Source organism: Felis catus, chromosome C1 (genome assembly GCF_018350175.1).
Source record: "Felis catus isolate Fca126 chromosome C1, F.catus_Fca126_mat1.0, whole genome shotgun sequence".
Taxonomy (NCBI): domain Eukaryota; kingdom Metazoa; phylum Chordata; class Mammalia; order Carnivora; family Felidae; genus Felis; species Felis catus.
Window position 1 is genome coordinate 23,592,014 of NC_058375.1, and position 142,124 is coordinate 23,734,137.

Genomic DNA, 142,124 nt, shown 5'->3' on the forward strand with positions numbered 1-142,124 from the left:
AATGGATAAAGAAGATGTGGTATATATATATATATATATATATATATATATATATATATATACACAATGGAGTATTACTTGACAATCAAAAAGAATGAAATCTTGCCACTCGCAACTACGTGGATGGAACTGGAGGATATTATGCTAAGCGAAATTAGTCAGAGAAAGACAAATATCATATGACTTCACTCGTATGAGGACTTTAAGAGACAAAACAGATGAACACAAGGGAAGGGAAGCAAAAATAATATAAAAACACGGAGGGGTACAAAAACTTAAAAGACTCTTAAATATGGAGGACAAATAGAGGGTTATGGGAGGGGTTGTGGGAGAGGGGATGGCTAAATGGGTAAGGGGCATTAAGGAATCTACTCCTGAAATCATTGTTGCACTATATGCTAATTTGGATGTAAATTTAAAAAAAATTAAATTAAAATAAATAAATAAAAATGTAAAAGCCAAAAAAAATTTTTTTTGAATAACAACATTCTCTCTCTCTGCCCCTCCCCCCCCCCACTGCACGCGTGCATCCTCTCTCTCTAAACAAAAATAAAAAAGACACACACTACTCCCCCGTGCCAGATGGGACTCATTAGTGTCAATCTGTGTGCTGGGCGCAGTCATCCAAGGATCCAGGGGGACAGTAACCTGTTTTGAGGATAGAAAGCAACTAACAGCATTTCTTACCGTCCCTGTCAGTTTAGGAAAGACAGGCGAGTAAGCAGAACTACAAAAGGTCTCAGGCAACGTCATGGTCCAGTTACGCCAAAACCTTCACAGATTCCTTCTGAGCGGAGACCGGTGCAGTGTTCCAGCCCATCACCGCTACTGGCTGAGACTGCCCACATCTGTCTGCCCGCTTCAGGAGCCCTGACTGTAGGGGCTGCTGCTCAGAACTGTGGCAGAAGGCAGAGTCGAAGTAGATCCTGTTCATTAAAGATCATGTAAAAGTATACAAAAACTAGGTTCTTTCAGACCTTATAACCTTTTGACTGCTCGTCTCTAAGTAGGAGAGAAAGCATTCGTTATGGATACTCTCTGGGAATAAATCTTCACGGGAGTAAATCAAGAAACATGAGAAGGGGGGAAAACCTCTAAACATCCCTGTAAACGGCATCATGTAAGTTCAAATGGATTGTATCCCTTGGCCACATCATGCCCTGCTCAGATTTACAGCCATCAAGCTTCAAAGAAAAGACAGCAATAAATCCAATCCACATGGCTCTTGTAAAAAGGCATCTATTTGGTTTTTAATACAAAATGACTCAGAGAAACACAGAAAGAAAATATCATACAAGCCAGTTATTGAATTAAGAAAAAAAAACCCCAACAAACAAATTTCAGTCACATTTCCTGTTTTCAGCCTGGATTAGAAGACAGGAAACTGCAAACCAACCAATGTCTGTCTCTTTGAAGAAATCTTATTTAAAAAAAAAAAAAAAAAAAAAAAAGGAGGCAAAAACCAAACAGTCCCTGAAATCTGGCAGGTGGTTTTTAGAGGCCACTGTAAGCTTGCCTTAATCATCCTGGTAAAATGGGATACCAGTGGTGGTTGGGATATGGCCACATCCTCCTGGCCTTTTGCTATGAATGATCTTCGTCTGCAGGTAGGATGCTGGCCCGGGCACTATTCGATGCCGCTTCTGTAGTCTGAGGTCTCAAGGCCAAGCAGCGGTGGAGTCTTCCATTCTGTGTCTTCACTGAATCTCCCCCATATACAGTCTCTTGTCACTGGACGCTGACAGAACTGAGGTGAGAAGAACAGAGAAGATGAGATGAGGGGAGCTAATGAAGGCTCAAGGAGACTTGGTGCTCAAGGGCTCTTGTGTCAAGAGCCAATTTTGGTAAAAAGAGCAATTGGATTTAGCTTAAATTCCCCTCCTCTCCAACACCATTCACAGGAAAACTGTAGCCTGGCTTTTTAGTTCAAGTCCTCCTTTTTTTTTTTAATGTTTTATTTGCTTTTGAGAGAGAGAGAGAGAGAGAGAGAGAGAGAGACAGCGTGAACGGGGGAGGGGCAAAGAGAGAGGGAGACACAGAATCCGAAGCAGGCTCCAGGCTCCGAGCTGTCAGCAGAGCCCCACATGGGGCTCAAATTCGTGAACCACGAGATCATGACCTGGGCGAAAGTCGGACGCTTAACTGACCGAACCACCCAGGTGCCCCAGTTCAAGTCCTCTTGAAACCAACCACAAGGGTGGACTGTGCTATGGGAAATGCACCCATCAGGGTCTAAACCCCGATGTCCCTCTTCAGCCACACCCTATGAAAAGACCTTCTCAGCCATCCTCCAGAAGAATCAACAACGTCTGTGCCAGTCATTTTGTAAATGTGCTTCTGCTGGTTCTATTTAGCCCTGGAGAAAGTTATACTTTCTCCTTTAATTCAAGGCTCATTGTTTAATTAGCTAGCCAATATAACATAAGCTGCAATTTATATCTGAACATTAAGAAACGTTATTCTTTTACCCAAACGTGTAACTGAAACACAGACTTGAAGCAAGTAAACTCAAGAGAACTAGAAATAGATTAACCAGTCTTCTTTTGAGAGTCACTGGAAAATGGAACATTGCTCTTGACTTCATCACTTAAAACACTGGTGAGGCTGTCAATGGACAGCCATAAAGACAGCAAGGAAATGCACATAAAACAGACTTCCGCTTCTGCCTTTGTATTTGCAGGGCCCCTTGAGGGAGATTTCCCCCAGTTTCCCTTTCCCCAAAGTCGGGACACACTTACTGATGGGTTCATCGGGGTGGAAAGCCACTTCATTGATGGAGCCAGCGTGTCCAGGCAGCTTATACAAAATCCTCCTGCTTGTCGTATCCCACACATACACAAACCTGCAAGGTATCATGAAGGGCAGTGTTAAAACTTCCCAGAGCTGAGGGCAGGGTAGAGGCACGGCTTTTTAACACAGATGGAAGCAACAAGTTACTCATTCATCCACCCCGTATTTACTGAACTGTGTTCTGGTGTTTACAGACTAGAAATACAGATTCTGAATAACGGATGGACCCTTGAGCAACTGAATAGAGAAACTGGAACAGCTACAACTATAAGCATTCCGTGTATTTCAAACGTAAGCTTTTGAAATAGGAAAGAACATGGAGGAAGACCGTTTTTCCTACGGTCCCCACACAGAAATCTTCAAAGGGCATCTGATAGGCATCTAGGATGTCTTAAAGCTAACGCAATTCTCAGCAGGCTGGGAGCCTAGGGTGCAGGCCCATGTGAGCCTCCCAGGACTGCGTTCAAACCACAGAGCTGAGAGAAGGGACAGGAAATTTCTGCAGTATAACACACACCAAATACAGACTTGACCCAATCTTGCCCTGAATTCATGGGAACTCCATGACCAGCTGGTCAAAACTCAGTTTACAGATAAGAAAACTAAGGTATAGTGACTCTTCCAAGGTGACACAGTTCATCAGAGGCAGAACTAAAATTGGAACTTTTTTTTTTTAAAGTAGGCTCCATGCCTAATATGGGGCTTCAACTCGCAACCCGGAGATTAAGAGTCACATGCTCCACTGACTGAGTCAGCCAGGTGCCCCTACAATCAGAACTCTTAATATATTCTAGTAATCTCCTTTCTCTTACCACCCTCAAACATCTTCTAATTCCTCTCGCCCCTCGGAAGTTCTTTTGACCTTCAACCTTGCTTGGGTTATTTTGGGGCTGAATGGTAAAATAAAGAGACATTATCTTCACATGCCCGTGCAAAAATAATCTGTGGGTAAATTTAAAGGGCTGGCGGTTTTCAAGCAGGTTATAAACATTACTTGCGTATTTGTTTTGTTCAGTCAACATCTAAAAGGGTAGGTACAGTTACCAGCACTTGATATTAAAATGCCTAGTGCCGGGGTGTCTGAGTGGCTCAGTCAGTTGAGTGTTCAACTTCAGCTCAGGTCATGATCTCATGGTCCATGGGTTTGAGCCCCGTGTTGGGCTCTGTGGGACAGCTCAAAGCCTGGAGCCTGCTTCGGATTCTGTCTGTCCCTCTCTCTCCCCTGCTCGTGCTCTGTCTCTTATCTATTTCTCAAAAGTAACCAAACATAGGGGCGCCTGGGTGGCTCAGTCCGTTAAGTGTCTGACTTCAGCTCAGGTCATGATCTCACGGTTTGTGGGTTCGAGCCCCGCATCGGGCTCTGTGCTGACAGCTCGGAGCCTGGAGCCTGCTTCAGATTCTGTGTCTTCCTCTCTCTCTGCCCCTCCCCGCCTTGCACTCTGTCTCTCTCTCTCAAAAATAAATAAACGTTTAAAAAAAAAAGACAAACATAAAAAAATAATAAAATAAAATAAAATAAAATGCCTGGTGTTGATGTAACATCACATTTGTGGTTTAAAATACAACTAAACACGAGCTTATTTACCCTGTTTAGTTCTCAAGTGCTAGGCTCCATAGGAACTTAATAAAAGTTCCAAGCAAGATGGAAGGGAAGCAGGAAGCCCATCTGTCTCCAGACTTCTTGGCTCCGATGTTCCCGCTCTCCCTACTGTGTTCGTTCTTGCTGTGCACAAATAACGTCCTCATTAACCCAGCCCAGGAAGATATGACAGAGTAACAAAGTGTATGAGCTCTGGGCTCCAAAAGACCTGGGCTCAAGTCTCATGCAACTGTTTAATCACTAAGTAAGCTTAGACAATATTTAACTTCTCTGAGCTTCTCTTTCTTTAGTTGTGATGATGGATACTATACTGATCTCACAGCTTGGTTGAGAGAAAAGAGGAGATAATATATGCACAGTGTTGGGCACACACATGACAGCTGTTGTTATGATGAGGACATTTATTATCAAAACAGAAGAACGTGAAGTCAGGAGGCTGACTGACTCACTCATGGCAGACAGACTGACCAGTCTTCCCACAGTCCTGGATAGGAACTGTTGAAGGGTTTCAAGTTTGAATGTGAGGCGGTAGGTGATTTGCGAGTGGAGAGGGGAAATGTGCCAAATCCAGGCCAAGCTAAAAAGCCAATTTCTGAGAAGGATACATTTCCCAGGCACATAAAAGCCAGCAGAACCCCAGATCTCCAAGGGTTTACTTGAAGGCCTCACTCTCCATGGGTGCCAATTAGGTGCTAAATTTAGAGGGGTTCCTTGTCCTCTCCTTACTTTGGCACGGGAACATTCGGCAGGAACCAGGTTCCTTATATAACAGAGTTGCTTGTTGACTTGGGGCTAATTGGCGAGGTGGCCTGTGAAATCTGGCCAACCCCAGCAGGTAGATACACGGGCTGTGCCCAGACCAGGGCCGTGCTTCCCGCATGTAAGGTTTAAAGGAACAGTGGGGAGGGAAAGAAGAAGAGAGGACACTGAAAGTCAGAAAGGGCCGATGTCAGAAACAAACTGCTCAGAAGAAAAGCTTAGGCAAATATCATTTAAAAGCTTAACTACGTAAAAAAAGAGATCTCTGTTGAGAATTAGTAAAAACACTTCGAATCGTTCTTACTCTGTTAGAATGCAAGATACCTTGGGTTGTGGACCTGTTTCTTAAGGTCTTCTTTAGTAACCTGACTACTGAAAATCCCTTAGATTTCCTCTGCAAGGCAGCTCTCTACACCAACGGGTTAAAAACCATCAATGTGGCACTGATGGCCTGGACCTTTTACCCCCAGAAAACACCCCAGTACTTGGCCTTTTATCTCAGTATGAAACTTGCTAGGGAAAAAAAGTGGACTCTGGAATCTTCAGGTGTGTTCAGCACTGTCCACAAGCAACAAGGTATAGGACAGACCAACAACATGAGGCTTTTCTATGGCTGTGGTAGGGCCCCAAATAGAGAAGAAAACCCTGGAACATGCTGAAGAGTCCAAGCTATGCCACAAAAGGCTTCATGTTTGTAAGATGGTGCCTGTTTTAGTACGGCAGTAGGAAAATCTCTCAACGGAGAGAAAGATGGGGTTAAGCTAAAAAGGGTTAAGACATCTCTCAGTGGAAGTTAAAGCCAGAGTCGGCCATCAGAGGGCCTTAACATTCTTCACCACTCCACATCTGTGGCCCATTAGTCTGGCAAGGGCACCCACACCCCCGCCTCTGACCCCGTCCTAAGTGCAGGTCACCATAGATACACTAAACAGCAGGGTCTGATAGAAGAATTCTCTCCCTTCTCTTTCTAATTCATCACCGAATGGCTGAGCCAGTTTAAAGTGACAGCTAAGAAAGTCTCATGGTCTCTGAATTCAGGGGTGGAAAATACCTAGCTCACATGTTGACACAACCCTCATCTAGCAATCATGGTACTTTTCCTATTGAGCCCACACCCAGCTCTGAATCACCCCCAACACAGGCAGCCATTACCAACAGCTGAGCTGATATGTAGAGTAAAATCTGACTGCCATCCTTGAGCTAGGAATTCATTCATGTAAGATTCACTAAGTGCTTAGAACAGGTCAAATACTGCTCTGGGTCCAGAGACGACTAAGACTCATTTCCTGACCTCTAGGAACAAATAATTAGGTGAGGGTGCCCCACTCTGTTGATCTCACGGTAAGACGTGCTGGATGCTGAGAAAGGTTTGATGTATAAGGTGTGACTACAGTGCAGAGTAAAGAGCAGTTAGTCATACCCCAGAAGAAAGGGAGAGAGGACCAGGGAAGTTTACAGACATAACACAGAGGTGATTCATAGAGAGACACAGAAATCTGGAAAATGGAGAAGAGGGGCTAGGAGAAGCCTGGAGGCACGAGGGATGTAAGAACAGGGAGAGTTCTGTGTGAGTGAAGCACTGTGGCGATGGTGAGGGAGGAGAGGACACAACATGCATTTGAGCGAACTGGAGCGCCGCGGAAGAATCTGAGGAGGGAAACTGGGGCTAGATTAGGAGTCTAAATTTCACTTTGATGGCAAAAGGAATCCAACAGAATTGAAAAAACTGTTTACCTTCCAGGTCAAAAAGGTATCCACAGAGAGCAGAGAAGCTGTGTTTGTCTGACATGACCCTCAGGCCCTTCTTACTGCATATGGCTTCATCGCTGAGCACGGCTGTAACTCTACGTCCGTGCTGGCTCGCCATCTGCACTTAATGGGTTAGACACAAGCAGGCACCTGCAGAGCTCCATCATTCTTCACCGCACACCCGGTAATCCTTACCTGTCAGCTGAACCAGCTGCTATCTTGCTTCCATCAGGTGACCAAGAACATCTCAGGAGATTCTATAAAGATTGGAATTCAACGAATACAGTGATTAATGCACCACACCCCTCTTTACTGGACTACAGAATCACCAAAAGACTTTAAATTTCTTATTTAAAAAAAAAAAATTTTTTTTAACATTTATTTATTTTTGAGACAGAGAGACAGAGCATGAACAGGGGAGGGGTAGAGAGAGAGGGAGACACAGAATCTGAAACAGGCTCCAGGCTCTAAGCTGTCAGCACAGAGCCCAACACGGGGCTCGAACTCATGGACTGTGAGATCACGACCTGAGCCAAAGTCGGAACTTAACCGACTGAGCCACCCAGGCGCCCCAAGACTTTAAATTTCTTAAGCAGAGTTTCAATTAGTCTCCCCAGAAAGATGATCAGCAATCATCTTATATTGTGTGGCCTAAGACAGCATACTTTATTTCATACAACATTCAAACCAACTGTAGAAAATGCTTCATTCACAGTAAATTAGAGTGGACCTGGCAACAAAATGTTGTTCTGCCTACAAATGAAGGTTTTCTGTGCTCACTGATCTCGATCCTCATTAATAATTTCATTTTGAAGGAAAATAAAAATAAAACCAAATCCAACAAAAAACAAGATTTGATTTATAAAGTGAAACTGAATGGGTGCCTGGGTGGCCCAGTCAGTTAAAGCGTCCGACTTTGGCTCAGGTCGTGATCTCATGGTTCATGAGTTTGAGCCCCACATTGGGCTCTCTGTTGTCAGTGCAGAGCCCGCTTTGGATCCTCTTTCCCTCTCTCTGTCTCTCTCTCTCAAAAATAAATAAAACATTAATAAATATGTTTTTAAATATAAAGTGAAACTGAATCATACAGACTCTCAAAAGAAAAACATTAGTCTTGGGGCGCCTGGGTGGCGCAGTCGGTTAAGCGTCCGACTTCAGCCAGGTCACGATCTCGCGGTCCGTGAGTTCGAGCCCCGCGTCAGGCTCTGGGCTGATGGCTCGGAGCCTGGAGCCTGTTTCCGATTCTGTGTCTCCCTCTCTCTCTGCCCCTCCCCCGTTCATGCTCTGTCTCTCTCTGTCCCAAAAATAAATAATAATAAAAAAAAAAAAAAAAAACAAAAAACGTTGAAAAAAAAGAAAAACATTAGTCTTATTATTAACAAAGTATCTGGAGGAAAAGCTGCTATCAAGAGCTGACCTAGGACTTGAGATTTAAGAAAAATTTCTCTCAAAATCTGGGCCATGGTCCTTACTGAGGAAAGGGATGTATTCGCAGGGCTCTAACAGTGGGTCACTGGGAAGGTGAGGGAAGCCACCTGAGTAACAGACGGGAAGCCTGAGTCCCGTATGTAACACTGACCCAAGAGGGTCAAAGTTTCCAAGGAATGAAAAGGAGGTTAAGACTATCTTGTTGAAGTCAGAAGTCTTAAATTTGAAGGCGGTCACACCACTGTCTATCTATGTAACTGCCTTCCTCCCTATGCTTCCATTAGTTTTATTTCTGGCAAGAACGGTTTTGATGGAGAACAGTGTTCACCGGAATATAGCCCCTTCTTAGTAGAGCTACTGCCCTCTATCCTTAGCACCACTTTTTTTTTTTTTAATTGAGATATAACTGACATATAACACGGTTTTAGTTTTAGCTGTACAACACAATGATTTGATATATATAAATATCGGCCTTGGCCCCACCTTAAATGTATCTGAGTCAAACGGACAGTAAAACTCTTTTGCCATGCAGGACTCACCTTTTCAAAGTTGTGCACATTTCCTTGAAAAATCTTCACACACCTCTCTTTGGGAGCAAATGGCCGGACATCCCAGACCCGCACTGCAAACGGAGCAAAACATGTTATCAGCTGGAGGCCTCCTGAGAACCCACCCGAAGTCAGTATCATGTCAATGACAGATGCTGTTTCCTGGACGAAGGAGGGCCAACACGGTAGAAGGTACATGGGAAGGCTCTCTCTCTCTTTTTTTCTAACAGAAATGAAATGCATACAAATTCCATGAACAGTGACTAAGGGCACAGAGGAAAGCTGAGGAGGCAGGAAGGGGAAATGCCAAACACATAGCCGGGGGTCTGCAACAGAAAGTAGGTGGGTGTGACATTAATTTCACCAAACATTTGCAAAGGATTTCTCTTGCCAACCCAAAAAGTCACATCTAACAAAGCCTTAAACACGACACTCTAAATACCATGGACTACTGTGACAATCATCTACAAAAACCAAACTCAGGACTGACCTTTTCTAACTTTGCTCACAGGGACACCTGACAGTCTGAACTTGAACAAGGAAATATATCCAGAGAGTACCATACTAAGAATTAGAAAAAGTGAACTGTGATTCTCATTCTAGCTCTGTTATATGTATGGGTGACATCAGGTAAAAAGTGAGTTTTTGTGTTTTGTCTCTGTAAAATGAGAATACCATCTGTTCTTTCACTTTTTCATGAGTATTTTCAGGATACAAGGGACAGGGCTCGAAGAGAGTGGAGGCAATAAACAAAAGGATTTTGTAATTTTATCATACAGCCATAATAAAAATTCTTATTATTTTACTAACCATTCAGGGAATCTCATCTTTCCTTATATAGGGCGAACACTGCTACGATTAGTCAATGGTAAACACATCATGATCAGGATATAAACATGCGTGGTAAGCAGCAGCTACAGTTGTTAACAAACGTTATAACTATAGTGGAATGCAAGTGACGATGTCATTTTAATTGAGTGTGAAAAACAAAACAGTCCTTGAAATCAGGCACAGAAAGGTGAAGGTATGCATGAAAATTTGCTACTGAGTTGAGGATAGTCAGAAAATAAGGGTGCTCATTCATTCAAGAACCCGCTGAATGCTAGGCTCTGTTTGTATTACAAAATGTCAGTGAAAGCATTTCAGTTCCTGACAAGCCTATGAACTTGTACACCAGAGGGGCATCTCTAAGCTCTCCCAACACAAAGCATACACTCCATCCTCCTTTTTGCTATCGTAAACCCATCCTCCCACATAGCAACTCAGAAACAAGCAGAGGAGAGTGTTTGTGAGAATGCGGAATGTTGCGATGTCGTAATGAGGACCTGCTGTCACACCAGTCAGTGCTCTGAAGTGGGAAGGGCAGACGCACTGGCAGAAAGAGCACAGTTCTAACCCACAGCTTTGCTGACCAGCCAAGCTCGGTGCTCTCCGAAATGCTTGTGAACTGCTTTGGATGGATCTGCAGACTCACATTTCTCAACAAACTAATGATCACCAAGAGTTTCTAGTCTGCTGCCTACACCCGCAGCACACCAGACGCTGAAATGGGTCTTAAAAGCTTGTGTCAAGTTACTCAGGGATTAGATGGCAGATCTGGGACTAGAATCCTGGCTTCTTGACCATATCTTTTAAAGCTTTTTCTGTTACAATGTGTTTTCCTAACTGCCCTGGTAGAAACCTGCGAGCCACTTTTGACTCTTTCCTTGGATCCACATTTATCCCAGCACAATTTCTACCACCCAATGCCCACTTTCTTTAGGGTCCACAGTGACTGGGCACTTGGAGAGCTTTCCTTTTCAACGTTACCTGTATTGTCCATTGCATTGGACAAGAGATAAGAGCCTTCAGAACTTAAACTCAGGCCCGTCACTGAATCCGCATGGCCTCTCATGGTGTAGGTGAGCTTGTTTTGGCGCAAGTCCCAGACCTATAAAAACAAAAACGTTGCTCCCAGAAATCAAATTGAGAATAGCAAAGAAACAGAGTTTTTACTAAAGACTCAATGGCCTGGAGAAACTGGTAACCCTTCTCAATCTGGCTGTGGGCCAAGTATAACTTTAGCACAAAATAGAGGATTTCTGTCAAAGAGGAAAAAAACTCTTGTCTTTCTAAAAAGGAAGTCAAAAGTGCTATGTCTGACCAGAAGGCTAATAAATGTCAAAACTTATGTTTACCAAAAATTAATTTACAGAGACTGTTCTCAAATCATAACAAAACGTATTAGAAATTAAAAAACTAAGTAGCATTTAAAATGCTTCAACTATGATTCTTAGCAATTTAAACTATTAGAACTACAGAAGGGGCACCTAGGTGGCTCAGTTGAAGCATCTGACCCTTGATTTTGGTTCAGGGCATGATCTCACAGTTCGTGAGGATGAGACCTGCATCAGGCTCTGTGCTGAAAGAATGGAGCCTGCTTGGGATTCTCTCTGTACCCCCCCTCTCCCCACCTCTCCCAATCATGCGTACGCACGCGCATGCACACTCTCTCTCAAAATAAATAAACTTAAAAAAAAAAACAAACTATAGAAAAACAAGTGAACATGTCATTTGAAAAGAGCATTATGATTACATGTAAATGTATCTTAAGATAATACACAGAAATATACGTGCTTAAAAATTTTCATTTAATGTTATAGGTACACAACACACACACACACACACACACACACACACACACACACACACACACACACTATAGAAAAGCATATTTATTAAAAGAAAAATGAACTGCAGATTCACTGTTGCCTGGGTAGGAAACGTAGAAGAAACAGTTCAGCTAAAAATAACCTAACATCAAACAGGGAATATAAATGGTTCATTAAGTTACAGCCCATGAACACATTGCAACACCACGGGACTTTGCTAGAGACAGTACAGCAGAGTGGAAAGACTGAGGATTTAGGGTCAGACTGACCCAGTCCTAAGAGTTCTGTCTTATTGGGCCACTAACCCTCTCTGAGCCTGTTTCTGGTCTGTAAGATGGGGATAACAACATTTACCTCTTATGGCTCAAATAGAATGCTCAGCAGATGCCTGGTATGCAGCAGGCCCTCAATAATTGGTAGCTATTATTAAGCAACCTCTAAAAATAACTCGGAGGACCAAATGGAAAAATGTTCCAATAATAAGCTATTAAGCTAATAAAGAAGATACAAAATAGCATTTATATTTACACAGACTGCAACTATGTGGAAAAAAAATAAAGCCAATAGCAATGGTCTGGAATGTCATATGGAAAAGAGAACAGCAATTTTGGTAAGGTCATTGGTATTACACAGAATTTCCTCCAAATTTGATTTAATACTGCCATGTAGTTTTTCTGAGTGGGAAAAAAATGTTTTTGCTGCCTATTTAAGCAAGGCACTTCCCTTATCTAGAAATGAGTTTGGTGCTGCATGTCAAAGCAATGCAGAAGGCAGACAACTCCACTTTCCCCATCAATAACTCACTCATGTGTGGAACCCAACACACTTTATATACAATCATTTTTGTGTCAGGTGTTTGCTGCCTCAATAATCAGGAAAGCTTGAATGGCTGACGTCTTTTGTTCAAGCTACTGTTCCTCCTCTTCAGGGAAGACACTGTTGAAGTCTTCAGCTTGTTAGGAGAGAATGCAAAGCCATCCCTCATAGCACTTGGGTGCCGTTTCCAGACCTTCCTTCTTGAGGCATGTACACGTTGCGCACAGCCAACACATATCCAGATTTGCTGTAGAAAGTAGCACTAATTTAAGCAAGACATTTCGCAAATCCCAAATCAATTGTTCAGTGAATGCTTGGGCATCTGATTGGCGGGCAGCAGGACTATGAGTTTTCATACTGGAAACAGTATAACAGGGTAGAAAGCTTTTCTAAGCTTTTGGAATACTGTGTACTTTCTAATAAAAAAATTTCCTGGGGCGCCTGGGTGGCTCAGCCAGTTGAGCATCCGACTTCAGCACAGGTCATGATCTGTTTGTGGGTTCGAGCCCTGCGTTGGGCTCTGTGCTGGCAGCTCAGAGCCTGGAGCCTGCTTCGGATTCTGGGTCTCCCTCTCTCTCTCTGCACTTGCCTCACTTGTTTCTCCCTCCCTCCCTCCCTTTCTCTCTCCAAAATAAATAAATAAACCTAAAAAAAATTTCCTGAAAACAAAGCACTGGCAGAAAAATCTGAATGTCTATACACTAGTTTAAAAGATAAAGACTAGAAAGCTACGATGTAAAAATACGTAGCACTGGGGCACCTGGCTGGCTCAGTGGCAGCAGTATGCGACTCTTGATCTTGGGGTCGTTAGTTCAAGCCCCCTGTTGGGTGTAGAGATTACAAGAAAATAACAAAATAAACTTTACCAAAAAAAGGGGGGGAAAAACCCACATATGATAACCAGGAACTAGTTCATTAAATTATACAAAACCAGAATCAGGGGACTTCTCAAAGAAACATGAAGGACATTCTTTTAGAAAAAAGCCAGTGAGGGGCGCCAGGGTGGCTCAGTCGGTTTAAGTGTCTAACTCTTGATTTTGGCTCAGGTCATGATCCCAGGGTCGTGGGATCGAGCCCCGTGTTGGGCTCCGTGTTGAGCATAGAGCCTGCTTAGGATTCTCTCTCTCCCTCTAACCCTCTCCCTTACTGACACTCTGTTTCTCTAAAATATGGGGCGCCTGGGTGGCTCAGTCGGTTAAGCAGTGGACTTCAGCTCAGGTCATGATCTCACCGTTCGTGAGTTCGAGCCCCGCAGCCTCGGAGCCTGCAGCCTGCTTTGGATTCTGTGTCTCCCTCTCTCTCTCTCTGCCCCTCCCCTGCTTGCACTCTATCTTTCTCAAAAATAAACATTAAAAAAAAAATTAAAAAGTAAATAAATAAAATAAAGTAAAAAAATAAATAAGTAAAAGAAAAAAGCTAGTGATATATGTAACTGCTGTACTTATGGGACTTTATTTACACATTCTCTATATAAGATAAGTTCAGCCTTCAGAATAAAACCGGTATGATTGACTAGCTATCTGTAGAAACCACCTACCCTAAGAGAAGGAATAACATATGGTGTGCGTCTGAGAGGACATGGAAAACCTTCAAATCCTAAAAAGGAACCAAGTATCCCTTAAGGACTATAGCATACATTTAAAATATCTGTTTATAGAAGACCCAGGAATAGGCTAGGATAAAGAGTATGGAATAAGTCACACTGTATGTGGTGAGAAGGCCTTACTGGCACAAGAGTATTATTCTTAAACTAGTCTATCCCCTCAGTGTAGATGAGGGCATCAAATTCTCAGACCTTAAGTAAAAGAAGCCAGTCTCAAAAGGTTACATACTGTAAGATTCCATTTGTATGATATTCTAGAAAAGAAACTATATGACAAAGAATGGTTGCAAGGACTTAGGAATGGAAAGAGGGTTTGATACAGGAGTGCACTATAAATTTTGGGGGTGATAGAAATTGTTCTGAACCTTGTTTGTGGTAGCTATACGAATCTATGCAAGCATAAACATTCATAGAATTGTACAAAGTTAATTTCACCATGTGTAAACTTTAATAGTAATGTATTTTTTTTTAATGGCAATTTTTTCTTTTTTTGATGTAAGCTATATGCTCAACATGGGGAGGCTTGAACCCACGGCTCTGAGATCAAGAGTCGCATGCTCTACTGACTGAGTCAACCAGGCACCCCAATAATAATTTTAAAAGTATGAAAATTACAATACCTTAATGACACAAACCTACTGTCAGGTATAGAAGATGCCCTCTAGTGATTCTAAAGCTAATGGGCTCCCAAACTTCTCTCTGGGAAACACTGCATTAGCTATTAAGATGATCTAATTAAGTTCCTGTGCCCGGATTCCATATTCTCCATACAAGTTATAAGATAGAAAAGGGATGGGAAGTTACATTTTGGAAGTGGTCGATTTTCAAGTATTGTGGGATATCCAAGTGGGGGACTTCTGAGGGGCTGGTCATATACAGGGGTCTGGAGCTGAAGATCTGGGCCAGGAATATGGAGTCATCAGCACAGAGATGACAATTAAAGTCATGGAAGGGGGGGTGCCTGGGTGGCTCAGTCGGTGAAACGTCTGACTTCAGCTCAGGTCATGATCTCGCGGTTCGTGGGTTTGAGCCCCGCGTCCGTCTCTGTGCTGACAGCTTGGAGCCTGGAGCCTGCTTCACAGTCTGTGCCTCCCTCTTTCTCTACCCCTCCCCTGTTCACACTCTGTCTCTTTCTCTCTCTCTCTCTCTCAAAAATAAACATTAAAAAAAAAGAAAGAAAGAAAGAAAACACACCATCTGGGAAAACTGATGGCATGAAGGCCCAGACAGGAAAAGGAGATGAAATCCTTCTGCTGAAGGGACTACCTTTAGACAAAAGCAAGCACATGTCATCCACTGTAACAGCGAAGGAGGCAAGGAGGGATGGGAATACAGCACAAGTTTTAGGCGGTGACAACACAGGAAGCTGAGTATTTACTCACCAGTTACCACTCTAACAGTACAACAGAAAGTAAGGTCAAAATCTTTGAAATATTTAAGGAAGCCAACAGGTAAAGACAGACGCAAATTGGGTGGCCCCCCAAAACACTTCCCTTCTACTGGCATTTGCTGTGTCCAGAAACCGCTAGGTGCTCTAATGCATTAGGTTCATTTAATCCCCACAACAACCCTAGAAGGTAGACGTTATTGTTACTGTTGAGAGGCTTATAGAAGTTAAACAACTTGGAGTCATAAAAAACTAGAAAATGATAGAACTGGGATTAGAATCCAAGTCAATTACTCAAAAGCCAGAGCCACACTGTACTGCTGTATGGACTACTGCCACTCTCTATGACATCATCACTTCCCTCATTCTTAGCTGTGGACTCCCCAAAACTTCCTTTCCATAGTCTCAAAAAGAAAGATATGCTGAGAGATTGGAGCTGAGAATCACAAATTGCTTCAGTGTTATCTCATCAGGCCATCACAGTGGGGAAAAAAGAAAAAGTTTGCAAATGTCTTTAGGCAGGGAATGCATTCTTCGTGTTCACAGAATCCACACACGGGGTTTCACAATTCACATTAACTGTCTGGTCCCTGATGGCATTTACATGAGCTGTAATGCAACCTTTGACTTCTGTCAATGACGACAGGACAGAAGGAAAACACAATTTAACTTACTATCCTCCTTGTAGTTGGTACAAAGTGGAAAGCTACCAAAATCTCAGAAGTTTGAAAACATTACCTCGGAGAGTGAAGAGAGGTGAAAGGGAAATGTAACACAAACATTAAACATACCTTGATATCATTGTCTATTCCCCCAGAAATAATCTGATCACTTGTGTCATTGAAGGTCACAGCTAACACCTGGTAGGTGTTCTGAAATGTCTGGATGGCTGCTTTCTTCCGGATGTCCCAAAGCTGAAGCAGAGGAACAAGAGGGTCTATGGTCAAACATCATTCTAAGAAGTAATTGCATAATACATCCCGAAATCCAAGGACTTTGTACAGGTGAATACATTTTTAGTAGGGATCCTGTTCAGAAACTTGTCTGGATTTCCTAGTAACACGGTGAGAAGTGACCACAATTTTGCCAATGTATCTGAAGGCTGGGAGAACCAATCACTTTGGTTGTATTTTCAGATTCCTTTGTTAAGTATGAATAAATATAGTTAATCAACACGCTCTTAGAATGGAAATCCTCTACTTGTTTAGTTTATATTTAAAAAAAATTTTTTTTAATGCTTATTTTTTGAGAGAGAGAGAGAGAGAGAGAGAGAGAGAGCGCATGATCATAGGAGGGGCAGAGAGAGAGGGAGACACAGAATCCGAAGCAGGCTCCAGGCTCTGAGCTGTCAGCACAGAGCCTAACACGGGGCTCGAACCCACAAACTGCGAGATCATGACCTCACCTAAAGTCAGACGCTTAACCGACTGAGCCACCCAGGCGCCCCTAGTTCATATATTTTTAACATAGCAAGGATATCAGACCAGTGTTTTTAAACTGGAGATCCTAACTCATTAATGAGCTGTGGCTTACATGAAAAAATACAGAGAAAAAAACTTTTCTCATCAGCAAAAATGGAAGAGCAGGGAATACTAAAAGGCTGTCCCTCTACAAGAGCAGAGAATTATGTGATAAAAAAAACTGACAGAACCAACTTTGTCAGAACTCTCGCAACTAATCAGAAGCTTATAGCAGCCAGGCAACTGCTTAATGAGGAACGAACCCTCCCGAATCTTACAGAGTTCTGTAGCGTCTTAACTTTCCCTGGCTCCGTCTCTTATGCAGCAATAGCTTTGAAGACAATGGCCCACATCCCCAGGATAGGTTCCTGGTACCAGAGGGAGCAGAAGGGACCTTACTCCTTATTCTCAAAGAACTGTGGTGGTTTTTAACTGTCTGGTGGCTCCCTGAAGGATGAGCTTAAAGGGATGGACTTTACTTTGCCTAACTGGGAACGCTTCCAGGGCAGAGACATCGGTCTACAACATTTAAAGGCAAATGCATTAGCCTCTGCTGTCTGGAGCAAGGGATGGCAGTTGGAGCAAACCACAGACAAACCAAAAAGCTTGTGAGGCAAGCTGGGGAATGAGACAATTTGGAGAAAAGGGGCGTCGAAAAGCTGACATATTCCTAGGACTCTAGAAGGCCATTTGCATGCCCGTGTCTGGGCACATGCTCAGAAAAGCCCTGAGAAGGCCCTAAGCTCTCCTCTTGCTGACCTGCACAGGCTCAAACCTGTGCACAAGCAAGAAGTGAAGCCTAATGCAAAGTTGTAAACGGCCTGGCTGAGAGGCAGAGACAGACCCAACACGCACACAGAGCAAATCTGCAAAGACCAGGAGTTTTTCTTTTAATCACAAGCCATTAAGAAAATCTCTACCAAAATCATTAGTGAATCGCCAAGCTAACGAAACCAAGATTTCAGTGGCTACGTACGGCAAACTATACTTTACAAAATCAGTTCAGAAAATTCATCAAACAGCTACGACAAGGAGCAAGAGCAAACCCCAGGGGGAGAATCTAATTTCTAGAGTTACCACATTATAATATTCAAATGTCCAGTTTTCAACAAGAAATTATGAAGCATGAAAACAAGCAAAAAAGTATGGCTCGTACAGAAGAAAAAAGAAATTAAATCTTTTAAAAAATGATGGGACAACTGGATAACCATACCTAAAATACGAAGGCAGACCTTTATCTTACACCAGATGCAAAAATTTACTCCACATGGATCAAAGACTCAAATGTGAACATTAAAACTATGAAATTCTTAGAAGAAAACACAGGGGCAAATCGTCATGGCCTTGGATTTGGCAATGAATTATTAGATACGACACCAAAAGCACAAGTGACCAAAGAAAAAATAAACTTCATGAAAATTAGAGACTTTCAGGGGCACCTGGGTGGCTCAGTCAGTTAAGCGTGTGACTTCGGCTCAGGTCATGATGTCACAGTCCTTGAGTTTGAGCCCCGTGTTGGGCTCTTTGCTGACAACTCAGGCTTGGAGCCTGCTTCAGAGTCTGTGTCTCCCTCACTCTCTGTCCCTCCTGTCTCTCTCTCTCTCTCTCTCTCAAAAACAAATAAACATTTAAAAATTTTTAAAAATTAGAAACTTTTGTACATTAGAGGATGGTATCCAGAAAATGAGAATACAACCAACAGTGGGAGGCATTACTTGCAAATCATATACCTGATAAAGATCCAGTATCCAGAAAAAGAAGCTACGGTTCAACAACAAAAACACAGAGTCCAATAACTGGGCAAAGGCCCTGAATAAACATTTCTTTTCAGATGATATAAGCGCAAGACAAGATGCTTAGCATCATAAATCATTTGGGAAATGCAAATCAAAACAATTAGATATTGCTGCACACTTACTAGTGGGGAAAAAAAAGAAACCACAGAAAATAAGGGGTGCTGGTGAGGATGTGGAAAAATTGGAACCTTCGAACATCACTGGTGGAAATATAAAATGATGTGGCTGCTATGGAAAAGTCTGGATGTTCCCCAAAAGGTTAGAGTTACTCTTTGACCCAGCAATCCTAGATTGCTCCTAGATATATACCCAAGAGAAATGAAAGCAGGTGTTCAAACAAAACCTTGTACACAAATCTTTGTAGCAGTGTTAAAAACGAATCAAGTATTAATACATGTTACAAGGATGAAGTCTGAAACATTAAGCTAATCAAAAGAAACTGAACACAAAAGGCCACATATTGTGCAATTCTATTCCCAATAGAGACAGTAAGTACATTATGGTTGCCAGGGGCTGGAAAGGAGGGGAAAAGTACTGACTGCTAAATGGGTAGGAAGGTGCTTTTTGGGGGTGCCAAGAATATTCTGGTATTGGATCATGGTGATGATCACACACACTGTGAATGTACTAAAAATCACTGAATTGTACATCTTTTAAAATGGTTAAAATGGTGAATTTTATATTATGTAAATTTTACCCTAATTTAAAAAATATATAGAAAAGATAATGTCACATATAGAAGAGGCTGATTCATAAACACAGACATACTGAGGGGAGTATATACTGGGTCACAGTTTAAAATGTATTCCTTAATGCAGATTGAGATTAAAAAATTTTTTTTAAATTACTACACTTAGAGGATCTAGTTTAACTCCAATTTTTATGGATGAGCAAACTAAAGCTCGAAGAAGGAATTAACTTGATGACAAACACCCAGCAAGTCAATAGCAAAACAAGGATTAGAATTTAGTACTGTCTGATTCTGTTATGTTCATGTTATAGTAACTTAAACATACTAAAATATATGCTAATTTCTTATAACGACTAAAGTAATCTACACTTGTTTTATACCATTAACTTTTTAATGGCTACTTGGTTTATTAATAATAGAAAATAGGGGTGCCTGGGTGGCTCAGTTGGTTCGGTGTCTGACTCTTGATTTCAGCTCAGGTCATGATCTCACGGTTCGTGGGATGAGGCCCGGAGTTGGGCTCTGTGCTGGCAGTGGGGCGCTTGCTTGGGATTTTCTCTCTCCCTTTTTCTCTGCCCTTCCCCTACTTGTGCTCTCCCTCCCTATCTCAAAATAAACACTTAAAAAAAATAGTAATAGTAGATAAAAATTAGGTATAACGAGACACCTGGGTGGCTCAGTTGGTTAAGCATCTGACTTCAGCTCAGGTAGTGATCTCACAGTTTGTGAGTTTGATGTTCCATCAGGCTCTCTGCTGTTACCACAAAGGCTACTCCAGATCCTCTGTCTCCCTCTCTCTCTGCCCTTCCCCTGTGCTCTCTCTCTCAAAAATAAACATTAAAAAAAAAAATTAGGTATAACAACTCTAGAATCCCATACCCTAAACAATTAGGCTCTATTTTTAAAAAATAAATTTATATAGCACGGATCTACATTTTTTTTTTTAAGATTTTATTTTCGAGTAATCTCTACATCCAACATGGGGCTCAAACTCACAACCCTGGGATCAAGAGTCACATGCTCTACTGACTGAACCAGCCAGGCACCCCAACATGGATCTGCATTTATAGAGTGTGGATAATAGGGAGGGCCTACATATGTTTATTTCCTTTCTTTTATTTAAAAAAAATTTTTTTTTAAACATTTATTTATTTTTGAGACACAGAGAGAGGCAGAGCATGAGCAGGGGAGGGTGAGAGAGATACAGAATCTGAAGCAGTCTCCAGGCTCTGAGCTGTTTGTTAGCACAGAGCCCAACGTGGGGCTCGAACTCACAAACTGTGAGACCACGACCGGTGTTGAAGTTGGACGCTCAACCGACTGAGCCACCCAGGCAACCCCCCTTCCTTTCTTTTAAAGTTTTTTTATTTACTTGGAGAGACAGGGGGAGAGGGAGAGAGGGAGGGGAGGAGAGGGAGAGAATACACGCATGTGTGTGTAGGGGAGGGGCAGAGAGGGAGACAGAATCCCAAGCAGGCCCTGCACTGCCAGTGTGGAGCCCAACTTGGGGCTCAAACTTGAGAACCACAGGATCATGACCTGAGCTGAAAACAAGAGTCCGATGCTTAACCTAATGAGCCACCCAGGCACCTTAGAGATGTTGCAACAAATGACTGACAGACTTGGTAAGGTGAACCATGATGTTTTAAGAATGTGGGTCATTTCATTCAAATGACAAAGACTGGGGTGATGGTGTCCCGAGTTTTACACACATGTCATTAAAAAAAAAAAAAAAGATGGGTGCCTGGCTGGCTAAGACGGTGTGTTGATCTTGGGCCCCACACTGGGTGTAGAGATTACTTAAAATAAAATCTTCAGGGGCGCTTGGGTGGCTCAGTCGGCTGGGCACCTGACACTTGATTGGGGCTCAGGTCGTACTCTCACGGGTCATAATCTTATGGTTTGGGAGATCAAGCCCCCAGTGGAGCTCTGTGCTGACAGGGCGGAGCCTGCCTGGGATCTTCTCTCTCCATTGCTCTCTGCTCCTCCCCTATTGGTGCACATGCTCTCGCTTGCTCGCACTCTCTCTCTCTCTCTCTCAAAACAAATACTTAAAAAAAAGGAACCAGCCATAGAATCCCAGGAAAGGCCTTAAGCTTACATTCAAATCTGCAGTAAACAAGCAGTCTGGGTTGTTATCTCTGTGCCAACAAGGATTTGTCCTTCCAATTCTCATGGTTTGGAATGCAAACTCATGAAAACATAACCTAAAAAGGCTTAGGTTTGGTTACTCAGGTAAATGGTCCAAAAAGAGTGCTTCACCCCTCTTCTGGAGAACCAGTACCTAACCCCTGCCCACTAATTCCTCTGGCTACAGAATCATGTCCAAACCTATTAGTTTGGAATTCAAGGCTTTGATAATCTAGCCTCTCCATATCTCTTCCAGATTGAGTACAATCTTTGTCTTAATAATCTCCACACAGATCAAATCAACCTTTGATTTTATCCTAAAAGCTATGGTAGTCATTTAAAGCTTGATTCAGGGGCGCCTGGATGGCTCAGTGGGCTAAGCGTCTGACTCTTGATTTCGGCTCAGGTCATGTTCTTGAGGTTCGTGAGATCGAGTCCCACGTTGGGCTGCGCTGACAGCACAGAGCCTGCCTGGAATCCTCTCTCTCTGGTCCTCCCAGTCGCATGTGCGTATGTGCTCTCTCTCAAAATAAATAAATATTAAAAAAAAAGTTTGATTCAAATATTCAATTTTTTAAAAGATTTTATTTTTAAGTAATCTCTATACTCAGCGTGGGGCTTGAACTTCACAACCCCGAGATCAGGAGTCACATGCTCCACTGACTGAGCCAGCCAGGTGCCCCTGATTCAAATGTTTTAGAATATTAGTTCCAGATGACCATCATTTTTAAAAGACTATTTTACTTTGAAATATTCACAAACTTACACAAAAAGTTGGAAGTAAAAGAGAACATTTTTGTTGCCCGAATCATTTGAGAACTGCTGACCTAATGTCCCATCACTCCTAAGTACTTGAGTGTATTTATCCTATAAAAACATATATAATACATATAACATATACAATCCTGTATAATTTCAGCACAACCAATCAAAATGCAGAAATTAACACCAACACATCACTACCAACCGGTTCTCAGATTTCATTCAAGTTTCACCACTTGTTCCAACATGCCTTTTATAAAAAAGACTCAGTTCAGAATCATGTGTTGAATTTAGCAGTTATGTTTCTTTAGTTTCCTTCAGCCTGGAAGAATTTCTCAGACTTTCCTTGACCTTGACACTTCTCAAAATTATAGGACAGTTATTTTGTAGGATGTCCCGCAATTTGGGTTTGTCTGATGTTTCCTCATGATTAGATTCAAGTTATGCCTCTTTGGCAGGAATATCACTGAAGTGATGCTGCATTTTCATTGTATTTTACTGAGTGGCTCACAATTTCGTTTTGTCCCATCATGAATAATGTTCAGTTTGATCATTTAAGATGTTTTTTTAAAAAAAAAATTTTTTTCAACGTTTTTTTTATTTATTTTTGGGACAGAGGGAGACAGAGCATGAACGGGGGAGGGGCAGAGAGAGAGGGAGACACAGAATCGGAAACAGGCTCCAGGCTCTGAGCCATCAGCCCAGAGCCTGACGCGGGGCTCGAACTCACGGACCGCGAGATTGTGACCTGGCTGAAGTCGGACGCTTAACCGACTGCGCCACCCAGGCGCCCCAAGATGTTCTTTTGACAAGCTTTCTGCACAAGATGTTCCAGGTTCATCTGGTACTTTCCCTGCCCAGTCCTGAAACAGGGAGCCCTGGTTTCTTCAGTGGAAAATGGTGTTTAAAGGCCAAGACCTGCACAGTAGATGTGTTCATTGCTTTTGGATTGTTGTTCCTAAACCCTCTCAGTGGACAGTTGCCAATATATGCATACATAGGTGCGCACGCACACACACACACCTGTAAATACCCATTTACATCTCCTATTTCTTCTACGCCTGTTTATGTGTTGAATGTTTATCAGTTCACACTGACACTTCCAGTTCAATACCAACAACACAAGATGCATTTTAGTTTTCCCTCCTGCATTGGTAACTCCTTTCTCCGACAATGAGAAAACTGCCTCCCGTTATTATATTTACTTATCTGATCAAGCTTCCTGAATGTAACCAATCTCCCACATCCTTTTCTACCCTTCTCCTCTTCCTTCCCTGTTTGAACTGTGATTCCCATCCTGGGCTGATCTTATGTGAACCCCTCCTCATCCCATATGGGTCATCCCTTTGTATGAATACCCCCTTCACCCTGCTCTGGCTCTAATATCCCTCTCCAGGCTGCCTTTCCTCAGGAATACTAGCCTCAGCCCCAGACTCCCTACCCAAACTGCTCCCACACTATGTGGACACCCTCAGCTCAGGCTGTGACACCCATACTTCCCCCTACTCCACTAACGTATAGATGACCCTTTTATTCTGCTAGGGTACCAACTCTCCATGCTGGGCTGCTCCCCGCTCCAATTCCCTATTCTGGGCTACCGACCCTGTGTTATGTGGTTGCCCTCCTCACCCTTCTCAGTCCCCATCTCCCTACAATAGACTGCCCCCAACTTGCATGGATGCTCTCCTCACCTCACTTGGGCCTCATACTCCACTCTGGGTCACAATGGCCCACACCTCCACCTCTAACCTGAAAACCTTCTGTGTCTTCGTCTACATAATGGCACTAGGACTGAATTGTAACAATTTGTATTCATATGTATATGTGTATATATCACATGTATAGTAATATATATGCCTTAAACATATGATATATGATATAAAAATGATTTTCTAAGTACTTTATCAGAAAGAATAGATTGCTAAAAACAATATGAAAAAACTGTGAAAAACACTATGAAATATTGTTAAAAACAACAGAAAAAACTACTAGTATGGACAATGCTCAGGATGCCACTTCTAGACTGAAAATGCAAGCATTACTGAAAGCTTCGTCTTCTGTTGCGAATCCTGAGACGTCAAATGTAACACAAGGTTTCCCCCCTTAGAGAAACAGAGGTTATTAAATTCCTACACCTACAAACCTAAAACAGAAAATAATCAACAAAGCATTCCAACCTGATAACTAACTAAAAGGCATATGTAAAAGGCTGTTCGACAAAGCATTAATTATAAAAAATATGTTGAAATTAAGAATAAGGAATTGGTTAAAAACAGTCACCTTTAGTTGATGTGACACATTGCACACTAAGATAAATATTAGCTTGAGTGAGAAAGTTAAAACATTTATTTCAAATCATGTTTAATTAGAGGAGAAGAGAAGCAAGAAACTGAAAGGAGGACAGAAAACACAAACATGTACTCACAAAGGAGTAGTTGAAAAAAGAAAAGCCGAGGAGAGACAGAAAGGCAAACGTGAGGAAAGAGGTAAAGAAAAGGCAAAATGAGAGAAAGTAAGAGAAAAGGTGAAGGAAAGCCAGAAATAAACAGGAGTGAGTTCCTAGATGTTGATAGAGCAGGCCCTCGGTAAAATTCCTTAGGGCCCTGTCGTCTCTTACCACCTTTTGAAAGGCCCTTTGGCGAATCAGTTTACAAAGAAGACTCTCCAACCGTGGCACACGGAGATTAAGAGCTCTGGGCTTTGGAATCATTCCTAAGCCATACACTCTCTTCCTAGCTAAGCCCCAGGCCCCAAGTGACTGGGTTTATTATAAAAATGATTTAGTAGGACAGTATCTCCAAGCAGATGATTCGGTATGTCAGTATCACCACTTTAATTATGAAAAGAAAGCAAATTCATTTTAAAAAGCAACAATCACAAGGTTAGTGTGGTTTCTCGAATATACTCCTTTCAAGTCCCTCCTTGTTTAATCACTAAAATACTTCCCAGAGTACCAAATTAGTGCCAAAGAAAGAATAAAAATGGTGGTACTACAGAGTAGTATGTCCTTGTGTGCTCTTGAAATAAGTAATTATTTTTAGGCCTCATTTTCCTCATTTGATAACGAGGATGCAGTGGTGAACATAGCATAATGTATAAACTTGTTGAATCACTATGTCGTACATCTGAATCTAATGTACCGTTATGTATCACCATATTCAAATAAAAACAATAATAAAAAAATAAAATGAGGATGCTGGATGAGATCAATGGCTTCCAAAATGTCAGACCTGCTACATCAAATCATGTTGAGGAACATGTTTACTAATCCTGGTTCATGGGGCACCTGGGTGGATCAGTCAGTTAAGCATCCGACTTTGGCCTAGGTCATGGTCTCCGATTTGTGAGTTACGTCCCACACTGGGCTTTCTGCTGTCAGCACAGAGCCCACTTCAGATCTTCTGTTCCCACCCCCATGCTTTCTCTTTCAAAAATAAACATTTTACTTAAAAAAATTTTTTTTAAAACATTTATTCACTTTTGAGAGACAGAAAGGGACACAGCGTGAGCAGGGGAGGGGCAGAGAGAGAGGCAGACACAGAATCTGAGGCAAGCTCCAGGCTCTGAGCTACCAGCACAGAGTCCAACATGGGGCTCAAACCCACAAACCATAAGATCATGACCTGAGCCAAAGTCAGACACTCAATTGACTGAGTAATCCAGTGCCCCAATAAACATTAAAAAAAAAAAAATCCTGGTTCTTAAAAAACACGATGTCATTTACATTAGCACCCAAAACAAAAGAGAAATATTTAGGTACAGATTTAACAAAATATGTACAATCCAAATGAAGGAAACTTCAAAACTCTAATGAATGGCGGCACCTGGGTGGCTCAGTCAGTTAAGTGTTCAACTTTTGGTTCGGGTCATGATCTCACAGTTGGTGGGTTTCAGTCCCATATAGGGCTCTGCCCTGGCAGTACGGAGCCTGCTTGGGATTCACTCTCTCCGTCTCTCTCTCTCTCTGCCTCTCCCCTGCTCACACTGTCTCTCTCAAAATGAATAAGTAGACTTTAAAAAAATAGTTTAAAAAAACAAAACAAAAAATCCCCAAAAAACAAAACTCTGATGAACAAAATCAAAGAACTAAATAAATAGTTTTTCCATGTTCATGGATAGGAAAACTCAATATTGTCATTCTCAACTTTATAAATTCAACGCAATCCCAACCAAAATGTGTTGTGGAAATCAATAAATTGATTCTAATGTTTATGTGGAGAAACAAAGACCCAAGATTTCCAACACGATAGGAAAAGAATGGAGGAGGAGGACTGATACCACCTGACTTCAAGACTTACTATAAAGCTACGGTAATCAAGACAGCGTGGTACTGGGGAAAGAATACATCAGTGGAAGAGAACAGAGAGCCCAGAAGTAGAACCCCATAAATACAGTCAACTGATCTTTGACAAAAGAGCAAAGGCAACACAATGGAGCAAACAGAGTTTCTTCAACAAATGGTACTAGAACAACTGCACATTCACATGAAAAAACATGCATCTAGACACAGACCTTGCACCTTTTACAGAAACCAACTCAAAATGGATCACAGATCTAATATAAAATGTAAAATATAACTCTGAGAAGGTAACATAGAAGACCTTGAGGAAGAAAACATAGATGACCTTGGGTATAGCAAAGACTTTTAGACACAACACCAAAGCACAATCCATAAAACACTGATGAGCTGAACTCCATTAAAATTAAAAACTTCTGGGGGCGCCTGGGTGGCTCAGTCGGTTAAGCATCCCAACTTTAGCTCAGGTCATGATCTCCTGGTTCATGAGTTCGAGCCCTGCATTAGGCTCTCTGCTGTCAGCACGCAGCCTGCTTTGAATCCTCTGTCCCCGCCTCTCTCTGCCCCTTCCCTGCTGGTGTGCTCTCATGCTCTCAAAAATAATCAAACATTTTTTAAAAATTTAAAAAAATTAAAAACTTCTGCTTGCTAAAGACAATGTCAAGACAATGAGAAGACAGGCCACAAGACAGGGAGAAAATATTTGTACATCTGATAAGGGACTATTATCCAAAATGTACAAAGAACTCTTAAAACTCAACAATAAGAAAACAACATGATTAAAAAAAATGAGTTAAAGATAGCAGACATCTCACCAAAGAAGATACACTGATAACAAAATGCATATAAAAAGATGCTCCATATCAAATGTCATCCCGAAAATGCAAATTAAATCAACAATGAGGTACCACTACATACTTATTGGAAGAGCCAAAATCTGAAGCAATGACACCACCAAATGATGATGTGGCGCAATGGAGACTCTCGTTCATTGCTGGTGGGAATGTAAAATGGTATAGACACTTGGGAAGAGAGATTGGTGGTTTCTTTCTTTCTTTCCTTCTTTTTTAAGATTTTATTTTTAAGTAATCTCTACACCCAATGTGGGGCTCAAACTTACAACCCTGAGATCAAGAGTTGCACGCTCTACTGACTAAGCCAGCTAGGTGCCCCAGATTGGTGGTTTCTTAAACACATTCAGGGGTGCCTGGGTGGCTCAGTCGGTGAAGTGTCTGACTTTGGCTCAGGTCAACATCTCACGGCTTGGGAGTTCGAGCCCTGCGTTGGGCTCTGTGTTGACAGCTCAGGGCCTGGAGCCCGCTTCGTATTCTGGGTCTCAGTCTCTCTCTGCCCTTCCCCTGCTTGAACACACATGTGCTCTCTCTCAAAAATAAAAAACATTAAAAAAAAACAAACCTAAACATACTCTTACCATATGATCTAGCAATCACGGTCCTTAGCATTTACCTAAGAGAGTTGAGAAACTTAGGTCCACACAAAAACTTGCACGTAGATGTTTCCAGCAGCTTTATTCATCATTACCAACTCTTGGAAGCAACCAAGATATCCTTTAGTAGGTGAATGGATAAACTGTTACATCCTGATGATGGAATATTACTTGGCACTAAAAACAAATGAGCTATCAAGCCATGAAAAGACATGAAAGAATCTTAAATGCGTATTACTAAGTAAAAGAAGCCAATTTCAAAAAGGCAAAACTCTGAAGACAGTAAAAAGATCAGTGGTTGCCAGGGGTGGGAGGGATGAATAGAAGGAGCACAGACAATTTTCAAGGCAGGGAAAATACTCTGAAATGTACCACAGTGATGGATACATGTCATTATATGCTTGTCCCAAACCACCAAATGTATAACACTAAATGTGAACCCCAGCAAAAACTATGGACTTTGAGTGATTATAATGTGTCACTGTAGGTTTATCAATTGTAAAAAATGTACCACTCTGGTGGGGGAAAATGGGGGAGGCTGTGCACGTGGGGGCAGTGGGTATATGGGAAATCTTTGTATCTTCCCCTCAATTTTGCTGCCAACCTAAAGCTCTTCTAAAAAAAATGTCTTAATTTAAAAACAAAAATTCCCTTGGGGCGCCTGGGTGTCTCAGTTGGTTGGGCGTCCAACTTCAGCTCAGGTCATGATCTCACGGTTTGTGAGTTCGAGCCCCGCGTTGGGCTTTGTGCTGACAGCTTGAAGCCTGGAGCCTGCTTTGGATTCTGTGTCTCCCTCTCTCTCTGTTCCTCCCCCACTCGCACTCTCTCTCTCTCACTCTCAAAAATAAATAAAGATTAAAAAAAAAATTTAAGAAAACAAAAACAAAAGCTCCCAAAATTCTCACTCCAGACCTACTGAACTAGAATCTGGGTATTTTTAACAGGTTCTTCAGGTGAGTCTGATATGAAGACAGGTTGGAAATCACTGGACTAAATAAATGACCCTGTTACTAAACCACATATTGACCTTTTCATATAGTGACTATACTTTTACAACAGCTTTGGAAGACATGTATGTTACGGTCACTGTTCTAAAGATTGAGAAACAGGATCAGAAAAGTGAACTACCTGAGATCACATAATTAAGTAAATAGCTGAGTCAAAACTTCAATTTGGGTGATTCATGTTGTTTCATGTCACAATGGTTCCACATGGTTCTAATATTTATTATTCTAGAGGATACTTAAAACGTATTATTTTAGGGGTGCCTCAGTCGGTTAAGCGTCCGACTTCGGCTCAGGTCATGACCTCGCAGTCATGTGAGTTCGAGCCCCGCGTCGGGCTCTGTGCCGACAGCTCAGAGCCTGGAGCCTGCTTCAGATTCTGTGTCTCCCTCTCTCTCTGCCCCTCTCCCCTGTTCATGCTCTGTCTCTCTCTGTCTCAAAAATAAATAAATGTTAAAAAAAAAAAAATTAAAAGAAAAAAAACGTATTATTTTAAAAGGCCTCTGTTTTGAGAAATGACCGCTAAAGCAAAGTTGTGGAGAGGAGTGTATGGCACAGGTGGAAAGCAAGATAGGTTCCCATTATGTAACCTTAGAAACTGCAACAGACAGACAGACAACACCCACCTTAACTGTACCATCATCACTGCCAGTGCAGACAAGCTGGGGGCCCCTCCTGGCTGGGTAACAGGAATTCACAAAGGAAGTATGTCCTTTCAGCCTTTTAACCCTCTCGCCTGTCTCACTGTCCCATACTGCCACAGTTTTATCTGTGGATGCGGAGAAGAGCATACTACAAGAAGAACAAAAAAAGAAATAAGTGAAGAAAAGCAATGGCAACCCACCCCCTCCCCGCCCACACACAACACTTGCCAAAACGTGCCACTCTTTAAGGCCACTGACAGGTTGTGCTCTGACAGTCTGACACATGATGCAGGAATGCTTCACCCTCCCTAACAAGATCCTGCTGGTTTTCTAGACCCAGTTACAAGGTCTACTCTATGAAATGTCAAAAAAATTTCCTTCTGTCAGTCCCCATGATGTATTACAACCTAATACCAGTAGTTTTCTCAATCTTTTTCTCCTTTGAGATAGACAACACTTTAGACATTTTCCCATCTGGAAAGGTTTAATCACTCCCTGCTGCAGAGTGAAGACACACTGTAGCAATTCCTGACCTGGTGGCTCGTAAAGTTTTTACTTTGTTTCCAAAAATGATTTCTAAGTTATAATTGATTTCATAAGGCATTCTTTACTCAAATACTAACAGGGAAAATGTATACAAGGTTATGTACCAGTTGATTCCGGGACCCTAAGATTTTAGAGGCCAGAGGTATAAAACAATGAATGTTCACTAAAATACCTAATAGGATTAAATGATTTTGTATGATCACATTTTTATATTACCTAGGTTATTGTAAAATTATGCGGTCATTAAAATGTTTATGATAAAATGTATACTATGATACAGATACAACAGGTGAGTAACAGTGAGGAAAAAAGCAGCAGAAAAGATCACACATGAAGCTCTAACGTATACGAAAAACCAAATGGCTTCGAGTAGGAAAAAAACTTGAGAAAAACGTATCATAAGATTATGTGATAATCTTTGGAGTGGGAGGAATATGGGCTATTTTTTCATTTATGTTTTTGAGTTTTTCAAAAGAAACACTTTATTGTTTTTATTAAAAAAAATAACTGATATCTGCATATGCACATTACATTTTGTTTTGTTTTAAAAAGAAACAAATTTGCCTGAGCTGTCGATGTTAGGTGATAGAGATGTATTCATATATGCATACATGGAGCAAGAAACACCAAACTTGGCTTAACAGTGATAGGATAATAAAGTAGCTGCTCAAAATGCAGTAGTTTTTGATGGCACAGTCTCCTGAGAGAGAAAACTCAAGGATGCAACGTGAAAGGATGCCGAGCCAAGTTAGTAGAAGAGCTGTCCTTCCACTGTGCGAACTACTCACCTGCCATCGGTATTATAATGCAGCTCCATCACCGCCCCACTGTGTCCCTTCAATGTGGCATAGTTATCACAGTCACCATAGACATTCCACAGCACTGTCAGGGAGACAGGGGTTCTGTGATCATTACTACGCAAAAGAAAAGTCATCATTGGCCACAGAAAAGGTACTTCTAAATTTATCACAACAGTTTTGAAATTATACTCCCTGGGAGTATTCTCCCTATTGGTTCTCCCAGCTGGACCGATTTTCCTGACACTAAAACAAAAGTAATGCCATATTTTCATATTTCATAAGGTTGAAAAAATTAATTTTTTAAATCTGAAAGTTTTCTGCGGTAATGTTAAAAAAGTTGGTACTCACTCCTACATGTCTGCTATGAGTATAAGAGAACTGCAAAATGATGGCACTTACAGAAAACCCAAGAAGCTGCAAACTGACTTGAAGGGCACATGGCAATGACTTTATAGTACATTTACTCATTCCACATGTACCATGTACCCGTAACAAGCCAGATGCTGGGGTAAAATGAGATAAGCGAATAGACACAGTTCCTGTCCTCAGGCAGCTTGGTTTAGCAAGGAATGAGGCTTGAGTATTATTAAGGAGCACCTCTATATGTAATAAGGCACGCACATATGGTATTTTTCTGTTGATAAACCATTTTTTTGTTTGATGAAATTAAGCACATCAATTTAAGGGATTGATCTTAATTAATCTTCTGCAAAGATTCCCAACTCTTCCAGATGCTTGGTCACTGTTATGTTGAAGGATCACAGAACTAGAATACCTACATCAAGACAGCAAAGACAGCTATCATCTACCTTGAGGTACAATCTTATAAGCAAAGAGCTCAAGGACTCACTTAATCTCACAATACAACAAACGATGCCAGGATAAAAGAGTCAGATGTTTCTGGTATTTTCTCTCTTGTTTTTTCTCATGACTCTTCTGAAGTGATTTTTTCTACTTATTTCTGAAAAATGGGTATTCCCAACTAGCAGCTGAGAATCTAAATGCCGTATGATCCTGATGACGTACAGTTAGATTATCCAAGTGAGTTGCCACTTTAGGATCCCCATGTCCCCTCCTTCTTTTCATATGCTAGGATTCTATGAGTGGATCAAGAGGAAGGCCTCACACCTTTGGGAAAAGGAAAAGCTATCTCTATCTCTCTCATTACTTCCATTAACCTGGTATGCCTAGATCTCTTGTCTGGCTAAATCAGCTCAAGATTTGCCTCCATGAGGAAGATACCCTCAAACTAGGACAACTCACTTCCCAAGGAGTAACATGATTCCTCCTGTACTACATGGACCTTGAGTTCTATACCCAAGATCACTCAACATTTTCATGACACTCTTTCAGCATGTTGGCCACGCAGTTTGTGATGTGACCAGCTCAGACTGATACCTTCTGTGGCACTGAAGGTTTTAAAAGAAGAATCACTATTTGGCAAAGAACAATTACTCCAGCTTCAAAAACTCTCTTACATATCAGTCGATCGAATCCTGCAGACGCTAAGGTGGATCCGTTGGGATGAAACTTGCAGCAGTACACTTCCCCTTCATGTCCTGAGAGAAGCATGATTGGAGCTTGAAGGGAGGAACACCTGGGAGGTCCCTAAACAAAAGACAGAAGTATAGGGTAGTCACTGCATACAGGCAAAGGAGGCTGCAAAAGACATGGGGAACAATAATCGAGTGGATTTCTTCTGATTTAGAGAACAGCAACGTTTCTCACGTGAACTTCTGCCTCCAACGCAATACGGTCCTGCTGAAGTGTCCAGTGTCAACCTGTTATTCTAACTACTCCTTCATTCTGCTCCCGTCCCATAGCCAACTTTTAATCGCTCAAACATGTTAAACTCATTTCTGCCTCAGGATCTTTATCCTTGTTGTTGTCCCTGATCGGATCTGCTTCCCTTAGATCTTCCTGTGTTTAGCTCCTTTCAAACGTTTCCACTTCAGAAAGTGTTTCTTTGATCACTCAAACTCAAGCGGCACCACACCTCCCCTCTGCATTCGATTAGTCCTACTCTATTTCCCCACAGACTTATCACTACCTGCAATTACCTCCCTTATTTTACCTTATTTTTAGCGTATCTCGTCCTTTTTCCCCACTACAAAAGGTTTGTGAGTGCAGGGACCCTGCTTGCGTCATCCAACACTGTCTTCCCAGTCTCTAGCTCATTTAATGAATGAATGAGTGAACTGACCTTCCCAACAACTCCGCAGGGTACAGATCACTGGGGAAAGTAGTTTTGATGATGGTCTCGACACTAAGCCTAGGCTTGGACAAGTCACTAAAACCTCATACTCTTGTCAGAGAGAAAAACTAGTACACTACCAGTAATCCCCAAACCTCTTCAGTCATTTCCAGTTTATGCATGTATTAAAAGAATATATATTATGTGCCAGACACTCTCTAGGCACTGGGAAAACGGTACTGAACAAAATAAAAACAAACAATGGAGTTTGTGTTCTAGCGAGAAGGAGGAAGAGGAGGGAGGAAGAGAGAAAACAAATAAAACAGATGGCAGGTGGTAGGTACTATGGAGGAAAAAAAAGCAATAGGTTAATGCATATGGTGAATTGCAACTTAAAACAGGGTCGTCAGGAAAGCCCTCAGTGATAGACAAAGATTTGGAGGAGCTGAGTGTGTAAACCACGCGGGTATTTTGAAGAAGAGCACTCCAGTAGAGTGTGGCATATGAAAAGGCTTTGGGGCAAGAACATGGAAGCCAGTGTGACTGGAGCAGGGTGAGCAATGGAAAATTGGCACATCTGAGCGGTAAAGGGAAAGAGGGCAAAAGGCTGTAAGGGTTTGGGTTTAACTTTGGGGGGAGTGGAAAGCCACCGAAAGTCTGCAGCAGAGAGTAACGTGATCTAACGTTTAGCAGGATTCCTCTGGCTGCTGGACTGAGAACAGATTGACCAGACAAGAGCAGAAAACAAGAATACCAGTTAGAACCTCACTGCAATCGTCAGGTGAGATGATCATGGCTTAGACCAGGAGCTAGTGATGGAGTTGGTAGAAGTGGTCGCAATTTGGGATATATTTTGAGGAGGGCGCCAGCACGATTTGTTCATGGACTGGCAGAGAGGTTTAGAGAGGACACCCATGTATTTCTTGATCTGAGCCTAATAGTCCAGGAGGAGAGGTGTGATCATTACCTCTATCTCACAAGAAATGCAGTTAGGAGCATGGATTCTGGGCTTAAAATCTGTTTCTATCATTTCGCAGATAAGAGTTTACAAAACAGGATACTAACAGTTCCTACCTCCTTAGCTATTACCAAGATGAACAGAGTTTTCATGTACAAAGTACTTAATACAAGGACTCGATGATCTAGCTATTGTTCGGTTGTTGTTAGTAACAGTACTAGCGCTGAGAGGTAAAGAGGAAAGCAACTTGCCCGAAGTCCCAAAGCGAGTCGGTGTCACTCATTTCCTTTCTCCCCTCATTCACTCATTCATTCATCCATCCATTCTACAAACGTTTCTGAATGTTGACTCTATGTCGGATCCCTGGGAGATTAAGTGTGAGAAAGCCCTGGTCCTGGTTTTGAGTTCAAGGTCCTTCAACTCTAATTCTAACGCCACGCCACAGGGTGGTCGAGACGCTGAAAACAGGAGTCCGACGGGCTAACGAACGCAGCATCCGCGGGGGGGTGGGGGGCGGGGGGTGTCGACGGCTTTTACAGTATTTTCTGCTTTAACTGCAGGTAGCGATTCTCGTTCCGCCCCCGCAGTGCGGGATCTCCCGGTGCAGGGCTCTCGGAGATGAAGGATGAGCTGAGGGCCGAAGGCCGCCTCCTACTTCACTTACCGCTTGCAGCAAAGCTCCCGGCGCCGTCTGCTGCTGCCCAGCTCCGGGGCCCGACCCCGCCGCTCCCAACAGCAACTCATGCCGCTGCCGTTTGACTGGTACCAGCGGCAACTCTGGGCCCTTGCGCTTCTGCTGTTCTATCATGGCGGCAACCGCTCTTCTCAGCGCCGCCGCTGACCGCGCCGACAGGCTCAGGCACCGCGCGATTGGTTCCGACTTAGTTCTTCCCCCAGAACTTCCGGCTTGGAGAAACCAATCGGCTTCCAGTAATCTCCTCTGCACCGCCCCCTGAACGCTCTTCTTTTATTGGTCAGCTCTTCCTGGCGTCACGAGAGTACGATGCCAGGATTGGTGGGTAGAGCTGGAGTCCCACCTAGGCGCGCTGTGTCTTGTGGGTGGAAGCGCTGTGTGGGTTTTGGCGTTTCGCGCAATGCTGCGGCGGGGAGACCCGGAGCTGATACCGAGTAAGTGGAAGGAAGGTCGGGGGTGGGTGGCTGCGGCATTTGGAGGCGGCGCCTCGGTTGTGTGGCCTGAGCCTGGCCCTTGTCAGCTGAAGGTTTGCAGGAGGCAGAGGCGGGCCCAGAGTTCGCCGCGCCGGTAGGTAGCAGCGTGGGTTCCGCTTCTAGGCTGGGGCAGAGCGTTGGGGTCTTTGCGGCCGCCTGGGGCTCTCGACGGCTGGCTTGTTTGTCCAGCGCCAGCAGTGTAGAACCCTGTGCCGGACGCTCCCAGGGAGGAAAGGCCTGTCTCCCAGCTCCACCAGGTTCCTCTATGGCTGAGGAGGCCGGCTTGTTTCTACCACTGGTGGTGCAGCCTTGTACTAGGGCCTGCTTTGTGCCTCAGAGAAACAGAGATGAGGGAAATGTCCGACGCCTGCTTCTCCTGAGTACGGTCTTGTTGAGAGTTTTGGATTCATACATGGGAACCAGGTCTCCTCCTTCATCGTCCAACTGATACTTATTGTGCAGAGCCTCGGGATACATTGTGAACCAGACATGGTCCCTGACCTCAGGGGCTTGAGTCTGGTGGTGCAAACATGTAAAAACAATGATCTCACTAAGAACTGTAAAATAGTGCTGCCTAAGAGAGGGGCCTGATGTTATGCGTGCCTAAAATAAGCAGAAAGGCATCTGTGAACAAAAGGTGCCTGAACTGGTAACCTAAAGGGAGAATTCTAATTACTTAGGTCAAGACAGGAAGGCAGAATATTCCATCTAGAACAGCATGTGCAGGGGCCCTGTGGCAAATGACTAAAAGGCAAAAAGAGGCCACTGTGGCCAATACAGAGGAGATGAAGGAGAGTCTGGTACAGGATGCAGCCGGAGGGGGGTAGAGGTGCAGAAATCTTACTGTGAGAATGATGGGAAGCCACTGGATGTTTTTTATGGGGGAGGGGGAGGTGGTCTGGTGGGAGAGTGGCTTGATCCCTCAGGCTCAGTAGCATGAACAGGTAGGAGGAGAGATAGGTACAGATAGACTACTTGGGTGAGAGCTATTAGCAATGAAGACTGAGGTATTTGTACAACTACAGGAACTGGACAGTTTCTAGAGATATACAGGAGGTAAAATTAGTAGGATTTAATGATGGATTGGATTTAGGGAGTGAAAGGAGAGAAATCAAACGGTAGGTCCTAGGTTTCTGGCTTATGCAACAGGGTAGTTCTTTTTTTGGAAGAAGAAGAGGGAGGTGGTATGATATCCAGGAGGCAGTTTGAAATATGGCTTTGGAACTCAGAAGCGAGTTTTCGGGAAACATTTACTTGGGAATAATTGCATATAGGTGACAATATGAGCCATAAGTGTGGGTAAGAGAACCTTGAGTGGTCCCAACTTGTAATGGCCAAGAATGAAAGCATGAGTCCACAAGAGAAACACAAGAGCTATAGAGGAGGACCAGAGGAATGTTGCCTCAGCAGCAGGAAATGGTCTGTGTAGTGGTGCCTGGCTGGTCCAGTCGGTAGAGTGTGCCAACTGTTGATCTTGAGGTTGTGAGTTTGAGCCCCATACTCGGTGTAGAGATTGCATAAAAATAAAATCTTTAAAAAAAAAAAAAGATTCTGTGTTAGAAAAAGTTTCTGTGTTAGAAAATCCTGGGATTTGGGGCGCCTGGGTGGCTCAGTCGGTTAAGCGGCCGACTTCGGCTCAGGTCATGATCTCGTGGTCCGTGAGTTCGAGCCCCGCGTCAGGCTCTGTGCTGACAGCTCAGAGCCTGGAGCCTGTTTCAGATTCTGTGTCTCCCTCTCTCTGACCCTCCCCCGTTCATGCTCTGTCTCTCTCTGTCTCAAAAATAAATAAAAAGCGTTAAAAAATTTTTTTAGAAAATCCTGGAATTTAAATAACATGAGAATTGAAACATGTCTGTTGGCTTTATCATCATGGAGCTTATGGTGTCCTTCGTGAGAGTTGGTGTGATGAGACCAGAAGCCAGACGTGAGGCAGAGATTCAGGAAAGGAAATGGAGGCAGTGAATCTACAGAGTATTTTTCATACATAAGATTGTAAAGGAGAGGAGAGGATGTGGAAGCTGAAGGAGATGAGGGGTCACCAAGGATCCAACTGAGAGGGCGAAGGAGAAAGTGAGAGAGAGAGAGAAATTGGGTCATTGATCGTGTTGTGAAAACGTGGGAATGGATGGGATCCAAAGTACAGTTAGAGCAACCTTAGGAAGATGGACAGTTTCTCCAGTGAATAGAAAGGAAGAAGGAAATGAAGGCAGTAGGTACAGTCTGTTTGTATATTTGGTAACTGATAAAATGAATTCCTTTCTCATGGCTTTTATTTTCTCTGTAAAGTAGGTGATGTGATCATATGCTTAGAGTGAGAGGAGATCAGAGATTTGAGAAGATTGCAGAAGGTGTGAAAGACGTTGTAGATCGTGGGGGAATTGTGTGACCAGAGAAATGTAGAATTGTCTTGCAGATTTGAGGTTGGAGATCATCATTTTTTTCTAGCAACATCAGGCTATTCTGTGCCGGCATGCAGAAGACAGACCAAGGTATGGTGGTGAGGACTGTGGGTTTGACTTGCTCAGCGCACGTTTCTACCTCTACCTCTTACAAGGCAGCGCACATTGCCTTCTCTTACTGAAAATTCTGAGATGCCAAAAACGATTTCGTAGACTCCTTTGCACCTAAGGTGAGAATTGAATTTGGAACTAAGTTAGATGTGGAGACAAAGAGAGTGAGAGCCATCCAATTCTGCTGGCAAATTTCGTAGCAGAGCTGATGTCTCTTTAGTCACCAACTTTCTGGTTTAGTGACTTTCTGCAATGATAGCCATAACTTTCTTGATCATGGCGAAGACTTATTTTGCGGGTTAGGACTTGTTCCTGTAAGTTCTAACAGAGCCTGCTCCCATAGCCCTTCAAGTAATTTTGTAAGCCACATGATCCCTGGCGATAACTCCCTTTTGGCTTATCTTAGCTAGCATGGGTTCTGTTGTCTGCAACCATACTTCACTCATGCCAGGCAGGTGAGCTGTAAAGACAAGGAGTTAAAGGGCGGTCAGGGTATTATTAAAATGATGGGCTATGGAGTCCAAGCTGGAGAGGGCTAACAAGTTGGAAGAAAGTAGAGGTCGATAGATTAGGGTTCTAATGAGGTCAAAGAACAGTGTTCTCTGCTATAGGACTTCCATGTATCCTTAAAGTCCTCTTCAGTTGTCACCTCTTAAACTTCCCTGTGTCCTCCAAACCCTTGGTCTCTTTCTTGTTTTCTCAGCACTTTGAACCTAGCCACTATTTTAGCACTGGTCACATTGCATTGCAAATGGTTACCATTATCCCTGCCAGACTAGGAAGTCTGTGAGGACAGGGACTGTGTTGAAAGGGGTAGTAACAGTGGCCTGGGCATATGACCCTTGGAATGGCCTAGTATTTGTCTCTTTCTAGCCATGCGTTTTGGGCAACTTACTTCATTTCTGTACACAGGAATACCTGCTTTGTAGAGTTGTTTTAAGGCCTGAAGGGAGGTTTATGAAGTGCTTACCACAGAGCCTGGCGTAAACATCGGTAAATGGGCTGAACTGATGAGTTAACAGTTTGAAGTAGGATTAAACGAAGTACTTCAGTATTTCAGTAGACAGTTCTAAATTTCAGCGTGCTAGACGCTGCAGATTTGGAGGGGGGTGGATATGATACTGTGTAAGACAAGGGCATGCACAGAAGAATTCCACAATCTAGAAAGGGAAGAAAAAATGTCCATATGATTTGAATCCCATCTTCATCATTCATAGCTTTGTAATCTTGAGTAAGTTACTTAGCTTCTCTCATGTCTTAGCTTTTTCATCTATAATGTGGCAATGATAATTGCCTATCTTGTCGAGTGGTCCGAAAGAGAATCAAATTACTTAAGACAAGTGAAGCTCTTAGGTTAACATACAGCAAATAAATACTTGAACACTAGCTGTTGTTATCAGACGACTTGGAGAGGACCTCCAAGATTATTGACTAAGAACAGTGTGGGGTAGAGCGTAAGTACTGGTCATGGGGTCTCGTGCCAATGGCTAGCTGTAAGCAGCCTCTGTCAAGTCACTTGACCTCTGTTAGCCCTATTTTCAGTTAAGTAAAAGTAATGAGGTGAATGATTCCTTTTCATCTTTCACATTTTATGAGTCCGTTTTTTGTGTTTTTCCTTGCACTTTACTATTCTCTTTCCTGCTTTTGGACATTTTCTCAATCAATCCATGACTGAAGTTCAAAAAGGAAGAAGCATCTGTCTCAGATAGTCATTCTATCAAGTTGATGGGAAGGAGGAAGTTTGGCTACCATTGTGGCATTTGAAAATCTCCCCCCTTCTAATCTAGCCAACATGTTGGGTGGAAGTTATTTCCTCTACATTCTTTAGACCAGAATGCTTTCTCCCTTCCTTCTTTCCCTGTTTGTTTGGCGTATGTATAGTGAGGCCATTCACTCATTCAAAAACAAACAAACAAACAAACAAACAAACAAAAAAACCACAAAATTTTGAGTACCTACTGCATACCAGATATGAGGAACAGAAGACCAAATAAGAAATGATCCTTGGTTACATGTTTAGATGAATTAATCCAGACCCAGCTCATCATAGCCTCATCCATGAATAATGCCCTTCTGACGATGACTCCTCCTTGGAATCTCTAATGTTGGGACTTAGTTCATGTTAGAAATTCTCACAAGATTTAGATGTGCACTGTGAATTCTTTTGAGGCAATGGAGAATAGTGGTTGAGAATGCAGGCTCTGGAGTCATTCTGTCTTTGCTCATATCCCAGTATTTTTACTTATCAACTGATTCTCCTCTCAATTCGTATGCACAGGTTAAAGATAAATTAAAATCCCTTTAACTCTTAGGGTTCTATCTAGTTATTATTGTTCTGTAACGACCACAACAGATCTAAATTCGAACAAACTTAAGTACAACAACAAAAATCTTGGCCAGATCAGTAAGGTGACACATGAAATGAAGTTCCAAAGATGCCTTAATATCTTACCAATTTGGGGCGCCTGGGTGGCTCAGTCGGTTGAACATCTGACTCTCGGTTTCGGCTCGGGTCATGATCTCGCAGTTCATGGGTTTGAGCCTTGCATCGGGGGGTGGCGGGGGGGGGGGTGGGTTCTGAGCTGACAGTGTGTGGCTTGCTTGGGATTTTCTCTCTCCCTCACTCTCTGGCCCTCCCCTGCTCATGTTGCTTTTTCTCAAAAAACAAAAAACAGTATCTTACCAATTTAATATTGTTCTATGAGCTTCACATTGCTTGCGAGAAGGGGGAGCAGGATGTTTTTCTTTTTTAATTGCATGCACATTTAAAAAAACAACAAGTTTGAAATAGTCACAAAACTGGAGGTACAGTACAGATAACATTTTTTTTTTATGAATCATTTGCGAGCTAAGTTGCTGACCTGATGTCCCATCATCCCTGAATACTTTAGTTTTCCTACAAACAAGGACATTCTCCTGTATAACCACACTGTAACTACTGTAATCAGAAAGTTAACATTGCATCACTTCTTCTAGTCTTTTTTTTTTTTAATTTTTTTAAATGCTTATTTATTTTTGAGACAGAGGGAGAGAGAGCACGAGTGGGGGAGGGGCAGAGAAAGAGGGAGACACAGAATCTGAAACAGGCTCCAGGCTCTGAGCTGTCAGCACAGAGCCCGATGCGGGGCGTCGAACCCACAAACCGTGAGATCATGACCCGAGCCGAAGTCAGACGCTTAACCGACTGAGCCACCCAGGCGCCCCTACTTCTTCTAGTCTTTAGGCCCTGTCATCATTCTGGACAGCCCAATATGTGGACGCCATCATTACCCTGCTCCTTTTCACACTGGGTTGATCTTTGCGAATTTCCTCCTCACCCAATATAGGTTCTGACCTCACTCTGGGCCTTCGTTCCCCTGCCACACCTCCCGTCCCCACACTCTCCTTGCTCTGTCCCTTGCTTTGGGAAGTGGGTGGCTAGTAACTGGGTCCCTGTTGCCTCCCTACACATTACAATGTTTAAAAAACGTTCACTTAAAATGAAGCACTTAAAGAAGATACTCTGTTTCTAGAATTATTGCAAAGCAACTCTAAATGGTATACCTCGATCCTTGTCAATTTACTTGCTCTTTTAAGTCTACAGATGTGGTCCTATTTGACTGGACTGACTATATCTGTGTTTCATAAACTTTCTTAAAACAGCAGGACTCTTTTTTTCAAATGACATCTTATTTAGAAGCTTAATAGGTAAATCGGATCCAAGCAGAATACACTCCTGTACCCTTCACTCCTCCTTGCTCCCATGGTCCAACCCAAGGCGGGGAGGGCAAGTGGGAATTGGCAATAAACAGTCTCTTACTAATTACTGAAGAGAGACTACTGGCTCTCAACTGTTCTGGGCAGGACCTCCAGAAGTTGGTTTCTTTGGGGATGTGTTCCCCCTTCCTTTGAGGACTCTCCTCTGGTTGGTTGGCCTCCAGCCCTACTTCTTTGGCTTTCTTGAACCCTGTGGTCCCTAGATATTTCAGAGTTGACTGTTTACAAATAAACTCAGGTTGAGGAGTTTCTGAACAACCACCATAAAACTCTAGGTTTTTATAGGACATAATTTGAAAGAAAATATCAAGGTCCATTTTTAAAAATGGCAACCTGCTACTTTCCTGAAATTGTAAACCTGTTACTGTCATGTTTCCAGATTTCCCTCATTAATGCATGCCACTTTCCTTCTTGAAGAATCGCATAGGGTTTCTCAGGCTCCTCTTCTGTGGCAGGAGCCAACAGGAGAGCTTTAAGTTATGTATTCCTATACTGACCACAGCAGAAATCTGTAAGAATCAACTTTAGATTTTTTTTTTTCTTTTTCTTTTTTTCTCTTTCCATGACCTTTGTGTAGAGAGGAACAGGTTATAGACTAAGATGTTTGAGCTCAATTTAGGTGTCCTAGCTGCTGATGCCTCTCTGGACTCTATACCTCACTAGTGCTCCAGGAGCTGGAGGAATTAAAGTCTCTTGATGGAGCCACTGGCCTCAGGTCAGTAACCTCTGTTTTAGGATGTGAGATAAGAGGTGCTAGTCAGAGAGAGGGGAAGACTGGAGATGAGCCTGCAGAGCTAGGAAGTGACAGAGGCAGGAGCCAACCAGGCTGTGATACTTGGATTTAACCTGTTTACCAGCCATTTCTCAAGAACTGACAAATCTGCCCTCATTCCATGTGCTATTAGTAGAGTAACAGAAAACCACGTGTGGCTGACCTAAGCAGAAAAGGGGAGTTTATTATAAGGGTACAAAGTTGTCTTATGGAACTCAAGGACAAGGATGTAGGAACCTGGGGATGATACAAGAACCAGGGTTTGGAAAGCTGGTGGGATTTCTTTCAGTTCTGTTTTAAGTGAGGCAGTGCAGTTAATAGACGATGCTATAGATCAGGTAGAGTTTCCAAAACTCCAGAGCCATCATGTGAAAGTGAGGGGTTGTGCTGGGAATTGAGGAGAAAAGAAAGTATTTGGTTATGAAAATCTAGGGAAAATAGAGGTTCAAGTCTTACTGTTGGCAAATGTAAATGGGAAAAACCGAACTGAGGGCAGTACCATTAGATTTATCTTTGTGTAGCACTGATTTTATTCGGCAGAGTAAAGTGGCATGGTTAAAAGCCACTGGACTGCTAGTTTCCTCTCTGATAAAACCAGGAGACTGAGGTCCCTTCCAACTCCAAAGCTGTTAAGACTTTCTTTTTTTTTTTTTAATTTTTTTATTATTTTTTTTAACATGTATACATTTTTGAGAGACAGAAGACAGAGCACAAGAGGGGGAGGGGCTGAGAGACAGGGAGACACAATCCAAAGCAGGCTCCAGGCTCCGAGCTGTCAGCACAGAGCCCGACACGGGGCTCGAACCCACAAACTGTGAGAGCATGACCTGAGCCAAAGTCAGATGCCTAACCGACTGAGCCACCCAGACACTCACACACAAAGCTGTGAGACTTTCTACTCAGGCAGCATCAGCATCGTCTGGGAGCTTGTGGAAATGCACAGTCTCGGGCAACACCTCGGACTTACTGAATTGCAGTCTGCATTTTAACATGATTCATAAATAAGTAAAATTGGTGCATACAAGTGTATATGTGTGTGTATAAATTACTAAAATATATTTAAAAAAATTTTTTTTCAACGTTTATTTATTTTTGGGACAGAGAGAGACAGAGCATGAACGGGGGAGGGGCAGAGAGAGAGGGAGGCACAGAATCAGAAACAGGCTCCAGGCTCTGAGCCATCAGCCCAGAGCCTGACGCGGGGCTCGAACTCACGGACCGCGAGATCGTGACCTGGTTGAAGTCGGACGCTTAACCGACTGCGCCACCCAGGCGCCCCTCATCTGAACTTTTAAAATGAGCATGTGTGGTTTTAGTTTTATAAGGAAAAAAATAAGCTATTGTCTCTTTTGAAAGTCACTTCAGATTAACACCTGGCATGGTGTTTAAAAGCAGGCGGGGGGTAGGGGGGCACTGGCAGGTTTACTCGGTAGAGAATCCTACACTTGATCCTCAGGGTTGTGAGTTTGAGCCGCATGTTTGGTGTAGACATCACGTAAATAAATATAACTACCAGAACAAAACAAAACGAAACAGATGGGGACTCTGGTGTCAGCCAGAATTTGACTTCAGTATTTCCTAGCTTTTTGACATAGGCCTAGTAATTTGACCTCTGGAAGCCTGGTTGTTTTTGTCATTTATATAAGAATATAACCTACATCTTGAGAGTTTTGAGGATTAAATGAGATACTGGATGTCCAGTGCTTAGCACGGTACCTGGATATAGTAAGTTCTTGATAACCGTTAGCTCTTATTGCTACTACCATTCCCTTTTTCAAGATTCAGTCCCTCACACGCACATCTCAAAAGCCTTCCCTTGACAAAAGAATACTAATAATAGCAATTAGAAGACAAAAAAAACAGACTAATGCCTTTGGGTAGGTATCAAATTGGAAAAAAAAAAAAGAGAGAGAGCAAAGTTTCCACAACTTACCGTGATCACAGTGGGCGAGAGAGAGGTGGATGAAAGCATGTGGTGTTAAATCTAATGCTGTTAACTCTGTAGAGATTAGCTGTGGGTTATGTGCACGTTTCTTCTTTAATGCAGATGTCTTTCATAGTGTTGTCTTATTTCTTTGTGATAGGACACTTGAATTAGCTTTACCAGAGGAGAAATGGAGGAGCCATAGAACATTAAGGATGAATTCAGGAAGACCCGAGACCATGGAGAACTTGCCTGCTCTCTACACTATTTTCCAAGGAGAGGTATACTCTTTTGGCTTGAACACCTACTCTTTATGTTAAGCATGGACTGAAGGTGAAAAGCTGCTGGGTCTGGAGCTCCTGTCCACTTGAGAATATGTTAAGCATTGCCGTTCCAACAGGAAGGACTAGAGGAGTGTCTGGCTACCACTTGTACCTCCTCTAAGCTCCAGACTCCCTCCTGCATACTTGACATCTTCATTTGGATACCTCACAGCATGTCTAATTTATGTTTTAAACTGAATTTTTTCTCTTCTTTCTCCCTTTATTATCTCTTTCTCTCTTTCTAGAAATGTTTTTTTGTTTGTTTGTTTTAAGTAATCTCAACACCAGACGTGGGGCTCGGACTCAAGACCCTGAGGTCAAGAGTCAGATGCTTCACTGACTGAGCCATCCAGGGGCCCCTTAATTTTTTCCCTTTTCTAGCCAAATCTGTTCTGGTCTTTCTCATCTCAGCAGATGCAGCCACTACCCTTCCAGGTACCCATGCTAAAAATCTGGGTCTCGCCCTTCATTTCTCCTCTTGATTTGATTTTGATTTTTCCTCTCCCTCCAGTCCGTCAGCAACTTGTGTCATGACTACCTCCCAAATGTATCTCTTATCTGTATACTTTACCCCTATGGCACCCCGTTAGTTCAAGCCCGCCATCTCTTGACCTGGCCTTACTGGGGCCCCAATGTCTATTGTAGTTCCTCTCCAGTCTGTTCTTTCCGTTGCAGCCAGAATAACATCTAGAACAGATTGAACATGCTGCTTTCTCGCACTTCTAGGCTTCTCATTGTACTTGAATTCGTCCAAACAATTTCATGATCCCCACATGACTTGGCCTCTGCTTACGTGGACAGTGTGGTTTTGTTTCATTCTACTTACACACCAGCCACACTGGCCTCCTTACAACTCTGAGTATTCTAAGCTTGCTTCCTTCTCAGGACTTTTGCATATGCTGTCTGTAACTACCGCACTCTCCCACCAACTTCTTTTCATGTTTTTGGTCTCAACCCTAGCGCCGTCTCCTCAGAGATCTTTGCCCCACCATAAATAAATAGGCTCACCCTGTATTTGCGTACTTGTGTAATGTCTGTCTTCCTCACAAGATACTCAGCTCCATGAGGACAGAGCCCTGAGTGTTTTGTTCGTGGTCATGTATCTCAGTCCCAAGTAGGTGGGTAGAAAATAATAGGTACTCATCACATCTTTGGTGACTGAATGAACGATCGGCCTTTGAGGAAGAAGGCGTTGTATTTGGAGAGCAGACAAAGCCTGGATTCCTGTCCTGGCGCTTTTACTTGAGACGGCCACTTACTCTCTTTGGGGCCTCAGTTTTCTCATTTGTTAAATGGAGATAATTAATCTCATTTGTTAATAATGAGATTATTTTTTTTTTTTATTTTTTTTATTTTATTTATTTTATTTTTTTTATTTTTTTTATTTTTTATTTATTTTTATTTTTTTTTTTTTTCAACCAAAAGGTCTCACAGATTTATTACTGAACCAACCTACAGGAGAAGAAGCATCATAACAGAGAAAAGTCAATTTCCTGATAAAACACATCTACTGGTCAGGCAGCAGGGAGGTGATGGGATAGAAACGTATGACTTTCAGGCGGCATAAACGTGTGCCATCTCATGTTCGATCCCTTACAGACCCAGCTTCGTTCTTCTCCAATGCCGCCTCTTGGAGTTGTATCTGATTTTATTACCAGTTTTCATCCGAATCCACTCCATTTAACAAATGAGATTAATTAACAATCCTTCCAGAGGATTGCCCTGATGGTTCAATAAGCTGTCATCTGTAAAAACAATGCCTGAGATACAGTAGGAATTCATTAATGTTGCCTTCCTCTTCTCAAAGCAAAAGTAGAGCCAAAAAATTGTTTTTACTGCCTTATGAGTGCCCATCGTATTTTTACAGTATCATTCCTGTGGTATTCATACTTGCTTTATGGTTCACAAAAGTTTCATCTTCTAATAATGTAAAGCCTTTGAGGACAGACTTTGTGTCTGTCAGTCGGTTGTAGATAATTGTGGCTTTTGACTCCTGTTAAGTCAGTCCCGACTTGTAATATGAAGTCAAGATACAAAGGTTAATAACATTCTAGCGTATAGGAAACTTCTGCTCTTCAGAGCCTTTATATTTTTCTTTAAGGCCCGAGGTATCTCCAAAGATCAGTGAGGTAGGTACAAGGGCTCAGGAAAAGGAAGTAGTAGCACTAGAGATGAAATTGATTTTTCTGGCGACGAAGCCTTCATTTGTCAGATGTTGCACAAAAGACGGAAGAGTGCTGTTCCCTTTCACAAACTGACTCAGATTTTTAAAGTGGCTGCCGACTGACAGCTTCTTAAATGAGGTGGGACTTGAATTAGTGTAGGGTTTATATATTTTACTATTAAGGATGGATGGGCTAGGAGAATATTTGGAGAGAACTTAGTAGTTCTAGCTTAGTATTTCAGGAGCACATTTTGAAAAATGATGGTTTAGAAGTGAACAGAATTAGGGAGAGAGAAGTTACTTGATAAATCAGAAAGAAGAAACTATTTTTCAGAATATTCATCTACAAACATTCTTATTTATTCTTATTTTTTTATTAGAGCACACGTGAGCGGGGGGTGGGGCGGGGGGGGGGGGTAGAGAGAGAGAGAATATCTCAAGCAGGCTCCATGCCCAGCATAGAGCCCATTGCAGGGCTCGATCCCATGACCCTGGGATTATAACCTGAGCTGAAACAGAGTTGCATGCTCAACCGACTGAGCTACCCAGGCGCCCCTTCATCCACAAACATTTAATGAGTGCCTGATATTTAAAAGAAGACCTGGTTACATTAAATTCTATTTATTTATGTATTTATATCTATTTTTGAGAGAGAGCAAGAGAGCACAGGTGCGTGCTCAGGCAGGGGAGGGGCAGAGGTGGGGGGACAGAGGATCTGCACTGACAGCAGCGAGCCCGATGTAGGACTTGAACTCACGAGACACAAGATCATGACCTAAGTTGAAGTCTGAGGCTCAACCAACTGAGCCACCCAGGCGCCCCAAGACCCTGTTACATTGAAATTCAAAAACTTTTAAGCTTAACATATGTCAGCACTTTGACACACTCTGTCTTTGATTCTCTCCAACAAATTGTTAACTCTGTTTTATGGATAAGGAAACTTCTCTCAAAAGTTAAGTAATTGCCCAATGGTTAATAAATGGCAAAAACTGGGATTTTATTTTAAGTTATTTATTTATTTATTTATTTATTTATTTATTTATTTAATTTAAATGTTTATTCTTGGAGGAGGGAGGAGCAGAGAGAAGGGAGACACAGAATCCAGAGCAGGCTCCAGGATCCAAGCTGTCAGCACAGAGCCCGACGTGGGGCTTAAACCCACGAACCGTGAGATCATGACCTGAGCCGAAATCAGACACTTAACCGACTGAGCCACCCAGGCGCCCCTAAAGTTTTTTTTTTTTTTTTAATGTTTATTTATTTTTGAGAGAGAGAGAGCATGAGCAGGGGAGGGGCAGAGAAAGAGAAAAAAACAGAATCCAAAGCAGGCTCTAAGCTGTCAGCACAGAGCCTGATGTGGGGCTCGAACCCAGGAACCTGAGCCAAAGTCAGACACTTAACCAACTGAGCCACCCAGGTGCCCCTAAAACTGGGATTTTAAATCAAGTCCTCTCTCCGAGTCTCCTTTCTGCTAACTGCACCTGGGGTTGTCCACCTGTGCATAAATGCATGGAGGAGCCAAAAGAACCCTAAAAGAACTCTGTCAACTGAATTGAGGTAGAGGAGGAAGGTAGACGGTAAATCTGGTTGTCCACGGTCCTTTGTTTCTTTCTCAGTTATGGCCCCTATCGCAGTGTCTTGTAGGATTGTTACTCGTGTACGTATTTGTCTCCTCCACTAGATTGTGAGTTACTGGAGAGCAAGGCCTAGGGTTGTCTCATATATCTTGGTAACTACTTCAAATTCACTTAAAAGTAGGCTGAAAAATTTTTTTAAAGTTTTAATCTCACAGCACCTGACGTGGTATCTCGCCTGTAGGTGCTCAGTAAATGTGTGAATACAATGGAACCCAAGCCTCTCAGGACCAATCATCCTTGAAGAAACTGGTGGTGCAGCCTGTAACCTAGCACTTCTTCTCTGAGCAGGCTCAGCAGGGCTGGGAAGCTTAGCAACCAAACAGCTGAGAAGCCAATATTCGTCCTTCTCCCACCCTCGGAGAGGCATCTTAGTGCCCGCGTCAGTGCAGCCTGGTAGCAGGTACAAGCGTAGCAGTGAGGGTTGGGATTTGGCTCAGCCCAGCCATAGCCAAAGAAATGCGGAGGGGAAATTGGTGTTGGTGAGGCGGAAATAGCATGGGACAAAGTAAAAAGGAAACTTCTGTTCTTGCTACTTTCTACCTTTGTGATTTCGGACAGGCAACTTAGGTCTCTGAGCCTCAAGCTTCTCATTCACATTATGGGGCTAACCAGTTCCGAGGCCAGCGCAACCTCTAATCTGAAGATGGCAGATTCATTTTACCTGAGTCCTGAGTTCAGTTGAGATAATTACTGAATTTTTCCCCCTGAGCTATTTGACTAATTATTCTTGGGACACCAGGCAGACTGTGTCATCATCTACAGCAGGTGCCATTCTGTTCACTGCAAGTCTGACTGCACCCTAGGAGACACAGTGATGGAAACACCTGGCCCTGGAAATCGGCAAGAATGCCTTTGCCTGACTGAACACTCGACTGCGTCCATTCTGGAACACATTAACTTTTCCTTTTGGGAGAAGCCAAATTAAGGTCTGTTAATGATCTTTTCTCAAAAGATCGTAATGTGACACTGGAGTTTCAGGATTGAAAAGTGAGATGGTCTTAATTTACAGCAGCAAAGCGAGTTGGGCTCCAACTTCCAGATGCTTCTTTTAAGTTTGTGAGATAACTATGCCCTTTAATAACGTGGTTATGCAGTACGAAACACCTCAGCCATCTTTTTAGAACTGTGGAGCAAAAGCCTTTAGTTGGTCCAGAAAGAAGAGATTTGCTTTTATTGTAATTAAAAACTTACAGTCTTGGGGCGCCTGGGTGGCGCAGTCAAGCGTCCGACTTCAGCCAGGTCACGATCTCGCGGTCCGGGAGTTCGAGCCCCGCGTCAGGCTCTGGGCTGATGGCTCAGAGCCTGGAGCCTGTTTCCGGTTCTGTGTCTCCCTCTCTCTCTGCCCCTCCCCCGTTCATGCTCTGTCTCTCTGTCCCAAAAATAAATAAACGTTGAAAAAAAATAAAAAATAAAAAAACTTACAGTCTTGTCTTTAGCCATGTGGCTCCATTTCACGGAAAACAACTTGCTCTGTGGGCTTGGGTAAGCACTTTGTGTCTCTGGTCTTCACTTTCTTTATTCGAAACATGATAGGATTGTACCAGCTAATGTCTAAGGTCCCTCCTTCAGTTCCACTTTACCTTGATTTCAAGTACTAGCATCTTCCTGGTTGTACTGCTTCTTTGGGACTGTCTGGTCCCTACCCCAGTGTAGCACATTCATCAGTACAGAAGAGGATTTTAGAACTTCTGGTTCTTAACCCATTAATGCTGTATCTTGGAGAGTTAGTTTCAAGTGTCCATTTATAAAATGAGGTGAATGGGGATGCCTCGGTGGTTCATTCAGTTGAATGTCCAACTCTTGATTTCAGGTCATGATCCCAGGGTCATGGGATTGAGCCCCCTGTAGGGCTCCACACTGAGCATGGAGCTTGCTTGAGATATTCTCTCTCTGTCTCTCTCTCTCTCTCTCTCTCTCTCTCTCTCTCTCCCCCCCTCTCTCCCCCTCTCTCCCTCTCTCCCTTCCCCTCTCTCCCTCTCTCCCTTCCCCCCTCCTTCCCCCCTCTGCCCCACTTCCCTGCTATCTTTCTCTCTCTCCCAAATAAAATAAAATAAAATAAAATAAGATAGGATAGAATAAAATAAAATAAGATAGGATAGGATAGGATAGAATAAAATAAAATAAATGAGGCTAATGGAAGTCTTTTTCCATCCTAACATTGAAGTGAGTAATGGTATGTGGTGGAGTTAGGGGCACTGACTGAACTAGACATCAAGGGATTTAGGTTCTGTGCCTTGTGTTTTGTTTCCACTAGTCACTAACCTTTTTGTGCATCGGTGTCTTGAACTATAAATTATTAAAAAGCTACAATTTATTGAATGTACATTAGGTGTCAAATACAGCTGCGAGGCACTTTATGTGCTCATTTGTTATCTGCAGCAGGAAAGTGAATACATTTGGGAACTTAGGCCCCGAAAGGCAAGTCATGTTCAAGATCCCACAAGTCAGGAATGGCAGGGCTGGGATTGGAAGCCAATCGTTTGCTCCAAAGCCCATTCTCTTCCTACACCTGTGTTATTCTACCTCATCTGCAGCATGGAAACCTACCATGTGCGCTTCTGAAGATCATTCCCAGGAACAGATGAAATGTCAAATGTCACATTGCTTCTGTGTTAGAACTGTGTAATTAAAAGGAACCCGTGAGTAGCCCTAATGTAGTTAAGACTCACTGGGTTCAAATCCCAGCTGTGCTACCTCCTAGCTTTGAACACTGGGTGAGTCACTTAGTCTGTCCATGCATAAGTTTTGTCATCTATCAAGTGAGAATGGTAAGAGCACCAATATCATAGGGTATCACGAGGATTATGTGAAGCACCTTGAACAGCTTTTTACATGTAGTGAGCATTCAGTGTAGATTAGCAAAGAGCAGGGCTGCAGGGTTTGACCTGTTCATGCCCCTTCTCTTAGTTACTGTGAGGCTGAAATAGAGAGTACCCAAGATGAAACAACTAATTGAAGTCACTGAAAAAAATGAAGTTTATAAGATTGTATTGAATACCTGATAAATAATAGTGAATTAGGTGATAAATGTGGAGTGTAGTGACAACTTTAATCCCGGTCCACGGGTTGGAGGGTGGGCTAGAGGATGGATGAGAAGTAGAGATAGAGTTTAGGATAATGATTTATCCACAAAAGACTTGGAGACAACTCTTTTTCCCTGTGATTACATCTTTTTAGGTTCTGCCAGATGTGTGTATATTGGCTTTTTCTGTAGTTGTCTTGATAAAACCCAAGGCTGGTTTGGAGTGAAATCGAGCAGGCTATATATAGTCTGGTTTGACTCAAAGTTTAGGAAAAAAGGATGTCCTCCATAATCCATCCCAAATTATATAAGCGTTAGGATTGGAGGCCTCAGTCCCAGCTAATGGAAAGTGTGACTAGATTTTTTGCTGTTTGTTCCTTTTCTTCAAATACCTCCTTTGGGGATTTCAGTAGGTGTGGGACTTGGGCATCCCTAGATACTGTCATGCCATCTGACAACACTTCCATCTCACCGGTGTTCTTAACATGTTCGCACATACCTGCCAGTCTGAATTTCGTAAAGAACAGAAAGAATATTCGACAGAACATAAGTTTAGGCAGCTTTGTAGCAAGTCAGTGGCAAGTAGAAATTCAGGGAGACTAGGTTAAATGCCACAGAAGAGAGATTCTCATTTGTGTGACATTGATTCTTTTTTTGTTTTTTTGTGTTTTTTTTTTTTTTTTGTCTCTATAGGTTGCTATGGTGACAGACTATGGAGCCTTTATCAAAATCCCAGGCTGTCGGAAGCAAGGTGGGAGTTTATAACTTGAAATTCAGACCTCCCATTCCACTCTCTTCTGTCACCCCCACCACATCCTGATTACAGACGCTCATTTTTCAAACAGTAGTTTTCTTTTTGTCTTTAGTGTAGAGATAGGAATATAGACAAGTGATGACAGTCCATGTTTTCATAGGTCTTCACTCAGAAGTGCTCTCTGACTTGGTGGAGGGTGGGTATAGCTACTTGGGTTCACTTCCAGAACCAGCTTTTGCCTAAATTTCTCCTGTGACCCTAGGCAAGTCACTTGACCTCTTTGGTCTTACAATTTGGGGTAGGACAAGCTACTTACACTCTGAGGCTAACATTGTGAGTTTTCTAATATATGGCACATGGAATGAGAATAGTGCCATAACCAATACAAATTTGATATATCTATCTATGTATCTATATATATATAGAGAGAGAGAGAGAGGGAGAGAGTATATAGATACACATATATAGTGTATATAGAATATATGTTAGATATATATATAGATAGAGGTGTATATATATATATATCATGCTCTACGTTTTTTTTTTTGTTGTTTTTTTTTTTTTTTCAACGTTTATTTATTTTTGGGACAGAGAGAGACAGAGCATGAACGGGGGAGGGGCAGAGAGAGAGGGAGACACAGAATCTGAAACAGGCTCCAGGCTCTGAGCCATCAGCCCAGAGCCTGACGCGGGGCTCGAACCCACGGACCGCGAGATCGTGACCTGGCTGAAGTCGGACGCTTAACCGACTGTGCCACCCAGGCGCCCCGTGCTCTACGTTTTTAAAGTGATAGGTCTTTGTTGAACATTTTTTGAGACTCCCCTTCACATCTATAATCTTACTCGTTTCTTAAAATAATTGTGTTAAGTAGGAAGGACAAGTTCCACAAACTGGTGGTCTGCTTAGAGTGATTTAGCTAGGTAATGGTACAGCTGGGTCTAGAACCCGCACCTCCTGCTTCCTAGCCTAGTGGGCTTTCTGCCATATCACAGTGCTAGTACATCCAAAAACTCAACTTGCTGGTTCCTCATGCTATAATAAATTAAGGATTTATCGAAGATTTTAATGTAAAAAATATAACTATAAGGATATTATTAGAAGAAAATATAGAATGATATTTGACCGGGCACCTGGGTGGCTCAGTTGGTTGAGCGTCTGATTTTGCAGTTCGTGGGTTTGGGCCCCACATCCGGCTCTCTGCTATTAGCACGGACCCCGCTTCGGACCCCTTCTCTCTCTGTCCCTCCCCCCACTCTTGTGTGCACCCTCTTTCTCAAAAATAAATAAACATTTATAAAGAAAAGAAAAGCAGAAATTAAAAACAAAGAATGATATTTGACTACATAAAAGTGAAAAACTTTCTCTCAAAAATCATAAGCAAAGTCAAGTTGGGAAAAAGGATTTGTAGCACACATGGCAAAAGACTAATAAAAAAAGGAGTAGGACAAGGGGCCAAGAATATGGAAAGAATTCACGGGAGAAAGAATAGCAACTAATCAATAAATGTCTTAAAAGATGCTCATTCTCAGGATTGATTTAAAACTAACTTAGGGGCCTCCTGGGTGGCTCAGTTGAGTTGGTTAAGCGTCCAACTCTTGGTTTCAGCTCAGGTCATGATCTCACAGTTCATGAGATCCAGCCCTGCATCAGGCTCTGTGCTGACAGCTTGGAGCCTGCCTGGGATTCTCTCTCTTCCTCCCTCTCTGCACCTCCCCTGCTCACAAGCACTCTCTCTCTCACTCAAATTAAATAAACATTAAAAACAACAACAACAAAAAAACCTAAAACTGTGGCATATACATGCAGTGGAATACCACTTGGCAGTAAAAAGGAACAAGAATGAAGTATCCGTGATGCAATCTGAATCAGTCTCTAGGAAATCACGTTGAGGGGGAAAAGCTAATCCCAAAAGGTTGCATGCCTTACGATTCCTTTTGTGAAACATTCTTTTTTCTTTCCTACGGTGTTATTGAGATGTAATTCACATGCCATACATTTCACCCAAATGTACAGTTCAGTGGTCGTTTGAATATTTACAGTTTTGCAGCTACGATCTAATTTGAGAACATTTTCGTCATGCCAGAAAGAAACTCTATACCTGTTAGCAGTCACTCCAGATTACGGTCCCACCTGCCCCAGCCTTAGGCAACCACTAGTCTCCCTTCTTTCTTTATATGTTTGCCTAGTCTGGACATTTCTTGTAAGTGGAGTCAGACAACACGTGGTCTTTTATGATTGGCTTCTTTCACTTCGCACTTTTTCAAGATTCCTCCATTCTGAAGCATCAGTACCTTAGTTGTTTTTATTGCCGTTCCAAAATGTGGGATGTAATTAATAGCCAGTTCTTCAGCTATCTGATTGGTTGATTCTCTGATGCCAACTGGGTATCCTACAGTTCAATTCAGTTCTGACACTGACTACCCAGAGGTAGCGGCAAACTCAACAGTATTTAAGGGCTCGATCCCATAAGACTCCCCTCACTTCAGATGCCAGTTACAATTATTGAGTCCCCAGGTTACCCACACTTCTGTGAGACTTGGCTACATATTTGGATGTTCCCACACCACCTCCCCAGTTTCAGTAATTTGCCAACCCAGAAGCTCTCTAGACCTTATTGTTGAGGGTTTTTTGTAGAGGCTCCAATACATAAGCATAATTGATTAAATTATTGGCTTAACTCCATCTCCAGCCCCTCTCTCCTTCCTGGAAGGCAGAGGGTAGGGCTGAAAGTTCCAGCCCTCTCATCACAGGATTGTTTCTGGTGGTTATCAGTCCCCATCTTGAAGCTTTCTAGGGGCCCACTAATAGTCTCCGTATAGCATAAACTTGGGTAATGCTGAAAGGGGCCTATGAATATAACAAGATGCTCCTATCACTCAGGAAATTCCAAGAGCTTATGAGTTCTGTGCTGGGAACCAGAGATAAAGACCAAATGTATATTTCCTATTACACTATAGTATCAGTTCTCAAAATCCTGGCTGCAATAGTGTACTATAGTTTTGCAGAATGTTGCCACTGGAGGAAACTGGGTAAACGGTACCCAGGATTTTTCTATATTCTCTTCTGACTACATGTGAATCTAAAATTCTCCAAACAATTAAATTAAATTATTTATTAATGTTTATTCATTTTTGAGAGACAGAGCATGAGTGGGGGAGGAGCAGAGCGAGAGAGGGGGAGACACAATCCGAAGCAGGCTCCAGGCTCTGGGCTGTCAGCACAGAGCCCCATGCAGGGCTCAAATCCACAGACCATGAGATCATGACCTGAGCCGAAGTCAGACGCTTCTGAGCCACCCAGGCGCCCCTAAGATTTTCCAAATATTTTTTAAAGTGATTGCATTACACTGTATGTTAACTAACTGGAATTTAAATAAAAACTTTTTTAAAAAATCTCTGTTAATACCCAGTTTTGGAAATGGCTATTTCCAACAATAGTTTTACTCACCGTTGGGAACATAAATTGTTACAGATTTTGGCAACACTTATTAATAGTTTTTTATATACAATTTTTTTTTAATTGTAGGAAGAGAGTGTGAGTGGGGGAGGGGCAGGGGGAGAGAGAGAAAGAGAGGGGGGGGGAGAGAGAGAGAGAGAATCCTAAGCAGGCTCCATGCTGAGTATGGAGCCAGGAGGGCCAGGGGGTGGGGGGCGTCCCAGGATCCTGGGATCATGACCTGAGCCGAAATCAAGAGTCAGATGCTCAGCCAACCGAGCCACCCAGGCACCGCGCCCGCTAACATTTTTACTGTGCTTGCCCTTTGATCCAGCAGCCCCTTAGGGGATTTAGTTCGCAGTGTAGACTTAGATACCTGATGTACATCTGTGCAGTGGACTATGCAGATGATCAGAAGATTGATACTTTGATGCTGGTGCCTTCTTCATTTTACCAGAAAGGATCTGTGAAAAGTGTTGATGGCAACTCCCCGGCACCAGTGCCTGACTGGGAGCTGGTTGTAAGAAGCCCTCTGATTTCAGAGACGCCAAGGTGAGGGCAGGGAAATGCCTCTTAGAATTGGTGAAACGGGTGCATCCACTTTCCTGGGATGGTAAGATGTCCAAGCTAAGATGAAAACGCACGCTGCGGCAGAGTTTCCATGGTGTGCCCTGCCCCGCCGAAATTCTACAGCATGTGTCCACATGCCGATGCCGTTTTTGAACTACTGCATAGGTTTAGAAGGAAGCCTGGAAGCAGCCCCACAAACTGTTGACAACGGTCACCCCCGGAGGGTTCAGTTTGCTAGGGGAGACATGGACACCGAAGAGGGACTTTTACTTTGTGCAATTTCTTAACCCAGAATTTTTCTTAAAAATAAAAAGTCCAACCGCTGATCTTTGGATAATAAAGCCGTGCATGTAGCCTTGGAGACTACTGTGCCATGAATGGCATCGTGGAATTAGAAAGGGCTCCCCGATAGTTTCCAAGCTAGCAGTCAGCAGAGGATAATAAAGTTGCTCATTTTGTGTTGTCTGGGATTTAACGAGAGGACTCATCCCCATCTTTGTAGGCATGCCCCTCTTTTGGTCTGAAGACAGATCTTGTCAGTGTACTCACCATCACTGCAGTACCTACTCACTTGAGCATTTATGTGGCACCCTGGGGACTGTGTGGAGACGAAAGGCCTGACACCTCCCGGCAGCCAGGCTTCAACTCACTTGTGTCCATGCCCTGTCAGGGGATGCCTCTCATTGTCGCTGCCTGCCTACAAGTGGATCTGTTAGTCTGACAGCCGGTGGAGACAAGCCTCAGAGGGAGAGCGCGGGGAGCCAAGTAATTAGGCGGGAAGTCTCTAATCCTGGGCTTTTCTGTGGTTTTGCTGCGTAATTCCAGCAGTTGTATTTTAGCTTCCCTGCTCTCAAAAGGAGAAAATCATGAAGTCCCACGCCAAAAGGACTGAGCTATAAGATAATTCTGGTCTCCAGATTTTAATGTTCTGATTCAGGAAGGGAGACTCTAACTTGAGTTGTTTTTCTCAGCCTTCTGTTCTCAGAATTTTTGTCCCTACTGAGCTGAAGACCCCTTCCTCGTCCTCAGATCTAAACTAGATTTTCCCCTGGCTCATACTGTTGCCTGCTAGAACGATCTGTGATGATGGAAATGTTCTATATCTGTTTCGATGTGTTTTTCTGACACCAGCTAATTCTCTGGATTCCAACTGCAGGTGTCTTAATTCTGACACTACCTGCCTGGAGTTAGTGTGTCAGATCGCACAAGTTAAAGGGGCTCAGACTCACAAGACTGCCCCTACTTCAGATGCCAGTCGTACGTCCTGAGCCACCTGTACTTCTAATTGGTGGGCTGTGAAGCAAGGGTTCCCACGACCCCCTCTTCAAGTTTGATCATTTGCTAGAACAGCTCTCAGGACTCAGGGAAACACTGTTTCTTATGTTCCCCGGTTTTATTATAAAGGATACAGTCAGGCCCGGCCAAGGTATGGGGGTGGTGGGGGGCGGGGGTACTCCAAGCTTCTCTGACACAACACCCTCCCAACAAGCTGATATGTTCACTAACCTGGAAGCTCTCTGAGTCTTGTTTTAAGAGTTTTATTGGGCCTCTTCAGCCCCTCTCCCTCTTTCCTGGAGACCAGTGGTCCCAACCCTCTCATCATTTAATCTTCTGGAGACTTGCCCCGTTCAGAGACATCTAGAGCCCCACCCTAAATCACCTCCTTAGCAAAACTCTTCTGTGATCTGAAGGGGCTTATGAATAACAAAAGACTGTCATATCATTGGAGAAATTCCAAGAGTTATAGGAGTTCTGTGGAGGAATCAGGGACATACACCAAATAAATTTTGGTATTCTAGCACATCTGTGCTGGCCAGTAATGTAGCCACTAACTTCTAACTTTGTTTATTTAAAAAATGTTTTGGGGCGCCTGGGTGGCGCAGTCGGTTAAGCGTCCGACTTCAGCCAGGTCACGATCTCGCGGTCCGTGAGTTCGAGCCCTGCGTCAGGCTCTGGGCTGATGGCTCGGAGCCTGGAGCCTGTTTCAGATTCTGTGTCTCCCTCTCTCTCTGCCCCTTCCCCGTTCATGCTCTGTCTCTCTCTGTCCCAAAAATAAATAAACATTGGGAAAAAAAATTTTTTTTTAAATGTTTTAATGTTTATTTTTAAGAGAGAGAGAGAGGGTGTGTGAGCGGGGGGGGGGGGGGTGGGCAGAGAGAGAGAGAGGGAGACAGAATCCAAAGTAGGCTCCAGGCTCTGAGCTATCAGCACAAGAGCCCAACCTGGGGCTCAAACTCATGAACTGCGGCATCATGACCTGAGCCAAAGTCAGACCCCTAACTGACTGAGCCACCCAGGTACCCTAACCTTGTTTATTTTAATTTAAATTTAAACTTAAAACAGCAACATGATGGGACACCTGGGTGGCTCAGCCAGTTAAGCATTTGACTTCCGCTCAGGTCATGATTTGGAGTTGCATGAGTTCGAGCCCTGCTTCAGGCTCCACGCTGACTGTGCACAGCCTGCTTGAGATTCTTTCTCTCCCATGCCTCCCCCATTGTTCGTACGTGTCCGCGCTCTCTCTCTCTCTCTCTCTCTCTCTCCAAATAAGAAATTTTAAAAAGAAAGTGAAATGGAATAAATATTAAAAAAAAACAAAACAGCAACATGGCTAGCGACTATCATAGTGTCAGTGCAGCTTTTTATGACGTTCTTTTTTTTCCTACTATCCTTTGCCCCACTAGCACATGAGATTTGGGGATCAGATTGTTCAACATTTTTTCCTAATGTTTATTTATTTTTGAAGGGAAGGGGAGGGACAGAGAGAGACTCCCAAGCAGGCTCAGCCTTGTCAGCATGGAGCCTGACCTGGGGCTCGATCTCCTGAACTGCAAGATCATGACCTGAGCTGAAATCAAGAGTTGGATGCTTAACCGACTGAGCCACCCATGTGCCCCCAGCGTTATACTTTTTTTTTGTTTGTTTTTAAGTTTATTTATTTTGTGTGGGAGAGAGGGAGAGAGAACACCAAGCAGGCTCTACACTGTCAGCATGGAGCCCAGCACAGAGCTAAACTCACAAACTGGGAGATCGTAACCTGAGCCAAAACCAGGAATTGGACACTTAACCAACTGAGCCACCCAGGCACTTCCCAATGTTACACTTTAAAATGTCCTGCTTATGGTAGAAGCTCAAATATTTTTCGCAATGAAATCAGTGTGGCGAATAATTATTGACTTCCATTACCTGGCCACTATGTTAGATGTGAACACAGAGATAAGAGATAAGAAAACATAGTCCCTCCTGCCCTACTGTTGGTAGTCTAGAGATATGAACAAATTACAATGTAGCGCAACGATATAAGTGAGGTTGTGGTTATCCACTGAGCTGTGAGATATCCACCTGAGGAATAGTGGCTGTTCAATACATTTTATTAAATGAATACATTAATTCTAGTTCCAGCCCCACCATTTACTGGCTTTTGACTTCAAGTTGCTTTGGACTTGAGCCTTAGTTTCCTTATCTGTGAAATGGGAATGATGTGCCTGTTTTAGAGTTTCTTATCTGTCAGGATCATGTCTTGTCCTTGAATCCACAGTTGCCTGTAATATTGTGGATGTTTTCTAACTATTTGAATGAATTCATGATCCCAACAAGATAAAGGATATGAAAGCACTTTAACTTATGGGCTTACATTATAATCATAAACCATTGATTGGAGATAAGTTATTTGAAAATTCTAGAAAGGGAATTCATATCCCCCAAAGATAAAGGAGACCTTTTATTTTGACAGATTTTGGCTGCAGCTGTTTTCTAATGGTTTGTACTTTTCACCTCTTTCCTTTATTGCCAGTGGAAGTTGTGAAAGAAATTAAGGTTGAACAATGCATTTGGGAGAATATTTTCAAGGGAACAATAATAGGCTTACTCCTTTTTTTTTTTTTTTTTTTTTTTTTAAGATGGTGATTGAGATGCTAGCTCTTTCCAAGTTGTCAGAATTTTTTTTTCCTTCTTTTACCAGCATCTACTCAGATGGGATTCATTCTGTTCAAGTGTCATGTTGGGTTTACTGAACACGATGATGGACTTGATATGCCCTTTGGGCATTTATGGCTTCATGTCAGAAATCCAGGCACAGACTACTTCCGAACAACTCCCTTCCATGTAGACTGACAAGCAAAGCATACTTGTTTCTGTTCATTTCGGAGCATATGCTAAAGCAGAATTAGATGCGTTTCTACTACTTGTTTCTACTCTTTCTTTTTTTTTTAATTGAAAAGATAGCACAGATCATTAATAATAAATGGAGAAATATCAGTATGCTATAGAAGACCTGACAGACTCATAGTTCTTTTTTTTTTAAGCTTATTTATTCATTTTGAAATGAGAGAGAGAAAGAGCATGCGTGCGTGTGTGGGTGAGAGCAGGAGAGGAACAGAGAGAGGGAGAATCCCAAGCAGGCTCCATGCTCATCGCAGAGCCTAGACACGGGGCTCATGACCCGTGAGATCCCATGACCGTGAGATCATGACCTGAGCCAAAGTCAAGAGTCGGCTGCTTAACCCACTGAGCTACTACCCAGGTGCCCCACAGACTCATATTTGAATTGCAGTTCTTTCTTTATCAGCTTTGTGACCTTGGCCAGTATACTTCTACAGTATTTTCTCATGTGAACCTATGTCACAGGGTTGATCTAAGGAGGAAATGAACAAGTGAATATACTGTATATAGTGAGGTATCCAGCACAGGGTGAGGGGACCTCAAGTGTGTTATTTGGTGCCCTCTACTATATCACTTAATCTAGCTGTTGGTGGCTTATGTGGTTAGCAGTGAAACACCTCCCAAGAATGTAGACTGGCTTCTGAGAATGAAACCTAGTGATGGATTCCCCCACACAGAGGATGGGATTAGCCATGGATAGAAATATACCAGGCAATTGGCTATAAATCTGTGACCAGAGAGATGAGAGCACTCAAGACTTTGACAAGATAATTTGGGTGTGATTCCAGGGAAAAAGGATTGGAATGAAATTATAACTCAGGAGACTGAAATCTAATTGACTATCATTCTATGTAGGGGGAGATTATATGAGCAGGTGGGGGTTGTCAGCCTGGAACATAGTAAAAGAAAGTCCGAGAATCTGAAGATAGCAGTGTTTGTCTTACCTTATTTAGGGCAGAAATGAATCTGATGCCAGGAACTGGAGAGAGATGGATTCTTTTATGAGGAAGTGATAAGTCCATTAAACTTTTGTGGACTGTAAACCTATCTTAAAACATGTATCTCCTTTTTGTTCTGATTCTGTGTTGAAGCAGTTTCCAATCACTTACCTAATTTTTTAGGTATTTGATACTGGAGCAGTGGTGGGTAGTTTATGAGATGAGAACTAAGAATAAACAAAATATGTCCTCTGTTGTAAATTGATAAACTGGTGAATTGTGTCTATCCCTGTACCAATCACTAAGTTGACAATCTGGTTAATATATTTTAGTACATAAACATTTGTATGCTGAAGACTCCTACATATATTTGTATCTTCAGTTCATACACATCCTCTGAACTTTGATAGACTTACATATCCAACTGCCCACCTGACATCTGCATTCAAGACCGACAGCTAGACCATTTCCCTTGTTTAATTCACCCCATAAGCTTTTGGTAATAAGCCATTAATGTCTCAACTATAAAAATCCTGCACCTTAGCATAGCTTTTTATATTCCTCTTTAGTCTGAGTCTATATGAGACATAGTTTTACTTTGGTCATAGTACACATATCATTTTTCATTTTGCTTTTAAGATAATTTATGATTAAAAATATTGCACGCTGGGGTGCCTGGTTGGCTCAGTCGGTTCAGCGTCGGACTTGGGCTCAGGTCGTGATCCCATGGTTCGTGAGTTGAAGCCTCACATGAGGCTCCACGCTGACGGTGCAGAGCCTGCTTGAGATTCTGTCTCTCTCTCTCTCTCTCTCTCTCTGTCTCTCTCAAAATTAACTTAAAAAAATAAAAATACTGCATGCTTACTATAGAAAATTAAGGGGGAAATTTTTTTAAGTTTATTTATTTTTATTTTTTAATGTTTATTTGTTTTTGAGAGAGAGAGTGCAAGTGGAGGAGGGGCAGAGAGAGGGGGACAGAGGATCTGAAGCAGGTTCTGTGCTGACAGCAGAGAGCCTGATGTGGGGCTCGAGCTCACAAACGGTGAGATCATGACCTGAGCCAAAGTCATATGCTTAACTGACTGAGCCACCCAGGGGGCTTAAGTTTATTTAGTTAGTTTATTTTATTTATTTATTTTGAGAGAGAGCGAGAGAGAGAGCACGTGCATGTGGGTGGAGGAGGGGCAGAGGAAGAGAGAGAATCACAAGCAGGCCCTGCACCATCACTGTCAGCTATCAGCACAGAGCCCAATGCAGGGCTCCAACTCATGGACCGTGAGATCAGGAGCTGAGCTGAAATCAAGAATTGGGTGCTCAACCAGCTGAGCTACCTAGGCGCCCCAAGGGGGAAAACTGTAAAGGAATTATATGATACCATTACCACACAGAGACAGGTGCTATTAACATTTTGGTATATTTCTTTATTAGTCACATGTACATAAAATTTGACATACTGAGATTAAGATTATACTGTCTATATATATATTGTAGCTTTTTACACTTAGTGAACCTTAAACATTTCTCCATTGTTTAACATACTTTTGTAAACATTTAAATGACATTATTCTGTCATTCAGATGTACCACATAATTGTTTTAAGTTGTTTTCAATTTTTCACTACTAATACTTTGAGAAATACCTTATTGAACCAGGAGAGATGCCTGGACCAAAAAATATCCTACTTTGGGATCCGAGGGGAGGACAAATGGTTAGTGCCATTATTTCCTTGTTTGTGGTACAGACCTTCTGTTTTAGGAAAGGGGAAAAAAAAAATCTCTCAAGTATTATTAGGTTCAACATTAATTTCCTTCATAACTTTCATTAACAGAGGAAAGAAGTAAATTTTAACATGAGAGGACAGTTGCAAAAAATGTCAAAGGGAAAGGTTTCCCTTTCCTTCAGATCATCTGGATTTCCCCTCTAGACTTCCCAATTAGGCAGCTCTGCCCATTACACCATCATGGGGGAAAAAACACAGCTTCACAAATTTTATCCGATTTGGAGGTTATGTGATGTGTCTAAAATTAAAAACATAAGAACGTATAAGATGTATATAACACATTTTGGAGGCCCCAGAGTTCTTCATAGGCTATCAACCTCCAGAATGAGCCGACATAGGTAGGTGAGACCCAGTGACGGTGGTCAGAGCAAGCAGGGACTTCCAGTAGGAGCTCTAAGCAGAGGCCAGGTGCTTCGAATTACAGGTGTGTGCCTGCCGTGCCGATGACTTTGTGGGCACACACATGTGCAAGACAGCTTGAGAGAGAGAATACAGGCTAATAATTCCCCCAGGAAACTTAAGGAAGGGCAGTCATTTTAGACGTAACTCTTTGACTTACCGGTTTTTTCTCTAATTTACATTCCTGGTTTATGTTCATTCAAAATAATTGTATATTGTATCTATTTCCCCCAGAATAGAGACAATTTTCTTTATTGAAACACTTGAAAATAAAGAAAAAAATGAACGTGTAATCTTGTATACTAGTATAATCGTTGTTACAGCATTTTGGATCATTCTGACTTTTAAAATCTTTTTGAAGCATTTGTAGTCATACTGTATACAATTTTGTGTTGTATTTTGTTATTTACATGGGAAAATGCTGGTTGTTCTCAGTGCTTGACACAGAGTCGGCAATCAGATGTTTGCTTACTAAAGAATGAATTATGGATATATTTTTACATCATCTTTTGAGCAACATTTTTAATGGACCATTCAATGGCTGCACCCCAGTTGACTTAACCATTGCTCTGTTGTTGAATATTAGGTTGTTTCTAATTTTTTTGTCTTATAAATACATGAGTATTTTCCTGTCACTTTTCCTGATGCATATCACTTTTTCTGTGTATATGATTACTTCCTTTGGACAGATTCCCAGAAGTGATTATGGGTCAGATTAATTTAGAACTCTTGGTTGCAAGGGACAGAAACGGTTGAGAAGTGTTTTGACTCTTCCCATTGGGATGTGCAGGATAAGTCTGGCTTCCCTAGGGCTCTATCGGGTGCTGAGATTACACCCTGAGGGCTTGGTCTCTTACCTTTGGTCACATCTTGCCACCTCGTGGTTAATATGAGCATTGGTAAATTTTTGTAGTTCGTAATCCCAACATCCTGAAAAAGATGAATTGATTTAGCTAATGTCTCGTGTCTGTCCCTGAACCAATCAATTACTGTGGCTAGCTGGGTGAGGCATCTTGATTGACTAAGCTTGTGTCATGTGTCCGTAGTTGGGGGTTGTGTCAGCTTCAGGCAAATCACATGAACTGACCAGATTTATTTTAGAAAGCAGGGAAGGTGATGTTGGTTAATGCTTTAATAACTTTTTCCATAAAAATCTGAAGTTGATCTCAGAGGCATGAGTTCCAGCCCCACATTGAGTGTAGAGATTATAAATAAATAAAAACTTTCTAAAAATCTGAAATTGTCTAACAAAAAAAAAAAGAAAATAGGGAAGGTGGTTCTCCCAGGAAAGGAGTTTGGACAGACAGGAAAAGGATATCTATTACAAATATTTTATTAAATTATTTAATGACTATTATTTAACTTTTAATTTTTTTTAATGTTTATTTTTGAGAGAGAGTACGTGCGCACTCGCGTATGAGTGGGAGAGGGGCAGAGAGAGAGGGAGACAAAGGATCTGAAGCAGGCTCTGCATTAACAGCAGAGAGCCCGATGTAGGGCTTGAACTCACAAACCATGAGATCAGGACCTGAGCCAAAGTTGGACGCTTAACCACCTGAGCCATCCAGGTGCCCCTAACTTTTAACAAATTTTATTAAATGTTTTTACCACTCTCGATAGCGATTGCTAAATGATTTCTAAAATTTTATACTATCCCTAGCAATATTTCTTACTTGACTATGCTCTCACCAGTGAGTATTGTTATTTTCTAAATATTTTGCTAATTTAATAGGTTAAAAATAGCACCTTGTTTAGATTTTCTTTTTTCACTTATTTCTCATAATTATTTTCCATAATTGTAAATTAAATGGCTGCTTACTTTTCCATTTGGTTGATTTACCACGGTTTACCAAGCTAATCATTTAGGTTGCCTTATACGTTTTTAAAAACTTTTCTAGGTAATAATACTGCAGGTATTTTTCCATACCCATAGGTCTTTTGCCTTTATTGGGTTTTTTCTTTTGGAAAAATTCTAATGATGATATTCGTGCATCAAAGGTAAAAACATCTTGATGCCCTTGCTTTCAGAGACTTTCATTGACTTGTGTTTTTACTAGTGGGTAAGTGTGGTTATTGTATCACATGTTTGCTAACACTGAGCATTATTTTTTTAACTTATTTTTAAAAATGTATATTTAAAAAAAATTTTTTTGAACGTTTATTTATTTTTGAGACAGAGCATGAACGGGGGAGGGTCAGAGAGAGAGAGAGACACAGAATCGGAAGCAGGCTCCAGGCTCTGAGCTGTCAGCACAGAGTCCAACGCGGGGCTCGAACTCATGGACCGCGAGATCGTGACCTGAGCTGAAGTCGGCCGCTTAACCGACTGAGCCACACAGGCGCCCCAAAAATGTATATTTTTGAGAGAGAAAGAGAGAGAGAGAGTGTGTGTGTGTGTGTGTGTGTGTGTGTGTGTGTGTGCGTGCATGCAAGTCGGGGAGGGGCAGAGAGAGAGAGGACAGAAGATCCAAAGCGGGCTCTGTGCTGACAGCAGATAGCTCAATGTGGGACTCATACTCAAAAACCTCGAGATCATGACCTGAGCTGAGGTTGGACCCTTAACCGACTGAGCCACTCAAGCGCCCCTGAGCATTATTTTTAAAGAATATTTGTTGATTAGCTACAAAACATGATCCCACATCATCTTAATTTAAAGTTTTAAATTAACAGACATTTTGCAATGAATTCTCCACTCCCATTTTCTCCTTATCTTGTTATTTAGAGTATAAATACCAGATATACCCTGTGCTTTACTTCATTTCCTCTTGTGCCCAGGTTTGGTCCATCGAACTCACATGTCCTCCTGTCGCGTGGATAAGCCCTCTGAGATAGTAGATGTCGGGGACAAAGTGTGGGTGAAGCTTATTGGCCGAGAGGTAAGGTTCTGTGCAACTTTCATGTGGTGAGAAGGAATGAAGGAAAACTAGGGGCAAGATGGTGAATGTGTATATGTTATTAACTGTGGCTGATGATCTTATTTTTGAATCCTGCCGCTGAATTCTGTCCTGAATTGAAACCTTCTGGCCCGCTGTCCTGTAAACTCAGAAGGAACGTGGTGTAAACTGTAATAAGAGTGGTGCAATAAGTACACATTTACAAGACTTTCCTCCCTGAAGTTTATGCAAATGGCCGGTGGCAAGAAAAAATAAAAACAGAAAAGAAAAGAACCAAAAAGAGAGAAGGCAGCTTAATTGCTGAGACGAGTCTTTATCAAACTTCAGAGAACAGCTGCCAGGTACACTTCAGTTTGGACCCAAACAAGGGCAGACACAGAGTTTACCATTATTGATCCTAACACCTGGCACCGTGCAGTGTGAGGGAAGTGAGAAAAGTCTGAAGGACCCTGTTAACAGCAACTCCCTTGAGGGCATGTGGGCTGCGGGTGTGGGCAGCCTACAGGAGAAATGGGATCAGACGCTGAGACCTCCACCAGAGAACAGCCGGGGCAGATAGGGCTGAAAGAGACGCCATTCAATAATGTTTGAGTGCTTCCATGTACTAGTCTGAGGGATATAAGAGCGAAGCAGACATAGGTGACATCAGCTGTTATGGAGCTTATACAGAATGTAACTGGAAGACACAAACATTAAAATGAGCAAGCATATGTATAAAATAATTGTAAGTTAGGGGTGCCTGGGTGGCTTAGGATCTGAGCCCTCTTCAGATCCTCTGTTCCACCGCCGCCCCTCCCCTGCTTGCATGTGTGTGCTCTCTCTGTCTCTCAAATAAATATAAGCATTTTTTTAAAAATTGGAAGTTCTAATAAGTGCTGTAATGGGCTCAGGCAGCGTCAGAGGTAGATTTAGTGGTCAGGCACAGGCTCTCTGAGGAAATGACCCATGAGCTGAGACCTAAAGGAAAAGGCAGTGGCCACGTGAGAAGCTGGGATAAGCATGTTCGAGGCCAGGAGAGCAGCTGATGCAAAGACCCTGAAATGGAGAAGGGCTGCAAGGGTTGGAGGGAGCAAAAGAAGACCAATGTGGCTAACAATCACCTTCCTGTTTAAAGATGCTCTAAAAATCAATAAATAAAAATTTTTAAACAAAGAAAGAAAGAAAGATAGATAGATAGATAGATAGATAGATAGATAGATAGATAGATAGATAGATGCTCTAGACCAAGTCCAAAGGAGGATCTAGTCTAGTCTGGAGTGTTTCAGAAACCCATTCTGGGCTCATGGATCTCTGAACTAATCATTATGCTGAACTTGAAAAATGGCTTTTATTTTTCTGCCTGGCTACTTCCACAGGCCTTGAATTTCTGAGCAGCCATTTCTGTCTTTCCTCCCCAGAGGAACAAAAATAAGGTACAAACTGCTTCCTACAGTTATTCTGCCACAAGATCTATTTATTCTCATTAGTACTCCCAGTGTTCCCAGTACAGGACCTCAACCGTTAGAGGAGCTCAGTTTTGTTATGATGATAAAAGCTTTGATTCTTAGTTAGATAATTGTAGATCAGCAGTCTAAATGATGTACTCTTAACTTTTGGTGACTTTGCCTTTTGTCTCTTACAGATGAAAAATGATAGGATAAAAGTGTCCCTCTCCATGAAAGTCGTCAACCAAGGGACTGGGAAAGACCTTGACCCCAACAACGTTATCATTGAGTAGGTAAAAGGTTTGGAAAGGCTAAAATCCTTCTGCTTCTCAAACTAAAGAATGCTGTAGTGAATCAGACTGACCTGGGAACTCTACCATATATAGTCTCTGATATTGAGGAGTTAAGTAGCCTTGGTGATATTTGGATTTAGAGGTCTAAAGTGTAGGTCACACTGTGCTGTGTAGAGTTCGAGGATGGAATGCTAACATGCCAAGCTCCTAGCGCAGAAGTGCTCCATCAGTGGTTTTGTTTCCTTCCCCTTATTCTTTCTGCATTAGCCCTTTAACCAGTCAGCCAACAAGCATTCATGAAGCACCTGTTCCTTGTGTCCTAGCACTGGAGCTCAAAGAAGACAGAGACCATGTGGGAGGGTAGGGTAATCTAGAAGCAACACATCTTGGGATAACTGTGTTCTGAACACCACATCTTAGTTTTATTGGCTCTTCGGACCTTTCATTTAGGAATGGAAGATTTGCTATCCATGTAGGCTAATGTCTGGTGATACAGGGGAATTTGCTATCTGTCTCAAAGTCTTTCCTGAATATATGCCAGTGGGATTTCTGATTAGAGGTTCCTAGTTCCCTCAGGTTCCCTGAAGGGTTTATGAACTGTTTCCAGTATTTCAGAAAGCCAGCCAAATCATGCATTTACCTTCAGGTTAACCATACGTTAGAGCACCTGGGTGGTTCAGTTGGTTGAATGTCTGACTCTTGATTTTGGCTCAGGTCCTGATCCTAGGGTTGTGGGATCGAGCCCTGCATCAGGCTCTGCGCTGATCTTGGCGCCTACTTGGGATTCTCTCTCTCTCTTCCTGTGCCCCTCTACCCCACTCGCACACACGCTCTCTCTAAAGAAAAAAAAAAAACATTATTTTATTGCTTTTGATATTGTTAAAATAGCACATTGTTTATCTCAGGCTAATCAGGTGCTCTCAGTGGAGTTATGTTATTGATTAATTTAAAAAATAAAAAAATAAATGTTTGTGTGGGATCTTGGTGGGGAAAAGTTTGGAAACCTGTGTTTATAGTTCTAAGCAAAATCAGTTTGATGTTTATTTTGGAGAGAGAGAGACACACAGAGCACGAGTGGGGGAGGGGCAGAAAGAGAGGGAGACACAGAATCTGAAGCAGGCTCCACGCTCCAAGCTGTCAACACAGAGCCCCATGTGGGGCTTGAACTCACGAACTATGAGATCATGACCTGAGCTGAAGTCAGATGCTTAACCAACTGAGCCACCCACCCACACGTCCCATAAGCAAAATCAGTTTGGATACATAAGAGTTTTACCTAAAAGGGAAGGAATTGATTTTTATTGGATACATACTATGTGCCGGGCATTATGCAAGGCAGTTTACATACATTTGTGTATCTGATTCTCATAATAACCTCCAAATGGGTATTATCTTCATTTTACTTTTTATTCCTAGTTGTGGGGGGCGGGGTGTTTTTTTTTTTTAAGATTTTATTTTTAAGCAATCTCCACACCTATTGTGGCTTGAACTTACAACCCTGAGATCAAGAGTCACATGCTCCATTGACTGAGCCAGCCTGGTGCCCCTGGATTCCTAACTTTGAACTTAATGCTTGGTGATAAATAATTTGCCTGTGGTTAGTAGCAAATTATAGTGGGTCAAGGACTTGAATCTAGGTTTCCTTGACATTAAGGCTAATGCCTGTTTTTGACACATGATGCTTCTAGCTGTTGCATGTGACTTAAGAGTTTTTCCATATTTCTATAGTTTTGTCTCCAAATATTGACATTTGTAAGTCTGATTATTGACAGAATACTTTCCGGTTACAGTAGAAATGTTTTATAACTCAGAGCTCAGTAAGGTTATTTTAAGTTTGGCATTTACTTGGTTTTGGGGGTGTCCATGTTTCTGTGTGTAGGCTATTTCTAGTAATAACCAAGTGGCCGAACAGTAACTTGTAAATTATTTCTAGAATTGCATCCAGGAAAGAAGCATGGTATAGTGGAATGATAAGAGGTTTTAGAGTTCTACGTAAGGCAGAAAGAGTCCTAGTTCTGCTATAAGCTGATGTATGGCCTTGAACAGACCACCTTGAGTCTCTGAACCTCAGCTTCTTCACTATCAGTTGGAGAGAATGATACCTACATCTCAGAAATGATGGAATGATCTCGATACAGTCTTGTTTGTAAAGAGCCAGATTAGCATCTAGTTTATAGTAGAAACTTGACAGATGGTGGCTACTTGTAGTTATTGGGGTTTTTAAAAAAATTTTTTTAATGCTTATTTATTTTTGAGAAAGAGAGAGAGTGTGAGCAGAGTAAGGGCAGAGAGAGAGGGAGACAGAATCCGAAGCAGGCTCCAGGCTCTGCACTGTCAGCACAAAACCTGATGTGGGGCTCGAACTCATGAAAGAGATAATGACCTGAGCCAAAGTCAGATGCTCAACGGACTGAACCACCTAGGCACCCCTCTTTAATCTTGTTTAATCTTTATTTTTGAGACAGAGACAGAGTGAGAGCAAGGAAGGGACAGAGAGAGAGGGAGACACAGAATCTGAAGTAGGCTCCAGGCTCTGAGCTGACAGCACAGAGCCCAATGCAGGGCTCGAACTCACAAGCCGTGAGATCATGACCTGAGCTGACGTCCGCCACTCAAGTGCCTGAGCCACCCAGGCACCCCATTGTAGTTATTGTTTTCAAAGATCTCATTTTTCTCTGTGGTTAGCACACCTTTTCTTTTGAAAGAATATGTAAGACCCAGGAGAACAGGGGTTGCACCTCTTTCTTATCTCCCATCGTGCCTGATGCGTATCGCTCATTTAGCTGGGGCTTTCTTTTACTCATTTATTCAACAATTAGCTTAGAGGTTCGTGTTCTACATTAGGTGCAGTGGCAATACCAAGGTTTCTGCCTAAGGGCCTTAGGGCCTAGTGTAATGAGATCATTATGCAAATAACTTTAATAGAAGGCAAGTGGGATAAATGCCAAAAGAATGGATTAAAGGAAGAATTCTAGGAATTAGCTTAAAGAGGACAAGTTAGTTTCAGTCCCTGATGGTTAGAAGAGAGGTTGCATTTGAGCTAGGTCTAGAAGAATGGATACAATTTTGTCAGGCAGCAGGGAAGGGAGTGCTATTCCATATAGAAGAAAGGGGTTAAGGAAAGGCATGAGACAGGAAAACACAGGGCACAATTAGGAGTCTTGTTTAAGAAAAGAGGGGGGTCCAGCCACTCTGGAAGCAGTATGGAGGTTCCTCAAAAGATTAAAAATAGAACTACCCTACGACCCAGCAATTGCACTACTAGGCATTTATCCATGGGATACAGGTGTGCTGTTTTGAAGGGACACGTGCACCCCAATGTTTATAGCAGCACTATCGACAATAGCCAAAGTATGGAAAGAGTCCAAATGTGCATTGATGGATATATGTGGATATATATGGATATATGTGATACACACACACACACAGACACACACACACACACACACACACACACAATGGAGTATTACTCAGCAATCAAAAAGAATGAAATCTTGCCATTTGCAACTACATGGATGGAGCTAGAGTGTATTATGCTAAGCAAAATTAGTCAGAGAAAGACAAATATCATATGACTTTACTCATATGAGGACTTTAAGACACAGAACAGATGAACATAAGGGAAGGGAAGCAAAAATAATATAGAAGCGGAGGGGGACAAAGAGACTCTCAAATATGGAGAACAAACAGAGGGTTACTGGAGGGATTGTGGGGGGGGATGGGCTAAATGGGTGAGGGGCACTAAGGAATCTACTCCTGAAATCATTGTTGCACTATATGCTAACTAATTTGGATGTAAATTTAAAAAAAAGAGGGGGATGTGGTCAAGGTCTAGAATGTAGGGCTTGAAAGGTATGTTGGGGTCAGATTGTAGAGAGCTTTGACTTGACTATCAGCCAAAGAGTAGTATTAATTTTCTTAAAGCCTTTGAGGAGGAGTAGAGGCACCTGATCAGATTAATCTCCCCTCATGTCCCATTCTCTGACCTTGCCTTCTTATGCTCAATGTCCTCATGCTGTCTCCAGCCACCCAGTCTGTCAGCTGCCTTTTGTTTTTCATCAATATATGTCTTACATTTCGTCCCTTCAGTCCCAGAGTGTTAAAGTGAATCTGTAAGTGGAAAGGGTGAAAGACAGTTTCCAGTTAGGTTTAGCCAGTATAGCATAGTCTTTTAGAGGAGTATTTATGGGGGACAGCTGCGTGGGTCAGTCTGTTAAGCATCTGACTCTTGATTTTGGCTCAGGTCGTGATCACACGGTTTGTGAGTTTGAGCCCCGCGTGGGACTCCGCACTGACCGTGCAGAACCTACTTGAGATATTCTCTCTCTCTCTCTCTCTCTCTCTCTCTCTCTCTCTCTCTTCCTCTCTGCCCCTCCGCTCATGCTTTCTCTCTCTCTCAAAATAAATAAATAAACTTAAAAAAAAAAAGAGTATTTATGGTTCACCACTGTAGTTACCCGTGTGTATGTCTCCCTCTGCTGCTAGTCTGTTAGCTCCTTGAGGAGAAGGACCATGTTCTGTCATTTTAACGTACTTACTCATATCCCTAGTACTCGCACCGATGCCTACCACTTAATCGTTGAACTGAAAAAAAGAAAGTTTAATTCAACTATGTGCACTGGATGGATTGGAGGAGGAAACTTGGAGGCAGGGAGACCCGTGAGGGGATTATTACCATTTAGATGTGATGTAGTTAGAAGCCGGAAGCAGCGCCATGACAGTGAGCACAGAAAGGGAGATGTGGTAAATGACACGTTTGTTGAATTGAGTATTAAGTGGGACTTACGTTTGGCTTGTAGTATGTTAGGACCCACAGAATATTGGAATTGATTATAATGAGGATTTGTTTAAGCTGCAGCTCATAATCACTTGAAACTCAGCTCCGCAGATAAGGACATCTGAATGCCATGAAGTGTGTGACTTTCTCAAGTTATGTCCCCAAGATCCTGCCCTGGTTTTTAAGAAAAATGAGTTTTATTGTGGGAAGAATACTTACCATGAGATCTACCCTCTTAACAAAATCTTAAGTGTACTTATGGTATTGTTTACTAGGTACGGTGTTGTACAGCAGGGCTCTAGAACTTAGTTCATCTTGTTTAACTGAAACTTTATGCCTCTTGACAAGTAACTCCCATTTCTCTCTCTGCTCACCTCACCTTTTTTTTTTTTTTTTTTTAAATAAGTGTTTATCCATTTTTGAGACAGAAAGTGTGAGTGGGGAAGGGCAGGGGAGGCAGAGCTTCCAAAGCAGGCTCTGTGCTGAGATCTTGCATGGAGATCTGCGTAGAGATCTTGATGTGGGGCTCAAACTTATGAACCATGAGATCATGACTGAAGTCATGACACTCAACCAACTGAGCCACCCGGGCACCCGTTTTTGTTTTTGTTTTTTTAAAGATTTTATTTTTTTAAGTAATCCCCACACCCAGCATGGGGCTTGAACTCACAACCCCGAGCTCAAGAGTCACATGCTCCACCCACGAAGCCAGCCAGGTGTCCCCCTCACCTTGGTTTCTGTAACTCAAGCTTTACTCTTTGAAAGGACCCTCTCCCATGACCCATGCTAGACAGTAACCCCCTGTTCTTTGAGTAAGATTATCCTAGGGCAAAAGCTGGGGATTTGAGCAGACATTTTCAGAACTTATGACGCTTGTCTGCACTGTCCCACTAGGTAGCCACTAAGTTACGTATGGTTATTTAAATGTAAGTTAAAATTAAATAAAATTTAGTATCTAATTCGTCAGTTACACTAACCACATTTTAAGTGCTCAGTAGCCACAGAGATAAATATTAGTCAGCAGTACAGACATAAACTTGGAGAACTTGTCCATCATTGCATTCTGTGGGACAGCGGTATGCTAGAGAACATGCTTGCTGTTCAGATATCGGGAAAAGTCAGACATGGACTTTATCTTTGAAGTCCTGCTCGGGGTAGGAGGGTGAGCCAAAATGTAAACAAATGTAACAAAATGATCAGAGAGTAAACCGGTGTGGGAGCACAGAAGAGTCATTAACTCTGCCTGTGGTAGCAGGGAACATGTTAGAGAAGATGTATGTGAGCTGAACTGAAGAATGACCAGGACAGAATACGGAGTATCTCGGTCTTTTCTGTTTCCTCTCTTGAGCCTGCGTATCCCATGAAACTGTGAACTAAAATATGTGAGGTGGGCAGTTTTGTTCTGCTTTGATATGGTCATCCTGCATTTCTCTGGGTGAGGGGGTGTTTTTGGCAAAATATTTCTGGTTTTGCTGGACTCTCTAGAGACCTGGAGAATAGTTGGAAAAGCTTAGGTGAAGTCAGTGTTCAAAGTTAAAGAGGTTTAGGTAAAGAAAAAACATTTGGGGTCAAGACCACAGAAATTTCAGCATTCACCCATTGATGTGGTCGCTTGCTAAGCCTTGGGCTAAGGTGCTGGGAGAACAAAGACAAGTAAGGTGTTGTAGAAGGGGCTCACAGTCCAGAGAAGAAACGTCAGGGCATCAGACTATAAAGTGTGATGTGTGATGGGACTGAAGTGTGTTTGACTACAGTTTGAGTTTGAAAGAAAGAGTGATCAAGGGTAACACTCTGCGATCGAACATTCCTGAGTACCCACTCTGTGCAGGTACTGTGTGTTACAGTAAAGGCCAAAGAAAGCCATGACAGCTGGTAGGAGTGTAATTGGTAAACGCCACGGAAAACCGGCCGGCAGTGTCTGCTACGGCTGATGCCCTACAGCCCAGTGTACTGTTCCTCTGCTCCCTGGAAGGAGGCATTTCCCAACAGAAATGCGTATATATCTGTTCACTGAAAGACGTGCTAGAAAGTTCACAGAAGCACTGTTCCTGATAGAGACTACTCAGATACCTCTCGACAGCTAAATACTTTGCAGCAGTGAGAATTGGTGACGCCTAAGTGCACACAGCAATACAGGTGAATCTCCCAAACAAGTGAAAGAAGCCAAACAGAGAAGCGTCCGTACTCTAGGATTCCCTTCACATAATTTACAAAAATCCATGAAACTATGCTGTTAGAAATGAGAGTAGCGGTTACCCTTGGGGGAAGGCATGGTGACTAGCGGGGCTTTGGAGGTGCTGGCCACCTTCTGTTTCCTTGTCTGAATCCTGGTTTCCTGGGTGTGTTCAGATCGTGAAAGCCGGTCAAGCTGTATGCTTATGAACACCTTTTTGCACATATACCTTAGTAGTACCTTTAGAACTTTTAAGAAGCGCTACAGGAATGTGAACAAAGAGATGAATTCTGGCTGAGGGCTCTGGAGAAGACCTGATACAAGGAGAGATGGTCATTGACTGAGCCTTGAGATGTTTGGGGGTGGCGAGGTGGGAGGAGAGAGGGGAGGCAGCATTTCAGGGGGAGGGAACTGCCCAGGTGAGGGCAGCGAACCATCTGGAGAAGGCAAACTAAACCTGTTTGGCTAGAGCATCTCGTACAAGTAAAGAAGGGGCCAGAGAAGCAGGTTAGAGCCAGACTGGGAAAGGCCTCAAGCACCAAAGTAAGGGATTTGGACCTGATTTTTTAGGAAGCCTTTGGAGGTCTTTTAAACCCCAGGAGTGACCTTGTCAGGGTTATAGGGGGCTTAGTGAGGTGAGTAATCACAGCTTTATCCTCTGTGCTTCGGTGAGCTGAAGTTGTCTCATTCATAATTATTAATTCAGAGCCTGTCCTGAATGAAAAAAATCATCTGTTTCATGGCGCTGCTTTCACTGCTTGTCTCCTCATGCACGACGCTTTCCTTCTTTTTTCCTTCTACCTGCCAAAAAACAAAACAAAAAACCAGTATACGGCATTACCTTCTAGTATCTCTGGCACATCTCTTAAGAGGGCCGTCAGTCAGTGTCCTTTTCGTTACAGGCAGGAAGAGAGGCGGAGGCGGTCCTTCCAGGATTACACTGGGCAGAAGATCACCCTCGAGGCTGTCCTCAACACCACCTGCAAGAAGTGTGGCTGTAAAGGTAAGGTGAAGCCTCTGCCGTGCCAGTCCTCCTCTCCCTGTGATGGCCCCTTACTGGATGCGGGAGGCCGCCTGGTTTGCGTGTGGCTCGCCCTGCTTTTTAGTCTGGCGATGGCCTCACCTGCTCCTGCTGTTATTCCTACTAGACTCTCACCAGAGTTCGTGCTCTTCCTGTTTCCTTTTCGGAATGCTGGCCCCGCTAAATACTATACTGTCACCCCGCTCCCCCTCTTCACGGCTGATGCCCTGTCCAGGCAAGGTCCACATGTACTACGCCAGGAGTGGGGAGAGTGTTGGATTATGGTGAGCACCGTAAAGTTTTACCTCCAAGGAGCATTATTATTCTGCAGAAACGAAGTGACTTGGAAATATATTCCTCAAGGATCCAAGTCAAACCCTTTCTTGCTCCCCTCTTTATCTCTTTAACTTCAGACTTCCAAATACAGTACCCTTTGAGTAATAAAGAACACAGGCTGGCCTCTTCCTTGGAGCTGCCTCCTCAGGTTTCTTCTAGTCTTACTCAGGTGTTAAAGAGCTCACTCAGCCTGACTTCCCTCTCCGGAGCTATCATGAGTGGGACTGCCGGCATCTCATTTCAGAGTGACCTCAATTTGTCACCCCATCTCCCTTGCCTGCCTTTTACCCTTCTCTCTTGAATTTTCTATAGCAGATTTGCGCCCCGATTGTTGTGGTGGGGCTTAAGCCCCTACTTACCATTAATGTACAGGGAGGAAGGGAAAAATGACATTGAAAGAATACCTCCTCAGGGGAATTGTGGGAACAGTCTAGATATTTGGAAAACTTAATGCTGTTTTCCCCTTGCAGGCACCATCCAGCTTCTGGATTGAGTTGCAAAGTAGTTGACACAGAGCTTTTTGATGATCTCATGGGATCATCTGTGCCCCCGAAACAGGGTCTGTAGCAAGCTTGGACAAAACCAGCTCCGTGGCAGCTGTTAAAGGGCCCCCTGACAGCACATTAGGCTCCGGGGGAGTGGGGTTCTCTTACCTCCGGCTTGCGTCCTCCAGGTGTTACGTGGGGCAGAGAATATAACACGCGGAATTGGGCCCAGTCAGCAGAGACCCAAGGTGGTCGGTCTCGGTGCAGCCAGAAGAGCACAGCGCAGGGAGGCAGGAACCTGGGGTAACTTTTAGCTCCGCTGCTCTCTTTGTGACGTTGAGCTACTTCTCTACTCTGGGCCTTTATATCCTCTGCACATGCGGTGTTGGATTTGATGATCTCTAAGGCCCTTGCCAGACCTGACCGGCTGGATGTTGAGTGCCCCCAGGCGACTGCCTGTCTCAGTGTGTTAGCTCGGAGGCGAATGCCACCTTCCTGCCGGCTGCCTAAGAGCTGTCTTCCTGCAGGGCTTGGCCTGCCACTCAGCCCCCTCTGCTAAGCATTCTCTCTGGAGCAGCCTTTGGATGTCAGGAGTAAGTTCCAAATAGATCTTCAAAAATAAGCCCCATTGCTAGTGGAAGGAAGCACAGACCTGCTTCCTCATCTCCTTTGCCACGTCCACAGGAGTGCCAGTGGTTCCCCCGGCTCTAGGACCAGATGCTGGCCTGAGTCTGGCTGCGTGAGCGATGCCATCTCGAGGTGCCAGAAAAATCTGCTCTGAACCCAGCAGCCGCTCTGAGCGAACTCAGTCCTACCTCCTGGACCAGCTAGCCCCTTTCAGGAGCCTCTGGGGAAGGTGCACAGGCCGAGCGGAGAGGCTGCTTCTCCCCTCCTTACCTCTTCTGCCTCTCCTCTGCAGGCCACTTTGCAAAGGATTGTTTTATGCAGCCAGGAGGGACCAAATATTCTCTGATACCAGATGAGGAAGAGGAGAAGGAAGAGGCAAAGTCAGCAGAGTTTGAGAAGCCTGACCCCACGAGGAATTCTTCTAGAAAAAGAAAGAAGGTGAGTGCTGTCTTTCATTTTATTTACCATACATTTTTGAGTTGTAAAGTGAAAATGTACCTTCTGCGGAAATTTTAGAAATCCCGGAAAACATAAGGAATATTATGATCTCCTGTAATCTTTTTGCTGGGTAATGATAAATAGATAGCTACATCTACATTTAAATACAGAATGATGGTCGTACTCAGTCTAGTTTATATTCTACTTTTTTCATTATACTTATCAAAATCATTTTCTCGTATTTTTAAGTGTTCTTCAAAAACTTGATTTGAGAGCCACATATGGTGCTCTACCCTATGTCTGTATGATGGCTTATTTAATAATTTTTCTATGGTTGGATATTTTATTACTTCTCACCTAAACCTTTGGCCACATCTCTTAATGTTTTCTTTGGATGAATTCCTAAATAAGATTACTGAGTTAAGGCCTTGAGGCTCTTGATACATTGTATCACATTGTCTTTCCAGATCCTACTTAACCTTTCAGTGGTAGGTAAGAGGTCCTGTCTCACTGAGTGCTGTCTCCCATGTACTACTTACCACAGAACAATTCATAAAACAGACACTATTGTGGTGCAGGAAGAACCAGTTCATTTGTCGAATGCCACACAGAGAGGGAACGAAAAAAAACTATGCTATAATTTGGTAAGGAAATAGTTGTTCTCATATTGTTTAATAATTTTCTAATTGTGGCCAGTTATTGGGTTTTGGTTTTGGTTTTGGTTTTGGTTTTTCACAGCTTCAGCAAGCTTTTGTGGAGTGGTCTTTTTGTTCCAGCTAATACAACCCTAAGAATACAAAAACTGCCCTCAGTGGCATTACTTACAAATTAGGTATTACTTCCTTTTTGTAGGTGAGGAAAAGGTCTATTGTACCATTGTAAGAGTTAGTCAAGTGTATGAATAATATAATTCACTGACCTGCATATTTTCTCCATGGGTGATCACATCCCTCCTAAGACTTTAACTGCCTTGATGACTCCCGCATCCCTAACTACTATCCCATGGGTAGCTCAAACTTGGGCTCAGAGTCCATCAGACCCAGGTTTGAGGCCCTCTGTGCTGCATACCACCTGTGTGGCTTTGGGCTAACTTCACTTCCTTAATTTTCAACGTAGGATTTTTGTGCTCCTTGATGACAGTGTCCTTTGCAAACGGATGCCCCAGCTCTCCAAAATAGATAGATAGCACTGACAGGTGCTCAATTAATGTTGGCTGTCATGACTAACATTCTTCTTCGGCCCTCCTCCCTACACACGCGCGCGCACACACACACACGATCCACCACTATAGAAACAACCCAAATCCCTTGTTTCTGTCCTTCCATCTTGTATTACTTGTTTTTTTTTTTTAATTTTTTTTTTAACGTTTTTATTTATTTTTGAGACAGAGAGAGACAGAGCATGAACGGGGGAGAGTCAGAGAGAGAGGGAGACTGAGAATCTGAAACAGGCTCCAGGCTCTGAGCTGTCAGCACAGAGCCCGACGCGGGGCTCGAACCCACGAACTGCAAGATCGTGACCTGAGCCGAAGTCGGACGCTCAGCCGACTGAGCCACCCAGGCGCCCCTTGTATTACTTGTTTTAATGACAGCAGTAACCTGCCAAAAAGAAACCACCGTGTCATTTAATTTCCTCTCCTTTCCATCCCACATCTAGTCAGTCACCAAGTCCTGTTGGTGGCACCTTCCAAATATTCAGTTCTCCTTTCTCCCGCTGCCTCTGCCACGTGTGCATTCCCTCCCGGCTCTCACAGCCTAGGGAGATTTTATTTGCCCTTCGCCTCTTAGTTCCAAGTTCCCAGGCTTAGGTCTAGACATCTGATTTTTTTTTAAGCGTCTCCTTATTTCCCTCACTGCTTGATTCTTTTCATTATTATGCTTTTTTGCCCTGTGCTTTCACTCTCAATAATGGGGTGCTCCAAGGTTGTCTTGTTACTCCCTCTTCTATTCTCTACCTCCTCTCTGGGTAATCTCACCCCATCCTGTGGTTTTGAATCCTATTTATATGCTAATAATCCCCAATTAAGTATTTGCATCCTTATTTTTGTCTAGATCTGTAATTCTGTCCCTGACTTCTTCTTTGGAAGTTCACATTTGGAAATCCAGCTGTCTAGGGCCATCTGGGCAGCTCAGTCAATTAAGCGTAGACTCTTAATTTCAGCTCAGGACATGATCTCATGGTTCATGGGTCCGAGCCCCACATCAGGCTCTGTGCTGACAGCGGATCCTGCTTGGGATTCTCTCTCTCCATCTCCCTCTGCCCCTCTCCTACCCTCTTCCTCTTTCTCTCAGAATAAATACACTTAAAAAGAAATTTAACTGCCCACTTAACATCTCCATCTAATTGTCAAGTTTGCATCAGGCTTAACATACCCCAAAACTCTTTTTTTATTTATTTTGGGGGGTGGGGCACAAGTGAGCAAGGGGCAGAGAGAGAGAGACAGTCCCACAAGGGGCAGAGAAAAAGAGAGAGAGAAGCCGGGCTCACCCAAAGCAGGGCTCAAGCTCATCCGAAACAGGGCTCATACTCACCCGAAGTGGGGCTCGTGCTCACCTGATGTGGGACTCCAGCTCAGGAACCGTGAGATTGTGACCTGAGTCGAAGTCAGGTGCTTAACGACTGAGCCGCCCAGGCGCCCCACCCCAAAACTCTTGTATTTTCTACCCAGAGCTGCTCTTTCCACATTCTGCCCTATCTCCGTGAATAGATCACCACTCACCGAGTTCCTCAAGGCAAAATCTGCAGCCTTTGGATTTGGTGTTAATGTTGTTTTCTTTAAATTGTGGTAAAATATCCATTACATAAATTTTACCATCTTCACCATTTAAAAAACTTTTTTTTTTTTTTTTTTAAGTTTTATTAAGTAATCTCTACACCCAGTGTGGGGCTCGAACTCAGGACCCCGAGATCAAGAGTCACATGCTCTTGCCACTTTGCCCGCCAGGCGCCCACCGCCTTAGCCATGTTTAAGCGTACAGTTCTTTGGCATTAAGTGCAGATGGTTGGGTTGTCCTCACCGGCACCCGTCTCCAGAACCATTCATTTTGCACAGCTGAGACTCTGTACCCATTAAACGCTAACTCCTCATTCTCCCCGCCCGGCACCTGGGAACCACCGTTCTGTTGTCAACTGAGAAAAGGGGCAAAACTGAAAAAGAGCAAAATCCTCTATTTGGGGTCTCAGAATTGCAATCTGGGGAGCACAGGTTTTGGAATAACCAGAGAAGTGTCCCCCTCATCTAGGGAAAGCAGGGTTTTTTATGAGAGAGATGGAAATGGGGTAATTACATGATTTAGGTAAAGAAGAGAAGAAAAGAAAGCCCCAGCTAGTTGGGGGTTGACCGCTTGAGCCACTTCTGATGACTCTCTTATTGATTATTTGACTTGCGCTATCAAACGAAACTGGCCCTGGTATGTATTAATTAACTTTACTGTCCTCATATGATCCGAATACCAGTTGCCGTGTTGAAATTTTATGAGCAACCGCCTGTAAGACAATTGACGTTCTGTCCCAGTTCGAGCGTTCATCAGTTTGGGAAGGAAAAAAGAGCTTCAAAATGGAGTCTCTTATGTCCAGAAATGTCATACAATTCCATAGCACTTTCTGTCCCTAAGAGTTAGACTACCGTAGGTGCCTCAGGTAAGTGCAATAACACAGTACGTGTCTTTTTGTGACTGGCTTATTTGACTTAATAAATTTTCCTGAGGGATCATCCATGTTATAGCATGGGTCACTTTCCTTACGTTTTAAGACTGAATAATATTTCATCGTGTATATATACTACATTTTGTTTATCTATTCATTTTGTTACTGACTTTGGGTTGCTTCTACTGTTTGGCTATTGTGAATAATGCTGCTATGAACATAGTTGTACGGGTATTTCTTCAAGGCCTGCTTTCAGTTCCTTTGGGTATATACCCAGAATTGGAGTTGCAGGATTAGTGGGTAATTCTGTTTAGATTTTTTTTTTTTTTTTTTTTTTTTTTTTTTTTTTTTTTAAGGAACCACCGTACGGTTTTTCACAGTGACTGTATCATTTCACATTCCTACCGGTAGTGCACAAGGGTTCCATCAGGGTGTAGCATTTGGGGATTGTCATTTAGGTAAAAGTAGATGATGGTGTTGTTCAGTTCAGTTCTTCTGTCTTTTCTCATTTTTTTCTCATTTTTAAAAAACTTCCAAGAGAGGGTTGTTAAGATATCCAATCAGACCATGTGTCTTCCTACTTAAAATCTTTCAGTGATTTTCCACTGTACTTAAAATAAAATCCAAACTGCCTCCTTGAAAGCAAACTGTCTAACCCCACAGCTACTGCTTTTAGCAGGCAGTGAATTATATCTAGCTAAAGCATTGTTTCGTCTCTTGATGTATTTTTATTTTGAGAGAAAATGTGCACGAGCGGGGGAAGGGCAGAGAGGAGACAGAATCCCAAGCAGACTCTGCACCACCAGCCCAGAACCAGATATGGGGCTGGATCTCACGACCCCGTAAGATCATGACCTGAGCTGAAATCAAGAGTCAAGATGCTTAACTGACTGAGCCACCCAGATGCCCCTATGTATTTATTTTTATAGTTCCCTTCTACTTACAGCAAGGGATGCAGGCTTTCTATTTATAGTTATTGTTATAAAGTTTCCCTTCTAAGTAAAACTTTTTTGTTGTTGTTGTTTTAATTTTTTTTTCAACGTTTTTTATTATTTATTTTTGGGACAGAGAGAGACAGAGCATGAACGGGGGAGGGGCAGAGAGAGAGGGAGACACAGAATCGGAAACAGGCTCCAGGCTCCGAGCCATCAGCCCAGAGCCTGACGCGGGGCTCGAACTCACGGACCGCGAGATCATGACCTGGCTGAAGTCAGACGCTTAACCTACTGCGCCACCCAGGCGCCCCTGTTGTTGTTGTTTTTAAAGTAAAGCTTCTTAAAGTAAAAAGAAAAGTAATAAAATTTTAAAATTTTAAGTAAAAAATTAGCAGTTTGTAAACACATGGAATAAAAATTGTGGTCATATTGTAGGAATGACTGGCACTTGGAAAACCCTGATTTAGAACTGTGGAGATATTTTTCTGTTTGGTACTGTTCTCCTGTGAACCAAAGAAATAGAAACTTACAAAAGCCCCTGCTTGCAGCACTGTCTTCTCGGAGCCTCTGCAAACCTTCAGCACTGCCACGTTTAGCCTTGCTCCCTCACAGAGGCAACCCCAGACCCATCCTGTCTGCAGTATTGCTGATTTTTTAACGCAGGGCTTGGCCTTACATAGCTTTGTTTTTCATGCTAGTGTTTCTAGAGCCTTCTTCACAGAGGTCTGAGGACTTGATTTAAAGAGGGAAAAGGGCGGGGGGCGCCTGGGTGGCTAAGTTGGTTAAGCATCCGACTTCAGTTCAAGTCATGATCTCACAGTCCATGAGTTCGAGCCCCGCGTCGGGCTCTGTGCTGACAACTCAGAGCCTGGAGCCTGCTTCAGATTCTGTGTCTCCCTCTCTCTCTGCCCCTCCCCTGCTCATGCTCTGTCTCTCTCTGTCTCAAAAATAAATTAAAAAAAAAATTTATAAAAAGAGGGAAAAGGAAGTTTCCACTATTTTATAACATTATTCTTAATGTTGCAATAAGAATATTACGTGTACAGATAAGAATATGAAATGTACAACAAAAGAAAAGAAAGGCAACCCATAACCACACTCCTTTGCCAGAATTTATATTTAAAAAAAATTTTTTTTTTTTAAGTTTATTTATTTTGAGAGAAAGGTGTGCATGCATGAGCGGGGGAGGGTCAGAGAGAGGGGGAGAGAATCCCAAGCAGGCTCCACGCTACCAGCACAGAGCCCGACGTGGGGCTCGACCTCACAAATCATGAGGTCGAAATCGAGAGTCAGTCGCTCAGTGGACTGAGCCACCCAGGCACCCCCAGAATATGTATTATTGTGGCACACTGCTTCTGTTTTCAGATGCCTGTTTTACCTACATGTAATAAACATGTATGTACAGTTTTGTTTCCTGCTCTTTTTACTTTGCCATAAGCATCTTTCCATTTTTGTCACATGGTCTCATGATGCTCGTTTGCAGTGCTATACAATATCAGGTGAATGTGGAGGGATTTGTGGAGGCAGTAAAGAGTGGCACTTTAGAACCTGGGCTGTGAGACAGATTGCCCAGGTTCCAATCTTAGCTTAGCCACGTTCTCACTGTGGAACTTAGACTAATTACTACTAACCTTCTCTGAACACTGTTTGTTTTTAATGTTTATTTTTGAGAGAGAGAGAGAGAGAGCACGAGCAAGGGAGAGGAAGAGAGAGACGGAGACACAGAATATGAAGCAGACTCCAGGCTCTGGGCTGTCAGCACAGAGCTGGAGGCAGGGCTTGAACTCAACAAGCTGTGAGTTCATGACCTGATCCAAAGTCCATGCTTAACCGACTGAGCCACCCATGTGCCCCGCTATGGGAATAATAAGCATCTCCTTCATAAGGTTGTTAGGATGAGGTAATGCATGTAAAACTCTGAGCACAGAGGGCGGCATACAGCACAGCCCAGTGCATGTCAGCCATGAGTAGCTGGTGCTTCAGAATAGAGGCTTTGTGGTCAGAGACTAGGTTCAGGGAGTTTGTTACATTTTCTGGATATCAATCCCTGATTAGATACAGGACTTCTTACAAATACTTCTTTCATTATCTGAATTGCATTTTCATTCTATTGATAGTGTCCTGTTTTTATTCCATATTTACGTTTAAAAAAAACTTGTGGTGAAAACACACTTCAAACTTCCCATGTTAGTCACTTTTAAGTGTATGGTTTTTTGTGACAGTGTTAAGTACATTCACATGATTTTGTGCGTGTTTATTTTGAGAGAGAAAGAGGGGCAGAGAGGGGCAGAGAGAGAGGGAGAGACAGAGAATCTCAAGCAGGTGCGGAGTAAAATCTCACGAACTGAACCAGGAGATCATGACCTGAGCCAAAATCAGAGTTGGACGCTTAACTGACTGAGCCACCCAGGCACCCTGTGATTATGTTTTGATGCACAAAAATTTTTATCTGATGAAGCCCAGCATTCATATTTTTTCCTTTCGTGTCACGTGCTTTTGGTGTCACACTCAAGAAACCACTGTCAAAGCCAGTGTTACGAAGCTTTTCTTCTCCGTTTTCTTCTAAGAGTTTTATAGTTTTAACTCATACATTTATTTAGGTCTTTGATCCATCTTGAGGGTTTTTTGGTATATGGTGTGGCTCCAAATTCATTTTTTTTTTTTTTTTGCATGTGCATCTCCAATTTTCCCAGCACCAGTTTTTGAAAAGACTATCCTTTCCCCATTGATTTATCTTGGCATCATCGTTGAAAATCATTTAACTGTATATGTGAGGGTTTATTTAGTTCTGGCTCTCTACACTATTCCATGGGTCTGTATGTCTGTCTTTAGGCTAGTGCCACATGATTTTCATTACTCTAACTTTGTGGTAAGTTTTGGAATCAGGATAGGTCAGTCCCCCAACTTGGTTCTTCTTTTTCAAGATTATTTTGACTATTTGTGATCGCTTGAGATTCCATATGAACATTAGGACGGATTTTTTTATTTCTACGAAAAATGTTACTGGGATTTTGATAGGGTTGCATCAGATCTGTGGATCGCTTTGTGTAGTATTGACATCTTAACCATGTTAAGTCTCCCAATCCATGAACATGGGTGTTTTTCCATTTATTTGTGGTGTTCTTAATTTCTTTCAGCAGCATTTTGTACTTTTCAGGTTATAGGTCTTTTTGCCTCCTTGGTTAAGTTTATTCTTTTTGATGCTATCGTCAGTGAAATTGTTTTCTTAATTTCCATTTTGGATTGCTCATTGTTAGTGTATAGAAATGCAACTGATTTTTGGGTGTTGATTTTGTATTTCTGCAACTTTGCTGAATTCATTATTAGTTCTAACAGTTGTTTCATGGAATCTTTAGGATTTTCTGCATTTAAGAACATGTCTACAAACAGGTCATTTAACTTCTTTAATAGAGCTTGATATTTGACTGCGATTCTACTTCTGTGTTCCAAGGATTGTTCTTTCTCTTTTAACCTTTTAGTGTGTAAATGATATTGTCAGATTCCTAAAGTGGTTCTGTGGCTGTTTCACTTCTGTGGGTCTTTGGTTAAGTTGTTTTGCATTGTTTAATACATCTGGTACAATTAGTTTTTGCTCTGTTTCTTTTTTTTTTTTTTTTTTTTTTTTTTTAATTTACATCCAAATTAGTTAGCATATAGTGCAACAATGATTTCAGGAGTAGAGTCCTTAGTGCCCCTTACCCATTTAGCCCATCCCCCCTCCCACCACCCCTCCAGCAACCCTCAGTTTGTTCTCCATATTTATGAGTCTCTTCTGTTTGGTCCCCCTCCCTGTTTTTATATTATTTTTGTTTCCCTTCCCTTACGTTCATCTGTTTTGTCTCTTAAAGTCCTCATGTGAGTGAAGTCATATGATTTTTGTCTTTCTCTGACTGACGAATTTCACTTAGCCTAATACCCTCCAGTTCCATCCACATAGTTGCCAATGGCAACATTTCATTCTTTTTGATTGCCAAGCAATACTCCATTATATATATATATATATATAATATATATATATATATATATTATATATATATATACACACACACACACACACACACACCATATCTTCTTTATCCACTCATTCATCAATGGACATTCGGGCTCTTTCCATACTTTGGCTATTGTTGATAGTGCTGCTATAAACATGGGGGTGCACGTGTCCCTTCGAAACAGCACTCCTGTATCCCGTGGATAAATGCCTAGCAGTGCAATTGTTGGGTCATAGGGTAGTTAGTTCTATTTTTAGTTTTTTTGAGGAACCTCCATACTGGTTTCCAGAGTGGCTGCACCAGCTTGCATTCCCAAGTTTTTGCTTTGTTTCTAAAGCTGCTTCGAAATGTGTATTTCATTTCATCAAAAACAGTTATTAAGGATCAGCTAGGTGTGAGGCTCTTTATGACCTGGTTAGTCAACCCATTATCCTACCCTCCACCTCACTTAGTAGAGAAATGGTCTGATGAACAATGACAGTAATAATCATCATATCTCGTTATTTTTTCAAGTACCTTTGTGTATTTGAACTTCTAACTTCATCAGTCATTTTTGATTAAAAAGTGCTCTAGAGAATTGAAACTGTGAAAACTCCCCCCACCCGTTTCTACGAAGATCTCATCTAGTGTTGTCTTTTCACCTCCTTGTTAATCCCTTCATTATCTTTTATGCTTTGTATTTCTTTAGGGCTGACAGTTTATAAAATATCCTCATGTTTTTTATTTTGTTTTATCCTTATCACTCCTGTGAAGTGGCCAGAGTAGGTACTACGGTTCCATTTTACATGGAAAATGGAGAGGAAGAGAAGCTGTCTCCCCTAAAGCACACGGCTACCAGAGATGGACCTACAGTAAGAACCAGGCCTTTGGATTGCACACCCTGTGTTCTTTTTTATGTCCTGCACGTCAACCACTAATTCAGTTAGCGCTCTCTTTATTTACTCAGCAAATACGTATTGAGTGCCTTATACATGTCATTGTGTGTTGCTAGGAGCTCGACTTATCAGGACTCGTAAGGTCACTTTTTTGCTAGTTTTGCTCTGTTACCAGCTACCCCTTAGCAACCATTTGACGTTATCTATCGATCTGTTTTCTCATGTGGATCTATTTCTTTCTGTTCACAAGCATAAATCAAGATTCTAGGCCTCCTGTCTGTTTCCTTTTACCTTCTAGATCTTTTTTTTTTTTAATACTTTTAAAAATGTCCTTAAGTAATCTCTAAAACCAACGTGGGGTTCCAACTCACAGCCCCAAGATTGGACGTCACAAGCGCCAGCCAGGCTCCCCTACCCTCCAAACCTTTGATTCCAACAGGAGATTGACTTTCCTTACCAGCGAACACTTCTACTTGCGATGCAAGTTTTGGGGGTGTGACAGGGGCAGATTCAGATACCTGTCGCAGACTAGATGGCTCTGGGAACCAAATGTGGGACCAAGTGGAGTCACCTGAAGGGAAATGCCTTTAGCAGTCCATGCTGCTGAATAAATTAGTGGGTAGCGGGAGTGCCTAGTGTGTGGAAGGCCTAGGCAACGGGCAAATCACATGATATAAAGGTTATACACGACAGCTACACCCAACGGCAATAGCAGAAGGAGAAAGATAAGCACCCAAGGTATTTCTGGGGACGAAGGACAGGCACCCACTCCAAGGAGGGGTGGTTTTCGGATCCCATAGAAATCCAGCAACAGGAAATGAAGTGTGGTTGGAACCACACTTCCACTGAGTGGTTGGAACCACTCAGAACTGGAACCAGAAAGTCAGAAATAGGCTATTGGGTTCTCATCTCTGCTTTTTTTCTTTCTTCTTCTTCTTCTTTTTTTTTTTTTAATTATTTATTTATTTATTTTGAGGGAGGGAGGGAAGGAGAGCATGAGAGAGAGAGTGCATAAGCAGGGGAGAGGCAGAGAGACAGGGAAGAGAAGAATCCCAAGCAGGTTCCCTGCTGTCAGCATGGAGCCCTAAGGCTGGGGGGGGGGGGGGGGGGGGGTTAACTCACCAACTGTGAGATCATGACCTGAGCCGAAATCAAGGGTTGGACACTTAACTGACAGAGCCACCCAGGCACCCCTCATCTCTGCTTCTTTACTAGACTACTTCATTGTCCCACGTCTTTTTTGCAATCTGGTGAAGAGAATGTCTAACGCAAAGCTTCTCAGACAGGAGAAGGTGCTAGGCATGTTGGGAAACCAGAAAGTGGTCCAGGATAAAGGAAGGATGTCACCTGTTCCACATAATGCCTGGCATATAATAGGCATACGCTAGCTACCTTTGAATAGATAGATCCATAATCTCTGCTCTCAGTAGCTCTGTAGGTCCCTTGACTCAGTGAGACCTGCCCTTAGTTTGGAGCAAAGACTGACTCCTGTTGCTGTGCCAGTAGGTAATAATGAAGGGAACAGGGACAGGAGTATGAGAGCTTCCCAGCCCGGAGGCCCCCACCTCGTTTTATCAAATATACACACATTGGGGAGTGCCTGGGTGTCTCAGTCGGTTAAGCGGCCGACTTCAGCTCAGGTCATGATCTCGCGGTCTGTGGGTTTGAGTCGGGCTCTGTGCTGGCAGCTCAGATCCTGGAGCCTGCTTCCGATTCTGTGTCTCCCTCCGCTGCTTGCTCTCTGTCTCTCTCTCAAATAATAAAAACATTAAAATGCACACATACACACACTGAATGCACGCATTGTCCAAACATCTAGTATGCACTGGTTTAGTCCTATAAACCCATTCAGTACCATGACAGTTTTTGTCCAAGTGTCTGAAAATTGTAAGTCATTTTTGTTGGGCATCATTAGAACAAGAGGAAACTGTGTGTTGAAAATGGAAATGGGATATGAAGTGATTGGTAAAATAGGAATAGCGGTTTTTGTTGCAAAACCCTGGGCAATGTTTCCATGAACCTGCGGTCTGTACGTTGCTGGCTTCTTTCACTTAACTGTATGCCACCGTGGATCTTTCTGAATCAGTACGATATTATGAGATAGCATGTGCCTTGAGGTAAGGCTGCCCGCTAATTATAGTGACATTTAACTATATTTGATCCCCAGAATATAATTTTCTTTTGATGTGGCTACCGCAATTACTCTCTGCTGTACTGTGTCCAGGAGAACAGAAATAGCAATGTCATTCCTTGGCTGCAGTGCTGGCTTTGTCCTCTTGTCCAGAGAACTTCTTGTGCTCATCTGCGAGAGAGAGGTCGTTGCCAATCCTGGACCCATTCAGATAGAGCACAGAGAACTGTCTAGGGTGGTCTACTCAAAAGCCTTGAGTGATTCATTCCCCTTCTATGGAACAAAGTCTGAGTTTGAGACTCTTCACAATCTGTCCAGCCTCCCAGCATCATCTCTGACCAGTTCCTTCCCACACACAACTGTTCTTTAACCTCATTCATTAAAAGAGCTTCTGTGTGCCAAGCTCTGTTCTAGTCACTGCAGGGACAGTAGTGAACAAAACTGTAAGTCCCTGTCTTCACGGCACTTGCATTCCAACGGGGGTCACCGCCAATGAACTGGTAAGCAAACGCAGAGTAATACCAATATGCCAGGTAGTGCTAAGTGCTGTGGTGAAAAGCCTATTTGATTCTGAGAGAGAGGGAGTGCTGGAATGGGAGGATGGAGGAGAGGTGGCTCACCATCGCAGGCTGAGTGGTGAGGGCAGGCCTTTCTCAAAGCATCATCAGAGTGGGTATTTGGAGGAAGAGGGGAGGCAGACCCCTCCGATAAGTGGAAAGAGTATTTCAGCCAGTAGAGTAGCCAGATGCTGGGGATGACCTGGCATGTTTAAAGAACAGTAAGGAGGCCAGAGTAGCCAGGGTGAAGCGAGGGAGAAGAGAGGACGTTTGGGGAACCGGGTCATGGGGGGCCTCGTAGGAGAGCGTGAGGACTGCAGCTGTCCTAGTAGAGGGAGGCGGGTGTCGTCAGAGCTCTGCCTGGAGACACGATGTGATCTGGCTTGCCGTCGAGGAGACTCATCCTGGCTGCTGTGTGGGGACTGGGCAGCGAGCTCGTTCGTTAGCAGACAGTATTCCCAGTCCCCGTGAGAGGCGGTGGGGGTGGTGAGCAGGGAGTCGAGGTGGGGATGTATTTTGAAGGCAGAGTTGACAGAATGTGTTGACAGATTGGATGTGAGGTAGGGAAGAGACCAGTTGAAGAGCGCTCTAGAGGTTTTGGACTGAGTAACTGGGAGATTCGAGTTGAGAGGAGAAGGAATGCAGAAGTAAGTAGGGGAGTGGGGAGCAGTCGGGGTTTGGTTTGAGTTGCTACATACGACGGTGGGGAGGAAAGCTGGAGGGGTGGCGTGAGGGCGGGTGCAGCGGTAGTGACCCCGGCCAGGTATCCACGCGGACCCACCCACGGTAGGCGGTTGCATGTGTCGTGTAGAGTTCAGAGGAGAGGCCCAGGTAAGAGAGATAAATGTGGGAGTCGGCGCATACAGACGGTGTTTACGTTCATGTGTGAGATCGCCTGGAGAATAAATCCAGGAAGGGGGCAGGTCTTCGAACACTGGAGTGTCCCAACTTTTAGGGGTTATGGAGGTGAGGACGAACTAGCAAAGGAGACTGAACAGGAACAGCCAGCGAAGTTAGCGGACAAGTAAGAGAATGTGGTGGAAGTTAGTGAGGAGTATGTTCTAAGGAAGATGGAGTTTGTCAGATGCGTCTGGCGGGTCAAGTAAACGAGGACCGCGGATTCGGCCACGTGGAGGTCGTTGGTAGCCCGGACAAGAGCTGTTTCAGTGGAGTGCCAGGATGACCGTGTGGTTAAAGGTGTTCAGGAGGTTTTTGTTTTGTTTTTGTGTTTTTAGAGAGAGCATGAGCAAGTGGGGGAGGGGCAGAGGCGGGGAGAGAGAATCCCAAGTAGGCTCCGTGCTGAGCCCCAACTTGAGGCTGGATCTCACGACCGTGAGATAATTAACCTGAGCCGAAATCAAGAGTCGGACGCCCATCTGACTGAGCCACCCAGGTGCCCCAGGAGGCTTTTGGGTTGTTTTTTTTTTTTAACTTTATTTATTTGTTTTGAGAGAGACAGAGCACGTGAGCAGAGGAAGGGCAGAGAGAGAGAGAAAGAGAGAGAAAACCCCTGCTGTGGCAGTGCAGCACCCAGTGTGGAGCTCAATCCCAGAAACTGTGAGACCTGAGCCAAAATCAAGAGTTGGATGGTTTTTTTTTTATTTTTTATTTAAAAATTTTTTTTTCAACGTTTATTTATTTTTGGGACAGAGAGAGACAGAGCATGAACGGGGGAGGGGCAGAGAGAGAGGGAGACACAGAATCGGAAACAGGCTCCAGGCTCTGAGCCATCAGCCCAGGGCCCGACGCGGGGCTCGAACTCACGGACCGCGAGATCGTGACCTGGCTGAAGTCGGACGCTTAACCGACTGCGCCACCCAGGCGCCCCAAGGGTTGGATGTTTAACCCACTCAGCTGCTCAGGCACCCCTCCCCCCAGGTTTTGTTTTTTTTTTTTTTCATGGGACTATTATAGCATATTTGTTTATTGGTGGGAATGAGCCAGTAAAGAGGGGGAAATTGATCCAGGAGAGAGGACAATTCCTGGATCGATGACTTTGAGTAGAAGAGAAAGGATGGAATCCGTGCATAGTAAATAGCTACACAGGAGGTGATCTGTCACCCCCTGAAAGATCTTCCAAGCATTTGCCTTCATCCCGTCTCCCCCCACTTTCCTTCTTCCATCAGCGCCACCACCACCATTCGACCTGCCAAAACCATATTCATGCTTCGGAAGCATAACACATTACATATTATCTCTCATGAAGCCAGCCTCAGATTCCTCAGACATCGATTTTTCCCTTGTGTGTTAATGGCATGTTTTTTGTGCTTAACATTACCACCATGGACTCCCTAGTATCTCCATTAGTTTTTATCTTTGATAATTTGTTTCTTGAAGGCTCATGATCCCTGATTTCCGACCTCACTCGGCTATCCTATTTTAAGAGACAGATTAATTAATGGATATTCCTGGCTCTCAGAAGGCACTCAATAAATACTTGTCGGATGAGTTATTCCGATTTGACGAGGTTGGCTCAGGTTTGGAGGAATGGTGCCAAGTTCCACTACTCAGTGAAATAGTAGGTACTGTGCCTGAATTCTATTAAAAATTGGTGTGTTCTCCTTATCTCTTAAGCAACACTGTATGCCCCTGTGGCTCCCTAAAGTGCTTTGTAGGTAAAGTTAAATAAATATTTATGAGTTGATTGATAAACCTTTTTCTTCTGGTCTTACCCTTTCCAAGCTATGGTAAACTGGTGCATTATAGGTAAATTCTGTCAAGGAATTACACTCTATCTTAGTTCCCGAAAGTTCACCCCAGTGAACTTCTCAGTTTGAGAACTAATCATTTCTCAAGAATAATTCTTAAGAATAAATAAGAATAAATGCTCACTTGATTGATTTTGGGCCAAAAATCAGTGCCTTTGGTTGGCAGGTACTAAGTTAGGTGCTGCCTTTAATGCAGACAGGGCTAAAAAGAACGTCTCCTCTGGGACCCAACTTGAGTCAAATCCATGTCCTACCGTGTGGGCAAGTCCATCTCAGTCATCCCCTCTGAAGTTACCTTGTTCTTTCCTGAAAATATAGGGGCAATTATGCCCACTTAATAGATTTGTTGTGAAAGGCACCTGGGTAGCTCAGTTAAGCGTCTGACTTTGGCTCAGGGCATGATCTCATGATTTAAGAGTTCGAGCCCCGCGTTGGGCTCTGTGCTGACAGCTCAGAGCATAGAGCCTGCTTTGGATTCGCTGTCTCCCTCTCTGTCTGCACTGCCCCTGCTCGTGCTCTGTCTCTCTGTCTCTCTCTCCAAAATAAACATTAAAAAAAAAACAACAGATTTGTTGTGAAGGTCAGAGGAGGGAGGTATGTGTACAAAGTGCCCAGCTCAGCATCTAGAGAATTAAGTACTTATTAAAAGTTAGCTGCTGTTATTCCCCTTTCGCAGTTTTTGTTTTTGTTTTTGTTTTTGTTTTTTCTCCTGCTGGGCTGCTGCTAACCTGTTGCAGAACTACCGAGAAAATGGGTGGGCTCGCTGCTGTCACTGGATACTGGCTTTTCCTGGAGAGCAGTTCTGAGCAGTGGCTTCTTTCCCATGCACCTCCTGGCCTGTCTGCCGGGGACTCACATCCAGGGTCATTTTTTTTACCCTTTCTCTTCCATTCCACTTGCCCCTTGAATGCAGTCAGGGCACCAGAAGCTGGTGGAGGCTCTGGCTGTGCATCTTCTCCCTAGTCCCAACTCCAGACCTTCGTCTTGCACCACCCCCGCTGAAGCGACCGACGCCACCTGCTGGAGGACTAGATTTTCTTTGGTCAGCTTACAAAAGAGCTTTCGCACCAAGAGTGAGGTCTAGAAGGCCATTCCCCTCCCCGCGCCCCCCCCCCCCCCACCTCCTTTCTAGGTAGAGTCCACATCACACACGGCCTGTGACTTGTTTTTCTCTTTCTTCCTCTTGAGCTTACATTTTTGAGAGCAAGCACAGTGGACATCACGCCCACTGTGAGTTACAAAGTACACTGTTCTTGTCGCTTGGGCCTCGGTCACCTCGTGGTGATGCTCTTACTTGCAGCCTTCCCATCTGCACGGTGGGGGTGGGGATTCCTGAAGTCTGACCTTACCGGATTACTGTTGTAGCGGGACGGGTGCAGAAAGCTCAATAAGCTAAAGTACTGTTTGGATGTAAAACGCTACTGCTCCCCTTCCTCACGTATTTATCCACGCCGTGCCAGGCTTGGAGGGACAGGTGCCAGACTGGCTCCGCCAGGACCCTGCCCTCCCTCAGGGGCAGAACGCAGTGAGGCTCCCCGGGCCCCGTACCCCGTGACTGGTCTCCGTGAGCCTGTCAGCGGAAGGTGCAGCACCGTGCGTCTGCTGGCTCTCCGCTCCCCCAGCCGCGGTCCCTACAGCTTGGTGATGTGGCCGGGGTGGCTTTGTTCCCGTCTCCCTACTCCACTGGAGACTTCCAGAAACAGTTTTGGTCTACTCTTCTCTCAAAACTTCGATGCACCTGCCAGAGATGCCTGACTAGACTGTCAGAACATTCCGGGAGTTCTCTGAAATGAGAGAACAGTACTTGTAGCTACCACTGAGCGCCTACCACGTATCAGGCGTTTTGTGCCTGGTAACTAGTGCTTGTCTTGTTTAATCCGCATAGCTTCTTTAACAAAAGAAAAAACCGAGGTTCCAAAAAGTTAAGTCTCTCGTCCCAAGTGACATAGCTAGTAAGCGGCAGCTGGAATTTGAACTTTACTCTGTCTCATTCCGAAATCGTTGCACTGGCCACCATACCACGAGGCCTGCCATTGCTGTACGGGAGGAGAGGGCCGTGCGCCACACAGGAAAACTTGCCAGTTGTCTCATGCGCGTGCGGGTCCCAGCCCTGCCCATGTGGTCTGGGGGCAAGTGGCTCTCAACCTCTTGAGCCTCGGATACTGTCTCATCACATCTTCACCACAGATGTGTGACACAGGTGTTGTTCCCAGCTCCACATCACATTTGAGGAGAGTAGGTCTCGTGAGATAAAATGGCTCGCACTGAGTTACAGAGCAGTGATCGTAAGTGGCAAAGCCGGAACTCGAATCTGGGTCTGACTCCTGGTCCGGTGTTCCGTCCATCATTTCTCACAGCGGCTCCTAAGACCTGGCGTATCGCTCAGGCACTCGACAGCCCTCGGGATGCCGGCCGGGAACCCGTAGAGGGAGCAGGAGCCGTGCCTCTTCAGCCCTGTCTCTTTCTTACCCCTAATAACCCCTTCTTAGAAACCTTCCTGAGGCAATACAGACGTTTGAAATTCAAGGAAAAAGCTACGCACTGCTTAAAAACCGCTTGAAGCCCCGCACGGAAGTCTAGAAATCTGCCTCCCATCCTTTGAGTCTGTGCTGTTCCTTTGGCGGCATGGTGTGGTGGTTGTAGTTTGGAGAAAGTTCTTTCTGGGCTCTTCCCTCTCGCAGTAAAATCTCACAGGGCCGTTGCGCAGGTTAGAGAGGACACACATCAAGGGCGGCAGCGGGAGCCTTTCTAATTGACGGCAGCTCTGCTCCCTGCATCAGGGTCTGTTGGAAACCAGCGCGGGACCCCCAGGTCCTGGAGCTCTCATTCTGATTCCGCGGACCTCGGGCCCCTGGGGGCGCTGCCTCCAGCTACGCTAGATGACCTCTAAGGACTCCCTTCACCTGTGCTTTTTAAAAATAAAAGTAAGGACACTCGTGTTTTGGTTTTTTGAATCTAACTGGACAGAGTTCTATGAAGTAAAAAGTAAAAGACTCCATCTTTCCCTCCATTCATTCATTCCTGAGGTCACTCGTCGCCAGTTTGTGTCCTTCCCGTTGTTCTGTGTATTTCACACACCTGTGTATTTTACACGTCTACAGGTATGTGTAAATACACACGTTATATGGTATGGTAAACACGCTGGACTCTAGGACACATGCTGTAGCATGACTCGGCCCTGTCACTCGTTTGGGGTATCTTTTCTCGTTGATACTTGAAGATTTAACTTACTCTTCTTAATGCTTCATAGTACGTTAAATGGTCCCCTATCGATTATATGCCGCAAGACTTTCAAGCAAACGCACACATGCAACGCCGCTTTTTAAATTTTCTTTTCAGGAAAAGAAGAAAAAGAAACACAGAGACAGGAAGTCATCTGACTCGGACAGCTCAGACTCTGAGAGTGACACAGGCAAGAGGGCAAGGCACACCTCCAAGGACAGCAAGGCAGCGAAGAAGAAGAAGAAGAAGAAGAAGCACAAGAAGAAGCACAAGGAGTGAGCGCGGAGAGAGTAGGGGGGTGGCTGAGAGGAGGAGGAACCAGGAGCCCGGTGCCTCGAAGCCCTGGCTCCCGGAAAGACTCAGTAGTGAGAAAACGGCCTCCCACCCCGCTGGCTTCTCGCCCATGGGAGATGACTTCCCCTCATGCAGCAGGCAGGTGTGGGAGTTAGAAGTCAGAAGCATCTGCCCGAATGAGTTGTCCACTTATCATTCCTGGTCCCTTTGCAAGTGACCCCTGCAGCTCGCCCGTTCGTTCACTCAACTTCCTTCATCCAGCAGGAGGTCCTATGACCCTCTCCAGCTGCCACTGCCAGAGCCAGATTCCTGCACAGGGGTCCAGGCTCCAGCCACAGGTAGCGCTGTGGAGGCGAGTCTGGCTGTAGTTGGAGAGCAGAGTGAGTGGCCCCTCCCCGTCGGGTCTGCCCTGGGCTGCTTGGTGAGCATCCGACGCGGGGGCCGAGGGAGATCGGCGGGATGAGGGAGAACATGGTAAGAAGTGGTGCTCACTTTTTCCATTCCCCCTGACATGATTCAATCATGCTAGAAGTGACAGCCAGAAAACCATCGTCTGCAGTGACTGAGCTTGCGTGTGACATTCTGCCAGACCACTGAACCAGACAGCTCAAGCCAAGATCATTGCTTTACTTTGTATTCACTACCGTGTGAGTCCCTTGGTCCCACTTTAGGTCTCTGCTTCAATTCCTGGCACTAAACGGAAGTGTGTTTGGTTTTAAACTTACTGAAGGTTCTTATTGCCGTAATCCCTCTTCCTGGGTAATTTACAGCCTTAACTTAAAAGTCACTGAGTCTGTATTAGTTGACAGAAAAACATTTAATATGTTACTTCAGACCTTGGAGACAGGCCCAGCTGAGGTACAGAGCCAGAGGCACCAGCAGGTCACAGCCTTCTTAGGAGATCACTTACAAGCCCTCCCTTCTGTAATGATTAGATGACCTCTCCCCCCAGAGCTGATTAGAGAACCGGTAAGAATTCATAACCCTGAATGGCCGAGGGCATAGAAGGGAGCTTAGCAGCCATCTTGGCCAGTGAGCATTTGCTCCTACTACGAAGGCACAAGCCTGCATCCTGTGTCCCGAGCCTACGTTCTGCAAAGAGAGAGACCACAGCATTTCACAGACAAGAGCAGCTTCCCAAACCCAAGGGCATTCAGCGCAGGATGGGCCTGAGGTGACAGTTTAGTAGCCAAGCCTGGGGCAACCGGGCCACTGATGGATTATTCCAGGTTGGACTAGCTCATTTGGCCATGGGGTGGGGGGACACCGTAAAGGCAAGGTGTAGGTGCAGCTCTTCTGCTCTTATACGCGTTACGTGATCAGCTACCGCTGTCCCTGAGACTGTCCAGTTCAGTCTCTCATCTGTGCCGCCTCTGAGTGACCTTCAGGCAGTATTTCTGCCCACTCTCCGACACACAGGAAACCAAGACTCCCAGAGTCGTGTCACCAAAGGCAAAAAGGCAATTTGGTGACCTTGGCTCTGCTTTATTGACCTTAGAGCACCCTTTGGATGCAGTTGAAAAAACAAACATACACACTGGGAGCCAGAAACGGATCTAGGCTGGTGTCGCCTGACCCCAGAAGAATTTCCCCAACCCAGGTGGATTTATACAAAACGCCAAAGGGAAAAATGAGGCAATTCGGTGCTGAGTCCAGGGCTAGTCGATTGGCAGAGGAGCAGTCGGTGAAGGAGCGGACAGGTCATGCCTCTTTCTCGTAAGTACGAGTGCAAACTACACTGCCATGGGTGAGTGTCTGAAAGGAGAGACAGAGTCAGATTAGGGCAGGGGTGAGGGCACCGAAGGTATCGGGGCACTCCGCATCCTGATGGGAGGGGCCTCTACCTTCATCCCAATAATCTTCATTCATTGACTGCCTGCTGTGTGCCAGGTACTTTACGTGTCTTTTTTTCTAATACTTCGCACCAAGCTTTTAGTTTCGTTAGGCACTTATTTCCTCTGTTAGAAAGTTGGGGAAATGAGCTATGAGAGAGGAAGTGACTGGTCAAGAAATCAGGGTGTTCTCTCTCCCTTGCACCATTCCCGTAGTGCCTAAGATGGTGCCTGGCACGTAGTAGACAAATAGTGAATACAAATGTCCAGAGACTCTTGGGCAAGAACTGTGCTAGGCCACCAACTCTCCGTTCCTTCCCCGACTTAGAGTAGTGCAGGGACCAGAGGCTCGAGCCACCATCATCCAGCCTGGCATCGTAGAGCCAGGCCCGTGGCCTCACCACAGGCCGAACTGCCCAGTGAGCGTTTGGTCCCGCGTATCACATTCCCACCAGACCTAGACACCTCATTCTTCACTCTGCAGGGCCTCCTGGATGCAGCAATGCAGGGAGAGCGTTACAGAGACCACAGGGGCTGCTGTCTCTGCCCCAGGCCTGGGGGTGTTCAGTCAGGGCTACATTCTTCCAGCGAAGGCCCCAAGTTTGTCCCCAAACAGACCCACGTGCCAGCCTGGCTGTCCCTTCCTCCCCAGGCTGTTATCAGGTACTCGCAGAGGGCCAGGCATGCAAAGCACTGACCGGCGGTGGGGCTGGAATGAGGTGGAAAGGGCTGGTCTGTCACTGCCCCACTGTCCCTGCCCAGAGGCTTTCTGTGTGGCAGCGCCGTCCCAGGGAGGAGAGGGAAGCCTCTCCTAGGGGCCTGGGATCCAGCTTGGCCCTGCTTTCTACTCCCGGGTGAGGCAAGGTGGCAACAGAGGAGGACACTAAGGCCGTGGGGCACGTGTGGTGGCCCTCTGCCTCGCCCGTGTGATGCTGTGTGCTCTACGTCACGGTCTCCTGATGCCCCAGCGGCCCATGAGTTTGGTGTTGCTCCCGCCCCTTTTACAGCGGGACACGGAGAAGGTGACGTGTGTGAAGCCCTGTTTCGTATAACTGAGATGTGAATCCAGGCCTGTTTGAGTCCAAAGCTACCACACAGAAAACTCCCACCTAAAGCCATCCCAACCCCGCCTCCGCCCTCCACTGCTCCCAGGGGAAGACGCTGGCTTTCCCACAGGCTTGACTGAAGGGGAAGGAGTGGTAACCGGTTGGGTGAGGCTCCAAAGTTGTCCATCTTACCAGGATGAGTTTCCCATCAACTAGCTCCCGCACCAGTGTTGTCTCTTGCCCGTTCCACTTCTGCAGGTGGACAAGTTTGCCTCCATCCAGCGTCACGATGGACTGTGAAAGAGGGTAGAGGTCTGAGCTGCGATCTGAGCCAGGGCTGAGTGACAGGATGGTGTCTGGTCATTGGGGTCACAGAGGACCCTGCCTCTGTCCCAAACTAATGGAGTTCAGGTGGCCGCCTCCGACCTAGCCCCGCAGGCGGTCTAGCCCTCCTCCAGCCTCTGCTCCACGACTGCCTGGCTGGGGCGGGGGGCCTTCAGGTGTTGCGCGGGTAGGGAGACGCCGGCAGCATGGTGGAGCCAGACAGCCCGGTTCTGAGAAGTGCCACCAGCCTTCAGAATGGGCACTCATCCCCTCCTCTGGGTGATGTCCACAGCCCTAGAGCCCCTTAGATACAGGGGACATGAACCATCCTATATCCCCAGGAAAGACCGGTGAGGAGGGGTCCTGAGACTCTCCGGCCGAGTGCTGATCACACATAACGTCTAACAGACCGTGGAGATGGGAGGTGCTGGGAAATCAGACTTCCTGCTTTGTATTCCTCTCTCTTCCCGATCCACATCATGTGAGCCCTTCAGCTGACAAGTGGACAGCAACTGCCAGGTCCTGGGTCTGGGTGCCCTTGGAGTGTTCTAGACCCTGGTCAGATGCCCACTTAGTCTTCTGGGCTCTGCCAGCCTGCATCAGCTGGTTCTCATTTGGCAGCTCTCCCAGGTCTCTCTTGTTTAGGAATTTGGGGGCTCTAGGTCAGGCTAGGGGACTCTGGCTGAGCAGGCTTCAGTAGGAGAATCTGAGGAGGCTGTGTGTGTGTTCGGGGCCACATGGGGAGTAGTCGTGCATCCTTGCTCCCACCACCTTACTCCTCGTTCCCATCCCCCAAGGTGGTGGTTTTTTTCTTTTTTTTTTTTTTTTTGCCCACTCCAGATTATTTTTAGCCTAGGCATCCCAGAGCACTACTGTTTCATTGGGATTCTTGTTCCTCAAAAAGTGGGCTAGTCAAGGAGGCAGATGCATGTGATAGGGCAGCTACCTCTCTCCAAGGTAGGATGACATCTTTGGGCACCATCCCAGCTCTGCCGCCAGCTTCCTGTTGATTCTGGCCTGGGCTCCAGCTTCCTTCACAAGGAGAAGACCAGACCCTGTCGTGTCTTTTCTGGGGCAGTTGTGAGGAAGCCGGGAAACAGCTGAGGGGCTGACTGATAGGGTCTGGTGGAGATACTGCTATAGGGACTCCCTTTAGAGATCAAAGCCCCTTAGTTCTCTCTCTGCCATGCGTGGCCGAGAGGGCTGGGAGGCCTGAGGCAAGCAGCAAAGACAAGAGCCACCACAGGTGAGAAGCCCTGAGACTAGAGGTAGATGTCCCCTCCCTCCCTGGGAGGAGAGGGGCTAAGGCCTGGTGAGAAGACATACAAACACACCATAGACCATGCCCCATCCAGAACACAGCTTTTCTTGCCTGTGGGCTGGCAACATTGGAAATAGTTCCTCAGGGTCACTGGCCAAGGCTGGGAGGTGGAGGTTGGAGAAAAGGAAGCCTCTGAGTAGGTCCCCACCTCTTGTTCCCAGCTGCCCTCTGTGCTGCTGGAGGCCAGGATGATCTGCTCAATCAGGGAAGAGCTCTGAATTCTGGGCATTCTTCCTAAAGCACTTGGAGGTCACAGCCATGGCCACATAACTCTCCCGTCTATGGATTGGAAAGAAGTCCAGAACTAGTGCGTGCCATGCACGGTCACTGAGCCAGAGCTGGAGTCAACGCTGAGGTGAGAAGAACATCCTGGCCCTGTGCTGCCCACTCCCAGATAGATGCTCCCCAAGAAGAGAGGGAGGAAGACAGGACTAGTGTGCTTCTAGGACCTGGGGCATCCCAGCACTGCACAGGCTTTATGTACCTTGTTCATTTCAGTCCCCCATAACCACCTGCCCCTCGGGGTGCAACAGTAAGGTGCCACGTCTCCACACCCTCCAACTCCCAGACCCCCTTCCATGACTCACCTTGACCTTCCTGTCATCCGCTGTTGTCTCGTCGAACTCCACCCCTAGCTGGAAGCTGATCTCCGTGTTCTTGAAGGTGCTATGTGTTTTTATGGTGACAGTGTCCCCATTTCTTTCGATGATTGTGGTAGGCTTGGTCATGTTGGCCACCTGCCTGGTAGCAAAACCCACACCTGAGAGCAGGGGGAAGGTTATGAGCATATGAGTGAAGCGGGAAGGCAGAGCACAGGGACCTCAGTGAACAACTCTCAGGCCTGGACGTGGGACCGAGAGCAGAGGAGTATGAGAGCTTTCAGAGACCCTGGCCATTTTTAAATTCAGTTTTCCTGTTAGCTCTGTGCAGTGAAGAGACACTTGATTGCAATAGACAGAAGAGAACCTTAAGGGACAGGCATGCCACAGCAAGTCGGTGGCCCAGGGGCCTCTGTGTGGTGAGGACTGTGTGGTGAGGACTGTCCTCGCGTGCATGTTATCGCCCTCGGCCCTCCCATTTTCCCTGAAGGCTTGATGCTATTAGCTCTGCCTTACAGATGCAAAAAACAGAGCTGAAGCCCAAAGGTCACAGACCTGGAATTGTCACCCAGAACTGTTAGACTGAAGAGCGGGCTTATATGGCCTCCCTAGGCTGGAGCAAGGGCTGCCTTCCAGGGCACCTGAGCAGCTTTCAGCCCACAGGCTGAGGAAAGAAGAGAAATGTAGACGTTGCCTTCCAGAGCCTGAGGGACAAGAATTTCCCACCTTGGAAGTGTTTGCCCTGAAATGCACTGGTACCCTTGTCCCCCATGTATAGCAGTAAGATATTTTCTATTTTTCTTTTTAACCTTTTAAAGACATATTTTTATTTATTTATTTATTTATTTATTTATTTATTTATTTATTGGCAAGGTATTTTCAAAGCCTCTCATCCATAACCCAGAAGGGAGTGTGTGTGTCAGTATACAGATTTAGGAGACGCCTCAGGTGCTAGTGCAGTCAGGATGCAAGTCCAGGTCTCTTGGCTCCTAGTCTTGAGGCCCTGTGGGAACTCCCTGCTGACCCAAGCCCCGCTTCCTTGGGTGCTGGGCAAAGCCCGAGTGTCCCGCAAGAGCGCACAACAAAGAGCTCTTGGACAGAGCTTTAAGCCCCTCGGGTCATAGCTTCCCTGAGATCTGCCCTCTTGCCTCCAGCCTCCCATCACGACACCCTGCCCGCCCTTCTGCCCCCAGCAGCTGTGGTGAGCCCTCCAGAAGCAGCCCAGCGTGGGGAGGTGGTGTGCCGGGCTACACAGCCCTGGCTGGAAGTGAGGGACTTCACCCAGACCCTACACGGGTTGTTTCACTTGATGCTCGTAACAGCCCCGAACAGGTTTTAATATCCCCAATTAACAGATGAGGCTTGGAGAGAGGTGACTTGCGCCAAAGTCAAAGAGTGAGTGACTGACCCAGACACGAATCTAGGCTCCAAAACTTGTTCGCTGTTCCTCCCTGGGCCATTCTCCCAGCACGGCCACCAGGTGTGCCTGTGATCACTGGTACTAACTGGGCTGGGTCTGTCTGCCTGGATGTCCTGAGAACCCTGGGTCTAACACTAGAGGGGCGAGGGCGGATTCTGTCCTGCCTGGCCAGTAAGGGCGCTGGCCTTAGCCCTGCTGTCAGAGTGAGGCCGATCCCACTCCCCAGCAGAGAGCAGGGCCTTGTCGCCATGGAAGGAGCTCTGTTTGCATAGGACCCACCCAGAGGTGTGGTGTATTTGAGGAAGGAAACCACTGAGAGGTGAGTGAGGGACTGAGCCAAGAGAAACTGAGACCAAAAATGGGGCTGACAATTTTGGAGGCTCAGAAAGAGCTGGGTTCTACTTAGAGATGAAGCTGAAGCTATTTACTGTCAGAGCTGAAGACGGTCTTTTCTCCCCCATGGGCCTCTCATTCTTTACATCTGTATATGGAGAAGAGCAGGCTGGGTGGATTCTCAGCCCTGCAGCCCAAATTCGCCCCCTTATTTGGGGCAAAATAAGGGGACAAGTGTGGTGAGGATGTTGCAGCTCACTTCAGGGACACAGGTTTTGGCTGCAATGTCTACTAAGGGAGGAGGGGCTGGCTCTGGGCATCCTGACTTCCCAGCAGCTGTCCCGGGGCTCGCTTGCTCCAAGTGTGGCTGCTTTCCTGGGGTCTGTGGGCATAGTACCCAGCATACTGTGGCGGGGCAGTTGAGAGCTTTGGTTTCAAGAGCCAACACCTGTGGTCCCTAGTTCAGGAAACGGTTAGGAACAGAGCTAAGAGGTGGGTCCCCCACACCTTATTTGGATATCTGCCAGAATCCAGCCCCCTTTCCCTAGTAGGAAGGCATGGAATGGAGCTCGACTATGAACGACATGCTGGTTTCCCTGTCCCAGCCTGGGGTACTAAGATAATCTCACACCTGGGGATTTGGGTGAAAGGGCATCATCACCTCCATCGAAGCCCATACAAGGAGGGGAAACGCGGAGGCCAATTCTTAGCTAAGCAGTTCCTACCACTCCCACCCTCAGGGTCCAGAGGGGAAAATAGTTCTGGGTTGCACATCTAGAAATCTAGGTTTTCTTATCAGCTCTGCTGTGGGGCTGATCTGACCAGTTTCCAGTCTCTCTGGGTCTCAGTCTCCCCATCTGTCAAACTAGGCAAGGCATGGGGATCTTCAAGCACCTCACCCGTAGAGTCGGAATCTTTATTCTTCCCCAGCCAACACCACGCCCTCGGAGACCAAAGACCCTCCCCTGCCTTTAACAAATCTTGGCCTTGTTCCAGGACCCTTGCTGCACTCCAGAAGTCCACTGGTTTTCTCCACCAGACCCCTCCCCAACAAGTGGCTGAGCCAGCTTATAATGGGTCCTCTTGCCCCACCCTACCACTAGGCTCTCGGACCGCGATTAGAGCCTGGTTACACACCACTGCGGGACAAGGTCAGAGACTGGATGGTGAGAAGGAGGGCATCCTCCAGCAGCCATCCTTTCCCTAGTTCAACGTGGAGGGGCAGGGGTTGTTGCTAACTGTGCGGCGCCTCCTCATATCCCATTCACCGGTAGTTCCCTCTTCTATCTTCTTCCTCCTCGGGGTTCCCGCTTCTTTACGCCATAGTACACTCCCCATCCGCCCCATTCCCTTTGCGTATTTACACTTTCCAATCCCTAAACCACCCATGCTCCTGGTTTTTTGCTCCTCCGGCTAGCCTCCCACCTTCTAGGTCAATGCTCTCCTTTCATACAAACCCACCTCCTAGCTCCAGATCCTATATATATATACGCCTCTTCCTCGAAAGCCCTCCCTGCCCCAACATCGACCTGCACACCTACCTCCTGGCTCCTCCCTACCTGGGAATCCCTCTAGCCGGGTTCAGACCATGAAAACCCCCTCCCAACAGGCCTCGCGTGCCCTAGCCTATGCTACCACCCCCTCCGCGTTCCCTTACTCCCCAACCTTGAGCAGGAGGGACGCAGCAGGCTCGCGTAGTAGCAGCCAGAGCCAGAACGCTGCGCGGGGCTGCGCACGCGGCCAGGCCCTCTCCCGCCCAGCATCCCGAGTCGCACTCACCAATCGACTTCATGTAGTCATCGAAATTCTTGCTGTCCACTAGCTTCCAGGTGCCCACGAAGGCGTCCACCATGGTGAGGCTGGGCTAGGCCGAGAAAGCTGAGGAGACAGAACACGCGTGCAAGGACTCCGGGACCCGCGGTTCCCGGCCCGCGCTGCCGCTTTAAATAGCCCTTGCGTCACGTGGTGAGGCGTGGCCCACACCCCCAGCTCCCGAAATAGGAAGCCTCAGGCTGGCGCTCCACCGCCCAGAGCTGGCTGCCCATCCCCCCACGACCCGCCCGGCCGGGGGAGGGGGACAGCTAGTGGCTCCCGGCTCTCCTGCGTCAGCGCGGGGGCCCGGCCTCCGAGTCCCTGCCCCGCGCTGGCGGGACCTGCTCTCTTCCCAGGCCTCCAGGCGCTCGTCGCAATCTGAGGAGGAAGCAATTGAGGGCACGGTGCCCGCGAGGTGGGGCGCGCGCTCCGGACATCTTCGTCCCCCAGTGACTCCCCGAGCTTGGGGTTAGAGCAGAGGTGAGAGACTAGAGGAGACAGGGCTGATGCCCACGCCGGGAAAGCTCTGGCTGACCCTAAGCGGCGCAGGCATCTCGGTCCTCATTTTGCAGGTGAGGAGCCCAAGGCTCAGAGGGGAACTGCCAAGGTCGCAGGAAATAAGGCGAGGGTTAATTGGAGCCCAGATTGCAAGCTTGGTCTTAGCTGGTCCCGGAAGCCGCGCTTTCCCGCCACTCCGCACTGGCCGGTGGCGGGAAGAGACCAGGGGGGCACCGTGGGAGGCTGAGCTGCCCCTGTGCCCTCCACCTGCCCCTGGCGAAAGCGACCCAAGCCGCCGCGCCCTTCCCGCCCCGCACGTGCTCGCCCCTCCCCGTGGAATGTCACCGGCGCGGGCCTTTCCGCCCTGCAGGGCTGCTCCCCATCCTCCTTGCCAACGCTTCAGGCTTCTCTGACCTGTACGCAGGGCTCAGAGCATTTGATCGGGTCACTTGCCCCCTCACCTCCTTCCGAAGTTCCGTCCCCCAGCCACCTGACAGGCCCAAGGGCAGCTCCCCACCTCCTGACCGCTGCAGTCCCGACCTGCCTGCCGGCCCTTCTCTGACCTCTTTCACAGAATGTCCCTCACCTCCTTTACAGAGCCTGCGGTGTGATGGACACTTTACAAAGCGCTTTTAATAGGAAGATCCACCTTGTATTGATGTGTTTTTTTGCACGCCGAGGGCTTTAAGTGCATTTTCTCCTTGAACTTCCGGAGCAAAGTCCACCAAGTAGGTTTTATCATTTCCACTGTTTTACAGATGAGCAAACTGAAGCTTGGAGGGGTCCATTCATTTCTTAATCCCCCCCCCCCCCCCCCGTTATTAAAGCGCCTACTTTTCACCAGGCCTTGGGCTAGGCTCTGGAGAGACCACCATGAATAAGACACACTCGTGTAGCTCCCCTTTGGGCAGGCAGACCTCACCTCGCCTGGTGGCTTTGAGGGGACACCTGTCCTGACCTAGGGGCTTGGGGGAGACTCCCCAGAGGAAGTGAGGGGTAAGCGAGTGCCGAACAGATAGGAAGCTCTGCAGAAGTAAATGGTGCCCGGGGCGCCTGGGTGGCTCAGTCTGTTAAGTGGCCGACTTCGGCTCAGGTCATGATCTCGGGGTCCGTGAGTTCGAGCCCGGCGTCGGGCTCTGTGCTGGTAGCCCAGAGCCTGGAGCCTGCTTCTGTTTCTGTGTCTCCCTCTCTCTCTGCCTCTCCCCCACATCGCACACTCTCTCTCTCTGCCTTTCAAAAATGAATAAATATTAAAAAAAAAAAAAAAAAAGAAGTGAATGGTGCCCGACCGAACTGAAGCCAGCAGAGGTCCACCCAGGGGGCTTACAGGAGCACAGGGCACACTAGCCCTGGGGTCCCAGCAGCTCTGCACATGTGCAGTGTGGCAGACCCTCCTCCCTGGGCCTCTGTTTCTCCATGTGGAAGTGGACAGCATCTGCCCCTACCTGACTTTCTGGGAAGAAGTCAGGGAGGAAGAGCCCTCGCTTGCCCAAGCTCTTGGTTTGTTCGGACAGGTCCACTTGCCAGAAGGCCTTAGGGCCGGGCACGGAGCCCTGCTGACCTCATTGCCGGAGCAGGTGCAGGGGAGGGTGGGGAGGAGAGTGGGATGGTTTTTAAGTCAAGGTCACAACCTTTAGACACTGGACCTCCTCTCTGAAGGACCAAGTGGCTAGAGACCCCAGAGGCCAGAGCGGTCTCCCTACATGGTCCTTCCGTTGCAGCCATGGAGGGCTGGGGCTAACAGCTGTGGGCAGGTAGATCTGTGAGCCAGTTCTGATTCCCTTGGGTACTGGGCGTGTGGCTGTGGGTCTCAGTTTCATCTTGAAAATGGAAGTGATGACAGTATTTACCCCCCTAGAGATGTCTGGGGAGCAAACGAGATCGTGCATTTAAAACGCTGAGCATGGGGGACTTCCATGCTCGATTCCACTGCTGTTATCCTTACTGTCATCCTTGGATAGGGTGGGATTCTCAGGCCCTGTCCCTCACCTGCCGGACCCCCCACAGCAGATCGCTTGGCTGCTCCAATCCTCAATCTTCTCATTTCTGGGCAGGATTAGAACCTGCTGCAGCCGTGGGGAAGGAGCTGCAGAGACTTGGGGGATGGGTTGAGAAGGACACTGCCACAAAGTTCTTTTGTCCCCTGCCTAAGCTGAGCAGCCTGGAGACAAAGCCTAGACCCATTAGCCTTGCTGCCCTACCCCCATCTCCCCAGCACACCCAGACCTGAGTCAGTTGACTCCTCAGGCACGCCCTATCTGCTTTCCGCTGGGCTGTCTTCTCCCTTCCAAATATGTACAGCTTCTCATCCCTCCGATTACCTGCATCCTCTCTGCCCCGTGATACTCCCTGCATCTGGGGGACGAGGGGTAAGGGGAGGGAATGTGAGCCCTTCCCTTTTCCTGCCCCTCCTTCTTGCCCTTGGCAGATCCAGCTGTGGATACAACATCTGGCAGGCCGCAGGGCCAGTCCCTGCCAAGAGCGCATCTCCGCAGCCCTCGCCCTATGGTGATGTCACTGTTCTGTGTCTCCACGGCAACCACAGGCTGGGAAGATGGAGAAGAGGAGAGCCGAGTAACCAAGAGAGAGCCAATGAGATGGGCCAGCTGCACCGGATGATCCGTGGGGCCATGGGGCGGGGCTGGGGGGAGAGCAGGGGGCCTACTCAGCATCTTAGGCTGCTTCCTGGACCCTCCCTGCCATCTGGACGCCTCCGCCTCCGATAGGGGATGTGCCACTGGCACGGGGAGAAATGCCGGAGGTAGAGGCCAAAGAAGCTGAGCTGGAGCCTCCACTGACCCAGGGACATAGAGACCCCCCCATAACCTCTTCGGGGCCTAATCTGTGCATGTTGACTGCCCCACTCCACCCCCAGGACCTGCTGCTGGAATTTTTTTTTTTTTTTTATGGTAATGGTGGTGCAGCCCTCTGCCACGGAATCAAGTCCTTAACCCTTCTCTCCACACCCTCCATAGCTTCCCCTGGTGCATGACGTATTCAGAAGCGGCATCTTTGGAAAGAAGCCTGGTTCTAAATCCCAAGCCTGCAACTTACTAGTCAAGAGACTAGGAGCCAGTCCCTTCCCCTTCTGAGTCTCCTTTCCTCCCAAATGGAAGAAGGGCCATCTACTCCCAGGGTTGACAGGAGGATTAAAAGAGATAACATATGGAAGCCTAACACACAGAATACTCAATGAGTGGTGATTACGTTCTCCCTTCTGGGTCTCCCCGGAGCAGTTTTCCCAGAGATGCACGTGAATGAGCCAAGGCCCTTTGAGACATTGAACCAATAGCAAAGGACCAGGTGTGTCTGTCTCCTCACTGGGGCCATTAAGTGCCTTCAGATACTGCAGACAAGTTTTCCACATCTCTCCCAGTCTCCGTGAGTACCTCCTGCGCCCAGACACTGTGCTGGGCTCAGCAGGTTCCAGGGGAAACAGAAGAGCCACAGCCCCCATCCTCCCTGAGCTCACTATGTAGGGGGATTGCAGCGCGGTGCCTGGAATGCAGTGTTCTTTCTGCCACAAGGAAATCGCTTCCTCGTTCCCCAAGAGTTCTAGATACTGTGGGTCTGAGAGAACAAATGATGGCAAGAGGTAGGGATTTACTCAACACCAGTTGCTTCTGAGAAACTGCTGCCTGTGGCACATGCTCCCTGGAAGGAGAACAATGGTTCTCTCTGCCCAGGGAGGAGAGGGGGTAGCTCAGGGTGGTGGGGCGGTCACCTCGGCTTTCCCAGAAGCCAGCTGTCCTCCCTGTTGGCAGAATAAAGCCCAAACTCTTCCGCCTTGCTCCGTCTGTTTCATTAGTTGATTACTGAAATCCTATTCCGAGAATAGTGCCTGGCAGATGGTTGGCATAAATGAATGAACATCGAACGAATGAATGAAGGAGTGTATGGAATATCGATTGAATGAATGAATGAATGAACGAGTGGGTGCGTGAGTGAATCTGTCTATGTCTCTAGCTTTGGGGGCTCTGGAGTGAGACTCACTTGGCTTCCATTCCTGCCCCTGTTGCTTACAGACCAGCTGTGTGGCCTTGGGCAAAGTCACCACCTCTCTGGGTCTGTATTTCTTTATCTGAGAAAAGCACATCACAGTTCCCACCAAGCCAGCGTCCCAGGGACTCTGGGGAGATAAGCTTGGGAATGCAGTACAAAGGGTAATTGTTTCTCTTCTCGGCCTCCTTCCAGGGAGGCCCCCAGGCTCTGGCCTCCACCTGCCTCTCCACACCCTCCACGCTGCAGCCACTCTGTTCGTGTATCTCAAAGGGGCGCCATGTATCTCTTTTGTGTTTGCCTAAGAGGACTCTTCCTCCCTAGCTGCTACTCTCTTAGTTATTCCTTACTTTTCAGCTTGACTGTCCCTCCTCCGGGAAGCCCCGTCTTCCCCAGCAAAGCACTCACCCCGCTTTCCATGTGGTCCACTCGACTCAGAGTCTGACTTTTCCTATTACACCGACCCTGCCATGTCCACGGAGCCTCTCACAGGGCCTGGCACGGGTCTGCGAAGTAGACAGTCTCCCTGAGAGCAACGGAAATGGCTTGTCTTCTTCAGAGTTCTCGGTTTGCAAATTCTGCCCCCACTTGTCCCCCCCACTTTCCCGTTACTTTCAGCTTTTCTCTTGCCAGAGTATCCTGTCTTGTAGCCTCCTTTCCACTCCATCCCTGAGAGCCCTGAGACTGCGCCCTGTCCTGTGGGTCGTGGGGCTGAGAACTGCCCTTCTGAGCACGTAGCTGTAGCCCGAATCTCAACTGTAGCTCTTTATTATTTTTTAATTTATTATCATCCGTGTGTAAGTGAGTTTCATCCCCAGCGCGGGGCTTGAACTCACGACGCCAAGATCAAGAGTTGCCTGCTCTACTGACTGAGCCAGCCAGGTGCCTCTTTAGGGACAGTAGCTCTCCTTAGGGGCAGCTCCGGCCCTGGGAAGTAATCAAACCAGATTCCAGACAGCCCCTGGCTCCTTCCCCACACTCCTTCCCCTCTATCCAATGAAAAATTTGCCTCTGCAAAACTACAAATAATATTAGATTAGACTGAGTGAAGTATAATAAGGGAAACCTAATGCCTATAAAACTACAAATAATATGAGATTGAGTAAAGTATAATAAGAAAGAGAAACCTATAAACAGCACACTACCCCGAGGTCCGGGGCGGGTTCATGTGCCATGTGACCTAGCGGCAAACAGACGTTTGGTTCAATGGTCGCTCCCTAGAACACACTTCATTCAGGAACAGCCCGCTTAAGATTCTGGAAAGAGGCAGGCAGCTCCAGGAGAGCTGATGAGCCTAGCTGGTGTGGACAGGTGACCCCTGTGTGTCCTTAGGTGAGGACAGCTGGTTGGCAAGCCCTGGCAGGGGTCTGGCAGAGAAGGGATCTTGGACTCGGGAGTCTGGGACCTGGGATCTTGGGGTCGGCTGTTTGGGTGGGGAGTGGGGGGGGCAGCATCTCTGGGCCCCGTAGTCACCAAAGACACTAGATAGGAAAGGCAAGGAGCCGTCTACTTGGACTTGAACTGGGTGGACTTGGGTGAAAGAGCTGCCCTCCTAGAGGTGGGAGGTAGGAAGAGATTAGAAGGATGGGACCAGAGTCGGGAGGGTGACATCAGATGGGCAATGGGGTTGTTCCGTGCAGGGGTCAGGACAGCCCAGGGTGGCATCAGGAGCTGAGGACTGGCCTGTGCGCGGTCACTCTCTCCATTTGACGAGTCACTGTACGAGCTGTCAGGGGCCAGGAGGAAGAGGGGGAAAGACCACTGGCAGGGCAGTTGGGAGACCCGATAACCGGCTGTGTGAGCTTGGCCAGTCAATCTCTCTGTGCCTGTCTCCTTTTCTGCGTGATGGGGATAGTCATGTCTACCTTTCAGGGTGGGAGGAAGGAGCGCATGAGATCGTGGGGACAGAGCACCTTTACACGCTGTGACGCGCGGTGCGGAAAACGATTGCCCGCGGCCGTGCGGCACTCACGAAGCGCCGGGCACTGGATTCAGCAGGTTTCAGCCTCGCAGCTCTTGTGATTCTGACAGTAACCCAGTGATGTAGGCGCTTTGGTTCCCATCCCCAGGTTACAGATGAGAGCCGGGATTTGGACCCAGGACCCTGGCCCCGAGGCCTCGTATGGCCTGCCACCATTCCACACCGCCTTTCCCAGAGACAGTCTGCCCTGCCTCGCTCTGTGACCTTGGGCCAGTCTCTTTCTTTCAGTGTCCCCAATGCCATGGCAGGGGGTTGGGCCAGATGAACCCTTTAATCCTTCAAGCTTTGGCAGTTGGTGGTTCAGGGAGGGTACGTCCAAGTGGGGGAAGAGGGTGGGGTGGGGCCAGAACCAGGAGAGGACAAACTTTTCCAGTGTCTCTGCTCCAATCCCGTCACCTCCTCAGGGGGTAGGCTGGCAGGCTCCCCTTTGACCTACAAGCCGCGGGGCCAAAGAAGCAGGTGATGCCCAGCCCTGGCCTGAAATACCCACTGGTCACTGAGGGTCACTGAGGTCTGAGTCCCAGAACAGACCACTAACAGTCAGGCAGGGCCCATCTGCCTTGGCTAGCAGACCCCAGAGGGCAGTAGGGCCACATTCTTCCTGAGTCATACCTCTTGGTCTCCACCCACCCATCCTGGACCCCGACACCCTCACTCAGGGTCAGTTAATCAGGGGGCCAGGCCTGGTCTGGACCCAGGGAGGTGGCTATTTCTAGATGTCCTGCCTGTCTCCTTGGCCTGGGCCTCCAGCCAGCTCAGGACATGCACACACACACACACACACACACGCATTCTTGAACTTGACTGCCATTGGCTTGGTGCCTGGACCCGTACTGGCAACCAACCGATGGCCTAAACTTAGGTTCCACCCCTATAGAGAGAGGGGAGAGGGGGATGCCTACAGACTGTGACAATACAGAACGGCTACCATTATCCCACGTGCGGACCGCACACGGACCGCGGAAGGCCAGGAGCGGGAAGCCACTCACTGCCAAGAGAGTCAGGAAAGGCTTCATACCGGACGTACCCTTTGGACTAGATCTTAAAGGATGCGTAGCAGTTTGCCCGGTGTGGGGTGAGAAATTGGGAAGGCAGAGGAGGAATAGACAAGGAAAGATGAGATTTTCCTGGTGATTGATCTGGGATGAGGGCAGAGGATAAAAGCGGCAAATGAGGGGCGCCCGGGTAGCTCGGTGGGTTGGGCGTCCGGCTCTTGATTTCGGCTCAGGTCATGGTCTCACGGTTCGCGGGATCGAGCCCCGCGTCCGGCTCTGCACAGGTGGCACTTGGGATTCTCTCTCTCTCCCTCCCTCTCTGTCCTCTCTGCCCCTCCCCGGCTCATGTGCAGGCTCTCTCTCTCTCTCTCTCTCAAATAAATAAATAAACCAATAAATAAATAAAAGATAGGAAGATCGTTTAGGTGCGGACAGAAAAAGGCCTTGCCCACCATCAAGGAGGCTGGCCTTTCTTCCGAAGGCCACGGGGAGTCACTGAGGGCTCAGGTGGGGGAGCACGATGATCTGACTCAGATCATGGTTAAGAGTTCTCTGGCTGTCGTGTGGAGGCTGGACTGGACACTGGTTAGTTAGGAGGCTATGGCAGTCGTCCCAGGCTCTCACCAGCAGGCAGCAGGCAGGGGACAGAGGAGGACACACCTCTCCTAATTAAAGGCGTGACCTGGCAGCTGCACTTATGGCCTCCCTCTTGGCCAGGAATGAGGCACGTGGCCACATCTAGTTGCAAGCGAAACTGGGACACATGGTCATTGTTCTGGACGGCCTGTGAGTCTGGAAAACAGAGAGGGTGGCCATCACGGGACACAGGGTCCCTGACACAGTGGTTAAAAGTCCTCTCTCTGAAACCAGGTTTCCTGAGCTAAAGCCTTACCTTACCATGTCAGCTTTGTGGGCAGATTACGTGCCTTCTCTGCCCCTCCGTCACCTGGTCGAGGCACAAGGAGCTGATACGCCACGTCTTAGAGTAGAGCCTGGCACGCAGGGAGGTCCAGGGCTGTCTTTAGTTTCTGAGACAAGGGGATGTTCTGGGGACAGGTTCTGCCTGAGCGCCCTGGCAGGGCTGAGGTACCCATTGGGGGGCTGATGTATGGCTGGGACATCTGGAACTATCCAGCCCCCATCCCTTAAACCAATGGTTTAGCTGAAGCAGAAGAGGCTGGGAGAAGATGTTGGGAAAAGAAAGGTTGATTTTGGAGGGGATTCAAGAATAGGAAACCCAACGTCTGACTTCGGCTCAGGTCATGATCTTGCGGTTCAGGAGTTTGAACCCCATATCGGCTCACTGCTGTCAGCCTGTCAGCCCAGATCCTCTGTTCCCCACCCCCCCTCTCTCTGCCCCTCCCCTGCTTGTGCTCTTTCTCTCTCAAAAGATAAATAAAACTTTTTTTCTTTTTTATTAAAAATTTTTTTTCAACTTTTTAAATTTATTTTTGGGACAGAGAGAGAGAGAGAGAGAGCATGAACGGGGGAGGGGCAGAGAGAGAGGGAGACACAGAATCGGAAGCAGGCTCCAGGCTCTGAGCCATCAGCCCAGAGCCTGACGCGGGGCTCGAACTCACGGACCGCGAGAGATCGTGACCTGGCTGAAGTCGGACGCTTAACCGACTGCGCCACCCAGGCGCCCCTTTTTTTTCTTAATCTTAACATTAACAACAACAACAAAAAAGAATAGGTAGCTCAAGAAAAGATAACCCGGGACTCAGGAGTTTCAGAGGCAGCCCAGCCCTGAGCTCCTTCTCACGGGACTACAGATCCCCCAGAACCAGGAGGACGTGGTTAGTTTAAAAAAATTTTTTTTTCAACGTTTATTTATTTTTGGGACAGAGAGAGACAGAGCATGAACAGGGGAGGGGCAGAGAGAGAGGGAGACACAGAATCAGGAACAGGGTCCAGGCTCCGAGCCATCAGCCCAGAGCCCGACGCGGGGCTCGAACTCACAGACCGCGAGATTGTGACCTGGCTGAAGTTGGATGCTTAACCGACTGCACCACCCAGGCACCCCTATGGCTAGTTTTGAGTCAAGGGCACCTGAAGCGGGGCTCAGGCTCATAGCTGCTGTGTGACCCCAGGCCTCCAGCCACCATTGCCCCTCTCCGGACCTCGGTTTTCCCACCCAGAAGCTGGAGATCGATTGGCCCAGCCTTCTGGCCACATGGCTGAGAAGATGTTTGTCCTGGCTCTGAAACTGGGCTGCATCTGCAGGGCTAAACACCCGGGAGGGATGGGCCGCCAAAGATGATAGTGTGACCCCTCCCAGGAGGGCGGAGCGTTGCAGCCACTTGCTGTCCTGCCTTCTCCCTCATCTGGCCTGTGTTCCAGTCCCCAGGCTGGGGACTGTAAAACAGGGTGGGACGAGAGAGGGGGGGGGGGCGGGGTCAGGTGAGCTACGTTTACACCGGAGAACCCTGTCTTCAAACAAACTCTTAGAGATGCACGTCCAGGAGATAAGAGAAGGCTGTATGGTGGAAGCCGAGAAGGGGCCTGGCCCTTGCTGGTGAAGAGTGCCGGCCGGATCTCTGGGCCTCTGTGGGCCTGGCTGCCCCCCCGCCCCCCCCCCCCCCCCCCCCCGCCTGCTCTTTCTGCAGCCTGGGGTGGAGGCGGGGTGGGGACGGGGGTCCAGGCAGCTGTGACAAACAGCAGGCAGCACCCCCACCCTAGGTTGCCCTTCTATCCCTGGGAGCTGGCAGCAATCACCACCCCTGAAGACCCCTCGGGTCCCTGGGCTGGAGGGGGGGGGGCGCAAAGAGAGCCCTCAGACGCCAGGGCCCTTTGGGTGCTTACCTGAGTGTAGAGTACGGAGCACAGGAGAAATGAGGAGTGTACTGAGCACAAGACCACGAGATTTGGAGTTAGGGAGCTCCTGGTGCCACCCTGGGTAAGTGATCTGGAGCAGCCGCTATGCCTCTCTGGGTCTCAGTTTCCCCATCTGAACAATGAGGGACGAACGCGATGATGTCAATGTCCTCAGCCCCTTTCTCATTTGTGGCCGGAGGAGAGATGGGGGCTGGTGGAGACTGTGCTATGGGTGCCCTGTTTCCCAAGAGAGATAGAATCCTGCTCGTAGTTCAGAGGCAGAGATGGCGGGCGCAGCCGTCAGAGGCTGGGGCAAGGTTGGCGGGAAGACTCAGTTTGAGCTCGGGCTCTGCCGCTGGGTTGGTGAACGTGGTCTCTTGTCAGGGCCACACTTTCTCCTCTCCTCTCCCAGCCCTTTCCCCAGGACTGATTTTTTTTTTTTCTCTTCCCATCTTCCCACAGGGGCAGGACTAGGGGTGCTGTGGGGCGCTGGGATCTTGCAGAGATAGAGGGGTCCTGGTGTGGGTGTGAGGTTGGGCTGGGGGGTGCAGGGCGGAACTGATGCGAGAGGCTTTTCTCTGTGTCTTGGGGGGGGGTGGGGGAGGTAATTCCCACAGAGACCAGCATCCTGGTCCCCTAGTCCAGAGGAAGACCCATCCCAGAGACACACATGCAAGCCCAGACGTGACACACATACACCTAAAACCGCACGTGACCTCGCACGCACCCCCAGACACATACACACGTACCCCCGACCCATGACTGGTTAGATAACTGGCGGGCCCACTGCAAAGTGAAAATAGGGGCCCCTGGTTAAAAAAAAAAATGTGTTAAGAATGTCGAGACGGTGACAGCCAAGCATTAGACCAAGAGCAGAGCCCTTCAGAGCAGAAGGCGCTGTTAGACTGCACACCCCTGAGGGTGGTCCCATCCCCAGAGCTTTCAGGCCATTCCTCGGGACCCACAGTCCCACAGACACCTGCCGGAGACACGTTCACCTGCAGACATTCGCACCCCTACACTCACCGCACTGAGGCCATCCATACGCCCCAAACATGCTGCTCTAAGGGCCCCTGTGCTGCTGGAGCCTCCCCTGAGCCCGGGCCTCTCCCCAGAGGGCCAGATGGAGCCACCCCCAGGGCCCTTACACTCACCCCTTATCAGGACTGCCATCTCGCTCCTGCCCTCTGCCCCACACAGCTCTTCCCCCTACACACACGAGCCTGCCTGCTGGCTTGGAGTGGATGACAGAGGAGACGGCAAATGCTAGCCCCTCCAGCCACTCTGCACGCCAGTCTGCAGGGGTGCAGCTGAGAGTGGAATGCTAATACTACTACTAATAATACTTAAGACTTGAACATTGGGGTACCTGGGTGGTACAGTCGGTTGAGCATCCAACTTCAGCTTGGGTCATGATCTCTCAGTTCGTGGGTTCGAGCCCTGCATCAGGCTTTGTTGCTGATAGCTCGGAGCCTGGAGCCTGCTTCGGATTCTGTGTCTCCCTCTCTCTCTGCCCCTCCCCTGTGCTCTCTCTCTCTCTCTCAAAAATAAATATTAAAAATTTAAAAAAGCAAACTCATTCAGTCCTTACAACCATATGTGGTAGGCACAGTTATTTATCTCGATTTTACAGGTGAGGAAACTGAGGCACAGAATAGTTGTCACTTGCCTGACTCTCAACAGCTAGTAGGGAAGTCGGGATTCGAACCCAGGCCATCCGCCCCCGGAAGAGCCTGCTCTGTCAGCTGCTTCAGTACCTGGAGTGTGCCAGGCCCTGTGGACCCTGTGGCTCTGTGGCCCACCCTGGGCAGGGGGGCGGGGAGGTGCTCAGGGTGTATTGTGAAGTAAGGAAACAACATGATTATGACGCAGCATCATAATCTGCGTCATAATCCCCCCCGATGGGGACCCACGGGCAACCCTGGGAGCCCCAGGATGGTCACCAGACCGCAGAAACAGAGATGACTGTCTTCTACTTCGATCTCAGTATTTAGAAGCTGTCTGAGCGCGAGCCATATGTGTTTTTCACCTCTTTACAGACAAAACTATCAAGTGTGTAATTAAGGCATATTCGGCGGCAACTGAATGTGATACCGGACAGTGCACGAGGTGGCCTGTTACCCAGAAGACGGGTAACAGGCCCTGCCTGGGGAGTCCTGGGCGTCCACCCGGCTGCACTTCACGTGTGACCTCCTTTGTTACACGACCTTCCGAGCGTTGGCCCAGCCCTTGCCCCACCCTCCGTCTCCCCGGAGGAGCCCCTCCCGTCCCAGTCGGTGGCGCTGACCTCGAGGCCAGGGCGGCGCGCGTGTGACTCCGCCCCTCCACGCCCATGGCCGCGGCTGATTGGTCCAGGAAAGCCTACCTGATCCAAGCGGGCCAATCAGATCCTTCGGGGGATGCGGACTGGCACAAGTCGTTCAGGCTGGTCCCTGACCTAAGAAAGGGTCAACCTGTTGACTGTAAAGTAACTGCCTTTCCCCTCATTGCTGTTTGCACAAGAGAAAAGAAGCAGGAAGCTGTGCGCAGGCCGGGGAAGGGTGAGGGAGTGATGAAGGTTTGCAGAGGAGAGTTCTCGCGCTCTGCCCGAATTCATACTTCCGGCAATTCCTGCCTTGTTTCAACGAGCCCGCGAAATTGCTGTTACTTGCGGTCAAATCGGCCTTAAATAAGGCGCTTCAGTTGGCAAATGTAAATAAAGTACCACAAAGGCCCTGAATGTGTTGCTTTTATTGTCATTGTTGAAAATGACGGAGCTCAAAGGCACAGAGCCACCGAGGTCAGGGGAATGTCCACCATGGAAGCGTGAGGTCATCTGTCTCTTTGTCCTGAAATCACTTCCCTGCGGTGAAAAGGGCTTCCCCCAGAAGAAACGTGCTCTGAAAAGGACTTTATTAAACCTGGATTTAGATTTGTCCAGTGGTGTGCTGGCAAATGTTTGACGACTGGTGCTTCAGAAATCCAAAGACATTCATTATACACGTATGTATGTCTATTAGGAATTTCACGGATATAAAGGATGTGTTGCACACAGTTTACAAATAACACAGGGCATGCACCCTTGACTGTAAATTCTGTATAGTCCATTAATTTCACAGAATGCTGTTGTTAATTGTTGCCAAACCCTTGTATCTCTGGTCAGCCTATGGTTGCAACTCAATCAAAATTTGCAGCGGGGTTCCATTCCGGTCTCCTAACTCTTTTCTCAATAAATTATTGTCATTAGGTCTGATACATGAACTACTGTTATACTATATTTCATCGCTTCGGTATAGTCTGTGCCATTACCATTTTGTTCATCACTTTCTTTAGAAAGTCAAAACAGCAAATCAAGCCCTGATGTGCAGCGTTTACCAATTCCCGGGTAGTAAATAATCCCGCCTTGGCCAGTTTCAAGTTACCAATGTGATGTCAGCACACACAGAGTTGGGAAGAGATGTGCCGAAGCACGTCGTTATGTCAAGTTTCCGGTAGACAGATAACCATCGACGCGGATGACCTCAAGAGACCCGATGATGGCAAAATGTAAAATCACGAGGAAGTGAAGAGTTTTGAGTCTTGTCTTTATTTTAATAAACTGCATTTGGTTGTAAAGATTAGTTGATTGTAAACTTAGGTTATTTCATTTTTAATGATGACTGCCCTGCCCAACAACTGGTTTGCAAAACTCCTGAAACTCCGCCAACTCGTGAATTGCTAAGACAGCTCCAGAGCACTGCGGACACGTCTCCACCCAAAGGCATCCCGCGGCACACTGGCAACAAGAAACTCCCGCGGCGGGAGAGACTTGGTGAGGCCCATTTGCCCTGGGAAAGTCTGAGCTGGTTTGTGCCTTGGAGCAGAGGAAGAAACTTGAAGCGAAGAGATTCAAGGGCAAACTTAAGGGCGGGACACATCCACACAGCTGGTTTGTCACGGCCTTTTTCATTCCTCCACATCAACATGTGAGGCGTCTGACCCGTGGCCTCAGCCTACCTCTGCCTCCCACCCTGTGCCTGAAACTCACCCCACTCATCATGGTCAGTAGTTGCCTGTTCTCACCCCAGACCCCCAGGGGAGCAGCCAGATCTTGTTGGTTAGGTTTTTCCACCCTCATCACAACTCTCTTCCCCAGGGAAAGGCGGAACGCTCACTAAGATCGGTATCTTTGCACAAGCCAGTGTGACGGGAAAAAGCTGTTTAAATTGAAAAGAACGCAGCGTCTGATAGGCTCCTGTCCATTCTTCAAAACCCCACTCACACGCCCCTTCTCTTCTGAAGCCTCATCTTCCAACAGTGCTGTGGCTATGACTTGTCCCTATTCCTCTTGTTACTTGAGACAAGAATGTGAATGTTTGCCCACTAATCACTGCCCTCGACTAGGCTGTCAAGTTTTTCTCAAGGGCAAAGACTGTGTGTGTTGTATGTTACTGTGTGCACAGTGACGATTCGTGCAGGGTCTGGTGCTTAATATTTTCTCATTAAATATGTCAAATTAAAAAACCTGAATATGTAGTCAATGCCAGGTGGACTCCTTTGAGCCCTGGGAGACGATTTGGACTCAGTTCTTCCCTCAAGGAAGTTCCCCTTGGGGACCCTTGCACCTCCTCTTTTTTTTTTTTAATTTTTTTTTTAACGTTTATTCATTTTTGAGACAGAGAGAGACAGAGCATGAATGAGGGAAGGTCAGAGAGAGAGGGAGACACAGAATCTGAAACAGGCTCCAGGCTCTGAGCCGTCAGCACAGAGCCCGACGCGGGGCTCGAACTCACAGACCGTGAGATCATGACCTGAACTGAAGTCGGCCGCCCCACCGACTGAGCCACCCAGGCGCCCCTTGCACCTCCTCTTAAATCTCCCTAAATACATAGTTTCCCCTTGGACCTCTGCATGTCAGAGCCAGAGGGGACCTGAGGCCATTTGGTCTGATCAACTAATAAGGTCCGGAGAAGGGCAGGGAGTTGCCCAAGCTCGCACAGCTCATTCAAACCTTATGCCTCCCGGATCAGGATTCCTGTCTCTTTTTTTAAGTTTATTTATTCATTTTGAGAGAGAGAGAGACAGCACAAGAAGGGGAGGGGCAGAGAGAGAGAGAGGGAGACAGAGAATCCCAAGCAGGCTCTGCCCTGTCAGCGTGGAGCGTGATACGGGGCTCAGACTCCAGAAACCGTGAGAGCATGACCTGAGCCCAAACCAAGAGTCAGACGCCTAACAGACTGTGCCACCCAGGTGCCCCTAGGATTCCTTTCTTAGATGGGGCGCCTGGGTGGCTCAGTCGGTTAAGCGTCCGACTTCAGCTCAGGTCCTGATCTCAAGGTTTGTGGGTTTAAGCCCCGCTCTGTGTTGGGCTCTGTGCTGACAGCTCGGAGCCTGGAGCCTGTTTTGGATTCTGTGTCTCCCCCTCTCTCTGCCCCTCTCCCACTCACACTCTGTCTCTCTCTCAAAAATAAATAAACATTAAAAAAAATTTTTAAAAAAGGATTCCCTTCTTAACAGTCAAGGAAACAGTCCTAGAGAGAGGCAGGTGAGCACAAAGCCACACAGCAAGTGAAGGACAAAACCAGAGAATTCTCCTGGCCCACCCAGATCTCCTCCGGACCTTCCCCCTCCTCCTGGGGCCTGGAAATGAGACTTGAGGGTGTCTCCTTCATGCATTCAGGGCGAAGAGGAGCGGTTCCAGGGGTCCCAGTCTCAGAGCTGCTAGAAGCATGCGCTCATTTGTCCACCAGGGGGCACTACAGAGCCCAGCTGGGAGAGTGATTTGCTCACTGAGCCCTGGTTCATCTGTACTGGGGGCCGGCCGCCAAAAGAGAGGTCCTGCGAGGTCCTTGCCAAGGTCACCCTGAGAGCCAGAGACAGAACTGGCACTTGACCCAGGCCTCCTGACACCAGCCGTATGGATGGCTGAAGGGGGCTGGGGGCGGGGCTTTTCCTTTCATTAAGGATCTGCAGCCCTGGGAAGGTGGTCCTGGGCCAGGCTGTGCTGAGCCACACCTCTGCCTGGTCCCTGCTGTGTCCAGTGGCACCCCGTCCCCTCCCCTCCCTTTTATCAGCCCAGATCTGTGGTTTCGGGGACAGGGGCGCTCTCTGCATATCTGCTCTGTCTGCGTGGAGGAGAGGGTGGGGCTGGGGTTAGACCAGGGGGGCTGCCGTCAGACCCACTACTCAACCTCAGAGCAGGTGAGCTCTTTGTGCCTCCGTTTCCTTAACTGTAAAGCGGAGATCATAGTCGTCCTTAGGGTTGTTGAAAGGATTCAGTGAGAGGCACAGAAAGTCCTCGGGAGCTTTTTATCACGACTAAAACCTGTGCTGGCATCCTGGGAGAGGGGTGAAACTCCCTCCACCTTACCGATGACAGAGCTGAGGCTCGGAGAGGTCAGCCAGTGGGCAACACAATGTAACGTTCTAGTTGGGCACCAGGTCCAGTTGCCAGGCCACCGCCCAAGGGTGCAACAAATAGAACTTTCTTTTTCCTCAATGGGTTTTGTCTAAATTAGGGTGGGAGATGAATTCCTATAGAGCTCAGGCTTGGGTGGGCCCATGTGTTTCCCAGTCATCTGTCCATACAGCTCACCTCTGTGACATTGTTGTCCCTTTTGCTTTGAATGGCCCTTCTGTGGCCGACTTGTCTCTCCACTTCCGGGTTATACCGGAGGGCACAACTCTGCTGAGTTGGGGGTCACGCTGAGGCTTGGGATCCTTCAGGCAGGTCCTCCCTTGGGACTCCGGCTGCCCTCTGCAGGGCCACTGATGTCTCTGTCCTCAGCACTTCCTCCATCCTTCCTCTCCTTCCAGCCTGGGGGGCCTCTCGCCTGCCTGGACTGGGAGGATAGTGTAGGAAGAGGGCAAAATACCAGGAGAGAAAGACACAGATCAGTTACATCAGTATCTATTTCCGGAGCGCCTTTGATGTACCAAGCACTGTTCCAGGCCCTGGGGTTGCAGCCTTGGGCAAACAGACACAGTCCCTTCTCTCAAGGGGAGCTGGAGGGGGGCAGTCAGTGATGGTCATAATGGCCATTCTTTTTCAACGTTTATTTATTTTTTTGGGGACAGAGAGAGACACAGCATGAACGGGGGAGGGGCAGAGAGAGAGGGAGACACAGAATCGGAAACAGGCTCCAGGCTCCGAGCCATCAGCCCAGAGCCTGACGCGGGGCTCGAACTCACGGACCGCGAGATCGTGACCTGGCTGAAGTCGGACGCTTAACCAACTGCGCCACCCAGGCGCCCCCATAATGGCCATTCTTTACGGAGTCCCTACTATGTGCCGGACCCTGTGTCCTCTCATTTACTCCTTCCGACAGCACGAGGATGTCAGTGACGCAAGGATCCCCACTTCATAGGGGAGGAAATGGAGGCACAGAGAGGTCTGGCAAGCCACCCAAGCTAGGAGATGATAGGGGTAGGATTCTGGGCCAGCAAGCTGAAAGTCAAACAAGGTCACGAGGCGGAGAGGGGCTCGTTATGTGTCCAGCTGGGGAGGACGCTTACAGTTTCCTTTGGTGAGGAGGCGGTGTTTGAGCTGAGACCTGCCTAATGATAGCAGCCATGCTAGAGCTGGGGGACAAGCGTTGCAGGCAGGCAATAGCAGGTGCAAAGGCCCTGGAACAAGAATGAGTGGGATTTATCAAGCTCATTGGAAAGAAAGCTACCGGGGCTAGGAGGGTGGAAATGAAGGAGAGAGGGAGGTAGGAGGTGGGGAGGAGTAGAGGGACCCAGATTGGCGATATAAACTCCTCCAGGGTTTGTAGCCTTCTGGTCCTTTTCCCTTGCCAGGCAGGACCAAGCTCTATGCCCACAACCCCCCAGAGGTCATTATCTCTCTGCCCAGCAGCTGGGCACCCACTGCCAGGGCCTTTTCGAACTTCTTATTGGTTCTGGGACTCTGGTGACCACCAGTTTCCGGGGGAAGGGGGCCAAGGTGGAGCTTGAGGCCCAGAGAAGACTCTTTGCTCATGGGGTGCCGGGCAGGAGGTGCTGACCCCTGAGTCAGAGGCCCTGAGGTCTGGCCCAGTGGTGGCAAAGGCATTTTGATTGGAGTCATGAAAATCATCCAGCCTTGAAGGCCTGGCCCTGAGCCAAGCTGTCCCATTGGCTCCCCTCAACTTCCTGGACTGACTTCTCCTACCCCCCCAATGACAGGAGAGGCCCCTGTGAGGGCACTAATTGGCACATCCTCTTCTGGATTCCAGGACTTTCTCTCTGCCCACAGACAGGGAGACAGCTCCTTCCAGAGGGCAGGCATTGCCTCCACCCTCCCACTTCCCCTAAATCCTGGGGATTCAGCTGAGGGCATTGAAACCACAGGTCCTCCTGGTGCTGCCCTTGGAGAATTTTCACCCATGGCTGCCTTTGTCCACCCTGTTCCCTTAGCATGCTTGGAATACCATTTCGACTTTGTTTGTAGTGCAAATGCCCCTGACTTTATTCTTCAAGGTGCAACAGACTAATTCCTTTCTTTCCACTCTCTCCCTCTCTCTCTCTTTCTCCCCAACCCCCTCCCTCCCTTCCTCCCTCCCTCCTCCCTTCTCCTCCCTCAATTCCTCCCTCCCTGTCCCCCTTCAAATCCTCCCCCCTCCCCTCCCCCCTTCAGTCCTCCCCCTTAACCCCACCTTCCCCCTTCCTCCCTTCCTTCCTCCCTCCTCTTCCCTCCATTCCTCTTTCCCTCCCCCTCTCCCCTCCTCCCTCAATTTCTCCCTCCCTCCCCTCCCCCTTCTCCCTCCCTTCCTTCCTCTCTCTTCCCTCCCTGTCCCCTTCTGCTCCCTCCCTCTCTACCCTGCTCCTTCCTTCCTTCCTTCCTTCCTTCCTTCCTTCCTTCCTTCCCCTTTCATCCATTCATTCATTTCATTCATACATTTTGGGCCTTCATTCATCTGGCTTTGCCAAGCACTGGGGGCACAGAGAGTAGAGCAGACCCTGAGGTCAAAGAGTATATTATCTTGGGGTATCTGCCTGGCTCAGTCAGAAGACCATGCAACTTTTGATCTCAAGGTCGTGAGTTCAAGCCCTATGTGGGTGTAGAGATTACTTAAATAAATATTTAAAAAAAAAAAAAAGAGGGGCGCCTGGGTGGCACAGTTGGTTAAGCGTCCGACTTCAGCCAGGTCACGATCTCGCGGTCCGTGAGTTCGAGCCCCGCGTCGGGCTCTGGGTTGATGGCTCAGAGCCTGGAGCCTGTTTCTGATTCTGTGTCTCCCTCTCTCTCTGCCCCTCCCCCGTTCATGCTCTGTCTCTCTCTGTCCCAAAAATAAATAAACGTTGAAAAAAAAAATTAAAAAAAAAAAAAGAGTGAATTACCCTGTGCAAGAGGCAGAAGGCAAACAAGTGGGACCAGCTATATAGTTGGCAGGTTCCAGTGAAAAATAAAAATGCAAGATCTCTTGCTAAAAATTTGCTAAGAACTTCAGGGACACCTGCGTGGCTCAGTCAGCTGAGTGTCCAACTCTTGATTTTGGCTCAGGTCGTGATCTCAAGGTTGTGAGATTACGTCAGGCTCCATGCCAGTGTGGAGCCTGCTTAAGATTCTCTCTCTCCTGGGGTGCTGGGTGGCTCAGTCGGTTAAGCGTCTGACTTCGGCTCAAGTCATGATCTCACGGTTTGTGAGTGCAAGCCCAGCATCTGGCTCTGCACTGAGAGTGCAGAGCCTGCTTGGGATTCTCTCTCTCTCCCTCTTTGCCCCTTTCCCACTCACTCTCTCTCTGTCTCTCAAAAATAAATAAATAAGCTAAAAAAAAAAACCCACTAATTTTTTGTTATCATCAAAAAGTGTTCCAGCCCCTGGGTAGCTCAGTCACTTGGGCGTTTGAGCTTGATTTCAGCTCAGGTCATGATTCCAGGGTCATGGGATTGAGGCTTGCATTGGGCTCTGCTCTGATCATGAAGCCTGCTTGGGATTCTCTCTCTCTCTCTCTCTCTCTCTCTCTCTCTCTCTCCGTCCCTCTGCTCCTTCCCTGTTGCTGTTCTTTCTCAAAAAAAAAAAAAAAAAAGTATTGTTTACAATATCAAAACTTTGGAAGTACCTTTTTTTTTTTAAATGTTTATTCACTTTTTAAGAGATGGAGAGACAGACTGTGAGTGGGGAAGGGGCAGAGAGAGAGAGGGAGATACAGAATCCGAAGCAGGCTCCAGGCTCTGAGCGGTCAGCTCGAACCCCCCAGCTGTGAGATCATGACCTGAGCCAAAGTCAGAGGCTTAACCAACTGGCTGAGCCACCCAGGCGCACAGGAAGTACCTTTCATTGACACACATCAGGCTGGTACCCTTGTCCTCCCAGGTACTGGGAAGTGTGTTGGGGTCCTCTGAGCCACATGATTGACATCAGGCACATTCAAAGGAGATCAATTGTATTTGATGATAAGTAATTTACATCGAAATTTTTACATTGGAGCAACGATGGCCCTTCACACCACAAAGGGGGCCACAATTAAAAATACACACAATGGGGGCGCCTGGGTGGCTCAGTCGGTTGAGCGTCCGACTTCCGCTCAGGTCACTATCTCGCGGTCCGTGAGTTCGAGCCCCGCGTCGGGCCCTGGGCTGATGGCTCGGAGCCTGGAGCCTGCTTCCGATTCTGTGTCTCCCTCTCTCTCTCTGCCCCTCCCCCGTTCATGCTCTGTCTCTCTCTGTCTCAAAAATAAATAAATGTTAAAAAAAATTTTTTTTTTTTTAAATACACACAATGATAAGTTTGGACAAGGGTGTGGAGAAATTAGAGAGCTCACCCCCTGCTGGCCCCGCCTAAGGAGAAGGCAGTAACGTAAAAGGGTGCAGCAACTTCGGAAAACAGTTTGGCTGTTCTCAAATTGCTAAACAGAGTTCCTGTGTGGCCCAGCAACTCAACTCGTAGGTCTATACCCAAGAGAAACAGAAGTCCGTGTGCATACAATAACTTCCCCAAAAGTGGAAGCAACCTACAGATCTACCGGCTTGCGAGCGGATAAAGTGTGCTCTATCCGTATAATGGAACGTGATTTGGTAATAAAAGAGAGGAAAATTGCTGTCACAGGCCGCAGCAGGGATGAGCCTTGAAAACAGGATGTTAAGTGAAAGAAGTCAGTTCCAGAAGGCCAGGCACTCATACGGTTCCATTATGCGGAATGTCCAGAATAAGCACATCCGCAGAGACAGAAAGTGGCTTGGCGGTTGCCAGGGGCTGGGGGAGGAGCAGGAGGGAATGGGGAACGACTGCTGGTGGACTTGAAGGTTCCTTTTGGGGCGCCGAAACATTCTGGAATTCGATGGTGGTTGCGATTGCCCACTTCTGTGAATGTACAAAAACCCACTGAGTCGTCCAGTTTTAAAATAGGTGGCTATTATGGTGCGTGGTATGTGTTTCAATAAAGTTGTTGTTTTTTAATGTTTGTTTAGTTTTGAGAGAGAGAGAAGGAGGGAGGAGCAGAGAGAGAGGGAGACAGAGGATTTGAAGTGGGCTCTGTGCTGTCAGCAGAGAGCCCAATATGGGGCTCGAACTCATGAACCATGAGAACATGACCTGAGCTGAAGTTGGATGCTCAACCTACTGAGCCACCCAGGCGGCCCCCAATAAAGTTGTTTTCTACAAAATCGTGGCTACAGTATGGTATAGAAGTAGGGTGACCAGCTGTCCCAATCTGCCCAACGCTGGAGGTTTTTTTTCTGGGGACACAGGCTTTCGGTGCTTAAGGCCAGAACAGCCCCAGGCAAGACAGGAGGAGCTGGTTGCCCCGCATAGAATGCAAGCTTTGCATTCATTTTAATGATAAGATATGAGAATTTAAAGGAATTGCCTGCTGACAGCCCATTAAAGGTACTGCAGGGAAAAGTTTTAAGGAGCCCTCACCTACATGTCCAACAACAGGAGGTAATTGAATTCGATCATTAGTTTTCATGTTCGTTCCTTCATTCATTCCTTCCCCCCACTGGAGTGTAAGCTCTATAAGGGTAGGGATTTCTGTCTGTTCTATTCACGGGTTCACTGGACTGTGCCTGGCACCCGCTCTCTAAATGTCTGTCGAGGGGAGCCGCGTGTTGGGGACCAGTTCGTATGGTCCCTTAGCTCGTACGGCCCCAGGGACAGTGTAACAAGCAGACAGATGATAATGCTAGTGAACAGGCGACGGAGTGAGATATTTTCAGATATGATACTGTCATGATAGAAATCAAGTGAGATGGTTGGAGAGCTAATTTAGCCTGAGTGGTCCCAGGGGCCTTGCTTAAGAAGGTGACTTCTTCTTTTTTTTTTTTTTTAAATTTTTTTAACGTTTATTTATTTTTGAGACAGAGACAGAGCATGAACAGGGGAGGGGCAGAGAGAGAGGGAGACACAGAATCCGAAGCAGGCTCCAGGCTCTGAGCTGTCAGCACAGAGCCCGATGCGGGGCTCGAACTCACGGACCGTGAGATCATGACCTGAGCCGAAGTCGGACGCTTAACTGACTGAGCCACCCAGGCGCCCCAGAAGGTGACTTCTGAGTGGCCAATGAGCACTGATGAGCCACTCTCAGTTAAATATTAATTATTAAATTAATATTTAATAATATATATTTTTATTTATATATATATTTTTAAGATTTTATTTTTATTTTTAAAATTTAATTTAATTTAATTTTTTTAAGATTTTATTTTTAAATTATCTCTATGCCCAACACGGGTGTAGATCAAGAGTTGCACTCTCCACTGACTGAGCCAGCCAGGCGCCCCTAGAATAAGACACATTAAAGCAGAGAGAGGGTGGGACTCCATCAACCGTTTCTTTTCACTTTTTCAAGTGTTCCTGTACTTTCCCAATTTCCTAAAATTCACGTATTCCGCCTGTGCAATGCCCCGCCAGATGCAAATGAGGTGAACCGGACAGATGAGGTCCCTGTTCTCAGGGAACAGGCCTGACTTTATAATTGGGAGGAACGAAACCCAGAGGAAAGAAGAAAAGTTATTTTTTAGAAAGATGAATAAAATGAGGTGAACCAAGGAACCAGATGGGAGCTTGGAGTCCAGTTAGGAGGCTGTGTAACAGCTGGGCTAACCAGGGTGTGGGATGGGGCTTCCTTGGGAAGGAGAAGAAAGCCGGGAGACACCTCCCAACACCCACCGTGTAAGTCCTTTTCCCCCGGTCTTGGCCTCAATTTCCCCAGCTGTTAAATGAGAAGAAACACTACGTGTGGTCTTTTTTTGTTGTTTGTTTTTTTGTTTTCTTTTATGTGTATTTACTTTTGAGAGAGAGTGAGTGAGCAGGAGAAGGGCAGAGAGAGGGAGACAGAAGATCCGAAGGAGGCTCTGCGCTGGCAGTGGGGAGATGTATGCGGGGCTCGAACTCATGAACTGTGAGATCCGGACCTGAGCTGAGGTCAGACGCATAACCCACTGAGGTAGGCGCCCCGTCAGGGGGTTTCTGTTTGTTTTTTATAACTCCCCCTTCCCTTCTCCCCCCAGCCCCTGGCACCCACCACTCCATGTTCTGTCTCTATTAATGTGACTACTCTGGGTAGTCGTACAAGTCACACGGTGTTTGTCCTGTTGTGACTGACTGATTTCACTTAGCATAATGTGCTCAAGGTACATGCGTGTTACAGCATGGGTCCCCATTTCCTTCCTTGCAAAGTTTGAATAATATTCCATTGTGTGTGTGTATATATATATATATATATATACACACACACATGTATATATGCATATACATGTATATATGCATATACATGTATATATACATATACATGTATATATACATATATACATGTATATACATATATACATGTATATGTATACATATATATGTATATACACGCACACATATATACATATATGTGTATAATATATACATATATGTGTGTATAATATATACATATATGTGTGTATAATATATACACACATGTATATATACATATACATGTATATATATGTATATATATACACATCATATATATGTATATATATATACATGTATATATATGTATATATATACATGTGTATATATATATATATACACACACATATATATATGTGTGTATGTATATATATATATACACATCAGGTGGGTTTTGAGCTCCCCGCAGCTCCCATGATGTAGGATTCTCAAGGGCAAGTCTCTGTCTTCCTGCAGGGCAGATTGCTGCCTGATGGGGGGGGGGGGGCTGCCTTCAGGCAGACTTTCCCTCCCACTTGTGTCACTAGGCACCCTTCCCTGACCCCAGTGGCCCTGAGGAGGGCCCTGGGAATGAAAGGCTCCGGCTAAATACCTGCTGCCTTCTCCCTGGGACTTTGGCAACAGGTCAGGGCCCGGGGCAGGGCAGGGGTGGGGTGGGGGAGCTAATGATGGCCTGCTGGGGGCTTGGTTGTCCAGATGAAACGGACCCTGCTCCAACGCCTGGGCTGATTACAGGGAGCCCTGTGCTTCCCCTCCCCAGGGCCTTGGCCCGGGCCTGGCCCCGAAGTAACCTCTGCTTGCCCAGCTGTTCTGGAACAGCTGCAGAGACAGATGGGCTGAGGAATTTGGGGTAACAGCTGCCACATGCATCGTTTTTGGGGTCCGGAACAACACATGCAACTCATGGTGAGGACAGTGAACTCGTGCGTGGTTCTCCGCCGCAGTCACTAGTGGTTACAGCCACTGTCGCTCGAATTTTAATGCGTTCATCGTGTACAAGCACTGGAAATGAATCCTTTAATCTTACATAGCCCTAGGAGGCTGGTATCGTTATCCCCATTTTACAGAGGAGCAAACTGAGGCCAGGAGGGCCTTGCCCTCGGTGCTGAGGGACCACGCAGTGAGTTAAGTGGCCCAGCCGGATTTGGCCCCTGCTTCTGTGCTGAAGCCTCATCTTTTATCCACTGGTTCTGTGATTGGGTGGGACTTTCTTTGGCAAGCTTCTTGGGGGAGAGCGGGTGAGGGGCCCCGGGGGTGGGGGGTGCTGGAGACCCACTTCTTCCCTCCTTGACCAGGGCAGTGACTCCTGTAGGGGGCTGGGGGTTCTGCCAGTGCTGTAGTTCACATCTTATGGATGGAGAAACTGAGGCCCTGAGAAGGGCAGGGAGCTGTCCAGGGTCACTCTGACGGGGTCCATAGGAAATCATCAGGTCCTGGCTCCCAGCCGCACACGTTTCTAGTGCCCACATGGCCTCCTGGATCCCGTGTGTGACCTGCACAGGCAGGACGGCACTCTGGGGCCTCACCTGCCGTGTCTGCTGGGCCTGGAGGCCTCTCCTGCAGTGACTGAAGAAGGGAGACACAGAGATGGCAAGCAGTGGATACAGAGAATAGAGCCCATGGTGGATCTCCGTTCTGACTCTGCTGCTGATTTGCTGGGTAGCCTCGGTGGCTCTATTCTCTCCAGGCCTCAGTTTCTCCATCTGTACAATGGGGAGTGTGCTGACAGTTGGGCTTACAGGCCCTGGGCTGGGGAAGAAGAATGGCTAGACAGGACAGAATGCATGGGGGGCGGGGGGGGGGAGGGGAGGAGCTGCAAAGCCCCAGGACACCTCCCTACCTGTGCCCCATCTCTTCCGGGGGACACCCCGCCCACATTCCCGCTGCTGGCCCGAGGACGCTGCTTGGCCTGAGCGTGTCCAAGCCTCAAATGACAGTGTTCTTGGTGCCCAAGGCTGCCCTGGGGCTAGTGGCCGCCCTTCCTCAGCCCCAAGACGTCCCCTCACCTCAGGTGTGGTGCTGACCTCATGGGGGCTTAGAGGAGGCTGAGATCCCGGGCGGGTTCTCACATGGGCATCAGCCTCAGCCACCCTGTTGTGCTCACATCCCTTCTCGTGCACATGGGCACAAACCCACACACCCTCATGCAGCAGGGACTCTCACAGGCCGAGAGACGCCCAAGCAGTTCTGTTTTCTTGCAAATTCCCATAAGTTTAAAAATGAAGAAACGGGGGCACTTGGGTGGCTCCGTCAGTTAAGCGTCTGACTTTGGCTCAGGTCGTGATCTGAGGGTTGGTGGGTTCGAGCCCCACATCGGGCTCTGTGCTGACCGCTCAGAGCCTGGAGCCTGCTTGGGATTCTGTGTCTCCCTCTCTCTCTGCCCTTCCCCTGCTTGCGCTCTGTCTCTGTCTCTCTTAAAAATGAATAAACAAGAAAATAAATAAACATTAAAAAAATGTTTTGAGTGAAGAAATGCCTCAGCAGGCTGCTCACAATTGTGATGTTTTACAAGTTTTTATTTAACACATTAACCTTTTTAACACACACACGCACGCACACACACACACACACTCACCAATGCCGTGCAATTGAGAGATTCGTAAGATAATCGCAGGAATTATGAAAGATATGAGCTCACAGTGCTGCGCATAGTCTAGCGGCGGGCCAGAAGTTTACAACTGCGTGAGGAGCATCCAAATCTTGCCATCTTGTACATGGTTCTCTGGGACTAGACATCCAGCCCCCTTTTGCACGTGCATTGTTTTCTAACATTTTATTATGTTAAAACGTGGAGCGTCCAGAAAGCTTGAAAGAGTTGTACAGTGAATACCCATACCCTCCCCACTTGGAATCTACAATAAACATTTTGCAATATTTGCATCATCACATATCCATCCCTCCATCCATCCTTTTTTATTTTTATTTTTATTTATTTTTATTTTTTTAATGTTTATTTATTTTTGAGACAGAGACAGAGCGTGAGCAGGGGTGGGAGAGAGAGAGAGGGAGACACAGAATCAGAAGCAGGCTCCAGGCTCCAAGCTGTCAGCACAGAGCCCGACATGGGGCTCGAACTCACAAACTGTGAGATCATGACCCAAGCTGAAGTCAGACGCTCAACTGACTGAGCCACCCAGGCTCCCCCATCCATCCTTTAAAAAAAAAATTATTTATATGTATTTTTGAGAAGGAGAGAGAGAGAGCACGTGTGCACGCAGGGCATAAGGAGAGAGAAGAGGGAGGAGAGAGAGAGAGATTGAGAGAATCCCAAGCAAGCTCGATGCTCAGTGTGGAGCCCGACGCAGGGCTTGATCCCACGGCCCCGGGATCATGACCCAAGCCAAAATCGAGTCGGATGCCCAACCAACGGAGTCAGCCAGGCGCCCCATATTTTTTGGTGAATTTTTGAGGCTCATGAATGAGAGGCCTGGGCCAAATGACGTTCTTCCCTCCTCCTCCTCCCTGACAGTCACAGGTCCTGCTGCACACACATCACGTATCACACACACTGACATGTAAAGCCCCCACGTGCACACACACACCGTGTATGATTCACCCGTGTCCCCTATTCACTCTTGTGTACTCCATGTATGCGTTTCCACAAGCAAACACCGCACATAAACACCCGTGCACACACGTGTAAACTCACACACACAGACACACACACGGTGCCCACATGTGCATTCACGGCACCCCCCTGATGTCTGTGAGGGAAGGTATCCGGAGACCTTTATGACTCCTCAGACCTGTGACCCTCATGGAGCCCATGCCAGGTCCTGGCTGGCTCCTCACTCCTCATTTGTAGCAAGTGTCGGGGGCTCCCCGGCAGCTCCTACCCTGCCGTGTCCCACCTTTCCTGCTTTCACCCACCTTCTCTTTCACCTCCTAGCCCCGTCCCCACAAAGAGCACCTCCCGCAAAGATCCTTTCCGAGGGTTACCGCGTATGGGTGCAAAGTGCGTATGGTCCCTCCATATGGGTATGGGTGCAAAGCCCACCAGACTGTCCCTCCAGGAGTCCCCGGCCCGTGGCACGTGGCAGGCCCCCTCCGAGTGTTGGTTGAAAACGGGACAAATGTGGCAGAGCAGTGCATACACCGAGCGGCCTCGGGGGCACCCCGCCCCACGCACGTCCAGGCACGCACGACATTGTGTGCGTTCATCGATGCTCGCACATGCATCGTGCACACATCTATCTGCACACGTGGGACCATGCACTGCGTGCACACACCTGTCTGCCTGTTTCCCTGTTTCCACGCAGAGGGAGTCGATTCCAGTACCTGGATCCTTTCCCAAAGCCTTGGCCACCGAAGACCACTATGAGCTCATTTGCTGGGGTGTGAGGTCCAAATGTGACCCCACGACCAGGGAGGGCTCTGGGCTTGGTCCTGCGCATCTGTGTGGCGGGGGTTAGGAGTACCCGACAAAACCTGGGTTCCGTCCTTGCCCTGCATGTAATCACCGTGTACCTTCTACATGTGGCTCACGTGTGCCGTACTTAACTTCTTGGAGCATCAATGTCCTTATCTGCTAAAGGGGGAGAATGGTTTCCACCTTAAAAGCATCTTACAGGTGATGCTCTTAGCAGGGTGCCTGGCGTGTTGTAGGCACTTTAAAATGGTCGCTGTGGATTATGATTATGATTATGACTATGATTTCAACCTTTGCCCCAAACTCCCATGCACCTTGAGGGGGGAGGACAGCCTTGGTAGGGGGCTGGGTAGGGGGAGAGCGGGTGGAGGGTGCTTGGTGAACACCACTTCCCACATCCTCCTCCAGTCCCAAGCCCTCATTATCCCACATGCATATTCATGAGAGATAGCCTCAGCCCCACTCTGTTAAATGGGTCAGAAGCAGGAAGTGGAGGCCAGTGGGGAGAGCGAGGCCCAGCAGATAGGAGGATCAAAGGGAGTGCATCTGAGTCCTTATGGACGGGAGAATGGTAAGAAAGGATGGGACAAGAATGGACCGGGGAATGCTGGGGGTCACTGGGAGCTTGATCAGGGGATTATTCTTATATTGAGATTTGAAAACCGAGGCCCGGTGAGATCAGATTGGAGAAAGCTTGGGGTGAGTGGCAAAGAAGGTAGAGATTGTTTCCTTTGGCATCTGGAGAGCTGAGCACCTGCCTGGGTTGGGTGAGAGGCACAGAGGGATGGACCAAAGAACTCTTGCATATTTCTCTCAATGGGCACAGTTGACATAGTTTGATGTGGTTGGAAAAGCTGTAATGATCCTGAGTCCCCCACCTCCAGTGAGGCTCAGAGAAGCTGCTGACCGTGATCTTGCCTCCGGAGGCGTGAGAAACAGAGTGACTCCGGTCCACGCAGGAGGTTCAAGACTGGGAGAGGGCTGGGCGGGCTGCGCAAGATGCAAGAAACGAAGCCTCTTTATCTACCTCCTCATCTCACCTCTCAATAACCCCCTGAGATAGCTCAAGCAAAAATCATGGTCTCCATTTTACAGATGAGAAGCATGAGGCTGAAGGAGGAGGGGTCGCCAGGAGAAAGCAGCCCAGTGAGTTATCCACAGCGCGGGCGGCCCCTCCATGCAGGGTGCCATGGGGGCCGTGGGGGCCGCGCGCCTCGGTCTTGGGGATCTCGGGGAGGGTGGCACCGGGACAATGGCCGTGCATCACTCTGCTCTGGAAAATGGCAACCTAAAACCAGACGCGGTTGGGTCTTTGTATTTGGGGTCCTGTTAATCCCTCCCTCCTTTCAGACGACTGCTTCTTGCTTCGAGTGCTTTCTCCATGTCCACAACCGCTCAGTGAAGTTAAGCAGCATGAGCACCCCCATTTCAGGGGAGGTGATGGAGGTGAAGTGACACCCCCACCCCCACCCCCAGCTATTGCTTATCTTGGTTTTGGACGCCTCCTCCTGGATCAGGCTGTGGGAGACAGGGAGAGGCTCAGGAAGGAAGCCTTAGGCCCTTGGGGCACACGTGTCAGAAGAAGCTGACCCAGGGGTGGACAACTGTGAGAAGGGCTCACTTTAAACTGCTTGGTAGCATTCCAGACACAGAGGATGGCTGGAGAGAAGAGGGCTGGGAATGGGCTCTTTGGGGATCAGACCAGTCACAACCAAGCTGAGGAAACTAGGCTCACAGTAGAATTCAGACATGCGTTCATTCAGCAAGCACCAACCACCTACTGCGTGCCAGGCCTGGTGCTGGCATAGACGCGACTTGGACAAAGTCTCTTGAGGGTCTCAGACTAGGCCAGCACTGCGCCTATTTATTACTGGAGAGAAAGAGAGGGTATCGTCACCTCTGCTTTCCAAGAGAGGCAGTGAGATGTCAGGGGCAGACCTTGGGTTCTGAGGTCAAGGCCAGGCCTGGTGGTCTTCCGGCCCCGCCCTTCTGACCTGTGTGGCCTTGAGTAACGATAACGAGAACACGCCATAGTCACGGCCACTGTTCGTTCTGTGCTCAGCTGCCATATAGCACATCGGTTTACCTCCCTGAGCCTCAGTTTCCTCATCTGCAAATTGGATGGGGTGGGCAATTAGTCTACTTCTCAGCGTTATTGTGGGGCTTGAATGGGACCGTGTGGGTGACAGAATTTGGTACATGCTCGAGCTTCGTGGTAACTTTAGTTATTTGTGAGGCCATAACAGGGGCCTGCTTGGTAGAAACACATAGAAGCTGGCGGATATTCGTTCCTAATTGGGACGGGTAGTGGTTTGGAGGTGTTGGTGGTTCTCTTTACTGAGAAGATAGGTATGGGACGTGAGCAAGGCTTCCAAGGGGTTGGGGGGCAAGGAGAAAAAGTCTTCCAAGAAAGGGGGGCAAGGAGAAAAAAAGACTTTCTGGGAGTGGGGAAGACTTTCCGGTGGCGGCGGGGGAGGCAGTCATGTGGACAAAAGTGTGGAGGAGGGAAACTGTTGGGTGTGATTGTGGAACAGTCCTGGTCACAATTAATAGCCTGACACCCTATGAATCACCCAAGGAGGCAGTCAGGCCAGATCTTTGGCCCCAGGGCCAGCTGTGAGGCACCTAGACCTCCTGCCCTAACATTATCTGTATAGGGTTGGGTGAGGAGAGGGCTGGAGGGTAAACTGAGAGTAATTACAGAGCTCCCCTTCTGGGTCTCTCCCACCTACCCTGCAGTGTGGTCGGCTGGAAATGTGATCCACCCACCCCTTCTGACCTCCTTAGCTGGGGGCCAGAGTTTGGGCATCTCTAGGCGGCAATAAGCCGGCCAGCAGGAATGGCTCAGGGGAGCGGGTGGCCCAAGACAGGAGTCAACAGGTGGATGGAGGGAAGGATGGCTGAAAGAGTGTGGGGCCGGGGTCTTAGGAGCAACAGGGATGATGAAGAGCTCACATTTGTCAGGTATCTATTATGTGTCGTAACAGCCCCATGAGGTGGGCATCCTCACTTTACAGATGGGGAAACTGAGGCTCAGAGAGGTGAAGCGACTTGCCCAACTTTCTTTATCTAATCATGCGCCATTCAACACCTATGTTTTGGGTAGAGGCTCTACACCGAGGGGTTTGGGGTGACCACAACTTGGCCTCAGCGCCTTGGGAGGGGGGGCAGTGTTGTAAGGTCGCACCGTGGCCTGGTTCGGACTCGAACCCGGGTCTCGGTATTTCCAAACCCTCGCTTTGGACCAGGACTTGCACCCGGGGCAGAGTCGGGTCGGCGGCACGGCTCGCACGGCCGCGGGGAATCCTGGCCTCCCCCCCCCCCCCCCCCCCCCCCCCCCGCTCACTTTCCCTACCCGTCTCGCCCGGGCGCACCTGCCCCAGGTGAGTTTCGGGAGGCTCCGAGCGCCGCCGGAAAGCGACGAGCGGCTTCGGCAGGTGGGGCTGGGCGGGGCGGGGGCGGGGCCCGGCCGGGGCGGGGCGGGGGCGGGGCCAGGACGGGCGTCCGGAGCCCCAGCGAACCCGCCGCCGGCGCCCCGCGCCCCGCGCCCCGAGCCGCCGCCATGGGGGCCTGCCTGGGCGCCTGCTCCCTGCTCAGCTGCGTGAGTCCCGAGCCCCGAGCCCGCCCGCGCGCCGCCGGCTCCTTCTTTGGCCCCGCACTTTTGTCCCGTCGTCTTCCTCCAAATAGTTTCTTCTTTTTCCTTCCTCCAAACTTGTCTTTCGGGGCCCGCACCCCGCCACCTCGCCCCTCGGGTCCCCGTGTCCCTCGGTCCCCCCACCCCCATCCCGGACCCGCGGGCGCCGGGGACAGCTGGTGTCCGGGGCTCGGGTTACCGCCGGGGGGGAGGGGTCGGGGCGCGCCGGGGTTGCGGGGGGAGGGGAGGGCCTTGGGCGGGCGCCCCTCCCGGGGACTGGGGACACTGAGGCCCAGAGCCCGGGGTGGGGGTGCGCGCCGCGGCCCCCGCTGGCCCAACTTCCTCGCGGGGCGCCCCTCGTCCCCCTCTCGGACATTATGATTCTTTGTGTGGCCCGCCTGGTCCCTGCCCCTCTCTGCGGTGTGTCTTTCTCTGTCCCTCCGGCAGTCCGTCCGTCAGCCTGTCGCCCTGCCCGCCTGCCTCAGTTTGTCCATGTGTATTTGTCTGACATCTGTTCCTGTCCGTTCGTTTATCCGACTGTCTTTGTCCGCCCGTGGCTGCTCCATCGGTTATTGTCTCACGGGTGTCTGTCCGTCTGTCCTACCGTCCAGTTCTGTCTCTCTGCGTCCGTCTCTGCCTCATTCAGCCTGGTTCACGCTAAGTGCCGGGCAGTTCCCCAAGGAACCCCAGCCCCACTCTGGGCCCCATAGCCTGAAATGCGGGTGGGGAGGAAGCCCCCATCCGCCTTTCTAAGCCACCCCTGAGTGAGGTCGTTTTGGTTTGTCACCGCCACCGGGCCCAACTCTGGGTTGGAAAACCCAGGAATTGAGAGCCTGGGGGGAGTACCTGGGCGCCTGGGCCCAGGGACCTGGGGTGGGGGGCAGCCAGCCTCTGCTTTGGGGCCCGCAGCCAGCAAAGGGGAGGAGCTTCAGCCAGACCCCGGCTGGGAGGCCCCTTCTCCTTTCCCTCTTCCCAGCCCCCTCTCCTTTCCCTCTTCCCCTCATTAAACCCGAGGTTCATTCAGGCAGCTCCCTCCCCCTCTGCCCTACACAAAGAGGAACAGAGAGGAAGAGGGGGGTCTGGTGGCTGCTGAATCTCAGGACTTGCTTTCCTTTGTCCCTGATTTGTGTGTGCGTCAGGATGGGATGTAAGGGTGGCAACTTAGGGATCTAGCGATTTACTTCACAACCATTTTCTGAGAGCGATATCTGCACAGAAAAGCTGTAGAGTGGGTCTCTGGACAGTCCCTGTCCTCTCTGGGCCTCCATTTACCCACCTGTGAAGTCTGTGTGGGCGCACGTGTGCAGAATCAAGAGCTGGTCCCCGAGATCCCTTTCTGCCCAGTGAATTCTAGGTTTGGGCTGGCTCTCCTGGCCAAGAGGGGTTTGCTTCCTGGTGGGGGAGGGAGAGCTTCCTCCAAGTTGACCAGATTTCCATTTGGCTGCGCTAGCTTGGGAGTGGCACCCGTTGAGGGGCGACCTGCCAGTCCCCTGTGCCTGGTCTCTCCGCCTCCTCCATAATGCCATTTGAGGAAGATTGAAAAGTGCCCCACCCAGTTCCTGGCCAATAGTGAGCGGAGCTATTGTTATTATCATCTTGGAAAGGTGGGTGGAGAATTCCCTCCGGGGCCTAAGCTGGTCACTGAGTCACGGAATCCGACAAGGCTGAGACCAGAAGCCACATGACAGGTTTGCTCGAACCCTCAATACGCAGATGAAGAGAACTGCGGCTCAGAGAGGTTAGCTGACTTTCCAAAGGTTGCACAGTGAACGGATAGGGAACCGCACAGTCAAGATTAAAATCTGATTTCCTGGTCCAGGCGCTGTCCAGTGGTGGCACAGGCCAGCACTGCAGTGAGCACTATATATGTATCCCGTCATTCAGTCCTCACAGTGACCCCAGTGAGGTAGTTAATCATTCTCACAAATGATGAAACTGGATCAGAGAGGGAAGGTGATTTCTCCACAGCCACACAGTATTAAGTGGTGCAGTTGGGTGTGATTGGACACTGATAACAACCTGTTTCAATGGAGATTTGCCCCATAGGAGCAAAGTTCTAATAGGGGGCTCCTGGGCATCTTTGGAACATTCTGGAGTCTGAGGATCCTTGGAGAAGACTTCTAGCCTTGACATATTTGCATCCGCCCATCATGCCCTTCGGTCAGCATTTGTATTGGGCCGAGCATGAGTCCTGGCTCAGAGAAGATAAGATGGTCCCACAACGGGCTTCTCTCTTTTTCCCTTTGCCCCTCTCCCCTGCTCGTCCTCTCTCTCACTCTCTCTCTAAAATACATAAAATAAAGTAAAGATGGGCGCACAACAGGATGGGAGTCACAGGGCAAGCCAGCACACGGCCGAATGTTTCCGGAGGGCCTCCTTGAATATCTGCCTGCCGTAGAATCTAATTCTCTGCCCTGTACGTGTGAGGGAGCAGGAAAGGGTCAGACTATGGGACTCAGATCCTAGTGAGGGCAGTGACTTTGGCCCCTCCATCTCCCCTGCTTGTGTGACCGTGGGCAGTCACTGGTCCCCTCTCCCTGGGGCTGAGAGATTAGGAAGTGGGGAGAACGGTGGGGCCTCTCTCAGTTGGGACGATTAAATGGAACTGAGATGAACACGCCAGTATATTTAGCAGGAGGCTGGCCTGCAGTGGCTACTCGAAGCACCCCAGGGTGGTAAAATGCTCAAGACCACATTCGAGGAAGTGGTCAAGCCCGTGACATCCCGGCTGTCTGATTGTAGAGCCTGGGCTCTGTCTGAGCCACTTCACTGTCCTGCCCACAGGAGCCCATTTTATGGCAGAGGAAACTGAGTTCCACGGTGGGGAAAAGGCTATTACTCTTAGTGCTGCAGGGGGAAGTGAGCGTGCACTGAGTGTTTTGGGGCTGATCTCTTCTCTCTTGTATTTCGTCTAGTCCTAGGTTGACTCAGCCAGTAATGGGGCTGTTCATGAAGTCTACAAGGTGCATCCCATCCTTGCTGGGACCAGTTTTTTGTATCATTGTGGCAAAATATCCATAACATAAAATTTACCATTTTAGGGGTGCCCGGCTGGCTCAGTCTGTAGACCATGCAAGTCTTTTTTTTTTTTTTTAATTTATTTATTGTTTAATTTACATCCAAGTTAGTTAGCATATGGAGCAACAATGATCTCAGGAACAGATTCCTTAATGCCCCTTCCCCATTTAGTCCATCCCTCCTCCCACCACCCCTCTAGCCACCCTCTGTTTGTTCTCTATATTTAAGAGTCTTTTATGTTTTGTCCCCCTCCCTATTTTTATATTATTTTTGCTTCCCTTCCCTTATGTTCATCTGTTTTGTCTCTTAAAGTCCTCATATGAGTGAAGAACATGCAACTCTTGATCTCGGGGTTGTGAGTTTGAGCCCCAGGTTGGGTGTAGAGATTACTTAAGAATAAAATCTTAACGGGGCGCCTGTGCGTGGCTCAGTTAAGCGTCTGACTCCAGCTCAGGTCATGATCGCACAGTCATGTGAGTTCGAGCCCCGCGTCAGGTTCTGTGCTGACAGCTCAGAGCCTGGAGCCTGCTTGGGATTCTGTGTCTCCCTCTCTCTCTCTGCCCCTACCCCACTCGTGCTCTTTCGCTCTCAGAAATAAATAAACATTAAAAAATTTTTTTTTTCTTAAAAAGATTGCATTTTAACCTTTTATTTTTTGGTTTTCAAGGAGCTTGTAATTTATCTTAGGAAACATGGTATATATATTTAAAATGGAGATCTGTTTTTATGATATCGAAATGATACCTTCCCAGATGAACGAGAGGGGGAAATATCGTGGGTTAAAGCACACAACAAAAACTCTGGGATCTGTCTTCCTTCCCTTTTGGAATCTGTTCCACCAGCGCTCTCGCCCTGTTCCCAGAGGAACCGCCCACCACCCCCTCCGTCTGTCTTCCGTCTGTGCCCAAAGTGACATTTCTGTAATGCAGATCTGATGCTCTGCTTCCTCCGCACCAGTCTTGCTCATGGCTTTCAGGATAAAGTGCAGACTCCCTGGCACTGCCCGCAGGGGCCTTGGCCGTCACTTCCGTCACCCCTGTAGCCTTTCTTGCCAGCTGCCCCGAAGCAACAGTGTTTCTCACAGCTTAGCAGGTGCCAATCCCCTTTTAGGAACACCTTTCCCTTCCCCACCTAGCTAAGTGCTCACTCTTCTTTGAAAACTGCCCCCTCCTTTTTCTTTCTTGTGGTGAAATCCACATCACATGAAACTGACCAGTGTAGCCATTTTTAAGTGTGGGGGTTCAGTTCACATTGTTGTGCTGCCAGCCCTCCATCTCCAGAACTTTTTAATCTTCCCAAATTGAAAACTCCCTGCCCATTCAGTAATAATCCCCACCTCCCTCTCCCCAGCCTCTGGTAACCCCCCAGTCTGCTCTCTGTCTTTCTGCTTTGTGTCACTCACTGTAATGTCCTCAAGGTTCTTCTGTGTCGTAGCATGTGTAGCGCTTCCTTCCCTTTTAAGGCTCGGTAATATTCCACTGTATGGATAGACCGCGTTTCGTGGTCCATGGATATTTGGTTGACTTTCACCTTTTGACTGTTGTGAATAACGCTATTATAAACTTGAGTGTGCAGATACCTGTTTGAGTCCTTGCTTTTGACTAATACGCAGAAGTGGAGGGCCAGTTGGTTTTAAACAATACAGCTTTATTTTTTTTTAATGTTTGTTTTTGAGAGACAGAGCACAAAAGTAGGGGAGGGGCAGAGAGGGAGAGACACACACACACACACACACACACACACACACAGAATCCGAAGTAGACTCCAGGCTCCCAGCTGTCAGCAGAGCCTGACATGGGGCTCAAACCCACAAACCATGAGACGATGACTTGAGCTCCTCAAGTAGTGAGGTGAGCTCCTCGTTGTTGGCAGTGTGGGAACGGCAGGGGCTACCTTCCGGGTGATTCTTCATTAGAAAGGCTGGACCAGTTGAATGCCAAGGAGCCCTGCAGCCTGAAAATGCTGAGACGCGGGGCTACCTGATTCCCCTTCCCGAGGACCCGGCTGCTGCTAGGACACAGCCAGTGTTCTGGTGCCTCTCTGTTGCTGCGGTTCCCCTGAGTGCATTTGGGGGAGGGGGTTTGTAATCGTAGCACAGGAGCAGCTCCGTGGCTGCCTTGGCTTCTCACATTGCATCATACATGTTAGTCCGTGTTGCTCTGCAGCCCGGTGACTTTTTTCTTTCCTGCCCCTGTTACGGTCCTTGGAGTAAATGGACCACCCCTGGCCCCTGGTGCAGGACATTTAGGTTATTTGCAGTCTTTTGAGATTCTCATAGGCCCGTAAAACCTAAAGCTTCGTGTCCATTTTATTTTTGTCTTAATTTAAA

At 46.6% G+C, this 142,124-nt stretch overlaps 4 protein-coding genes across 13 annotated transcripts in view; 2 read left to right on the forward strand and 2 right to left on the reverse strand.

Moving 5' to 3' along the window:
* Window positions 1-1,223: 1,223 nt before the first annotated feature.
* Window positions 1,224-34,911, reverse strand: SNRNP40 (small nuclear ribonucleoprotein U5 subunit 40). Its single transcript, XM_011284757.4, has 10 exons — window positions 34,725-34,911; window positions 32,387-32,516; window positions 30,897-30,990; window positions 29,545-29,710; window positions 16,123-16,245; window positions 10,684-10,804; window positions 8,866-8,948; window positions 7,094-7,155; window positions 2,739-2,842; window positions 1,224-1,747 (listed from the first exon to the last, which is right to left on the reverse strand). The coding sequence occupies exons 1-10, from the start codon at window positions 34,866-34,868 to the stop codon at window positions 1,698-1,700; spliced, it is 1,077 nt and encodes a 358-aa protein (XP_011283059.1). The 5' UTR covers window positions 34,869-34,911; the 3' UTR covers window positions 1,224-1,697.
* Window positions 34,912-35,035: 124 nt separating this feature from the next.
* Window positions 35,036-96,924, forward strand: ZCCHC17 (zinc finger CCHC-type containing 17). 7 transcript variants are annotated; one of them, XM_045035448.1, is made up of 11 exons: window positions 35,036-35,188; window positions 44,350-44,470; window positions 52,029-52,086; window positions 66,149-66,249; window positions 67,889-67,980; window positions 75,837-75,937; window positions 77,696-77,841; window positions 78,309-78,485; window positions 96,024-96,181; window positions 96,465-96,621; window positions 96,730-96,924. In XM_045035448.1, the coding sequence occupies exons 1-11, from the start codon at window positions 35,064-35,066 to the stop codon at window positions 96,733-96,735; spliced, it is 1,242 nt and encodes a 413-aa protein (XP_044891383.1). In that variant the 5' UTR covers window positions 35,036-35,063; the 3' UTR covers window positions 96,736-96,924. The 7 variants fall into 7 exon arrangements, with proteins under 7 accessions (XP_044891383.1, XP_044891382.1, XP_044891381.1 ...); XM_045035447.1 differs by having other exon boundaries at window positions 96,465-96,580; XM_045035446.1 differs by having other exon boundaries at window positions 96,465-96,924.
* A 745-nt stretch (window positions 96,925-97,669) lies between these two features.
* On the reverse strand, window positions 97,670-115,307 carry FABP3 (fatty acid binding protein 3). 3 transcript variants are annotated; one of them, XM_019836556.3, is made up of 6 exons: window positions 115,163-115,307; window positions 109,793-109,910; window positions 104,855-104,953; window positions 101,311-101,483; window positions 99,271-99,372; window positions 97,670-97,955 (listed from the first exon to the last, which is right to left on the reverse strand). In XM_019836556.3, exons 3-6 carry the CDS (start codon window positions 104,925-104,927, stop codon window positions 97,902-97,904), a joined length of 402 nt encoding a protein of 133 aa, XP_019692115.2. In that variant the 5' UTR covers window positions 104,928-104,953; window positions 109,793-109,910; window positions 115,163-115,307; the 3' UTR covers window positions 97,670-97,901. The 3 variants fall into 3 exon arrangements, with proteins under 3 accessions (XP_019692115.2, XP_003989843.2, XP_044891387.1); XM_003989794.6 differs by lacking the exon at window positions 109,793-109,910; XM_045035452.1 differs by lacking the exons at window positions 109,793-109,910; window positions 115,163-115,307 and having other exon boundaries at window positions 104,855-105,010.
* An 18,354-nt stretch (window positions 115,308-133,661) lies between these two features.
* SERINC2 (serine incorporator 2) overlaps window positions 133,662-142,124 on the forward strand; it is a 23,511-nt gene continuing 15,048 nt past the window's right edge. The window contains exons 1-2 of one of the 2 annotated variants that reach the window (XM_019836557.3): window positions 133,662-133,714; window positions 134,239-134,289. In XM_019836557.3, the coding sequence (XP_019692116.1) occupies window positions 133,700-133,714; window positions 134,239-134,289 (66 nt within the window). In that variant the 5' untranslated portion in view covers window positions 133,662-133,699. Of the gene's footprint in view, window positions 133,715-134,238; window positions 134,290-136,619; window positions 136,745-142,124 lie in introns of those variants that run through there. The other variant, XM_023258401.2, reaches the window with a different exon arrangement.

What these genes read in the sequence shown, in the direction of transcription:
- SNRNP40 (XM_011284757.4), bottom strand. Translation starts at nt 34,868, where the DNA reads ATGATAGAACAGCAGAAGCGCAAGGGCCCAGAGTTGCCGCTGGTACCA. An exon ending in CAATGCAATGGACAATACAG is followed by an intron (nt 8,949 to 10,683) that starts GTAACGTTGAAA and finishes CTCCGTTTGCAG; the next exon opens with TGCGGGTCTGGGATGTCCGG. An exon ending in ATGTGCACAACTTTGAAAAG is followed by an intron (nt 7,156 to 8,865) that starts GTGAGTCCTGCA and finishes CAATCTTTATAG; the next exon opens with AATCTCCTGAGATGTTCTTG.
- ZCCHC17 (XM_045035446.1), top strand. Translation starts at nt 35,064, where the DNA reads ATGCCAGGATTGGTGGGTAGAGCTGGAGTCCCACCTAGGCGCGCTGTG. An exon ending in AGACCCGGAGCTGATACCGA is followed by an intron (nt 35,189 to 44,349) that starts GTAAGTGGAAGG and finishes TCTTTGTGATAG; the next exon opens with GACACTTGAATTAGCTTTAC. An exon ending in CAAGAAGTGTGGCTGTAAAG is followed by an intron (nt 75,938 to 77,695) that starts GTAAGGTGAAGC and finishes TCTCCTCTGCAG; the next exon opens with GCCACTTTGCAAAGGATTGT.
- FABP3 (XM_003989794.6), bottom strand. Translation starts at nt 104,927, where the DNA reads ATGGTGGACGCCTTCGTGGGCACCTGGAAGCTAGTGGACAGCAAGAAT. An exon ending in TGACTACATGAAGTCGATTG is followed by an intron (nt 101,484 to 104,854) that starts GTGAGTGCGACT and finishes CCCTGCTCTCAG; the next exon opens with GTGTGGGTTTTGCTACCAGG. An exon ending in TTGATGGGAAACTCATCCTG is followed by an intron (nt 97,956 to 99,270) that starts GTAAGATGGACA and finishes CTCTCCTTTCAG; the next exon opens with ACACTCACCCATGGCAGTGT.